The sequence below is a fragment of the Pinus tabuliformis genome, chromosome 9 (assembly GCF_031772625.1).
Source record: "Pinus tabuliformis cultivar Carrire ecotype Pingquan chromosome 9, CPIR1, whole genome shotgun sequence".
NCBI classification, from domain to species: Eukaryota; Viridiplantae; Streptophyta; class Pinopsida; order Pinales; family Pinaceae; genus Pinus; species Pinus tabuliformis.
Genome location: NC_142307.1, coordinates 1,972,584,089 through 1,972,728,267, shown reverse-complemented (window position 1 = coordinate 1,972,728,267; position 144,179 = coordinate 1,972,584,089). Strand labels below are relative to the sequence as shown.

The window sequence follows — 144,179 nt, the reverse complement described above, 5'->3', positions numbered from 1 at the left end:
GGATATACTCCAACTCTGTTGGAAATAGCAAAAAATAGAAATGCTAAAAATTGCATTGCTATAAATAGCATTTCAGGATAGATTCCAATTTTAATTAGTCCCTGAATTAAAATTCAGAATTAAAATTCAAATTTAGTCTCACTAGCTGTTTGAAAATAATTAACTAATTCATCTTGAGTTAATTAGTTGGAGAAAATCAAACATGAAGTCTTTGTGAAGACATGCAATAGTTATTCCTTTGATTAAGGAGGTTATCCCTTAATTAAGGAGATAAGGATGAGTTGTATTTGAGTTGTAATTAGTTAGCTCAATTAATTGAGATAAGTCTAGTTAAATTAGTTCCAAACAGTTGGAGGAACTAATTGTGAGTTTAGTTAGTTAATGCATGCATGCATGCAACTAGTGTTCTCCAGATAACTTAATATTCTCTCATAAATAACTCATGCATGTCAGTTCAAACAGAGACCCATTTGAGATTAAAGATAGGGACATTGTACTATTAGTTGGAAGAATTTTCCTATAAAGGAAACTCATTCATGCAGAAGGAATTATCTCCTTCAGGATTTCACAGTTATTTCAGAGGTCAGGACAATGTGTGAGGGATTATTACACACAGGTGGCAGCTTGAGGACCCAGGAGAAACTGCACAAGGAAATAGGAGGCTGGGAGGACTAAAGGAAGGCATATGTGTTGTCTATTCTGTCTATGAGCAGCAATGAGGGATTGTACTGAGAGTTGGATAGATTGAGAGATTAAGAGCTAAAGCTTTGTGTAATCCTGAGATATTTCCACTTGTATGATAATACAAATAGCGGGGTTTTTAGCTGAGGCTTTCCCCATAGTATTCTTTTGTGTTTCATGTGTGATTGATTCATCTTCTCTGTTATATGTGTTTTGGTTGATATTGCTCAAAATCTATTAAGCTTCCGCAAGTTTGATTGTAGAATTAGATTAAGTATTTTGCTTTAGTACATTGCATAATCAGTTTAATCTATAGTGATAATTTCTACATGGTATCAAAGCTAGCTGATCTATAGAGAAATTTCTACAGAAAGAGGAGATATATCTAAGTACCTATGGTAGAAATTTTAGACTTTGGTTCACTATAATTTCATATATATTCCCTGTGGTAGTAGGTTTACTACATAGTCCTAAAATCAGCTTCAAACAGGTCAGTTTGGCATTTTTTCTATAGCTTATTTTCTGCGATTTTCATATTGTGAGCATTTCATATATCCAAGGAGATATAAATAAATGCCTCAGGTAAAAAAATTATAATCATACTTTCCAAATTGGATATGTGACCTGATGTACAAGTTTGTTCTTAGGAATGGCCAAAAACAACAAGTTTTGGGAGAAATAGGCTTGGAAAAGGCAGAAATAGCAAGTAGACCTAGTCAAGGCAGAAGTAGTAAGAAGACACATTGAAGGCAAAAGAAGCTAAAAAAAAATGGTGAAGGTAAGTGTAGCAAGAAGACTCAATGAAGTAGGTTTGTGCCTACCAATATCTTGCAACAAAGGGGATCAGTGTCTCTTGTAGGTTGGTGCCTCCAAATATTGAAGTAGAAGTAATTGGTGTCTCTTATACGTTGGTGCCTACAAGTATTGAATTAGAGGGATTGGTTTCTCCTATAGGCTAGCACCTATAAATATTATAGTATATGGGATTAGTGCCTCCTGTAGGTTGGTGCCTACAAATCTTGCAACAAAGGGAATTGGTGTGTCTTATAGGTTGGTGTCTTCAAATATTACAGCAGAGGTGATTGGTGTCTCCTATAGGTTGGTGTTTAGTCAATTTAGTGCCCTAAATTGCTTGCATAAATTATCAACTGAGGTTTTTAAACTGATGAAGTGTGGTGCACTATATGTGCTTACTTAACATTTTATTACTTCGTTGTTTTGTATTTTATGTTGTTTTTGGGGGTTTTCGTTCTTTGATGTCTAAGAATGTTCAACCTAAAACTATGAGAAGATTTAAGTGAATCTAAAGAAATGTTCCTAAGTTAATCTAATTCTCTAAACCAAAAATTGTTGGCTAGTTAGAACCTAATTTGGAAAACAAAGCATCTATCTTATCTTATCATTAGTCCTAATCCATGGATCTAATTCTTAAAACCAAAAATGAAATTGCAGTGTTTGTTTGAAGTAAAGACAGAAAATGAAATCAATTAAAGTACTTCTAATTACTTTAGCATTCAATTATGAAGTATGATCTTTTTGAGATGGAGTATAAGCAACTATCTGTACTTTAACGTCCTAGAAAAATAAGCAGAGTATGCAACTAAGTGAGAATCTGAAAGAAAAAAGGTGAAAGCATGTAAAACTAACTGTAAACAACTAATGTATTTTTTACTTTCTCCAACATTCAAATGTGAAGCATTACCCTCCTAAAGTGTTGTGTAAGAAGTCATTTATGCCTTAAGTCCTAAGTTCCTAGGAAGTTAATAACAATTTACTGAGTTATTTCAATCACTATATGAATTATGCGTTTAACCATTTAGTTTAGGATCATCATCATCTTGAAATGGATTTTGAAAACATCCATTAACATAGTTAATTGACATTTTTTTTCTAAGAACATGAATGACAAAACAGTAAGAAAAACTAAGCAATTGTGTATTCTTATCACTTCAATCTTAATTCAATTTGGAAACAGAGTTATTTTTCTCCATGAAATAACTTAGAAGAAAAAGGTTGCACAGTTGTGAATTATCACTATGCTATTGATCAAAAACTGGAATGAAATATTATCCTAATTAGAAAACAGATTTGTTGAAAACAGAGTAATGCAAATTGAACTACAAACAGCAATTAAAAAAGCCTCCTCTAGTGCAGGGGCCCTCTACAACTGATTTGGTTGAACTGCTAGCTAGTAAAGGATGCTCTTAACCAATCATTCGCCAAACGAACTTTATGTTATGATAAAATGAAGTTTGAATACAGAGTATTAGCAAAAAGCTTGAATTTAACACTTAATTTCTGAACTGTTTCTCGGTTCTATGTAACTGATATTTAAAGGAAAATAACATAATTGTTTGTGAGATAAATTTGCTACAGGTGTCTAATTCGAATTAGATTTGAAATAGGGTTTTTGGACTCTTTATTTCCTACAAAAGATCGAATCAAGAGCCCTACTGCTTCTGGATAACGTATTTTGACTCCATCTTTGACTATGATCTTAGGCTCGCTTTTCTGTCGATCTGGACCGAGTGAATAGGATAGAATCCATGTGGAGATGATTCTAGAAATGGCCATGTGGCCCAATTCTTCATTTGACACCTGGAACCTGCCAAACAATGAGAGTAGCTATGGAATCTACAGCTAGCTGCAGAATAGGCTACGTTTTGTAGCTAAATTGCAAAAATCTACTCAAATAGCAAGAACATGAAAATATAATATGGCAATCATTTTAATGCTTTCCTTAAGACAAAACTTAGCATTTATCATTGATTGGGGTCTATAATATTATGAGAAAGTGAGGGAAAAAGGTGAGAAAAACTGTCAAGGAGAGGGTAATTCTGAGGTTCAACATACCCCCACTGCAAAATCATTGCATGTCCTCATGCAATTTGCCAAAAATGTGAGTTCTTCTTCCCTACTACATTTGCTCAGACACCTCTGCTAGTACATCCAATTTCCTTCTTTTGTTCTTCTTTGAAGTGACTGCCATTCTGGGCCTTCTCATAAGAAGCTTGTACTTGAGGTTAATGACTGCTTTGTTCAAAACCTTATTCTTTCTTTTCAATTTCCTGTTTTTCTTATACCACAGTCCTAGATGCAGAATGGTATTATCATGAATTGCCTTGTCCAATTTATTTTGTTCCTTCAAGGTCTCATTTTCCTGTTTGATATGTCTGTTCAATATCTCTAATTCATAAATATCTTGTTTGAGAGCATCAATTAGAGGTTCTTGTGGATTGACAAAAGGTTATAGGTTCATTGAGGCACTTCTCTTCTCCAGTGATTCTATATAATCATATATTTTTTATTGCACTGGATCTATGCCTGGAGATCTTCTATTAGGGCTAGCTTCAAACTAATAAACGGGAGAATTTTGAGGATTGTGTGCAAAAGAGATGTTAACAGGAGATGGTACTGGGGTTTCCTCATCTAAATTTATAAACTTTGTCTCTTTTGATGATGTTTTCTTTAACCTCGGAGTCTAGAGCTCCTTCTAGGTTGTGGAGGACTTACATTTTCCTCATTTGTAACCTTTTTCTCCTTTCTTATATTCCCCCTTGTCTTGATTTGCTTTCTGATCTCTGTCAATTCTTCAGAGATTAGCTTTTCATCATCCTTCTACAATGAAGACTCAGGTATATTTTCAATAGTTATTTATGTCTTCTTCCTTCTACTTCTTCTGACATTATCTTCTTTAGGTGACTCTGTCGCTTCTTGGAAATGGTTTATAATAAGGAAATTCTCCGAGGTATCTCCTATGCTCCTTAAATGAAACTCAACCAATATCTTTATCAACCCATGATGATACATGGTTGTATCTATGAACTGTGTTTTCTTTTGTACATTTGATGCCATCCTTTTTAAACTATTTAGAAGGAAGAAAAGAAGATTAATTTACCCCTTTTCTAACAAATTCATCAATAAACGGATATGGTAGACATACATGCAACCAAACCTCCCTTCACAAGTGATAAATTTCTGTAAAACCAAGAGCATGTTCCTCCATTTACTTTTAAGAGCTGAGCTAGGGATACCTCTTCTAAAAATGAAGACATCCATACCTAGGTTTTTAAGTATTTCTTTCATTGATTCATTGTGGAACTCCTTGTTCTTGAACCATCTTTCACCATTCCTGGGAAGTTTTGTAGCCATGGCCATGAATGACTCAGTCACTGTAAACTTGATATCTCCAATATCTACCTTTGTGCCATCAAAATATCGAGCAAATGATTTTGTAATCTCCTTATGAAAATCATCAAATTTCTCGATGAATTTAAGCCATCCAGCTTTCTACAACATTTTTTTGAGTTGTGGGTATCCTTCTATGAACTTTGCTCCTACCGGTTCTGATCTGACAATTAGCCCCATGCCTTCTACTATGCAAATTCTCAACCTTCAGAATTACCCTTCCATGTTTTATGAATTGTCTACGAATATGGTGAAAGGAATTGCAAGTTGGTATGAATAAATAGATGGTAGGGGTTTTGGAAAAACGTAGACAAGTATGTCGCGTCGTAGTCATGATCGTTAATGATCAACGAGGGAGTCAATTATGGACCGTTATGCAACAAAATATTGAGGATGTCGTTGATATGTAGTATGATGGGGATTGAAATCCAATCAAATGATGATTTGTCAAGGAAACATATGAATGTCCATATTATACATGGTTTATGTTTTAACCTTACTATTAAAATAAATTTTTGCACTTTACCTTTTAGAACTTAACCTTTTCGTTTGTTGTTTTCTTTGGTGTTGATCCTTAGGTACCCTTTTAGCGTGTTGGTCTTCAAAACATAATTCTTCAACTCCTTGCAATCATCATTTGTTTGTAAGTTGTACAATTGTGTCAGAGCTGTTGAATGAGATATGGCTACAGAATCGAATTAGCTACAGAATGGAATCAGTTGCAGAACGTGATTTGTAAAAAAATGAGGTATGGCTATGGAACATGAATGTGAAATGGAATGGACATGGAATATGATGGTGAAATGGAATGAAACTAAAAAATGAGATGAAAATGGAGTGAGATGGAATGAAACTGTAAAATGAAATGAACATGGAGTGAGATGGAATGAAACTGTAAAATGAAATGGATTTGAAGATTATGAATTGTAAATGAATGTAGCTTTATGTCACTACTTATTACAGAAAATAAATGGAAAATATAGGATGTCAGAAATCTTTGATTTTCACCCTGTATTTTCTGCATAAGTATGTCAATCAATGATTGGTTTTCATACTTAGACATTTTTTTATTATTTTTTATTTTTATTTTCTTAGGGAAAATAAAATCTAAGTTAGTGCAGAAGAAGAATTCTTCTTCACCAACTTCATTTCAGTGTTATCTTGGAAAATCTTGATAAAATCCTCTCTTGAAATTGGCTTATGATATATCTTCAATCGATGACCATTCACAAGAAGAGGTGCCTTTCTTTAATCTATTGTCCTTATCTTCACTACTCCATTATCAAAGACTTTTTCAATCTCATATGGCCCAAGCCAATGAGTTTGAAACTTTCCTTGAAAATATTTGAATTTTGAATCGAACAAAAGTGCCCAATCCCTTGCTTGAAACTTATTTTCCTTGATATACTTATCATGCCTTTTAGCCCTTTGCTGTTGGACTATACTGGTTCTTTGAACTGCGTCTTGTCTGATTTCATCAAGCTCATTGAGTTACTCCAATCTATGTTTCTGTGCTTCTCATAAATCATGTCCCAATTGGACTGCGATCATGAAGGTTTTGATTTGAAACTATATAGGGAATAAGACTTGCTTCCCATAAACAAGTTCATAGGGAGTATGTCATGTTGTGTTCCTCCATGTAGTTTTGTAGGCCCATAAGGCTTCAAGAAGCCTTTTTTCCCAATATCTTATGTGTATATGTACAGTCTTAGTGAGAATTCCTTCGGTCACCTTGTTGGTAGATTCAACTTGACCATTTTCTTGTGGGTGATAAGGAGTATACTTTCTGTGTTTGATCTTGTAATCTTCCACAAGCCTTTTCACCATTTTAGATATAAATTTAGAGCCCTGATCTGACACAATTTCTCTTGGAGCACCAAAACAAGTGAAGATATCCTCAAAATGAAAACTAACTACAGATTTTTCATTAGCAAAATGTAATGCTTTAGCCTCTACCCATTTAGTGACATAATCAATGCATACCAAAATATACTTCATTTGTTTAGATGGAGGATTAATTGGTCCAACAAAATCCAAAGCCCATTTTTCAAAAGGTTCAATGGGTACCTAAGTTTGTAGTGCCATTTCATCTGAAGGAGCAGGTTTTCCTACCCTTTGATAGCGATCACACCTTTTGACATATTCTTTAGAATCTCTAAAGATGGATGGCCAATAATATCCTAAATGAAGGGTTTTATAGGCTGCCCTCTTGTCAGCAAAGTGTCCACCACAAGGTTCATCATGACATGCTTTAAGAATTTCAGGCATTTCATCTTCTCGAACACATCTTTTGATCATGAGAGCTAAACCTATTCTATACCATTCATTAGTAATCCATGAGTACCTTTCACTTATTTGAATGATTTTTCTTTTCTTAGGAAATAAATGTGAAGGTAATTTTCCTATGACTAAGTAATTGGCAATATCTGCAAACCAAGGGGTTTGAGTAGTTACTGCAAAAAGATATTCATCAGGAAATTTATCTTCAACAGGAGTGTCATCTTTGATATATTGAATTCTAGACAAGAAATTTGCAACTGTGTTTTTTTTCCAGGTCTATCTAGAACAATGATGTTGAATTCTTGCAAGAGTAATAGCCATCTTGTAACTCTACCATTATTAGTAGATTTATTCATTAAGTACCTAATTACATAGTGGTTTGTATGAACAAAGGTTTCATAGCCTGTTATGTAATGTCTGAATTTGTTGACAACATGAACAACAGCTAAGAATTCTTTTTCAGTTACAGTGTAATTTAACTCAGTGGGAGTCAAATTCTTGCTTGTGTAATAGATAGTGTAGGGGATCACATATTTTTTTCCTAATACAGCTCCCAGAGTTGTATTTGAAGCATTTGTTGAAATGTGAAAGGGTAGTTTCCGATTTGGACCTCTTAGGATGGGTGCTTTAGAAATGTTTGCTTTTAAAGTCTCAAATTCCAACTGGCAATCAGGATTCCAATTGAATTCACAAACTTTGGTGAGTAATTTGAAGAGTAGGGATGCTAGTTTAGTAAAATTTTCTATAAATCTTCTATAGTATCCTTTGAATACTAGAAAACTTCTAACGTCCTTTTGACAATTTGGAATTGGTAGTTTAGAGATGACTTCAACTCTAGATTTATCAACTTTAATTCCATCTCCTAAAATGTGATGTCCTAAAACAATCCCTTCTATAAACATCATAAAAAAAAATTCATGGCTTAGTGAAAGATTTGCTTCCTTACATCTTTTAATAACCTTTTCCAAATTTTATAAAGCTTCTTCAAATGTATTCCCATAAACTGTAAAGTCATCCATACACACCTCTACACAATCATGTATTAGATCAAAAAAAATTCTTGGTACTGCCCTTTGGAATGTTGCAGGTGCATTCCACAATCCAAAAAGAAGTACTGGATAGGCATAAGTTCCCCATGGACAGGTGAATGTCGTTTTATCTTGATCTTCAAGTGCTACCTGAATTTGATTGTAACCACTAAAACCATCTAGGAATGAGAAATACTTCTTACCTGATGATGTATCTAACACTTGATATATAAAGGGCAAAGGAAAATGATATTTTAGGGTAGCTTTATTCAATTGTCGATATTCAATGCATACCCTCCATTTACCATTCTTTTTAGGCACAATCAGTAGATGGGAAACCCACTGGCTGTCTGAAATTGGGTAAATGAAGTTTACATTCAGAAATTTTTGCAATTCCTCCTTCACTATTTCCCTAAGATTGGGGTTCATCCTTCTTTGAGGTTGTCTAATAGGTTTACAATTTTTCTTAATGTAGATGTGATGTATACAAGTATTAGGACTAGTTCCTTTCATGTCACTGAATTCCCATGCATATGCAGAAGAATGTTGTTGTAATGTTTTGATTAGCTTTTCTTGTTGTAATTTTTCCAATTTATTGTTTATGTTCAATGTTTTTCCTAGAAAGATTTCAACTGTAGAGCTACCAAATTCTTCCATAGAATAAAGAGACATCTGCCTGGATGACAAATATTCAATATTAGATTTTTCTTGGAATTGATCATGTTCATATTTTGAAGATGATTCAAAATTTTCCATTGTATTTAAGATTTGACTATATTCACTAATGGTTGAAATAGTAAAAAGAGGTTGAATATCATTTTCATCATCAATCCATTCTTTGTCATCTATCTTTGTGATTGTTCTTGCTGAAGGATATAGAGTGAATTTCTTAGTTGAGTTACCATCAGAGATATAAATATCACTATATCTACAGCTAATGAAAGCATCAGTTGTGCCAACCAAGGTCTTCCTAATATAAGTGGATGTCCTCCTAGATTTTTCTTAAGGACTAGGATCATAAAATTAACAGGGTACTCCCAAGAGTCTGAGGACACTGAAATGTCTTCTAACACACCATCTGGTTTGATTACAAAACTATCTGCCAATTGCAGTAATGTAGGTGTATAAAGAAGATTAGGAAGCTTGAGTTGTTCCATGGTTTGTTTGCTCATGATGTTTATTGTTGCTCCTAAATAAATCAATGTATTCGGAATTTCAACTCCATTGATATGTGTTTTTACAACTGGACTTCCTGGATCTAAATATTTTTGTATGGCAATTTTTCCCATCATTATGTCTGCTATTTTTCCTACAAGTTGAATTCTTTTTACTTCTTTTGTTTTTCTTCCTGGTTTCTTCATGCTCAACTCCTTTATTGTTTTAGCTAGAATTGGAATTTCCTTAATGGCTTGTAACAAAAGGATTTTGATACAGACATTTTTCAATTCATCTAGAAAATCATAATTAGGCAACATAATATGTTTTCCTACCCCTCTATCAATTTGTAATCTTTCAGGAAAAGGAGGTCTAGAAGTATATACTGATGGTTTCTCTATGATAGGAATTGAGTTTAGTGGTTCTTTTTGTTTTTCATTTTCAGTGTTTTGGTTTTGAAGAGATGTTCCTTCCTCAAAACTTTTATTTGGTTGTAGGGAATCTTCCTCAGAATTGTCTTGTTCTTGAATAACTACATAAGGCTTTTTCTTTTCTAATATCCTCCCAAATCTTAGTTGGACATCATTGAGATCTAAAGGAGTGATTGTATAGGTTAGAAATTGTTGTCCTTCCACCATATAGGTATTCTGAGGATTTTTATTGTTGGGGTTTGGTAATGATTGGGTAGGCAGCTAATTTGGTTTCTCTGGGAATGGTAGTGAAAGTTGAGAATTTTGGTTTTGAAGTTGGGGTTGTTGATTTTGTTGAGGAATTTGTTGGGGAGGATAGTTTGGATATGATGGAGGATATTGATAGTATTGAGAGAATCTTCCATAAGGGTTTTGCATTCCTTAAGCCCAAGATTGAAATTGAGATTGAGGTTGTGGTTGAGGCCAGGGTTGTTTTCAAGAATTCCAATTTGGTGGGGGTTGATTATACATTTGGTTGTTAAAACCCTGGGTTTGTGGCCCCTTCCAAGGTCTTCTAGAGACAAAGCAAAGATATTCTATTGGATTTGAAGTTGTTTCTTCTTGAAAAACAGCCTTAAGACTAGGAATTGAAGGACAACTCTTGGTTTCATGGTTTTCTGAACAAATCACACAAATCTCTATGATTTTTGCATCCAAAGCACATTCTCTTAAAGCATGTTTCTTTCTGCATTTGGGACAAAAAATAGCGAAAGCATCAGTCTCGTCTTTCTTCTTGTTTTGTATCTTAAGGGTGTTTATTTGTTCACTAAGGCTCCCTAAAATATCTATTTTAAATTCATCAAGCATGTTTCCAATTTCTTCCCTACTCACTGATCCAGTTGTAGATTTATTCACTTTAGTAAGAGAAGGATCTCTTGGACCTTTCCCAGTTTTGGCTTTTCCTCTTGAGAGATGAATACATAATTCTCCAATGTCATTTAATGGAAGTTGAGATATATCTCCCTTCCCCGTCATATTAAAGATGTCTATCCACTCATCTCTAATGGATTTTAATAAAAGAGCTTTTAAAGTATCATGATCTAAGTTCTCCATTTTTGCTATTTTTATGTTATAGTTGAATCTTTCAATTAAATCCTCCAAATTTTCATCCTCTTTTTGCATCATTTTAAATACTTCATCCTTGTAATTGATAGGCCTGCAATAATCCAAATACCTTTCCAAAAATGTTTTCTTCATGTCATTCCATGTCCTCATAGACTGAGTGAGCAACCCCATGAACCATTTTAAAGTAGATCCTTTTAATGTTGAACGAAACAACTTGATTTTTTGAGAGTCTTGTAAATAATCATAAGTTATGCACAAGACTTCAAATTCAAATAAAAAGGTTTCAACGTCTTCACCTTTTAATCCATGGAAATTTGGGAGGACAGAAAGTGAGATATTTTTCATTGTGACATTTGTATTTTCATCAACTATAGGAAATTCAAAGAATTATCAACTTCCCTATTTCCTCCACCTCTTCCTCCTCCAAATAGTAAATTTTCTCCATTTATAACTTCTTCTTCTCCTTCTCCTTCTCTTCCTGCCATTATAGATTCTTCAAAACTAATTTAAGATTCAACCTGCAATGATTCTTCAAAGCTAATTTAAGATTCAACCTGCAATGTTAATTGCTCTTCCTTTGGTTCCTCTATCAATGGTAACCTAAATACAACCAAGTAGAAGTATGTGTATATATACACATACATGTTTCCCTCGATAAAACCATTTGTGTGGTGTCGTTTTTCGAGGTATTTCCGTTTTGGAAATACATGTTACTTCATTCCGTGTAGCTTAAAGTGTTTTTGTTTTACATGTTTGACAATATATTTGTTAGCATGGAATCTGATGCTCTACATGTATTTTGGATCGTCCTCGAATCTTCCCTAATTTCTCTCAGCACATGAAGAATTCAAGGGGTTGTTTTACCTTTGCTTGTTCCCTCTCCAAATACTGGTAAACGACTTGCCTCTTGCCCTATCAAGTTGTGATCCTGAAACTCGTGCTGAAATTCAAAGGCACTGTTGCTCAACAGATTGAAGCTAAGATGCTTTTTTAAGACAATTCATCATAATTAACTGCTTATTTTTGCACTAGATAATCTTTGGATAGAAGAGTTACAAATAAAAGTCGCTAAACGTCGTAATTTTGGATATATCTTCTACGTTTAAGATGGAAATATCAACCTCGAATAGGCTAGTTAACTTAGTTTGTATTGCTTCCATCATTTACATTCCGCTGAAAACAAAATTAAGTTCACATACGAACCAAACAAATTAATCCCATCCGTGCAAATTTGTTTCTTTCACCTTAGATCTTACTATGCATTCAAGCATCCCGACCACCTTATTTTGAACCATTATATTGCCTTTTTGTATGATGGTGACATGCAATATCGTTGTTACTTTGAATTTTGTTTGTATACAATCTCTAGTGCGGTTTAATGTAAATCCTATACCCAGTTTGCTTGATTTGGAAAGACGAGAATGATGTTAGGTAAACAGTGTGAATCATATCACTCATACACATGATCACACAGAGTTTTCAAGGAAACATATTTATCGAGCACAATGTTCACATGTTAGTGAAAATACAAGAGAATAACATACATAAACAACCCAAGTACCACATGTTAGAGAATAACAACCATTAAAATCATATTTGAAAATTGAATTTATATAAGTAAAAATTTTATTACAGTTACTTTTAATGGCATTAGTTTACGGTACCAAATTATAATTATCATAACCAATGTAATGAAGCCTACTTCATTTTTATGAAGCTTGTGAGATTGAAGAGGTTGTAAGTCTGATTGTAAATTTTCTCTTGATAATAAAAATCCTTGCCTTGCCCCTCGATGTTTCCTTAACAAATCATTAGGGTTTTACCATGTAAAATCTCTATGTATAATCTATTTTGGTCATTCTTCTTCCATATTGAATGCTTATACAAACTCTGAATACCAACAACTGATATCAAAGTGCATTTAAGGAAGCAAATTGTTTTTTTAGTGTGCAAGAGCGGCCATCGAGTGGAAGAGAGTCGCAACCCTACAAAAGGGGCTATGTTGAGTAGAGTGAGGGTTGTTGTGGGTGGAAGGAGAGTCGTAGACCCACGAAAGGGGAGTCATAGACCTGCAGGAGGGGCTATGTCGGTTGATTTGAGCACCAAAAGTCTAGCTGCCAAAAATATCTAGTTGTAGTTGTCAGAAGTGTGGGACTAGGTTCAAGCTAGAGTGAGGGCCACTAGGTTCAAGTCGCAACCATCATTTAAGAAAAGTAAAAATTTATTCCGCGAAATCAAACTAGACACAACACTTGATCCATGAGGGTTTCACTCAATGAACCCCTGACATACCACATGCGTTCGTGGCATACTAAACAATACCCTTAATTTGACTACATATTGGAAAATACCTCTAAAAATCACATTATTTAACCCCCTACCAATACGAACCCAATACACCTTCCCAATTTAAAAAACCTCTACTTTCACTGGATATTGTAGGTATCCATTTTTTCATTAACATTTTTTATACCCCTTTATATTTTTCCATTAACTTTGATCTCCATTGTTTACACTTGCCAATATAAAAACCATTCACCCCCTATTATATGCTCAATATATTATGTCATTTTTTATTCAATATATATCCCCCAACATGAACGCACATGGTATGGTATTGCTCCTTAGTGAAGCCCCCGAGATTGGAGCACACAAAAGGAATTTGGTGCAATAGGGAACCCTAGCCGCAGATCGAAACCATCACTGCAAATCCAAACAAAGCCCGAGCAAGTTGAAGCCCAGTCTAATTGAAAAGTTGCACTTATTAAATCAGGTACACCTTTTTTTTTAATTTTGTGGTGTTTATTTAATTTTTTTTAGGTGAAGTCTAAACCCACTAGAGCCAATAAAAAAATGTGAAGAAAATAAACTCTATTTTTTTTAAGAATGTAAGAAAATAAACCATATGATTAAAAAACATGGGATATATATATATATAAACCAAGCCTGAAACAACATTTCTAGGGTTTTAAAAAATGGAGTTTATGAAAAATAGGTATTTTTGAAATACATTGTAAAAAATATTTATTTATTTTTGAATTGACATATTAAAAAAAATTGATTTGAAGGAGTTTGTGTAACAGATAATGGTGAATGCTAAATTTGAAATTGAAAAATTTAAGGGTAAAAACAACTTAAAACTTTAACAATAAATTTGAAGTTGAATCGTAGAAACTTAAAATGAGGAAATTATTAGTTGGCAAGGCTTGCAGAAGGCATTATGGGGCAAAAGGAACAAACCTGCAATGACCAATGTAGAGTGGGCAGACCTGGATGCCAGAGCCCTCAGTACAATTTGATTATGTCTTGTTGATGATGTCTTTTTTAACATCATTGGAGAAGTAACAACAACATGTTTGTGGAGTAAGTTAGAAGGCTTTTAAATGACAAAGTCCTTGACGAATCGAATCTACTTGAAGAGGTAGCTATATAGTCTGAAAATGAAATAAGGTGTGAAAATTGCAGATCACTTGAATGTGTTCAATACTCTTATTTTCCAGTTGAATAGAATGGATGTTAAAATTGATGGTGAAGATAGGGCAGTTGCACTATTATGTTCATTACTTAAAGCATGGGATCATTTAGTAGCTTCCATTAGTTTTAGCACAATTGAAACTCTTGAATTTGATTCTGTTGTTGGAGTGTTGTTTTCTATAAGGAGATTAGGTGGAAATTAAGTAGTCAAACCTCCACACTAGAAGCAATGGTGAGTAGGTGTTGATCCAAGGAAAGAGGAGAAAATTTGAGAGGTACATCCAAATCAAAGTCTAAAGCAAAAAGAGTAAAGTCGTATGTTGGTACTGTAACAAGACTGGGCATTTCAAGAAGGAATGTTGGAAGAGACAAGAATCCAAGGACCACTCCAAAAAGGAGGCATCAGAGAAATTTTGAGATCTAAAATGGGCCTCTTAAGGAATATTATAAAATAATATAATAAATGAGATTACATTACCTCATCAAGTTTTTGAGGGAAAAAAGAAATGCTATTTTTTCAACTCATATTTTCAACTTATCTCCCTATTATTTTACTCAAATTTTGAGTAGGAGAAGCACTCATTGGATGCGGAATTTAATTTTTCATCCAAAGTTGCATACTTTCGATGGACTCTACTACACGAAAAATGTGAAATACATGAAAAAGCATGATTGCAATCACTTTTTTTCATGTACTTCACATTTTTTGGTGTAGTAGGGTCCATCAAAAGTATGCAACATGGGTACCCCTTTGAGGCAAAATTAAATTTTACATCCAACGAGTGCTCCTACTCGAAATTTGAATAAAATTGTAAGGAGATAAGTTGAAAATACAAATTGAAAAAGTAGTTTTTTTTTACCCTTTTACTCTAAAAATGGTGAATCATCCCCATGGTTGACATCATCATATTGAATCCTTTTGGTTCTTATAAAGTTGATTTTTGTTGTACATTTTTGTTTTGAGGACCATTTTTTACCTCAAAACTTCTCTAATGCAAATATGATTGAATCAAACTCAAGTATGAGTGACAAAGTTTTGTTTATTAGTAATGTTCTTCAACACTGTGAAGATTGGTTGTTATATTCTTACGTTTTTCATCATGTGTGTCCACACAGAAACTGGTTTTCTTCACATGAAAAAGTTGATGGTGGAATTGTTCTTATGGGAAATAACATTTTTTATAAGATTGTTGGGGTGGGAAGTGTCAAAATTAAAATGTTTTATGGTATTATAAGAACATTAACAAATGTTAGACATGTGCTTGAACAAAAGAAGAATTTATTTTCTTTGGGAGCTTTGAATGTTGGAGGTCATAAGTTTATAGGTCAAGGTGGAGTACGAAAAGTGTCCAAGGGTTCTTTTGTGGTCATGAAGGCTAATAAGACATGAAACCTTTATAGGTCAAGGTGGAGCACTAAAAGTGTCCAAGGGTGCTTTTGTGGTCATGAAGGCTACTAAGACAAGAAATCTTTACAAGCTAGATGGAAATACTCATAGCAACAAAGCAATGTTGGCATTAGTTGTTGGGTCATATGAGCGAGAGAGGACTACAGGGATTGATGAACCGCAAATTACTTCCAAATTTGGAATCTTTGAATTTGAATTTATACAAACATTGTATATTTGCAAAGCAATGTCGACAAAAAATTAAAGGAGGCAGTCATGTTAGTAAAATAATTCTTGATTAATTCATTTTAATGTTTGGGGGGCATCCCCTACTATTTATTTTCGAGGATCGTCATATTTTGTAACATTTGTAAATGATTACTCTAGAAAAGTGTAAGTTTATTAAAAATAAAAGTTGATGTGTTTAATACATTTAAACAATTTAGAGTAATGGTAGAAAAGGAAATTGGTAAAAAAATCAATTGTTTAGGAATATATAACGAAGGTGAGTTCACTTCTTTAGAATTTGAAAAGTATTGCAAAGAAGCTAGGATCGTAAGGCACAAAACCACTGTATATACTCCTCAACAAAATGGTGTAGCAAAACATATGAACGAACTATTTTAGAAAGAGCAAGAAACATGCTCAATAATGCCAATTTGCAACAAGAGTTGTGGGAAGAAGCAGACACTAATGTTTGTTATCGTGTAAACAATCACCATTGATCACACAATAAATTGTAAAATCCCTAAAGAGATTTGGATGGGTCATGGAATTGATGTTTTAAATTAGACCCTAGATCGAAGAAATATATTTGTGTTGGTTATGATGATGTTGCTAAGGGATATAGATTGTGGGGATCCTAATGCCCACAAAATCATCATTAGCAGAGATATGATATTTCATGAATCTCCTCTCTTTAAGTCAAACATTGTATAAGATGTTTTTAAAAAAGAACAGGTACATAAATATGTACTGTTAAACCCAACCATCTATAAACACAAGGAAGCAAGAAAAAGCTTATGATGATAAAGAAGACATAGACACTAAAAACATTCAAGAAAATGTGTAAATTGCACAACCAATATCGAGAAGATCTACACAAGAAAGAAATATTCCTAAAAGGTATACCGATTTTACTTTATTTGTTGCTTTGATCACTGATGACAAGGAACCTCCTTGTTATTAGAAAGCAATAGATGATATTAATAATGCCAAATGGAAGGTAGCAATGAAAGAAGAAATGGAAGCCTTGTAGAAGAACATAAATTGGGACCTAGTAGAACTTCCTAAAGATACAAAATGAAGAAGGGAATTGGTGGTAATGTTGAAAGGTATAAAGCTAGATTGGTCGCAAAAGGTTACTCTCAAATGGAAGGTATAGATTTCTATGAAATCTTTTCACCAATTATTAAGCTTGTATCTATTTGTATTGTAATGGCACTGGTTGTTTTGCTTGATTTGAAGTTAGAGAAATTAGATGTGAAAACACCATGCCCACATAGATATTTGGATAGGGAGATATACATAGAACAACTAGAGGGTTTTGTGAAACATCACAAAAGAAAATTAGTTTGCACGCTCAAGAAATCATTGTATGGCCTAAAGCAGTTACCTAGGAAATGGTACAAGCAATTTGATTCCTTCGTGATGAGCCAAAACTATACTAGAATTGAGTATGAGCATTGCATGTACTTCAAAAATTTGAATGGCATATTCATTATATTAGTGCTATATGTCAACAATACGCTTGTTGCACGTAAAAGCATGAATGAGATTAATAGGTTGAAAGCTCAAATGGATAGAACATTTGATATGAAGGATCTAGGAGTAGTAAAACAAATCTTGGGCCAAAAAAGAAAAAAATGTTGAGAAAATACTTGTAAAATTTAGGATGAATAATTTGAAACTTGTAAATATCGCTTCAGCTTCCCATTTTAAACGTTATTTAAGTTTATCTCCTAGTAGTAACGAAGAAAAAGATATATATCTCATGCACTTTATGTTAATGCAATAGGAAGTCTGATGTATGCGATGGTATGTACAAGACTGAATATTTCACATGTAGTTGGTGTTGTAAGTACATGGCAAATCTAGGAAAAGAACATTAGAATGCAGTGAAATGGGTACTTTTGTATCTTAGAGGCACCAATGATTATTGCATCACTTTTAATGGTTGTAATGATTGTTGATTTTTGTGTAGCATCGAGAAGTATTCTTGCATGCATAGAGGCCTCGTACGTCGACCTAGAAGAATTATGGAAATTATAAAAAAAATTATGGGCATCATGTAGGCTCAAAATGGTCAAGTCACCCCCACCATGAAAGGGTGTATGATGTATCCCTTGGTCAAAATTCACCCATTTGACCTATATAAATACATGGTGTGTTAGCCCCAAGGAATAGCTCAGTTGATCATGTTCATGTTGCTAAGTACCTCGTCTATCGTGAGGTCACAGGGTCAAATCTCCTAGACGCCCTTGGGGTTATGCCTTGCTAGTTTGGTCGGCGAGTAGATCCCTTCAGGTTGATCTACTTGGATTTTCCCGTAGAAGTAGCGGCCACTCAGTGTTTGTGAACTACATTAAAAAATAATACCTGACATGCCATTACACTTTGACCAATTTGAAATCATCACACATTCTCTCTTCTATTCCAGTGACACGTTCAAAGTCAAAGGAGATTTTTGGAGGCTTGACCAAGCTATTTCTCGACTGTTTGATCGAGTTTGACATATTGTTTGACTAAGATATCTAGCTGAGTTTGATCATGGAGGAGGTTGAGTTTGACTTAATAAAAGGACAAGTTGACTGCAAGTTTGACCGCAGGTTTGACTACTCGTTTGAGTTTACTATAGGAGTCAACCACTGGTTTAAAGTGGACCACAAGAAGTAAGTTGAACAGGCCAAATGTTTGAACAAATTTGACTATTTGAGCAGTTTGACCAGCATTGATTGACAGGAATTTTTACTAGGTTTGACTGGTGTTTAGACTTGGATTTTGGCACAAATTTCTAGACAATTTTTGAAATTTTATGTTAATTTTCCTTAGGGCTAGATTGTTCTTTGTTTTAGATAATTGAATTTACAAATTTTTCATCATTTCCATATTGAATTCACCCCATAACATCATTACATCATTAGAAATTATGTAGAAAGAACAATAACATAAGTTATGCAATGGAACATAAAGGAACAACAGAAGAAAAGCATTCACAATAGGGACACCAAGAGTTAGGTCAGAGAACAAGGCAAAACCCCAAGGGGGGAAACCCATCCAAATTCTTCTTCTGTTAGATATTCATCAATTGTTCAGCTGAGATACAAAGTACAATGAGACTTCTTCATTAAACATATTTTGCTGCCTAAGTCAATTCACAACTTTGTTTGTGAACTGACTAATCAATCAAGTCCAAGGAAGTTGTTATCATTTCACTGTCTCAACAAGGTCACTGTCTTCACTGATATCAAATAATCATCAATCACGTCCAAGGAAGTTGTTATCATTTCATTGTCTCAATAAGGTAACTGTCTTCACCGATATCAAATAATCATCAATCAAGTCCAATGAAGTTGTTATCATTTCACTGTCTCAACAAGCTCACTGTTGAGTTTGCAGTCACACCAAGACACTATATCATATATTGATATCTACTATTCATTAGGGCTTATGTCATACAGTGTATATACTATTCATATCATAAGACTTGATCCTAAGTGTTGTGAGAACTTGAAGAACCATATAATGTGAAACATTACTAACATATGTTGCCATTGCAATATAGTATAATGTCGTGTCATTGTGTATATCTTAGAGCGATGTTGTTATGTACAACAGTAGTGACACCACTAACCAATGCATACAATAGATGCCATTGAGAATCATCGAGGCCCTGCCCCTGTCAATGTGTCATTATCGAGACCTTGTCACTAAGTAATAGCGAGACCCTACTAAAGAGCGAGATCAGAGCAACTATTACAAACATTACAGTGATGCAAAGTCATAGCCACCATTACAAAAATTACAATGATACAATTACAGATATTACATTGATGTCGATGCTCATCTATAACATTAATGTCGATACCCATACAAACAATGCAAAGCCTCATAACATATCAGTTACGCAAATTCCCATACAAACAATGTGATGCCACGGTGTATAAAACGAACAGAGAGACAAATTCGATGCCACATATGTGATGCCAATGCACTACAGACATATGTGATAATATATATGCAATGCCATGATAACTTTCCATTGAGAAACTGTAATATGATGCAATATTGACCACTCTGAAATACTTATGTGAGCCATCAAAGAAAATTAATTTGAGTCACCACAGAGAAATGAACTGAGTCACATTGAAATGGATGTGAGCTTCAAAGATAGTGAGCCACACAACGAGTATGTGATAAGCGGCACTGAAATGAAATGTGAACCATATCGAAGTAGTGCGGGCCATATTGAATGTACAAAAATAAGTGTGAGCCTTCCTTAATAACCTACGAACCACAAAGGAATAAATGTGTGCCATGGACTTAAGAAATGTGAACCACTGGATATTATTGCCATCGAAATTCCTTCCAATGAAAAGCAACCTCAGATCTTTGTTAACCATTACACTTTGGAGATGGATCAATCATGTGTTTTTATAGCCTTCCTAATAATCGAATGGTTGCCTCTATTTGAGGAGTCGGCATGAGAATTTTGGAGGGAAACATTTAACTTCAAACCTTACTCAAAAATAATATTTAAATATATTTATCAAAGATTGCCTTGATGAATGGAAGCCCAAGATTGCTCCATATTAAATTATAAGAGTGCCAAGTATGATAATTGAATTATTCCTTGGGGGTGAGATGGGTTTTCTTGGGGCAGTAGGGTTTCCCTTTAGAGAAATGCATCCTAAAGCTACCCAAATTTCAACACTCCCTCTCAGCTAGGGAGGAGTTTCCATTTGTATCATAAGTCTCATCTCAAATGGCAGGTCTCAATAAGAAGGCAAACAGGTACATCATCATCCCATCTCATATCGTCTTATAGAAGAAGAATCCATAATCAATGGTAGGGGAGGTTGATCCTCCAAACCTTACTAGTCTCCAAGTCAAGTCCCATGACCTTCATCGCAGCTACATCAACAAGACATCCATCTCATCACTTCTCGACTTAACTTGTTTCCTTTGATCATTAGCTGAGAAATGATGTCACGATCTAAGAAAGAAGAATCATCATAGGGGGAGCTCCGACTACCACTTTATATACCATGATAATCGGCAGGATACAACTTACCAAGAGGTATGGATCACAACTCTCCTATTATTAGAAAATAGGCAAGATACTACTTACCATGAGGTAAGGATCACAACTATACTATTGTCTGTTGATCTTCCCAAGTTAACCCTCAAGAGTCGGTGGTAGAACACCTACATCCACTACCTTGGGAGGAGATACACACTTACCGAGAAGGAAAGGATCAGACACAACCCAAGGAACTTGGGGGAGATACACACTTACCATAGGCAAGGATCAAACACGCCCAAGTCTCTTCACCCATTGGTCAGATGGGTGGCAATCCCGACAAGCCCAACTTGTGGGTAGGATGCATACTGGGGTATACTCGGTAGGGGGAGCTACACACTTACCATTTCTAGTAAGGATCAAACACAACCCTAGAATGACAATAGGGGAGATACACACTTATCGTGAGGTAAGGATCAAACAAACCTATTGTCCACGAGTTTCCTCAACCCCATGAGCTTTCCTGCTCAATCCCTCTCCCTAGGAGCTCAGATAGGGGGTAAGAGCGTAGCTTAGTTTCCTCGATCAACCCGGGACCCTTACCCAGGCAGGTCACATCCATTAGTCCAAGCTGCTCTCTTAAGATCAAGAACAAGGCTCAGTCAAGTATCTGCTCATTAGCTGAAGTCTCACGCTTCAATTCCATAACAAATCATCATCAAAGCCTCATTGCTATCTTTGCACCATATCAAAACTGCTTGGACCAGCCATGAAACACGAGATTCTTAGAAAGTCTGATCGCACCTTGAACATATCATAGTCATGCCCAGCATATGCTAAAACAACTCTCCAAAGAGCTTTCTCAACCAAACTGCCTTACATCCAACAATGTTATCAATAATGCACACTACCTCTCAAAAACAACAAATTTATATGCCAGGAAGTCATCTAGGAAACCAAAGCAAACCTAAGGCAACACTCATATGTGCTCTTTCAGTCAGCGACATTCTCAACATCAATGTACCCATAAAGTCTCAAATATCTAGCAGTGTATCTTAGTCCATGAATCACTGCATCATCTAGGTATCTCAAAATCAACTTTGCTACATCCCAACATACATGTCCAGGCCCTGGCTTAGGGAACATGTTGTTGAGCAAGGATCCATCTAGTTGTCGGCTCATCGTTGGATCCATCAAAATCTGAATCTGAAGAGGAGGCTCTCTCAATTGCTTCAGTGTAAACCATCTCTGACAGCATGCTTTCCTTGACAAGGAAGTCCTTATCATCTTTCCGTTACACTTCTAATTTCAGGTAGTGGATCATCAAGAGTTAACTCCCTCTGAAACTGAATGTTGAATTACTCTTAATCATGTCTGAAATAATTTGTTAGTTTATAAAACCAAATATCAAAGGCATACCTTTAATCATGAAGAGAGATCAAAGGTTGCATCAGATATCCATCATTATACAAGCCAAACCCAAGGGACTTGCTAGAATTCATGTGGAGCCTTCTTCAATTCACAATCATTAGTCTTCTATTCATGTTCCTCAAAGTCCTCCAAATATGCTTCTTCCTTAAATACATCATCGAGGAAACTCACTTCACATATATCTGATATGCTTGCTCAGATCTCATCATAGCCTTCTTTCTTTGAAAGCATATCACAATTTGAACCATAACGTAGAAGCATCAGACACTGCTACATCTCAGATATCAAGAATAGTCCTTTCATGAAGGAAATATCACTCTTATCAGCATATCATATTGTTGCCTTCAATCTACTCCCTTTGAATAGGAAGCTTCTTCAATCATAGTTATCTTCCAGGGAGACTGCAATCCTTCCTCTGAGGTCTTGAGCTCTTGTCCATTTCATATGTCATTCAACTCATGGGATGGCTCTGCATCCTTCTCGATCTCGACATAGAGGACTTGGTCCTCACTTCTAAAAACAATGTAAACTTTGAAACGGGAACTGATAGGATTACCTGTTTCGTAGAGGTAGCAAAAAAGTGACCTGATTTTGAAAAGTGGTGATGCAGAATACACTTCTTCTTTTTCGGAGCATATTTTTGACACTTTAAATAACTGATACGATTACCTGTTTCGTAGAGGTAGCAAAAAAGTGACCCGATTTTGAAAAGTGGTGATGCATAATACACTTCTTTTTTTTCAGAGCATATTTTTGACACTTTAAATTTTCTTATATATCAAATATAAATATTTGTTTTTAAATGTTAGTGATTTTCATGCTGATTTTGAAACGTGTTGATGCAGCATCAACCTTTTTTTTAGAGGGCTTATTTTTCACACTTTAAAATTTATTATGTCTAATTTTTTTTGAAATCATGATTACTTAATGAATTTTCAAGTTGTTTTTTTTTTTTTTTTTTAATGTTGATTACTTAAAAAAAAAAAAACAAACAAACAAACAAACTAGATTAAAAAAACTTAGAAAATTAACCAAAAAAAATTAAAAACTACTAAAATTAAGATTAAAAACATTTAAAAAAAAAAAAACAAAAATATACTCAATTAAAAAAAATGAAAATTTTAAAAATATATATATTTTTTCAAATTAAAAAAAATGAAAATTTTAAAAATATGTATACTTTTTCAAATTAAAAAAAATAAATAAACATTTAAAATTTAAAAACAAATATCTATTTTTGATTAAAATAATAATAATAATAATAATTTTTTTATTAAACCCTATATTTTTTATTTAAAAACAAAAAAAAATTAAAATTAAAATGTATATATATATATGTTTGATTTTAAAAAAAAACATATATATATATATATATATATATATATGTTTGATTTTAAAAAAAAACATTTAATATATATATATATATATATATATATTAAACATCTAATTTATTTTATATATATTTTAAACATCTAAAAAAAATTATGACGATGATGATGGTGGTGGTTAACGTCCACTGAGACCAAACTTTGGTCTATCGGACCTAAAGAAACGAATTATTTAGTTTGATTTAAGATTTTATCCCTATGCTCAAAAAGCTTGGAGAGAAGCCTCTCGAGCTCACTGTAATTTTGACATCGTAAAAGGCTAGGAAGGTCAGTATTGCAACAAAGATTTTGAAACTGAGATCTAATGTGGTTGCACGCGGGGCACTCTAAGAGGAATTGGTGTTCATCCTCGATGTTCGTATTCTCATAGAGATGGCAGAACCTTTCCATCCATGGTGTTTTAGGAACTTCCCAATGACTCGTTTCACTGTAGAGCTCATGAGAGTTCATTCTAATCTTGGCTACATTAATTTTCTTCTTTGAGCTAGTTAAAACAGAGAGATAATTTTGATCTTCTAGCGTGGGTTTGATGACCTCCTTATAATATCTTAATTTTTTTTAGCTGCTAAATCTTTCTTACACCACATTTTTTCTTTGAACTTAGAAGTAACAATATTTTAATGTTATTAATGTTTTGCAATGCAACATTCTCGTCGATCTCCCAATGGTTTAACCAGGCCCTGGTGTCTTTATACCAACCTCGTTTGAGCCTTAGGTGGTTTTGGCTGGAATTTAAAGCTAGCTTAGGAAGTCTATGGTCTCCTATGTTATTGAGTTTGTGCTTGTACAACAAAAGCCTAGTCATAGCTAGGCTCTCGATAGGGGAAAAACCCACTTCTATAAGGAGAATAGGATAGAGTGTGTTGCTTTTAATTTTGAGGTTATACGTTATAAAACGCTTCTGGATTTGCTCAATCTTTCTCCAGGATTCTCTAGAGATGCTACAACCCCAAACCTCACATCCATATAAGATAATCGGGCAAAGAGGAACTTCTTTCTATCCCACATTACGAGGTTTGACGTTTTACAATTATTTTCAAGACCAAAATAAGCTTTCCATCCCCCATTAATCATTTTCTCAATGCTATAGTTCCAGTTGAGCTTCTGATGAATATCAATTCCTAGGTACTTGTAGGAAGACACTTCCTCCAAGATACTATTGTCATACATAAAATTAGTGTAAGTGTCCTTCTTGGATTTGATAATCATAACTTTTGTTTTGTTAGTGTTAACAATCATACCCATGGTAGACCAGAAATCCTTAAGAAGTATAAGTTGCTTATCAAGTTCAGATGGGCACCTTGCGAGAAGAACAATATCGTCAGCGTAGAGAAGAAGGATGATGACTATCCCAACTAAGACCGTGCCAGCACATCCTGCTTCCTCTAAACAACCTTCTAGCTTGCTGATGTAAATGCCAAATAAGGTAGGGGAGAGGGGGCAACCTTGTTTAACTCTGATATTACACTTAATATCTTTCGACCACCCCTCATTGCTCTTTAACTTGGCAATTACATTCTCGTATAACGTTATAGCGGCAGCTCTCAACTCAAAAGGAACCTTTAGCTCTTCTAATCTGTTCCAAAGGTAGTTTCTAGGAACCGTATCGAAAGCCTTTCTAAAGTCCACAAATCAACAAAAGAGATTGGATTTATCATTGTGGCATTCCTCCACAATGATCCTAAGCGTAACAAGGTGCTCTGTTGTTGAGTGTTGCTTTCTAAAATCCGCTTACCTTCACTTTCAAGCCATATGCTCAACTTCATTTCCAAAATAATACCATATAACTTGGCTAGGAGAGGGCTGAACATAATTGTCCGATAATTAGAGGTGTTATTTGTATCTCCACTTTTAAAAATAGGGATAATGAGGCTTTGAGTCCATGGTTTAGGGAACCCTTCCTTGACTGCTTGATTGAAAAGCTTGTGAATGTGGGGGATGAGGACAAGACCTCCAATTTTTAAGATTTCCACCCAGTAACCTTCAATGTCCTTGGCTTTCCCATTAGCCAAGCGATCAAAATCAATGTCTTTTAATGAGAAAACTTCTTTCGTTGTGAGCAGGGTTTCAAAGTTATCCATGACATTTGGAGATTCATAAAGATTTTTAAGATAGGAATTCCAGTCGTGTAAAGCAATTTTATTATTATCTTTAGTTTTCCTAATTAGAATCTGCCTCCAGAATTTTTTAGGAGCTACCTTAGAGAGGTGTAAGAGATTCTCTTGTCTTTTATGAATATACTGCCTTTTTTTCCTTTTAGTTAGGGCTTTGTATATTTTTATCTTGCCAATTTTAAGAGATTCATCAAGAACTTCCTTAATTGATCTCCTCGCACTTTTACAATCTTTGTCATACCATGAGTTGGTTTTGCTATTTCTTTTATTACTTGAAACTTCAATTGAGAACTTGTTAATAGAATATGAGAGGGTTGTAGTAAAATTATGAGAGAGATTTTCTATGTTGTCTATACTAGATAAAAAAAAAAGCAAATTAGTTTTTAATTCATTTAGAAAGAAATCTTTTTTATTTCTCTCAGAGATTAACTTCTTTTGGCTATAAGGATTATCTTCTATGGGATCTTTATGCATGACAGAATTGAGAGTTATAAGTAAAGGCCTATGATTAGAGTCAGGCTCAAGGTCGTTTAAGATGTCAAAATTTGTTATTTCGTTGTATAGAGGGAGATCAGAGATAACATAGTCTACCATGTTGCGACCAAGCCCATGGATGCAGGTCATCTGGCTAGAATTGGGCCACTTCTTTAGATCGTTGCAAATTATGAGATCCTGAGCATTACAGAGCTTGACTAGCTCCGACCCAAACAAATTCTCCCCAAAGTCTTCAAAGCTCCTTTTGTACCGGCTAGCCAGAGGAAGGTCTTCATCTAACCAAATAGGATTAGGGTTGGAATGATTGCTTAGAAGAATAGCTTGGTTGCTCGAAGTTCGAGCATTAAAGTCACCCATTAAAAGGATATTGCCTTCATTCCTTCGGCTAGAAATATCATTCTCTAAACTTTAAATTTTTTTTAAACATAAATGTTTTTATTTGAAAAATAAAAATAGAGTTTGCACATCCTCAGTCGTCCATGGAGGCGCAGCCATATGCAGTTCCTTCGCCCAGGGCTGCGCCCCCACGGGCGACGGAGGGCGTACAGACTTCTTCTTTTTTTTAAATAAAAAAATTGATGTTTAAAAAAAAAATTATTTAAAAAAATGCATATAATTTGATTTTTTGTTTGAAATAAAAAATACTTTTTAAAAAAAAATTGTTTTGAAATGTTTTTTTTAAATCAAAAAATGTATTTATTTTCTTAATTTTAAATGTTTTTTTTAATAAAAAAATATATGGTTTTATAAAAATTTGAAATGTTTTTTTTAATAAAAATATATATGTATTTTTTAAATTTAAATGTTTTTTTGTTTTTTTTTTTTTTTAATTTGAATATATATATATATATATAAAATTTTAGTTGTTTTTTGTTTTTTTTGTTTTTTATTTTGAGTATATTTTTGTTTTTTTAAGTTTTTTTTTAATATTTTTAATCTTAATTTTAGTAGTTTTTAAATTTTTTTTTTATATATATATAATCTAGTTTGTTTTTAATTTTAATTTTTGGTTAATGTTTTTTGAATTTTTTTTTATTTTTACTTAATTTTTTTTGTTACGCTTAAAAAAAATTACATTTTTTTTAAATATGTTTTTCTTATTATTTATTTGTTTATATTTTTTATTTTTAGTTTTAGTTTTTGACTTTATATCTTTTATAAGTTAATTTTGTTTTTTTATATGATTGATTTTTTTTTGTTTTTGTTTTTTTTATGTTTGATTTTTTTTTTTTATGTTTGATTTTTTCTTGTTTTTTATGTTTGATTTTTTTGTTTTTTGTATATATTTGATATTTTTTTAAACCTTTTTTTTATTTGTGTTTTTTCATTGTTTTAATTTGTTTTTTTTAATTTTATATTTTCATTATTCTTTTGAAATTTTTATGTTTTTCGGAGTCATGATAAAATCTTTACGCCATTATTTGGAAATGTCGAAAATTTGTCCTTGCAAAAAAAAAGGTGTTATTCCAGCATCAACACTTTTCGTTTTGAGGGTATACAATTTTTGCACAAAAACTTGGTTTTCACTGCCATTTTTAAAACATGTTGAAAATTTACCTTAAAAAATAAAAAGTGTTATTCCAACATCAACACTTTTCGTTCTTAGCACTGTTTTTCATGTTTTTTTGGGGTTATTTGGCTATAGTTCCCATTTCAAAGTTTACATTGTTTGAAGTACTTGTTGATCCCAGGACAAGAGTAAGAGCATTAATAATAAAATAAATAAACATAATGAAGGTGTACCTGGTAATGAGGCAGGACTATCTTTCTTTTCTAAACATGAGAAAGGCTCCTTTACTTTCCAGCACTAGCTCTTTCTTGGGGTTGATTCTTCTTGCAATGTTCTACAACTAGATGATCCTCAAGAAAGATCTCCCATCTTCATCCAAGAAATTAGTGAAAGAAATAAAATACTCATGCAAGAAGATCGAAAAGAATAAATTTGACAAGAACAATGACACAAAGAAATGACATACGTCTCGAAAGTACTTATCTTTAATATGGATTGTAGAAGGCTCTCAGCTCACTCTGAGTGCTAATTCTTCTTACAATGCTTCACATCATAATGGTCTTTAAGAAGGATCAACTTTCCTTATCCAAGATGTTAGTAAAAGAGGTATTCAAATATTCGTGCAGGAGGAATAAACAATAATGACAAATGTAAACAAGAGCAACGTCATAACACGAGCCTTGAAAATACTTATCTTTAATGAGGTTTGAAGGAAGTTATTAGCTCCCTCTGGATATGGCCTCCATGAGTCAATATTGTCCATCAACCATATGTTATTGACAAAAGAAATGCATCTTCTTGAGTGCTACATGTATCCTTTATTTCCTTTTATCGATAACCAAGACCAACCATCAATGTATATGATGACCACTAAATTTACAACATACCCTTCTCCTAGGGTTTCTTTGAATTTATCACGGGATACTTTAATAACTAAAAGACTTATTGTTGATCGCATTATGGAAAATTTTGAACCATACCTAGCCCCTCTCCATATCAAGGCCACTCCTAGGGTTTCTCCCAAACCCTAGCTTTGATGGGCTTCTCAAAGATTATCTTATATCAGGGAGTTTCACGCAAGGGTTTCATAAGTATTTACCATATCCAAGGTTGCTCCGAGGGTTTTCTCTCAAACCCTAACCTCTGTTGAAAGGACACGGGTTTCCTAAGGTTTCCTTCAAGCCCTAGCATTCTTTTTAGGTATGTGTCATCCTCATCTCTTCCATTCTCCTTGAGCCATAGGTATCTTCATAGGGGTGATCTTCAATGACTTTTATTTATCCCAACGTTGATACCATGTTAATTTTCCTTAGGGCTAGATTGTTCTTTACTTTAGATAATTGCATTTACAAGTTTTTCACCAATTACATATTGAATTCACCCCATAACATCATTACATCATTAGCAATTATGTAGAAAAAACAATAACATCAGTAATGCAGTGGAACATAAAGGAACAACAAAAGAAAAGCATTCACAATAGGGACACCAGGAGTTAGGTCAAAGACCAGATCAAAACCCCACAAGGTGGAAAACCCATCCAAATTCTTCTTCTATGGGATATTCATCAATTGTTCCACTGAGATACAAAGTACAATGAGACCTTTTCACTAAACATATTTCGCTGCCTAAGTCAGTTCACAACTTCGTTTGTGAACTGACTAATCAATCAAGTCCAAGGAAGTTGTTATCATTTCATTGTCTCAACAAGGTCACTGTCTTCACTGATATCAAATAATCATCAATCAAGTCCAAGGAAGTTGTTATTATTTCACTGTCTCAACAAGGTCACTGTTGAGTTTGCAGTCATACCAGGGCACTACATCATATATTGAAATCTATTGTTCATTAGGGCTTATATCATACATTGTATATACTAGTCATATCATAAGGCTTGATCCTAAGTGTTGTGAGAACTTGAAGAACCATATAATGTGAACCATTACTAACATATGTTTCCACTGCAATATAGTATAATATCGTGTCATTGTGTATACCTTAGAGCGATGTTGTTTGTAGAAGAGTAGTGATACCACTAACCAGTGCATACAAGAGATGCCAATCAAAATCATCGAGACCCTGCCCTTTCTTGGGGCAGTAGGGTTTCTCTTTGGGGAAATTCATCCCGAAGCTGACCAAATTTCAACATTTTAAACCTTGCTGAAGAATAATTTCTCCTAGAAGAAACGTTGTTAGATTTTCTCCCAAGTTTGGATGTCCCAAGGTAAATTTGTTGTCTATATTGTGCATGGTTGTATCTTTATGATCTTACTAATTTCATTGCATAACTATTGAAATCTCCTATGTATAATTGCTCAATAATATCAGTGGCATAAGATAAATTGTATGAAAATTATTAGGTAGTAATTATCATATCAAAAGATTGGTTTCTAATATGAATCTTGTAGAAAATTCAACAATGATTATGTTTGTGGCTATGTTGATACATATTTTGCAAGTGATTTGGACAATAGGAGGTCTACTTCAGGATATGTCTTTACTCTTGCAGGGGGGGCTATTAGTTAGATGTCGAAGCTACAAGAAATAGTTGTTTTATCCACCACAAAGGCAGAGTATATTGTTGTCTCACGTGCTTGCAAAGAGGCAATTTGGTTGAAGGGTCTTCTAAGTGAACAGTGTCATTGTATTAGACAATAGTCAAAGTGCTATACAGCTGGCTACAAATCCAACTTATCATAGTAAAACTAAGCGTATTGATATAAAATATCATTGTGTAAGACAGCTCATTGATGGAGGTGGAGTAGATCTTAAAAAAGTCTACACTCAAAAAAATTGTCCAGACATGTTTACAAAACCAATATCGTTAGACAAGTTGTGTTGGTTTTTGGCTTCTCCTGGGTTAAGAGGTGATGAAAGGACTTTGGCAAGGTCAAGGTATCAAGAAAATTGTTGTCAAAATGGAGATTGTTATAGCATGACAACAATTAAAATAAAATGTAAAAAGTGAATTTACTTGAGTAATTTTTTTGTTACAGTTACTCTAACACTGTTACAATTTTGTTTTAGGGAACCAAATTATAGTTATAACCAATGTAACAAAGCCTACTTCATTTTTATAAAGCCTGTGAGATTGAAGAGACGGTAAGCCTGATTGTAAATCTTCCCCTAATAATAAAAAATCCTTGCCTTGCTTGTGGATGTTTCCTTGACAATCGTCAAGGTTTTTACCATGTAAAATCTGTGTATAATATATTTTGGTCATTTTTCCACTGTCTCGAAAGCTTGCACACACTCTGAATACCAACACCACATGCACTTAATAAATATGTACACTGATGCCAATTATGCCAACCACTTCACGAGTGCCACATTGCACACTTCTGCTCTTATTACATTATTCCTCTATTATAAGCACGGAACAACAGTACTCATGGTAATGATCATTTTTAGACTGCGAAATAAAAAGATAATTTTTGAGGTAATGCCTGCAACTTTACTTTAGCTTCAAGGATTAGTTTAAGTGGTTTGACTTCTTGTGCTAAAATCATGTTGGTCAAGGATGTCACCAGTTCAAATCCACCTGAATCCAATTCCTTGAGCTGAAGTATACATGTTGTCACCAGTAGTATTTACAGTGAGTACCATTCACAGAATTTGAGTAAGTGCCTGGGAGTTTCCCTGTGGAAATGTTCATGTTGTCACCAGTAGTATTTACAGTGAGTACCGTTCACAAATTTGAGTAAGTGCCTGGGAGTTTCCCTGTGGAAATGTTCCTTTGAGAAAAGATTAAAAAAATACAACTTTACTGAATTGTGTCTGCATAGAAGTCTATCTAACAGAATATGAGCAAGTGCTTGTGGTTTCCCGTGGAAATGTTCCTTTGAAAATAAGAGAGAAACAAAAATGCGACTTTACTGAATGCTGGTGGATAGAAGCCTCTCTGCGACTCTGCCCAATGTAATGTCAGAATGGCTGAAAGCTACCCAACTATTTGTTTTGAATAGCTCGTAATAAATTTTAACTTCAATTAAAAAAAGGCTACCAGCTCCTGGGCCACAATTCATAATATGCAAATTATTTAATACACCGTGGTCATGCTCAAAAATACAATTGGTTGTATTTTCAGAAACTATTAGTTGCAAGAACAATCGGCTCCATGCTCGGAAAACTGTTAGTTGCGAAATTCACCAATGCATACACGATTGGCTGAATATAATTAGCTGCATGCACAATTGATTGATGTTCGGAATACGATTGGTTGCATGTGTTATTATCTTGGTCATAAATACAATATTAAGGGGAAAAAAGGTCTACACAGAATCATCATCCAGTACATGTATTGTTTAATGCATAAAGACAAACAACCGCTCGGGAAAATCAACACAAAACTTCAATCTGCAACGTATCTGATCTCTATTCTCTATAATAATCTTCCTTAATCATGTAACAAACGTGTTCCAGGCCAATTGTGGTTTGCTTTTATTTATGCCTTGGAAAGTATGAAAAGCTCCATTTTGGCAGAGCCCCTAAGATTTACGAAAAGCTAATCCTACTTATGCCTTGTGAAAAAAATTTAACTCTCCATACAGAGTCACATTAGACAAATTTAACTCTGCATTTTTACCCAAAATTGATTGCCAACAGTAATTCTGTAGCAAAACGACATAACGAACCACATGAAAGACTTGCCAATTGTCTTCAATTTACTTTCCCGTTATTTCCTTTTCCTTTGCTTTACACATATCTTCAGCAGTTTTCACGAATTTCTTTGTCAGATCATCCATCTGTAAGAAAATAAAGCTTCTAAACATCAGGAAAAAAATCCTAGCGCATTGAAATATCTATTATATAATAAGAAAGAAATGAAATGAATTGAGATTATATTAATGTCCAGAGATACCAAAATAGGTCAACGAAACTCGAATTAACTTTGGATTTACATTTGAAACACAAGAAAACTTGAACATACTTCTTTCTCTAGCCTCTTGACATCATCTTTGGACATGCTAGATCCAGCCTTCTTGATTGAGTCTAATGCCTGTTGAATATGAAGTTCGATCACATCTAAAGTCGGGCAATTTACTATGGTTACGACTTACAACCCAGCATAATTATGTAAAATATAAAATCAAAAAATGGCAGCCAATGATTCTTCTTCTTACCTTTTGCCTTGCTCTTCTTATACTCTGTTTGACATCTTCAGAAGCCTTTGAAACCAGCTTAGACATTGCCTGTTGACAAGGTGGTAAAATTTAGTGAGCCAACGACAAATACGTAATAATAACTTTCTTCCATAATTCATCCAAATCAATGTCGAGGTCCACTAATATTCATGACAGAATCATTTTTCCTCTAACCTGAATATGCTCCTTTGTTAATCTGAGGATAGGATGCAAGAGGAAATAACCGAAGCCAATCACATCAGCCAAATTGAACAAATGTCAGATGCACATTTACTACATAAAAAGAACCAAAATGCACAGATATAGAAATAACCAGTGTAAATGTACCCAGCTCTGCAAGACAAATAAATTTCTGAAAGAGACAGCTACCCATTAGAGTCCAAACAAGCAAAAGGCAATACTTACGCTGGGATAGGCACAACGAGGCGTTGTCCTTCAGGTGTTGGATTCAAGCCCAAAGGAGATGAAACAATCGCACGCTCAACATCCTTAATGACCTATCAACAGAATAAAATTCAATAAATTTACCAAACTTGCCACAGTAAGACAAAATAGTTTCAACGATATTCTAATATTTATTTCTACAGACCAAAAATTCAGGACACTTTATAAAAACGGTTAATCACAAGAACGCTTCTCTTTTGAAGGCGGAAGTTCTACATTTCACATATTGGGAAACATTTTATCTATGATAATGGATCCGCTTGCCTAAATCACTTATTAAATGACTCTCATTTACGCTTCCACTTATCAAAATATTAGCAAAGCAAATAGATTAAAAATTCATTGCCAACTGACTCTAGCTTGGGCGGTTGAGGAAGGGAGTATTGTCCTCCCCACTCAAGTTCAATTTCTGCAATTTCTGCAAGTGACATGTTAAGCTTTTAAATGAGTATGTTATTGACAAAACCTTGAGTTTATGTAGAATCTAGTTTACATTGGGTACCACCCTCAAAATGAGAGAAAGTGTTTGACAAACTTGGAAATATAATTCCTACTTGTCTAAGTTGTGTCTTTTTCTATGTAAAGGAGTCGTTCATATTCCTTAGGAGTTGTTAAGATCTAGATGTTTCCTAGATTGGTGTGTAGTTGAGATATTCTCTCAACGAAGTGATTGTGTGTCCAATTTAGTTTACCTATCTTGAGACAACACTTCATGTATATATGTAATCTGATCAATATAGGTTTAATGTGCATTATTCAATTTTAAGTTGGTATCAAATCCCTTTTGGGCCTGGCCTTTGCCCCTTCTAGGCTGAGGGAAATAAAGAGTTGGGTGAATGTGTATGTTTGTCCATCATCTATCGAAACCTGTGGCTAATCTTAAGTGGTCTGCGCGTCGCATCTCCATCGCTGGACCCGAGGAGGAGTTGCAGAGAAATAGATCTCTGTTTGTAGAGACCGCAAAGTCGAAATTGGTGCAGTGAGTGTGGAATCCTGCCGTGTGATTAAGTGAGGGCCGAATCCTCGAAGGCAAGTTGTGGAACGTTGAGCAAAATCTGTCGGCAAGCTTCGAAAGTTTGTTGAGCTTCGGAATCTCCCTTTGTTTGACCAGCGTGAGCTAAGAATTTTTATTATGCTTGTGGATCGAATCTGTTCCTGTCTGTGGCCTACGTTTTTAGTGGCAGATTGCCTGGCAGATGGTTGTAGTGTCACCGGAGAAGATTTGCATGGTACCAGTCGTGGAGTTTGCGTAGGAGAAACCAGCGTCTGGTGCAGAGTGGTGCCATGGATCTGGAGTGTGTTGTTCATGCCTATGCATGAGGGCGGCAGTGTTGGTGTTGGTGTAGATCGGAAAGTGTGGTGTGTATATGCGCAGTGGATGTATGAGATGATCTGAGTCTGCCTGTGGTGAGATGAGTAGCGGAAGTGTGGAGTCTTCTTGTTCGTGTCAATTCGTGTGCCCAATTCTCGTGCAGAATTCCAGCGGGTCAGTCTCCTATGAGCAGTGAGAGGCCATCTTATCCCTTTAAGGATTTGCAAATTGAGAAAGAGTTGAATGATCTTCGAAGGAAAACAAAAGAATTTTGATATCTTTATTGGCCAAGTCTGTACCATATATTCAAAGTACGATTACAGGGCATCTAGTCTCGACGTGCTCAGTGGATGGCTTCCACCATTGCAGATCGGCCCGTGCCTTCGAGCACTGAAAAGTCTCTCAAGGTATTTGTTTTTTATTGGAATCAATGACATGACGCTCATCTGGGTGCTTGACGCAAATCTGAGGGAGAATGCAGCTACCATTGTCGACCAGATCTTGTCGCAGAGTTGTTGGCCGATGACGTGGAAGATTTGTTGGAAAGTGCTGGAGTTCGTCCAACGTGTGGATGACGTGGAGCTATTGTGTGCAGTCATGGATTTTTATGGTGTGGTCCAATATCATTGACAGGGCTTTCGTCGTCTGAGATTCAACGATGGTTAAGCATTGAAGTCACAAATGTGAGTCAAAACGGTATTGTTAACCACCTGGGATGTTATAGGAAGTGAATTGATTTTTTGATATTACAGTTGTGTGAAAGTTGACATTTCTGGACCACAGTGTTACTCTACAAATTTGATCTTGATTATAATTAATTTTAGTTAAACTCAAAGTCAAGTTGTTAGAGTTTATCAAGTCTTAGGAAATGTATTGGTATAAATCTGGTTGAAAGAATGAGTTGCTTAGTGTTGTGGCATTTAGTCTGGCCAACTATTGTCACAATTTTGAGTCTATGTCGGAATTGGCCATTCCAACAATAGCTTGTTTGCAGGACTTATTGACTACCAGATATGATGAAGACATGACAATGAAAATGACATCAACAGATAGTGGTTGGAACAACATCAGAGATTAAAGGATGATGGACATCTAAGTAAAAGTTTGTGTGAGTTAATGTGAGTTTGTGGGATAGACTCACTAGGAAGTGAATTGATTTTTTGATATTACAGTTGTGTGAAAGTTGACATTTCTGGGCCACATCACAGTCTTACTCTACAAATTTGATCTTGATTATAATTAATTTTAGTTAAAGTCAAAGTCAAGTTGTTAGAGTTTATCAAATCTTGGGAAATGTATTGGTATAAATCTGGTTGAAAGAATGAGTTGCTTAGTGTTGTGGCATTTAGTCTGGCCAACTATAGTCACAATTTTGAGTCTATGTCGGAATTGGCCATTCCGACAATAGCTTGTTTGCAGGACTTATTGACTACCAGACATGATGAAGACATGACAATGAAAATGACATCAACAGATAGTGGTTGGAACAACATCGGAGATTAAATGATGACGGACATCTAAGTAAAAGTTTGTGTGAGTTAGTGTGAGTTTGTGGGATAGACTCACTAGCATGTTGTATTATGAGTCACACATCTTAACTGTAAGCAAGTCTAGGATGTTTTGTAGTGATCTTTGTAAAGTATGTACCTGGTAACTCCAACAGTTGGAATGTGTAATGTAAGCCTAATGAAGCATGTGTACCCCCATGAAGTTCGTGGTAATCTTAAAACCACTTTGTGATTGCAGGTTTGTGGTAAGACAGAAACCACTTATGACAATGTATGTAAGTGCAGGTTTGTGGTAAGCCAGAAACCATTATGTAAGTGCTCGTTTGTGGTAAGCCATAATCCACTTTGCAGTGTAGGTTTGTGGTAAGCCAGAAACCATGTGTGAGAGTGAAATGGACAGGGATTCATGTAAGCATAGTTTAGGGTTACCCAACAAAACTTGGGCATGGTTTAAGGTCAGCCGACAAAACCCTGGGCATGGTTGAAGGCGAGCCGAGAAAACCCTGAGCATGGTTATGGGTAATCCGATAAAACCCATGATGACAATGATGGAGGGGGATTTACAAGTATAGGTACAAGTATGCAATTATAATGGTTGACAGAACCATGTATGCGAAGGGCATCCTAGTTGACTGGGAGTTGCAGTGGTTGGTACGCATGCATTCTGATAGATGGTTGTTCCTTTATATGGACGTCGACATATTCTTTTGTCATGTTTGACCACAACTAGACTTAACATATTGAGATTAAGACAAGTAGTCATTAAGGGGGCGACTTGGAAATATAATTCCTACTTTTCTGAGTTGTGACTCTTTCTATGTAAAGGAGTATGTTCCTATTCCTTAGGAGTTGTTAAGATCTAGATGTTTCCTAGATTAGTGTGTGGTTGAGATATTCTCTCAACCAAGTGGTTGTGTGTCCAAGTTAGTTTACCTATCTTGAGACAACACTTCCTGTATATATGTAATCTGATCAATATAAGTTTAATGTGCATTATTCAGTTTTAAGTGTTTCCCTAGATAAAAAGATCAAACCCATCAAAACCTATCCAAAAAAGATCAAACCCATCAAAACCTATCCAAAAGTATTTATATGTGTATGTAAGTGATGAGTAATCCCTATCCCTTCCTAATAGGTGATAGGGATTTCTATTTAATTTGTCTTATTCATAAGTGTAGGTATTTAATAAATCATTTATCAAAATAGTTAATACAAACTTACTAAGTTGGTTTAGGCTTCCAATTTTTATCAAAGTGTTTTTTAATTAGAATTTTCTGGTTATTTTCTGGTCGAGAGACCTTTTCAATAATTGTATATATACATATAATCCTGGCTTTTAAAAGTTTATCCATATCTAGATCCTGGTAACTTGACACTTTATTAACATAAGAGCTCACCATATATGCATTGGCTTTTGGTTTGATAATACATGTTTACATCAGTGACCACTGATTATATACTTCCTCAACCCATACTGGAGTGCACCAGAAAAAACTGATTATTGGAACACTGCCACATATATTTAATTTCTTGAAATGATAATACACAGGGCTACATGACTTTTGTGTCTCGGGCAAGTACTTCAGTACAGTGCTTGTGTCTAGGCATGCAAAAGTCACCCACACTCTCCTTAAAACACTCGCTCAAGCGAAAGCAAGTTGCAAATATAACTTAGCTTAAGTGAGGAATAAAACACATATTAGTATGTTGGCTTATTGAACTAAAAGAAACTTAGGTAAAGTAAAGTAATTTACTATAGTTATTTTGTTTTAATCTTAGTCGTTGATCTCAAGTGAGGCGAGAACAAATGTTGACCATTGATCACTTTGACATTAGGGTTAGGGATTTAACTCATTATAGATTTATAAAAGCAATATTGAAAAGAAGAAAAAGACACTACAACATCACAAGATTGAGAGAGGCATTTCATTGAGCAATGTGGTGGGTCTAACAGAGTGCAGAGAGGCTGGATATCCATATCTGCAAAGACGATCGAGCACTGATCTAGGGCAGATCTGTTGGATCAGATCCAGGTTATTTGTATTTTGTCTCTTCTCAATTGGGCCATTATCCCAGTATGGGAACCCACATAAGATTGGATTTTGTTTTAATGAAAAACTTGTAGGGCAGAATCTGTGTGTTGTTTTATGAGATCGGTTATTTAAATTTGTTTCCACTAAATTTATGTTAGGAACTTAGTGGTGTATTTAATCAATATATCAGTTTTCTACTAGGAATTAAGTATTGGGTGATAGATTCGCAGGAAATCTAACATGGTACCAAAGAGTAAACTCTAAACCAATCTTGGAATCGCAGAAGCCAGGTTCATAAAAAACATTCGGGCCACGTTTGGTTGTGATCATACGAGGCGAAATTTTTGTTTTAAAGGGACATTGAAGGCATCAACCATACGGCCCAAACAAGTAATTTTTTTATTTTTTTTAAACGCAACGGCCAAATTCATTTTTTTTTTGTGAGACCTATAAAGATTAAAAAAAAAATTAAGAAGACTGGCCGACTAGGTGGCTAACAAGTCTGACGGCCCACCCAGTCGCCACAAGCAACACAACGGCGGCAGATAGTGGCACGTTGAGCAGGCGGCCACAGAGATCAAGGAAGATCAAGCATGTAGCGGGTTGAGGAAGGTGGTCGCAGTCTGAAGGAGCCAGCGACGCAAAGGAAATTTGGTTGAGACCACCAGCCATTGTGACAGTCAAGGGCAGAGCTAGGCATAGTGACCGATAACAGCAAGAAATAGTCGTTGGTCGGCGGAGAACAAAAGGCAGGGTTTCATGCTGTGTGTGAGGTCGAGACAGCAGAGGAGACTTGATAGTCGCGTGTAGCAGCAGTCGTGCAGGGGCAACAGCTCGTGGAGAGGGCAGCAATTTGCGAAGACTAATTCAAGTCAACAAAGTTGCGGATCCAAGACAAGGTTGGCCACTACTAGAGCTTCCACAAGGTGTCTTGAGCTGACAAGGAGCCGCTAAAGTCATGCACGTGATAGCGGACCACAGCACAACAACAGGAGCTCAGTCGAATGCCACAGGTTTGTAGAAGCAGGGGTGAGAGTACACAGGATTGAAGCCAATGGCGAGTAGACCAACCCCACGCAAAAATAATTCAAAAAAAAAAAACCCCTCTTGAGGAGCAGAGCATTTTTCTTCTTCATCAAAGAAAAGTAGTTTTTTTGGAAGGGTTTGATCAGTTGGACAAAGATGGCTACCGGTCTAAGGTTTGAAGATCATTTGGAGGGATAATCTAACTACAATCTCTGGAAGGAGAGAATAATTGCATTGGTGTTAGAGGAGGATGAGATTTGGGAGTTGGCGGATCAAACTCAGACTCCTACCAGTACGACACTTTTGGCCACCCATAAGAAGGACGTGAAAGCCAGGAGGATTATCCTAGACAGGGTGTTATCCTAGACACATTGCTCCTCGTGTGCCTGAGAAGAAAACCACCAAAGAAATGTGGAGGGTGTTGGTCAAGTTGTACCAAAGTAACAACTGGAACCGAAAAATGGTGTTTAGAGAGAAACTCATGAGCACTAGTGTTATGCTCTTAACCTGCAGAGTAATACCCAAACACAGAATATGCGAAGAAAATATACCCAGAACATAGAATATGCGAAGAAAAGATACCCAGAACACAGAATAGCAATGATTTTATTATTCAGAGAGAAATGTTCACAGGCCTCTTCGAGGGGGCAACCTCCAATAGAGCAGAGCTCGATTACAAAAACAAGACACGATACTCCTCGCAGGGAGTCTCTATCCTTTATATATGACTCATACATGCAATACCACGGGCCAATACCGTGGGTTTTATTAATACCATCTATCTAATACTACCGCCCATTTGCAACTAACTGTGGTCCCGTCATTAATTGCGGGTTAACCACTTACAAATATTAATATGGGCTTTATTGACTCTTGACTATGACGTGATCCCATGACATAAATAAGGGGGTTAGGGTAGGACCCTAACATGCCCTCCCCCTTAAGACTAGCCTTGTCCTCAAGGCTGAAGCTGCGCAAATTGCTGAAGAATAGTGGCTGGTTCCCAAGTTGCATCTTCCGGAGAGGTGTCTTTCCATTTGACGAGGACCTCCTTAATCATGCGGCCACGCCGGTGCTTGTCTCATGTGTCTAGAACATGTTCGGGTTGAAGCCAGATTGACCCTTCTTCGTCTAATTCAGGTAGACTGGTTTGAACTCGGCAATTGTTCCCAATCACTTTCTTGAGGCACGATACATGGAAAACTGGATGGATTTTTGTCGTAGGGGGCAAAGCCAACTTGTAAGCCGCTTCTCCAATGCGCTGAAGTACTTGGTATCGTCCATAGAATTTTGGAGCGAGCTTTTGACAACCCTTATCTTTGAGTGATGTTTGCTTATATGGTTGCAGCCTCAAAAAGACCTGATCCCCTTCTTGAAATTGGCGCTCTGAGCGATGTTGGTCGGCCTGTTGCTTCATGCGGTTCTGAGCTTGATGAATATTCTCGCGAAGATGGGCGAGCATGGTTGCGCGGTGTTGTAGGAGTTGATCCACTGCTTGTACTTTGGAGCATCCCTTGAGATAAGAAGTAGGGGAAGGCGGAAGTTGACCATAGACTGCTTCATAGGGAGTCATTTTGGTGGTGGCATGATAGTTGGTGTTATACCACCATTCAGCCAGAGGTAACCACTGTACCCAAAGGTGTTGCTTTTCTGAAATGAAACACCTAAGGTAGGTTTCTAGACATTTGTTGACGGCTTCGGTTTGACCATCTGTTTGCGGATGATATGAAGTACTGAGTTTGAGTTGAGTGCCTTGTATTCTGAAGAGTTCCTGCCAAAAATTGCTGGTGAAGATCGGGTCGCGGTCGGACACTATAGAAGTGGGCATGCCATGTAATTTGAAGATCTGATCCATGAAAGTTTGAGCAACCAAGGTTGGTGTAAACGGGTGGGGTAGGGCGCAGAAATGAGCATACTTCGACAGTCGGTCCACAACCACCATGATGACTGACTTGTTCCCTGACTTTGGAAGACCTGTAATGAAATCCATAGAAACCTCCGTCCAAATTGAGGCCGGAATGGGCAATGGTTGTAAGGTGCCTGGTGTGTTGACAGTTTCCCCTTTGTGGCGTTGACAGACATCACATTCGGCTACGAAAGTAAGGACATCCTTTTTCATGCCTGTCCAAAAGAATGATCTTCTGGTGCGAGCATACGTCTTCTGAAAGCCCGAATGTCCTGCAATGGGAGATGAGTGCAATTCTGCCAAAAGGCGACTTTTGAGGGTAGATGTTGGCGATATTACGACTCTGTCCTTGTAGCGAAGAATATCATTCTGCCACGAGTAGCCCTTGCTGGAATTAGGATCTACCTGCAATTGAGAAATGAATTGGGAGAGCCCTTTGTGTGAAAACCATTCCCTGCGAGCCTCTTCAATCCAGTCTGGAATGGGAAGGGAAATTGCAATTTGCGAGCAGAGTACTTTCCTCCTCAAATTGGCGCGATAATGCATCTGCTACACTGTTGTCTTTCCCTTTCTTGTAAATGATCTCATAATCATATCCCAGCATTTTGGCTAACCATTTATTTTGTTGTGGGGAGGATAGGCGTTGCTCCAAAAAATATTTAAGACTGTGATGATCTGTGCGGATTTGGAAACGTCGCCCCAATAAGTAAGGTCGCCAGGTCTCGACTGCATGTAAGATGGCCATCATCTCCTTCTCGTAGGTAGATTGGCCCAGATTCCTCCCACTGAGTTGTTGGCTTGTGAAGGCCAATGGTCGCCCTTCCTGCATTAAGACCGCCCCAATACCTGTACCCGAAGCATCACATTCAATGACAAAGGATTTGGTGAAGTCAGGTAGTGCTAAGACTGGAGTGGTACACATGGCGTTTTTGAGAGCGGTAAATGCCTGTTGTGCTTCCTCGATCCAGAAGAAGGAATTTTTCTTTAGGAGTTGAGTGAGGGGCTTCGCTATGCGGCCATAGTTGCAGACAAATTTACGATAATAGCCTGTGAGACCCAAAAATCCTCTCTAGCTCTTCAAGGTCTTAGGTTGAGGCCATTCTTGCATTGCCTGGATCTTTTTGGGGTCCACCTTGACACCTTCACGCCCCACAATGTGGCCCAAATACTCAACTTCTTCCATGCCAAACGAACGCTTAGACATCTTGACAAATAATTTGTGCTTGCGGAGCAGTTGCAAGAGTAGATCTACATGCTGAAGATGTGTCGCCCAAGTGCCACTATAGATGAGAATGTCATCGAAGAAGACAAGGACAAATTTTCTGAGATATGGTTTGAGGATGTGATTCATAAGACTCTGAAAAGTAGAAGGGGCATTACAGAGACCAAATGGCATGACCAGGAACTCATAATGGCCTTCATGAGTTCTGAAAGCCGTCTTGGGAATGTCGACTTCCTTCATGCGAATTTGGTGGTAGCCAGAGCGAAGATCCAACTTAGTGAAGAATTGAGCCCCATTGAGTTCGTCCAGCAAATCGTCAACCACCGGAATGGGAAATTTATCTTTGATGGTCAACTTGTTGAGGGCCCTGAAGTCGGGACACATCCGCCACTCCCCATCTTTCTTGAGGACCATGACCACTGGGGATGAATAAGGACTAATGTTGGGACGAATGACACCTGCTTCCAACAATTCCTTGATGATTTTTTCTATTTCATTCTTTTGAGTGAACGGATATCTGTATGGCCGCACATTTGGGGGTTGGGCCCCTGGAACCAAGGTGATGCTATGATCATGTTCCCCTCGCGAGGGTGGAAGCTCATGAGGCTTGTCAAAGACCGTCCGATGGGTGTTTAAAATCTGTTGCATCTCAGGATGAATTGGCAGAGACCTGGTTTCGACTACTTGGATGGCATTAAATTGAGCTACCACTCCATGATGGCCCTTTTTTAACAATTTTTCCATCCGATGCGAGCTGATGACAGAGGGGGCTCCTGCCTGGAGGCCACGGAGGGTATGTGTGGAGTTGTTCTGCTTAAAACTCATATATAACTCCTGGAAATCCATTGTGATTGGCCCAAGGGTGCGGAGCCATTCAGCGCCTAGGACAATGTCGCATCCCCCCATGTGTATGGCAAACATGTGGGTTTTCAACTGATAATCCCCCATTTGAAGTTTGACATTTTCACAGCGGCCTTCACATTTCATTGTGCCCCCATCTGCAATTTGGACTTGGAAGTTAGAAACTTCCCTTACAAAACAATGCACTGCTTCGGCGATTTTTTGATGGATGAAATTATGGGTACTGCCACTATCAATCAAGACTATTATTGGGCGATGTTTAAGAAAACCCCTGATTTTGAGAGTTTGAGGGGAAGAAATTCCTGCCAACGCATTGAGCGAAATAACTGGTTCGTCAGATACAATCTCCTTTTGGTTGTCTTCTTCGATCGCCTCCGGTTCCTCAAGAGGTGGATCTTCCTCGGTGGAGCTGTAGTCAGTGGCATCTATTTGAAAAAACTTGGGCTCCTTGCATTTATGACCAGGGGAATATTTTTCATCACAGTGGTAACATAGTCCTTGCTTCCTTCTTTCGGCCATTTCCTGAGGTGACACCTTTTGGACCTTAAGTGTCTGAGTCGTGTTGTGAGCTTGTGGGGGACGACCTTTAGTGGGGAAATTGGGGCGGCTGTATTGGGCTGTTATGGCACGTTCCACCTTACGGGCTACCTGGCAAGCCTCCGTCCATGTGGGAGGGTGGTGGAGTAGAACTTGAGCTTTGATGGCTTCTTTAAGACCACTGATAAAACATTCCGTGTAGAACTCATCTGAGAGATGCTGAGTGCGGAAGGCTAAGGCTTCAAAAGCGGTGATATATTCATCCACTGTACCCGTCTGTCGGAGCTTAGTGAGACGGCCCAAAAAGGAGTCTCCCTGTTCAAAGCGATCTTGAAGAGCTTTGGCAAATTGTGCCCAACTCGGAAAAGGTCCATGGCGACGTTGATGCCATTCCGCCCATTGCCATCGTTCATTGTCCAAGTACATGGTCCCCACTCCAAGCTTAGTCCAATCATCTTGGAGACGATTCAATTTGAAATACTGGTTCATTTGTGCTAGCCATGCGGACGGGTGAGAACCGTCAAATTTCCACATATCCAACTTGGGAGGTCGCTGACTGGGTGGTGAATGGGTGTGCCAGAGGTGAGGAGAGTGGCTAGACTCACCCTCATGGTGTTCATGGTCATTATACGATTCCTCGAGAGCTGGCTCCTTGCCCTTATCGAGTGCTTACCGTACCAGGCTAGTTAGTCCGTTAATCGTAGTTTTGAGCTCGTTCATATCTGTTTCAAGTTTGTCTAGCCTTTCATTGGCCATTGCTTGAGCTCTAGTTTCTACCATACACCAACTTGATGAAAAATTGGGACCGCCAAAAAAAAAATTTCTAATAAATTGAATGGTACCACCGTGCTTAGCTCGTCGTCCTAATGCTGATGGGCTAGATCACAAATAAGCGCTTCGGAAGATCTCAGACTTTTTTTTTTACTCCTTCCTGATCAATACTGCAGTCGCCAAATCCTCAAAATGTCAATGCCGCCAAAAGTCCTGCGAAAATTATATCCAGGTACAGGAACCCTTCCCAACTACTCCGATCTGGTGGATCTGAGAGATCTGAATGGTGGAACAACTGCTGTTGTTGATCTGATGGAGCTGCGAGACTGATGTCTGCTGCTGCTGATCTGATGGAGCTGCGGGACTGATGTCTGCTGCTGCTGATCTGATGGAGCTGCGGGACTGATGATGTGTGATCCCCCGATAGAAAGGGAACTATGGTCTTGAGGAGTGTCAGGTGCTATAGATCGCAATATACATAAGGGTCTGACAGTAGTACTCGGCCCAATGTTGCAGGGCTCTAACTAAGGAGGATCGACCGTACCCTTAGCCGTACAACCCGACTACCCTATCGTACGGGCAAGTAATCTCTCCGAGTGTTGTTCTCGGTGTACTGTAGCCACAAGACGGCCGAAGGTTTATCTATGGCGAGGTTTCAAGGGAGCTAGGGGGCTTCCTATATACCCAGAGGGTACGTGGAAGACAGTCCGTGCACGGTTCTGTCTAATGCGCTACTACTCGAAGGGGTACCCACAGGGGTTACAAGGGAGTCCAACAAACGTGACCACCTCTTGTATTTCCTGCGTGCATGCCTCCCCAAATCCGCAGGTTTATGCGCTTAACGACAGATCCCGTGGTTTAAAGACGCCGGAACACGTCTCTAGCCAAAAAAAAAATTCGCTAAAAATTGGAGATCCCACCGAGCCCTGGAAAGTGCTCTGATACCACTTGTTATGCTCTTAACCTGCAGAGTAATACCCAAACACAGAATATGCGAAGAAAATATACCCAGAACATAGAATATGCGAAGAAAAGATACCCAGAACACAGAATAGCAATGATTTTATTATTCAGAGAGAAATGTTCACAGGCCTCTTCGAGGGGGCAACCTCCAATAGAGCAGAGCTCGATTACAAAAACAAGACACGATACTCCTCGCAGGGAGTCTCTATCCTTTATATATGACTCATACATGCAATACCACGGGCCAATACCGTGGGTTTTATTAATACCATCTATCTAATACTACCGCCCATTTGCAACTAACTGTGGTCCCGTCATTAATTGCGGGTTAACCACTTACAAATATTAATATGCGCTTTATTGACTCTTGACTATGACGTGATCCCATGACATAAATAAGGGGGTTAGGGTGGGACCCTAACAACTAGGATGTCCAAGACTGAGACCGTTTCTTCTTATTTCACCTGAATATCTCAAGTATGAGATGAGCTTGTTACAGTATTGGAGACAATGACAGACTCAGAAATGGTAAGGATGGCTCTGAATGAGTACATGGAGCAGTGGGGTACCTTTGTTAAGGGAGTCGTGGCACAGGAACATCTTCCAATCTATGATAGGTTGTGGGATGACTTCACCCAGGAGGAGATTGGTAAGGAGGCTCTATGTGGCAACCTGGTAAAAGGTGAAAGGGATGAGGAGAATGTTTCTCTCTCGGGTCATGCAAGAAAGGGCAAGAGGACTATCAAACTGAACAAGGGAGAGGAAGGATCCTCTCATGACGGAAAGAAGAGCATGAGCAAAGTCAAGTGCTTTGTATATCACAAGCTAAGACATTATGCAAACTAGTGTCCAAACAAAAAGAAAGACAAAGGAAAAACACAGGTTGCAACATCAATAAATATTGATGAGTTTGCAGCAAAATTTGTGTTCTCATTGTTGGATGTTTGTCTTCTAGTACTAGTGCGAGAAGTGCCCAGTTTGTGGACAGTAACACATGGTCCGTAGATAGAGGAGCATCTTGCCATATGATGGGAATGAGGGGAGTGTTCTTTAGTGTTTCAAAGACAGATTCAAACATGCATGTGAAAGTTGGTAGGAGTACTATACATGTAGTGAAAGGGGTTGGGACAGTGTTATTCTAACTAGAATCAGGAGGATCTATGGAGGTGGCAGAGGTACTATATGTCCCAAAGCTGAAGACAAAATTGTCATATGATGGGAATGAGGGGAGTGTTCTTTAGTGTTTCAAAGACAGAATCAAACATGCATGTGAAAGTTGGTAGGAGTACTAAACATGTAGTGAAAGGGGTTGGGGCAGTGCTATTCTAACTAGAATCAGGAGGATCTCTGGAGGTGGCAGAGGTATTATATGTCCCAAAGCTGAAGACAAACTTGTTCTCACTCTCGACTCTGGAGGACGAAGGATAGATATTGTGTTCCAGAAAGGGCAAGTATTCATTACATTCAGAAGGAGCTAACTAGAACACAACAGTAAGGCTTGGTGTCCAGAAAGGTAAATTGTACAACTTGCAAGGCTAGACTATAAGTGGATCCAAGGGAATCTTGGATCGAGGATCGATGTTAATGACAAAGAATGAGCAGGAGGCTTTGAAGATTGAGTTCACACTGGGGACTTAGTTTTCTAATCTGGAAGTTGGGCAAGAGACCTCTTCTAGATTTGTCAAGACTAGTTGGTATGAGCTAACATTGATGGATGCTCAGGAGCACGTTAAGACTCCTAGCAGCATGGTTGGGAGAAACAAGTTTTCAGTGCAGATTCCAAAGAAGGTAACAAGGAAGTCTTCCAATTCAAAGGGAGTAGCTACAGTAGCAGATGAAGTGGTGGCATTGGAGACAAATCCAAGTGGAGAAGTTTATTCCATAAGTACCTCCCTCGATAAGAGGGAGTGTTGATTTTTGTATCTCATGCAAGTACTTTTGCATTGACCTTGTGTCTATGTGTTCAGAAGTCATGCACATTCTCCTTATAACACTTCTTCAAGTGTGAGCAAGTTGCTAATGTAACTAATAGCATAAGTCTAACTTAGGAAAAAGCACATATTAGTACGTTGGCTTATTAAGCCAAAAGAAACTTAGGAAAAGTAAAGTAATTTCTTTAGTGATTCTCTTTTAATCTTAGCCATTGATCTCAAGTGAAGCGAGATCTAATCTCAGTCGTTAATCACTTTGGGATCAAGGATAGGGTTACAGATTTAGCTCAATGTAAAGTTATAAAAGCAAGACTGAGGAGAGGAGAAAGACTGTTAATTTTAGGTATGTTCATTGCTTAGAGCAATTTATTTCAATTTTCACAGTTAGCTCAATATCTTTTCCAGATTAGCAATCACATCAGCATTAAAGTAAATTGCAAATAGAACATAAATATAGATCGCAGAAGACAAGCCAAGACAAGAGGACACAAGATGTGGCACTAGCCAGGGACAAACCCCAATGTGGGGAAACCCTTGATCAAATTTGCATATATGTTCTTCAATAGTTCAGCAGAAAGAGAGAGAGAGCATATACATCAGAAGTCAACATTTTGACTTGTCATAATAAGAGTAGAGATCATTTCTAAGAAGATACATGAGGTAATTGGACTCTGTTGAAGACATCTTTCTTCAACTGATTCTCCAAGGTGACTCCATCACCATGTTGTGCCTATCATTGTGATGCACCATGTTGCACCATCATACCATGTCCAGCATCACTAAGCTACACCATCACTATGTCCAACATCACTGAGCTACACCATGCTGCACCATCACTATGTCCAGTGTCACTGAGCTACACCACGCTGCACCATCACTATGTGCAACATCACTGAGCTACACCATGCTGAACCAACACTATGTCCAGCATCACTGAGCTACACCACGCTGAACCATCACTGTGTCCAGTATCACTGAGCTACACCATGCTGCACCATCACTATGTCCAGCGTCACTGAGCTACACCATGCTGCACCATCACTATGTCCAGCATCACTGAGCTACACCATGTTGCACCATCACTATGTTCAGCATCATTTAGCTACACCATGTTGCACCATCACTATGTCAAGTATCACTGCTACTATGTGCACTATGCTGCACCATGCATCCTGTAGTCATATACTATGTTGTCTATAATGTTACAGCATTCATCATAAGGCCAAGGTGGCTAGCTATAGTGATATGGCCTGCGGCCTAGCACATAGCAATGCCAATGTCTTCTCCTCTATGACATCGTTAGAGTGACAGCAATAGGCTTCCATTAAGACAACGGTTGGATCTATCATTCATGAATGTGTTTCCATCAAAACAACAGTGAAAACATCCTTACTTAGAACAGCGTTAAGGATAGTTGAAGGTGTGGCTTCTTTATCTCAGCGTTTAAGTGTGAGAGCATTCCTTCTATACTTTTCATGACTGCATGTAGGATGAGGGTTTTTCCTTCCATGACAGCGAGGGCATCCATGTGTAGAACACTCTTCTAAGACAACATTTAGGTGTGAGAGCATTCCATCCATAACAGCGAGGGAATTTCATGTGTAGAACACTCTTCTAAGACAGCGTTTAGATGTGAGAGCATTCCTTCCATAACAGTGAAGGCATTTCATGTGTAGAACACTCTTCTAAGACAGCGTTTAGGTGTGAGAGCATTCCTTCCATAACAGCGAGGGCATTCCATGTGTAGAACACTCTTCTAAGACATCGTTTCCACATAGGGATTCTTCTCTCCAGTAAAACCCAAAACGAGTGGAGAAGAAGAGATCTCAAGTGAGTTGTCTTTGCTAGGCACTTGTATTTATACTAAAATGTGGAGCACAAGTGGGGGCAATTTGGTTGCTGGCCGACCTTGACAAATTGTCCCGTCACACAAATAAATTCATATCTCCATGAATACTTATCGAAATCGAATGATCTTTAGATCAATCCTACACCTCTCGATGAGAGGAATCCAAGAAAAATATCAATTACCATAAATAAGATGACCCACATGGAGTTTGGCCCTAGTTTCCAATTTTAACATTTCCTCTCAACTAGGGAGAACTCCATCCGTTGATCCATCGGCCAGACTATACTATCTCTGCGAACTGTGCCCTACACTGCTCGGCTCTGCTTTGCTGAGCTTTGCTCTATTGAACCATGAAGAAGAAGAATTGATTGAGAAAGTCTCATACCATTCTCTACTAACCCGAAGTCAGTTCCATGTGAAGAGAGTGTGTCATACCACTTTTACTGATCCCAGATCAATTCCAACAGAGTGAGTCATATCACTCTTACTAACCCGAAGTCAGTTCCAATTGATCTCAGATCAATATCGAAAGAGAGTGTCTCAAACCACTCATACTGATCCCAAATCAGTTTCATTGATCCCAAATCAATGGAGGTCATCCTAGCATAGGGAGTACGGTAGATACAACGATGCATCCATCGATAGTACTACTATGGTCCCTAACCCCATTTCCCTGCTCATTGGACAGGTAAGAGGTACTTCACATGAATCCCAGACTGCATGGGTAGGATGCCTCGACAAGAGAACCACTCATCATGTCCCTAAGTCGCCACGGGATATCACAGGGAACGCTGAGCCATTCACCCTGTACACAACGCACCATTAGGGGAGGGTGAGTCGCCCTATGGTCGCTTGTTGCTCCAAGAAGTACCCCAAGCCCCCCAGAGCTCCCAGAGCTCAATGTATGCATCATGCAGGACCCTCATAAGAGGGTCTCTCAACGACTCCAAGTCGTTCGAGAAAGTCACAGATTTGACCTTTCCCTGGGGCTTCGACAAAATGTCTGTGAGCTGTACATCAATCTCAATGCGATGGAGCCTCCTTGCTCATCGACATACCATATCCCATATAAGGTAGTATCTGATGTCTATATGTTGGAGCAATCATAGAATACGGGATTCCTCAATAATCAAATCCCCCTTGGTTGACACAGAAGATCACGGTGGTATCCATCATGTGTACAAACAGCTCACTAAAGAGCTTCCGCAACCAGGCAGCGTCACACGAAGTCATACTTGTAGCTATGTATTCAGTCTCAATGGTGCTTATAGCAACCGACTTCTGCTTCCTGCTCATCCAGGATATCGAAGTAGAACCCAAAGAGAACCAGCACTCAGAAGTGCTCTAGAGATCCTCCACACTGTCTACCTAGTCAACATTCGAATAATCATGCAGCTTCACATTTCTAGCAGTGTATCTCAATCCATGAGAGATTGTGCCTCGAAAATATCTCAGAAGATTCTTGGCACCAATCCAGTGAGACTCAACCATATATGAGCTCATCATGCTAACTGCAAAACATACTTCTGGATGTTTTGCTAAAGAGGGCTTTCTTCCACCTGCATACATGAGATTGCCGATCATGAATCTCAAGACCCTCAGGTTGTTCCTGTGGACCTACTACATGAGGGGAATGGTCCCCTTGTAAGATTTTCCTTTGGTACATCTCAGACATGTACCTTCATGCTCTTTTTGAATTCAGGCATCCCAGTCACCATCTGACTCAAATCGGGTAGGGTCCTATAATAAGTAGACTCTGGTGCTATAGATGAGATATGTCAATTGACATGATCCCCAATGGACCATCCAGCAACTTGATACAAATTGCCAACCCTGAACTCAAAATCATCTTCGAAAATTCCATTTTCAAACACGTACCTTTCCATTGATGAATGCCACCTTGAAACCTTTGACTTCCATTGCCGAAATGGACACCAAGTTCTTCTTGCGATCAAGTACATAAAAAAGATTTTGTAAATGAATCGAGTTACCCTCATTCAATTGAGGGGTAACATTCCCTACACCCCTTCCGGGATAGGTGGCATCGACTCCAAGTATAATCCCCGATTGTTTCCATCTCTACCAAATTAGAGAGAGCACCCTTCTATCCGTTGAAGTGCTTTGAAGCACTACAATCAATAAGCCAGATTCCCAAAGAGTCTGAAGGAGAGGGCCAATACAAGATAACGCTTCTTTATCTTATCAGAAACAACATTTGATTCTTCATACCTGGGGTTCCTTGCTTTCTTTGAAGAGTCGGTCATTTCCTTGATGACCTGCATTACCTATCATTCCTTCGATCATTGAAGATGTCCCTGGAATGATTGTCATCTTCATCAAGTGATGTGTCCCTGCTATTTGGACACTCCTTCGCATAATGGCTGAACTTATTGTAAGTAAGGCCTCTGCCTTTCCTTCCACCCTTAGATCCGAACTTCCCATTGAAGTGATCTTTAGGTCATCAAAAGCTTCCGCTGCGCCACTTGGATAATATTCTCTGCTTCAACTTCACCCTTGGTGAATTTGAAGAGGGATGAGGAATCCATTGATCCTTTTGTCCTTTCCCAACTGTCTTCGGTGATTTCTCTTTCACTCTTGCTTGGGCTTTGTGTTCACCTCAGCTCTGATACCATGTTAATTTTAAGTACATTTTGTGCTTAGAGTAATTTATTCAATTTTCACAGTTAGCTAAATATCTTTTCCAGATTAGCTATCACATCAGCATTAAAGTAAATTGCAGATAAAACATAAATATAGATCGCAGAAGACAAGCCAAGACAAGAGGACACAAAATGTGGCGCTAGCCAGGGACAAACCCCAATGTGGGGAAACCCTTGATCAATTCTTCTTATATGTTCTTCAATAGTTTAGCAGAAAGACAAAAAGCATATACATCAGAAGTCAACATTTTGACTTGTCATAATAAGAGTAGAGATCATCTCCAAGAAGATGATACATGAGGTAGCTGGACTCAGTTGAAGACATGCTGCTTCAACTGATTCTCCAAGGTGACTCCATCACCATGTTGTGCCTATCACTATGTTGCACCATGCTGCACCATCATACCATGTCCAACATCACTAAGCTGCACCATCACTATGTTCAGCATCACTGAGCTACACCATGTTGCACCATCACTATGTCCAGCATCACTGAGCTACACCATGCTGCACCATCACTATGTTCAGCATCACTGAGCTACACCATGCTGCGCCATCGCTATGTTCAGCATCACTGAGCTACACCATGCTGTGCCATCACTATGCCCAGTATCACTGAGCTACACCATGCTGCAACATCACTATGTTTAGCATCACTAAGCTACACCATGTTGCACCATCACTATGTGCAATATCACTGAGCTACACCATGCTGCACCATCACTATGTTGGACACAGATTGTCATTGATGTCAATATGGCAATATTCGAGGAGCAAAAGGAGCCAAGAGGAGCAGAACAGAGGATGTAGAGCCACCAGAGGAGCAAACAGCGCAAAGAGCAGACAGAGCCAATGGAGGCATGCAAATAAGTCATCGGAGAGCTTATATGCATGCAGGTAACAGCGATCGGGAACCATCGGAGAAATGAAGGCAGCAAGACCTGTATATGCATTTAACGCAAACAGAGGCAGAAAGACTTGGGTATTTAGACTTAACACTATCGGCGGGCAAATACACTATCGGAGGCGGATTGCGGACTTGAAACCTTATACACGGGAGCGCTGAGAAATATCGGGTCTGGTATCTCATATCGCATCGCAAAAATGGAGTGGTCTGCGTTAACGCCAAGCCCTGACCTTGTGCGACTTGCGATCACTGATAGCGATATCGCATCGGACCTTCGCCAAGGGCAACCCCCGATTGCGATGAACATATGCGGACCCGCCGCTACATTACAATATGACTTAACCTGTCATCGCATCCGTCGCAGATCGCACGCCGTGAAGCCTTGCCATATGAAAGCGCCGATTGCGATAAGGCTGTGGACCCGACAGGCATATTAACTATGGTTTAATACCATATCGCATCCAGTCCATCGGAGCAGTGGAGGATCGACTGTCGGCCGTCGGCGGAGTCATGGGTCCGATATATAAAGGACCCTCAGGAGTCACAAATCGTCGATTGCGATTTAAGCACGGACCCGATACAGGAATAGCCGAAAGGCTTACGATGACTGTTCCGATGGTTCAAAAGGCTGAACGTCAGTGAAAAGGGGTGAATCATGGCAATTATGATTGCGATCGGGACAAAACATCTCCGTTTAATTGAAAGAACATTGTGTATGCCGCAATCATTGCCAAAAGGAGCATTGTTACGATAAACCGGGAGGATGTGTTCTCCGTGGATCGTTTGGACCAATCTAATGAATCTACGTATCCCTAGAAAGCCAGTGAACTTGCACAACACAGAGGAAGCCGCAGCGACCGAGGAGGAAGCCTAAGAGGCAGTGTAAGCGGAAACGAATGGACAGAGGCATGGGAATGTATAAAACAGTAAAAACAGAGAATTGTTGGTGCTGTTGTTGTGGTGAAGAACCAGAGTGTGAGGTAGCAGAAGCAGCAGAGGCAGAAGAGGCAGCAGAAGCAGCAGTGGCAAAAGAGGCAACAGAAGCAGCAGTGGCAAAAGAGGCAGCAGAAGCAGCAGAGGCAGGAGAGCACGAGTGAGAGACCCTCAACTAAACAGAGTTTAGCAGCATACGAGTTTACACCAAGGTTGGGTTGGAGCCCAAGAGGTTGGAGCCTCAGAACTGAACAGGATTGAAGTCTTTGGGAGTTGGTGCTCCTAAGTCCAAGATTGGTGTCTTGGGGAAACAGAGTTGGTGCTCTGGAGGTTGGAGCCTCACTGAAAGTCCAAGTTAGAGCTTGGCAACTATTCACAATCAAATATATACTTATATTGTATTTATTTCACTGCACTGTCTTGAATTATAATAAAAGCATTAATTCCAGCTGTTGATTTATGTGTTCTGTGTATACATATACATATCTATATATGCTTTTGGCAATCACTAGAACAATTAAAAAAAATTAGTAAGAAACACTGATTCACCCCCCCCCCTCAGTATTTCCAACAATTGGTATCAGAGCCGGCTTCTTCATACTAGCCTAACAGCTTGAAGAAGGATCTGCAGCCATGATGAGAAATCACGAAGCATCAGGAAGACCTCCTTTGTTCGATGGCACTAACTTTGGTTTCTGGAAGAAAAGAATGACCTACTACTTAATGTCCCTTGGACCTGAAGTCTGGCATTTTGCTCAAAATGAATACCAAACGACTTTCACTCTTCCAATAGACCCAGACGAGAGGAAAGCCTACATCGCAAATGCAAAGGCCTTGAACTCCATCACTAGTGGAATCACTGACTCTGAGTTTACAAAATTCATGCACTGTACCTCTGCCAAAGAGATGTGGCTTGTACGATGGAGACTCAAAAGTCAAAAAGGCAAAGCTTCAAACTCACAGAAGACAATTTGAAAGTTTGAGGATGGAAGATGAAGAAGATATTGCAGCATACCTCCTCCGAGTAGCTGAAGTGGTAAATTCCCTGAAAGGATTGGATGAAAAATTTGAAGAAAGTACCATTGTTCAAAAGGTATTAAGGTCTCTTCCAGACAGATTTGACTCCAAAATAAGCGCTATAGAAGAAGCGAAGGATCTAGATACCCTCAAAATGGATGAGCTCCATGGAATTCTCACTGCCTATGAAATGAGGAAAGGTGGCCCAAGCTCCAAAGATGCAGCATTCAAGGCCTCAAAGTCAAAGAAGGGGAAAGAAAGGAATGACTGTAGTGATGAGTCAGATGTGGAATCCGAATTGGTTCAATTTGTACGAAAGCTGAAGAGAGGATCAAAGCTTAAAGGCAAGTATCCTCTTATCTGTTTTAAATGTGGTAAAATAGGTCATTTTGCAGCAAGATGTCCTCATAAACATGACAGTGATGATGAAGGAAATTCTAAAAGAATGGCACACAAAAAGAAAGGGTTCAATAAGAAAAACTTCTTCTCCAAGCAAGATGAGTCTGATGAGGATGAGTTTATGGTCATCAAAAGGAAATCAGATGAGGAAAGTGATCATGACGAAAGCCAAGAAATATTATTCATGGCACTCACCGATGATGATGACTCAGGGCTGGAAGGAAATGTAGATGAACTGTTAATAAGCGCCATTGAAGAAAATGAGAAATTACATTACACAATCATTTCTCTCAAAGTGGAAAACGAAGAAATAAGAAGGAGAGAAGATTTCTTGGAAGCAAAGCTTAAAGGAAAAGAAGAGACTTGTGAAGAACGTGAGGCCGAAATAGTGTCTCTGAGAAAGGAGTTGGAGCAAATTAAAAAGGGTTGTAAAATCTCTCAAATACTTGAGACCATTCTGAAAAATCAAAAACCTCAACATGACAAGTCTGGGATAGATTTCAAAGGAGAATCCTCAAGCACTAAGAATAGTGCGAAAAGCTATGCCGATGCACTTTCCTACAATCCAAAAGATGAAAAAGTATGCTATCCAAAGCAGTGTTTTACAAGTCGGCCGTTTCGAAACCGACTCGGCCGTTTCGAACCGGTTCATTACCTGCTGGAGTGACTCGGCCAAGTAACCGGCCCGGTGGACCGAGTCATGTGTGACTCGGTCAACCCGGCCGGGTCCGATATGAATCGGTCGAGTCACAAGGGGACGGCTACAGGGTCTTGGTCCAGGAATTTTTAGCTTTGTTTCTGCTACAGGTAGTGCGAATAAAAGGCATCTTCTTCAGGTTACGAATCTGAGTTCTAAACCATGGAGAGACAAGCCACATCTTGAACTCGTTGCAGAACTTTGAACCATATAAAATACATCCACAGAGAGCAGGTGCCTTGAGTAGCTCACATATCATAGGAGAACAGGAGCTCGCATAAGAGATTGGAAATGTCACAGAAAAGATCGCATAAGATAGAGAATACGAGCCACAGGAAATTAACATAAGTGTCACAGAGATGCTCGCACATGAAATTGTGATCAATATACTTCAAATAATGCTCAGACTCCAGAGAAGGAGGCTTCAATTTTTAAGAAGCTCGAACCAAACTAAAAGACTTAGGTCTTCAATAGTATTAAGCCTTTCAAAGGAACTTGGACAGGCCTACACAGTACACACTTAATTTAACTGGTACTGTAGCATAATACTCTCTCGGCCTCAATTATTTTTCTATGATACCTTCCACCACAGAGGGATGTGAGCTCCTTACACAATTAAGACTCAGAAGTAAGCAAGGGATTAAAGTGTTATTGTCACAGTCATGTTTTTGAGATTCAAAATTGGAGTTTAGGCTTGCAATTCCTATGCCAACTGTGTTAGGAGAGTATTAATGTAGAGTGAATCCCATCAATGGATATGCTGTCATAGCATGATAGCTGCAGATATCACATAGATAGGAATGGGACATCACATAGATAGGATATCACATAGATAGGAATGGTTTTCTTTAAAATTATGTTTAAAATCTTTAAAATTATGTTTTTTTTATAAAAAAAATAAATATTTAATGTATTTTTTACAACGACCGAGTCATTGAAATCGAGCCGGCCGAGTCATTACCGTTTCGGAGTCGGAGTCGGAGTCGATCCTCGGCCGAGTCGGAGTCGGAGTCAGAGTCTTAAAACATTGATCCAAAGTGCATCCTAGATCCCAAGAATCAAGAGAGAATTACTCCAAAGAAGAATGTGGAGTCGAATCATGGACACTACAGCAAATACAAACCTGTACTCCACCAAGGGCCCATCGCAAATCCAAATAACGAGGGAGGGGTAATTCCCATGAAGGAAATCGACTCAAACCATGGTTGCTTCAACAGGTACAAAACCATCTTTCTTGGACACTGCTTTCACTGTAAAAACTTCGGTCATCAAGCCAAACATTGTATGGCTCACATAAGTGAAAAGACAAAGTTAAAGGACCGAATAATCAACTCATATGCCCCCAAAAGGCAAGGACAAATCAAAACCTTCAATTCATTTGATCCCTTGACCAAATTTGATCTGATTTGCTCCTTCTGCTACAATAATGGACACTATGAACAAGACTGCCCACTCAAAGGAAGAAAGACGAGTAGTAAGAACTCCAGCATGGATAAATGCGGCCTGGCTCTATATGCTCAAAATAATGGAAACCATTGGTTTGTGGATAGTGGGTGCTCCAGACACATGACAGGGGACAGAAGGAAGTTTGTCTCACTGAGCAAAAAGGAAGGGAATGTGTCCTTTGGAAGCGGATCTGGTAGCATTGCAGGAAAATGAACAGTTACTCTGATCAATGGAAGAGGAAAAGCTCAAGATGCTCTGCTAGTTGACGGACTCAAACACAACCTCCTGAGTGTCAGCCAAATCTGCGATCAAGGAAATAAGGTTGTTTTCAACACCAAAGACTGTGAAATAAGGAACTCTGCCTCAGGGGAACTTGTGGCAAAAGGAGTGAGAACATTAGACAACATTTACATTCTGAACAAGATTCAAGAAAATAAATGCTACTTGAGTCAAACAGATGAAAGTTGGTTGTGGCACAAGTGACTTGGACATACAAGCTTCGAAAATCTGATCAATATCAGCAAGATCAAAGCTGTACGAGACATCCCAAGGCTGTTCAAACCAAATCAAGGACTATGTGGTCCATGTCAACATGGAAAGCAGACCAGAACCAGCCACAAGCCAAAGGAACTCTGTACATCGAAGCCCTTGGAGATCATCCATGCTGATGTGTGTGGGCCAACTAGAAATCAAGCACTCCAAGGAGAAAGGTACTTTGTGTTATTTGTTGATGATTATACTAGAATGATGTGGATATATTTCATAAAGTATAAATCTGAAACTTTTGAGTGTTTTAAGAATCTAAAAGCCCTTGTAGAAAATGAAAAAGATTCAAAAATTAAGTGCCTCGGAACAGACAGAGGAGGATAATTCACATCAAACGAGTTTAGTGAGTTCTGTAATATTCATGAAATTAAAAGAGAATTCTCTGCTGCCATAACACCTCAGCGAAATGGGGTAGTTGAAAGAAAAAACCGAACAGTCCAAGAAATGGCAAGAACTATGCTATTAGCAGCAGACTTACAGCCTAAATTCTGGAGAGAAGCAGTAGGGACAGCTATCTATACATTAAATCGAACTCAATTAAGACCAAATTGTGAAAAAACTCCTTATTAGTTATGGAAAGGAAGACCTGCTTCGGTGAAATACTTCAAGATCTTTGGAAGCAAGTGCTTCATAAACATAAATGATGGTTCACCAGGAAAGTTTGATTCTCGGGTTGATAAAGGGATATTTCTTGGATATTCTACACAGAGCAAGGCTTACAAGTGCTACAATTATAGATTGAAGAAAATGGTGGAAATCATTGATGTAAAAGTTGATGAAGATCTTCCAGAAAAGGAAATTGAAGAACATGAAGATGACTTTCTCATTGAAGAAGAAGAACCTAAAGAAGAAGAGATAGATGAGGAAGAAGAAGAAGAGGAAAGAGAACCACCTCATACCCCTTCAAAAATGAAGTATGTCGAAAGATATCATCCAGAAGAGCAGATCATTAGCGATAGAGATGAAGGTGTGCAGACTCGAAGAAGGATAACAATTACACCCAAGAGAAAAGTCATTGCCCTTCTATCTATGATAGAACCAGAAACATTTGCTGAAGCAAGTAAGGATCCTCATTGGGTAAAAGCCATGGAGGAAGAAATGTCCCAAATTGAGAAGAACAAAACATGGGAGCTGGTACCTCGTCCAAAGGACAAAAACATAATAGGAACCAAATGGGTATTCAAAAATAAAATGAATGAGGAAGGACAGGTTATCAAAAACAAAGAAAAACTTGTCTGCAAAGGCAATCCACAAATTGAAGGAATTGACTTTGAAGAGACATTTGCACTAGTAGCCCGTAAGAAAGCTATCAGGATGTTCTTAGCATTTGCTTGCTCAAAAGGATTCAAAATCTATCAAATGGGCGTGAAATCAGCATTTCTAAATGGAGAACTCAAGGAAGAAGTCTACATGGAGCACCCAGAAAGTTTTGATCTAACAGAAGGAAAGAACTTAGTCTGTAAGTTGAAAAAGGCTTTATATGGGTTGAAACAAGCTCCTAGAGTTTGGTATGCAAGATTGGATCACTATCTACAACAAGAAGGCTTCAAAAAGGGAGTGGCTGGAAGTAATCTAAAAATAAAGACAGATGAAGGCAAGTTATTAGTTACTCTTGTTTATGTCGATGATCTGATCTTTGCTAGTAACAATGATGAAATGAGCCATGAATTTTCTCAAAACATGTCAAAAAAGTTTGAGATGTCAATGATAGGAGAGCTGTCTCACTTCCTTGGACTTCAAGTATCTCAAACCAGAGCAGGATTGTGTATATCTCAAACCAAATATCTAAAAGACATGCTCAAAAAATATGGAATGGAGGATTGTGCACCCATGAGCACACCTATGACCACAAACTGCAAACTGAGCAAAGATGATGACTCCCCTCTAGTAGATGCAACTCATTACAGGTCAATGATTGGAGCTCTTCTATACTTAACAGCTACAAGACCAGACATAATGCAGGCAGTAGGAATGGTGGGAAGATTTCAATCTACTCCCAAACAATCCCACTTATTAGCTGTAAAAAGAATTCTCAGATACCTGAAAGGAACTTCTGATTTCGGTCTTTGGTACCCAAAGAGCTCAACACTCACTGTCACTACATACACCGATGCTGATTGGGCTGGAAGTATAGATGATCGGAAAAGTACTAGTGGAAATGCATTCTTCCTAGGAGACTGTTTAGTATCCTCGCTCAGCAAAAAACAGTCATCCATATCATTATCCACAGTCGAAGCCGAGTATATTGCTGCAGCAGACTATTGTACTCAAATACTATGGATGAAGGAAGCTCTAAAAGATGTCGACATATGTACAGATCAACCGATTACCGTCTATTGTGACAACACAAGTGCTATCAGTCTCAACAAAAATCCAGTGATGCACTCAAGAACCAAACACATACCAATCAAGTATCATTTCCTCCGTGAGCAAGTAGCTGAACAAAACATCGCCCTGGAATATATCAGTACTAAGGAGCAGATAGCTGATATTTTCACAAAACCTCTTCCTCGAGAAGCATTCAAACATCTGCGTCAAAAGATGGGGGTTATTTCTTTATCATCACTCAAGTTCATTCATAAAGATGTAGCAGGACAGGGGGAGCAATTCGACAGGGGGAGTCCATACGCATTCCTTTGCCATTGATGTCAAAGGGCGAGAGCAGAAGAATATTGCCATCAATAACAAAGGGGGAGATTGTTGGACACAGATTGTCATTGATGTCAATATGGCAATATTCGAGGAGCAAAAGGAGCCAAGAGGAGCAGTACAGAGGATGCAGAGCCACCAGAGGAGCAAACAGCGCAAAGAGCAGACAGAGCCAATGGAGGCATGCAAATAAGTCATCGGAGAGCTTATATGCATGCAGGTAACAGCGATTGGGAACCATCGGAGAAATGAAGGCAGCAAAACCTATATATGCATTTAACGCAAACAGAGGCAGAAAGACTTGGGTATTTAGACTTAACACTATCGGTGGGCAAATACACTATCGAAGGCGGATTGCAGACTTGAAACCTTATACACGGGAGCGTTGAGAAATATCGGGTCTAGTATCTCATATTGCATCGCTAAAATGGAGTGGTTTGCGTTAATGCCAAGCCCTGACCCTGTGCGACTTGCGATCACCGATAGCGATATCGCATCGGACCTTCGCCAAGGGCAACCCCGATTGCGATGAACATATGCGGACCCGCCGCTACATTACAAATATGACTTAACCTGTCATCGCATCCGTCACAGATCGCACGCCGTGAAGCCTTGCCATATGAAAGCACCGATTGCGATAAGGCTGTGGACCCGACGGGCATATTAACTATGGTTTAATACCATATCGCATCCAGTCCATCGAAGCAATGGAGGATCAGCCGTCGGCCATCGGCGGAGTCATGGGTCCGATATATAAAGGACCCCCGGGAGTCACGAATCGCCGATTGCGATTTAAGCACGGACCCGATACAGGAATAGTCGAAAGGCTTACGATGACTGTTCCGACGGTTCAGAACGCTGAACGTCAGTGAAAAGGGGTGAATCATGGCAATTATGATTGCAATCGGGACAAAACATCTTCGTTTAATTGAAAGAACACTGTGTATGCCGCAATCATTGCCAAAAGGAGCATTGTTACGATAAACCGGGAGGATGTGTTCTCCATGGATCGTTTGGACCAGTCTAATGAATCTACGTATCCCTAGAAAGCCAGTGAACTTGTACAACACAGAGGAAGCCGCAGCGACCGAGGAGGAAGCCTAAGAGGCAGTGTAAGCGGAAACGAATGGACAGAGGCATGGGAATGTATAAAACAGTAAAAACAGAGAACTGTTGGTGTGGTTGTTGTGGTGAAGAACCGAGTGTGAGGTAGCAGAAGAGGCAGCAGAGGCTGCAAAGGCAACAGAAGCAGCAGAGGCAGGAGAGCACGAGTGAGAGACCCTCAGCGGAACAGAGTTTAGCAACATACGAGTTTACACCAAGGTTGGGTTGGAGCCCAAGAGGTTGGAGACTCAGAACTGAACAGGATTGAAGTCTTTGGGAGTTGGTGCTCCTAAGTCCAAGATTGGTGTCTTGCGGAAACAGAGTTGGTGCTCTGGAGGTTGGAGCCTCACTGAAAGTCCAAGTTGGAGCTTGGCAACTATTCACAATCAGATATATACTTATATTGTATTTATTTCACTGCACTGTCTTGAATTATAATAAAAGCATTAATTCCAGTTGTTGATTTCTGTGTTCTGTGTATACATATACATATCTATATATGCTTTTGGCAATCACTAGAACAATTAAAAAAAATTAGTAAGAAACACCGATTAACCCCCCCCCTCAGTATTTCCAACAACTATGTTAAGCATCACTGAGCTACACCATGTTGCACCATCACTATGTCCAGTGTCAATGAGCTACACCATCACTATGTCCAGTATCACTGAGCTACACCATGTTGCACCATCACTATGTCTAGCATCACTGAGCTATAACATGTTGCACCATCACTATGTTCAGCATCACTATGATGCACCATGATGCACCATCATACCATGTCCAACATCACTAAGCTACACCATCACTATGTTTAGCATCACTGAGCTACACCATGTTGCACCATCACTATGTCCAGCATCACTGAGCTACACCATGTTGCACCATCCTTATGTCCAGCATCACTGAGCTACACCATGTTGCACCATCACTATGTCCAGCGTCACTAAGCTACACCATGTTGCACCATCACTATGTTCAGCATCACTGAGCTACACCATGCTGCACCATCACTATGTCTAGTATCACTGCTACTGTGTGCACTATGCATCTTGTAGTCATATACAATGTTGTCTATAATGTTACAGCAATCATCATAAGACCAAGGTGGCTAGCTATAGTGCTATGGCCTGCGGCCTAGCACATAGCAATGCCAATGTCTTCTCCTTTATGACAGTGTTAGAGTGACAGCAATAGGCTTCCGTTAAGACATCGATTGGATCTATCATTCATGATTGTGTTTCAATCAAAACAGCAGTTAAAACATCCTTACTTAGAACAGCGTTAAGGATAGCTAAAGGGGTGGCTTCTTTATCTCAGCGTTTAAGTGTGAGAGCATTCCTTCTATACTTTTCATGACTGCGTGTAGGATGAGGGTTTTTCCTTCCATGACAGCGAGGGCATTCCATGTGTAGAACACTCTTCTAAGACAACGTTTAGGTGTGAGAGCATTCCTTCCATAACAGCGAGGGAATTTCATGTGTAGAACACTCTTCTAAGACAGCGTTTAGGTGTGAGAGCATTCCTTCCATAACAGCGAGGGCATTTCATGTGTAGAACACTCTTCTAAGACAGCATTTAGGTGTGATAGCATTCCTTCCATAACAGCGACGGCATTCCATGTGTAGAACACTCTTCTAAGACATCGTTTCCACTTGGGGATTCTTCTCTCCACTAAAACCCAAAACGAGTGGAGAAGAAGAGATCTCAAGTGAGTTGTGTCTTTGCTAGGCACTTGTATTTATACTAAAACATGAAGCACAAGTGGGGGCAGTTTGGTTGTTGGCCGCCCTTGACGTATTGTCCCATCACACAAATAAATTCATATCTCCATGAATACTTATCGGAATCGGATGATCTTTAGATCAATCCTACACCTCTCGATGAGAGGAATCCAAGAAAAATATCAGCTTCCATAAATAAGATGACCCACATGGAGTTTGGCCCTAGTTGCCAATTTTAACAAAGACACACTAAAGCGGGACAAGATTGAGACAGACATCTCAGAGAGTAGTGTCCTGGGTCCGAGGGAGCGTAGAGAGGCTGGACATACATATCTGTAGAGAAGATTGAGCACCAATCTAGGGGAGATTTGCTAAATCATATCCAAATTATTTTTATTTTGTATTTTCTCAGTTGGGCCATTATCCCAGGATGGGAGCCCACGTAAGTTTGGATTTTGTTATAATGAAAAACTTGTTGGGAAGAATGTGTGTGTTGTTTAATGAGATCAGTTATTGAAATTTGCTTTTGCTAAATTTATTTTGAGAACCTAGCTATGTATTTAATCAGTTGATCAATTGTCTTCTAGAATTAAATATTGGGTGCTAAGTTCGCAGGAAAACTAACACTACATACACTTAAAAATAATACTATTTCTTATTTTATCCACTGTAACAGCCCTGGTGAAAAGTTCATGTAATAAAAGTTAATAAAGGCAAAATAAGAACACGGTTAAGGGACACTTATTCCGTGTTGAATGTTGGGCAAAGATATCCTAGTGGGCATCACTGGATGTGTGTTTTGGCTAAGGAAAATTGGCAAACGCTAAGGAAAAGGAAATAAAAGGCAAAAAGGCATTTTTGACACATTTATTTATGAAAATAAAATAAATTAGGAGAAAAGTAAGGTGAAAGGTCACAAGTTGCATGTGAGGAGGAAACTGAAGGAAAATAATGGAAAATGAAGAAAATAGAGGCCTCATTGATAAAAGACTTACGAGGATTAGTGGGCAACTTTTTGCTAACCTTTTGTCAATTCAAATTTGGATCTCTCTCATTATTCTCTCTCTCTCTCACACACTCTTGGTCACTTACAGTTTTCTTGGAGCACTCTAGCTTTGGATCAAAGAAGGAAAAGCAAGCAAAGGGAAAGGAAGGAAAGTAAGATCAAGCAGCTTCAACAAGAATACTTGCATGTAACATTTTTCATGTGTTATTTCCTAGTTGGTTTGGACATGCATGGCTTTGCATGTTGGTGTATGGTTCTCTTATTGTCGATGGCATGGTTTTCCCAGGTTATGACAGTGGTTTTCAGCCTAACCTTGCCTCTTTCCGGATGCCATTGTATGTTGGGATGTTTATCTCGAATTTGAGCTTTTGTTTGCCGGATGGATTTCGGAACCCGAGGCGGACGTGGTCTCAAGGTTCATTCCCAAAGGCCTAGTGATCCGAATTGGATCCATAGAAGACTGTCAAAGAACCATGACTGTATCAGGTCGGAGAAAATCTCTAAAGAATCCAAAACAGCGATCAAAAACACCCTGAACCAGTGGCAATGGCAGCTAGCGTGGAACGACGAGGACCTCGGTCAAAGCGCGCTGACCGAGGCCCATGGAGACTGTGCGGGAGGTCAAAGTAGCCCCTGGGAGCCCCAGATCGGGAAACGGAGGTGGATTTTGATGCGCGATTAGCGCCTATTAGCTGGGCGAACAGGGCCGAAATGGAGGAAGCCCGAGCACTCAGTCGCGTTGGGAACCGGAGGACCGCGGGGGAAAAAGGAAAAAGCGCTAAACGTACAAGGCAGGACCTGCAATGTGGGGAAAACCGACGGTATTGATCGGGGCGCCCATGAACAGTAAGAGGTTTTGGACGAGAGCGAAGCGATTCCATACATCGATCGACGCGTGGCAAGCGGAGGTGAGAGAAAACCGTCGTTGATCGCGCGCTATCGGTCAAGCAAGTCAACCGCGCGAAACATGCGTATGGCGTCGGATCTGGAGGGCTCAGATCGGACGGCTGAGATCGCGCCCGATGGAGGAAGTGGAACCGACAGGGAATTAAGCCGCATTTTAAAGGGATTTGGAATCCGTTTAACCGCCACGGTGGAGGAAGACTTCATCCACGACGTAACTGAAGAAATGAATCGACGAAGTATGTTGGCGCCGTTTAGAGGAGGACAAGTGGCCACTCCCTAAGCGTTCATGATGACGCTGAGCCAGGAACTCCAAGCGCAGCTGCAGAAGGTGAAGAGACAGAGGCGGAAGAGGAACTGAACAGGCATAGGGATCAAATGGCTAAAGCCATGAACAAAGACAGTGGAATCAGCGAAAAAAGACAGAAGTCGAGAGACGGAAGAAGTGGAACAGTGAACCCAGAGGGGAGGACTAAACACAGAGAACAGTAAAGCGAAGCAGAAGAGACAGAGGGCCGAACTGACTGAAGGCAGCATCGAGCACCAGAGACCTTGAAGACTCAAGCCATCCCATAGAGGAATCTGTCCGAGACTGAGCATCACATTTGGCTCTTTCCACTGTAGACGAGAAGGTCACAAAGCTAGTAGAAAGAAGAAATATGTGTACTCAAGTGGCTTGGGGAATCCAAGAACCACCCTGCCAAGCAAACCCTGCTTCAGGAGAACTCAAATTGAGTCCCTGTATTGTAATTTCTCTGCTTAAAGGCACAATAAAACAAGGCCACCACTGAAAGCTGGACCGGAGATGTAGCCTTGGAGAATAGGGTGAACTCCTTATTAAAATTACTTGTGTCCTTATATTTGCTTGTTGTATTTCTCTGATGTCTTTCCACTTTATTGTCTGTATATTGGCAATCTAATCAATCCGTTGCTTCAATAACACAGAACACACACACACCAGCACATGAGTCTGTAATACCTTAGTTTAATAAATCTTAACTGATGTCACTCATAAGGTGAATATCAGATCACCTAGGAATCCCTTCTCTAGTTTTGGTGGGATACACAGTAAAGCCTGAGAGAGAAGGTTCGATTTAGAGCCTAGTGATCTCGGTTTTGATTGCGGTAAAGCCTGAGAGACGGGTCTGGGTTTAGGGACTAGTGATCCAGGATTGGATTGCGATAAAGCCTGTGAGACAAGGAGACAAAAAATTCCTCAAGGATAGTGATGGATTCTGGATGGCATTCCAAGTTCGGTTCGGTTGTGATCGGAGCACCGGTTTTGGTGTGATGACGGTTTGGTGAGGGTGGAGGTGGTTTAAGCTCTGGATTCCCTTGGTTGTTCTATGAAATCCCACATTCCTGCTTGGAATAGGCACGGGGGTGACTGGCTGAAAGAGAGATTGGGTTCAGCCATGTCTATGGTTGGGTGGTACATCAAAGTCCCGAACCCGGTCGGATTTGCCTATGATTAATAAAAGCTAAATTCTCTTATTTTTGCACTAGTTTATATGTGGATTTAATGGTTGTCATATCTATGATATTTATATGGTTTTATGTTGGCTATAAGCATGGTTAAATGACTGGTTCATATCATGGTTATTTCAGGTATTTACTTGTAATTGTTAAATGGATGGATGCAAGACCTAATTGATGATATAATAGTTCAATGAAGAAGGAGGTGATCCTTCTGGTTATGTTTCATAAGTTCTTTCAGCCATTTATGCTATGTCTTATATCCTGGACCTGTAGGTTGCATTAATGCCAAGTGTTTGACAGAATGTCATTCTCGGTTGGGGATGCTCAGGCCTAGTCCAGAGGTTGACTTTTGATTTATCAGCATTGTTATCATGTCTTTGATGGATTCTGAAGGTTGTAGCAAGTTCTGGGCAGAGGCCAGGATTCTGGGCTAGAAAAGTGGCTCAAATCTCAGGGTCGCTGGCACAGGTCTGTTGAGAAAATTCCACTGTCATTGGCACATAGGCCTATGAGAGCAACTTTGGGTTGCTGGTGTTGAAGGAAATGTAACTAGGTTTGGTCTTCATAAATGTACTTTTGATATTTGTATTTATTCAAGAAAAGAAATATTATTTTTATAATATATGTCAATGAGTTTCTTACTCATTGAAATAGGCCTAGCACGTGTTAAACTGTTATAGGTGTGTCAAAGTGTCAAAAGAATTATGTTGAAGACCTTAAGGGCATGTTACACCATGTATATACTTGTATAAAGAGTCAAAGGAAAACCCTCCAAGCAAAGTCAAGTCCTCTCCATGCAACGACATCCTTCAAGAAGCAAAAACGATGAAGAATCTTCAAGTCGGCCTGCACTCTTCAAGTCAGACTAAAGGAGGCACATACCTCTATATATAGAGGTTGTCCACTCCCTCAAACGACAAGCACTTACCTCTGAAATCAACAAAGAAGGATAGACAAGAAAAGGTGAAGAGAAGACGAGTTTGAGGAGCCTCTAGTGCAGCGAAGAAGGAGAAGTCAAGACCAAAGTCAAAAGGATTGTTTTTAGGGTGAAAAACAGTCACACGTGCGAGAAACAGATTCATCTCTGTGGTCATAACAACAGCAATATAATAGTCCCATATATATCATTGTTTGGGCTAGTAAGTTAGGCCTATAAGGCCTTCTACTCAACCGAAGGAAAGACTCACCTAAGAGAAAATCAAAGGGATATAATATTCAAGTAAACCATCCACACGTGCGAAGAACTAGGATTGTTGTACAGTCACACCAAGTCTACATCTACATCTCAAGAAGGATCTTGTTTGGTTGAAAGAAGGAAGGTGCCTACATGAGTAAAGGATATCACTAAGCAAAGAAGAGAGCCATCTCATCTAGAGCTCACATAAGCATCTCATCAAGTCAAGAAGAATCACGCTACACCTAATTGCCCTTGATTCTTCAACATGGTATCAGAGCTAAGGTGACACATCAAGGAAAGGGCATCTCAAGAACACTCATCAAGGAAGGACATCTACAAGGTTAAAGCATCAATCCAAGAAGTCTCTATCACAACAAGGACCAAAAGGTCTACCATCCATCACTCATCAAGGAAGACTACAAAGCAAGAAAAAGAGCCTTACATAAAAGAAGAGCAAATCAAAGAAGGACCTCCATCAAGCTACAAGTCATCAAGCAAATCTCAAGCAAGTCCACTTGGAGAAAGCAAGTAAACTACATCTTAAAATCTATCAAGTAAATATATCCCCTTCTGAATATACATCAATGTCTTTTTGCAAGGAAAGCAACAAATTGGTAGGTACCAATAACTTTCTTGCATGGAAGAAGAGGACTGATTTACTTCTCAAGGAGAATGAACTTCTAGAAGACATCAAAGGGAATATCACTATTCCTGCTAAGGGACAAACTCAAGCCTTAGCCAAGTACAATAAGGATGAGACAAGAGCTCAAAGGATTCTAATAGAATCCATCAAAGACTTTCTCATTCCTTATGTCTCCAAACTTGAAACATCAAAAGAAATTTATGACAATCTAGTAGAGCTATTCTCGGTAAGCACAGCTAGAGAAGTGATATCTCTACGAAATGAATTATACAAAATGAAGATATCAAAGAAAGGAATAGCTCCCTATTTCATGTAGATCTCTAAGATGATGGATCAACTTCAAGAGCTAGGGGAAGTCATGTCTGACAGAGAAATGACAATTGTAGTACTCAATGCTCTACCTGAGGATTGGGGCAACTTCACATCAAGCATATATGCCAAGAAGAAAGCCACCCCACTAATTGAAATGTGGTCTCTATGCAAGATAGAGGAAACAAGTCTCAAAGCAAAGGAAGATATGGGATCAAAGGAGCAAGCATTTGCTACCATGGCCAAGAGAAAGGGAAAATTAAGCAAATTTGGTCCACGAAGAACAAACAACAAAGATATGTCCAAAGTCCAACGCTTTGGATGCCAAGAATATGGACACTACAAAAGGAATTGTCCTAAACTGAAGGACAACAACAATAAAAGAAAAAGGGAAGAAGCTCATGTGACTCAAGAAATGAAAGAAGAAAACAAGAAGCAAAAGAAGGAAGATCCTTCGGATCTCTACTATGATTAAGTCTACTTCTTTACTTAAAGTCTTCTCTCAAAGTTCTGAGTAGTATAGGAGCATGTAGGAATAGAATAATATTGCATGGCTAGAAACATCTTCTAGAATCTAGAAGCATGATGTACATAGAGTTCAAAATACTCATGTAGAAGGAGCATTTATAAATAGAACAGAATGCATGGTTAGAAATATCTTCTAGAATATGGTAGATATAGCTCAAGATATTCATGTAGAAGGAAGCATACCCAGTATAGGACCTCATCCACAATGAAATAAAATTGATTATGATTAAGAATCTTAGAGGACCTCCATCATCAAAAGGAAGAAACATTTGCAGGGAAAGGGTCTTCAAGATCCTCTAATGGAATCTTCAAAAGAAGATTCATAAACAAAAGTAGATGTCTCATTAGGAGTCCCATTCATGGGATTCAAGAAAAAGGATGATATGCAAGCAAGCTAAGATGAAGCAAGAAGGGCCACACCATGGACAATCAATTGAAGATAAGATGATCAAAGGAGAATGAAGATGAGGTATGTATGCATCAAAGTTTAGTCAGGTTATCATATGTATATTATTGAGTCATAGGAATAGTTCTATGACATGATCAAGTATGAAAGAATCTCTTTCACCAATGTCATGCTCGAAGGCATGTACTACAATGCAATGAAGGTCAACAAAAAGAAATACTCACATAAGGAGAATAAGATTGTTTACTAGTCCTAGAAGAAAGCAATGAAGAAGTGCTCCCACAAGGAGCATAAGGTGGTTGAACAATCTATCCAAGAAGAAGCAAATGAAGAAAGAGATCAAGCATGAGAAGAACACCATGAATCACTATCTGACAAAGATACTTTGAAGACATCTCCCGAAAGAAGGCATGACAACTCTGACAAAGGAAGAAAAAGATCAAAGGACCCTTGACACCTGTGAAGGCCTTGGAGATATGAAAGGTGCAGATAATTGATTCTACTCTACAAATATGTCATGATAAAGAATCCATCCAGCAAAAGCACAATTTAATGTTCAAGCAATATCAGGATAAAGTCATGAAGGACTACTAGATGAAAGCATGGGAACAAGCAAGTACAACGAAGCATCCATGTGACGAGTAGTCTGAAGCATAGACAAGATGAAAAGGAGTAACCAGATGACAAGAGAACCTGATATATGACAAGAAGGCCACTTTCCACGAAGGAAGCAATGACATGAAAAACCAAGAAGGAAAGTGATTGATGGATGGTGCCCTACCAAGAAAAAGAATTGAACAAAGACTTCATGACATCGAAGTAAGGAAGGAAATCAAGCAGCTCGAGGACCCACGAAGAAGAAGTTGTTGATGAATGGACAAGTCCCTAGCTAAGAGGGAGTTATAACAAGTTCCCAATTACAAAGGAACTTGGACAAGTACCTTGTCAAAGGATACTTGGGCATGTCTTCCTCAATTGACAGGAAGAGATAGACACAACATTCTTGTCTTCACTTGGGAAGAAAGAATGGGAGGATTGGGTAATCATTTGGCATCCGATGCTCTTTGAGGATGTGTAGGGCATCCAAGAAAAGAGTAGGCAAGAGGATCGATATTCTTTGAGCGCTGGGAACCCAAGACAAGAATAGTCCTAGAAGGTCATACTCAGTGAACACCTAGGTGGGTATGTACCTTGAGAGACAATGACTAAGGTGTCTATAAGTCATTGGTCTCACCAACATTGTGCTCTGATCTATTGAGAGATAGAGTTGTCAGTCAAGGCCTTGTTGTGGAAACAATGTTGGTTACTATGATGCTATAACAAATGGATTGCCAATCCGGTTTCTCTTATGTGAATTCTTCAAGATTGAAAAATAGCCAAACACCTTGTAATATTGTATGAATACCTCCCTAGTTAAGAGGGAGTGTTGAAGGAAATGTAACTAGGTTCGGTCTTCATAAATGTACTTTTGATATTTGTATTTATTCAAGAAAATAAATATTATTTTTATAATATATGTCAATGAGTTTCTTGCTCATTGAAATAGGTCTAGCACATGTTAAAGTGCTATAGGTGAGTCAAAGAGTCAAAAGAATTATGTTGAAGACCTTAAGGGCATGTTACACCATGTATATACTTGTATAAAGAGTCAAAGGAAAACCCTCCAAGCAAAGTCAAGTCCTCTCCATTGAACGACATCCTTCAAGAAGCAAAAATGATGAAGAACCTTCAAGTCGGCCTAAAGGAGGGACAGACCTCTATATATAAAGGTTGTCCACTCCCTCAAACGACAAGCACTTATCTTTGAAATCAGCGAAGAAGGATAGCCAAGAAAAGGTGAAGAGAAGACGAGTTTGAGGAGCCTCTAGTGCAACAAAGAAGGAGAAGTGAAGACCAAAGTCAAAAGGATTCCTTTAGGGTGAAAAACAGTCACACGTGCGAGAAACATATTCATCTTTGCGGTTATAACAGTGGCAATATGATAGTCCCATATCTATCATTGTTTGGGCTACTAAGTTAGGCCTATAAGGCCTTCTACTCAAGCGGAGGAAAGACTCACCTAAGCGAAGATCAAAGGGCTATAATATTTAAGTAAACCATCCACACGTGCGAAGAACTAGGACTGTTGTACAGTCACACCAAGTCTACATATACATCTCAAGAAGGATCTCATTTGGATGAAAGAAGGAAGGTGCCTACATGAGTAAAGGATATCACTAAGCATAGAAGAGAAGCATCTCATCTAGAGCTCACATAAGCTAGGTCTATCTCCAGTCAAAGAACGAAGGAGGACGAAGTGCCGGGGAGCAAAGTGCCGAAAGAAGGAAGACTAAGTGCTGGGGAACAAAGTGCAGAAAGGAGGAAGGACATGACTTGTGCTTGGAGGATATTCTAGTCGGGGGTCTAGGGTTTGGCATTGATCAATAAGAAGCTTCAATAAGAGAAATTTACCTAAGGGTTTTCCTCTCAAGAGAAGAAAGGTTTTGGCCCTGGCAGAAAGCCAACATTTTGTGTTCTTGTTCTTATGTTTTTGGTAGCAGTTTGATGAAGTACACACACATGCATTAATAAGAATAAGAAGAAGATTAAGCCAACAAGAAAAAAGTAAAAAGACTTCACAAATTGTTATCAAGTCAAGAAGAATCACGCTACACCTAATTTCCCTTGATTCTTCAACATGGTATCAGAGCTAAGGTGACACATCAAGGAAAGGGCATTTCAAGAACACTCATCAAGGAAGGACATCTACAAGGTTGAAGCATCAAGCCAAGAAGTCTCTATCACATCAAGGACAAGAAGGTCTACCATCCATCACTCATCAAGGAAGACTACAAAGCAAGAAAAAGAGCCTTACATAAAAGAAGAGCAAATCAAAGAAGGACCTACATCAAGCTACAAGTCATCAAGCAAATCTCAAGCAAGTCCACTTGGAGAAAGCAACTTGAAGAACATCAAGATCTAAGGAAGGCAAGCCATCAAAGAGAAAACAAGTCCACTACATCTCAAAATCTATCAAGTAAGTATATGTTCCCTTCTGAATATACATCAATATCTTTTTGCAAGGAAAGCAACAAATTGGTAGGTACCAATAACTTTCTTGCATGGAAGAAGAGGACTGATTTACTTCTCAAGGAGAATGAACTTCTAGAACACATCAAAGGGAATATCACTATTCTTGCTAAGGAACAAACTCAAGCCTTAGCCAAGTACAATAAGGATGAAACAAGAGCTCAAAGGATTCTAATAGAATCCATCAAAGACTCTCTCATTCCTTATGTCTCCAAACTTGAAACATCAAAAGAAATCTATGACAATCTAGTAGAGCTATTCTCGGTAACCACAGTTGGAGAAGTGATATCTTTACGAAATGAATTGAACAAAATGAAGACATCAAAAGAAGGAAAAGCTCCCTACTTCATGAAGATCTCTAAGATGAGGGATCAACTTCAAGAGCTAGGGGAAGTCATGTCCGACAGAGAAATGACAATTGTAGTACTCAATGCTCTACCTGAGGATTGGGGCAACTTCACATCAAACATATATGCCAAGAAGGAAGCCACCCCACTAAGTGAAATGTGGTTTGTATGCAAGATAGAGGAAATAAGACTCAAAGCAAAGAAAAATATGGGATCAAAGGAGCAAGCATTTACTACCATGGCCAAGAGAAAGGAAACTTTGGCAAATTTGGTCCACGAAGAACAAACAACAAAGATATGTCCAAATTCCAATGCTTTGGATGCCAAGAATATGGACACTACAAAAGGAATTGTCCTAAACTGAAGGACAACAACAATAAAAGAAAAAGGGAAGAAGCTCATGTGACTCAAGAAATGAAAGAAGAAGACAAGTAGCAAAAGAAGGAAGATCCTCTGGATCTCTACTATGACTAAGTTTACTCTTTGCTTAAAGTCTCTTTCAAAGTTTTGAGTAGTATAGGAGCATGTAGGAATAAAATAATATTGCATGGCTAGAAACATCTTCTAGAATTTAGAAGCATGATGTACATAGAGTTCAAAATACTCATGTAGAAGGAGCATTTATAAATAGAACAGAATGCATGGTCAGAAATATCTTCTAGAATATAGGAGCATGGTAGATATAGTTCAAGATATTTATGTAGAAGGAAGCACACCTAGTATAGGACCTCATCCACAATGAAAGAAAATTGATCATGATTGGCTGACATATCTCTTGAGGGCGTTGTTGCTGATGTGGATGGGTTTGTTTGATATGTTCCGTCAGTTCCATTTCTTTAAGGTCACCAAGGAAGTTGAACCCTTACAGTAGTCTCTCTCGTCGCATGTTTACCCCGACTGATCGGTTTCTTGGGTGGACCTGGGAAGAGGGGGTGCTACAGATTGGTATAGAGCGTGACTGCGCTCTCCTTGGGTGAATGTGTTGGTCATGCATGCATGTCAGTGGCATGTGTCTCTTACACCTACATTCCATGTGCTTGTTGCATTGCATCATGTTGATCATGATTGTAGTAAGGTTGTCATGAGGAACTTTATGTAATTTTGTGGGATGCATTGTCGGAAGTATATGACTGGTTATATGTCACTTAAATGTTGATTATATGTCACTTCACTACATCCTTGTAGGTCAGGTGCATTCTTGAATGTTTTGATTACATATATCAGTCTTGTAAGTTGATTACAAGAATTGATAGCTTATGCTCGACTACATGCGTTCATACATATGTATAGTTGATTAGGCATTACTTATGCATGTCGATAGTTGCATGTGGCAATGTGTGCAATGGAGTAATGGTTGTTGTCATGCATAAGGTCATAGCATACATTGTTGATATGGCCTTGCATTGATGACTAGACCCTAGCTAGAATGATGTTTATGCGTTGATACACTTATTTGATATATGTCTATATGTTTTTATGATTATGTTATACATGTATCACGTTGATTTGATGATTTTGCATACAAGGTATCCTCCCCAAATTATATTAAGGTACGTTGGTTTATTGTGATTTGGTTTAGCTGACATAGTATGCCTTGCAGGAAAGAGATCAGATGGCTAGCAAGGTGGTAGACTACATAGAATCTCCCTATGCATCAGATGGGCAACATGGTGTGGGGCACTCTTCTGACTTGGCACACATTGAGAAGCCTGAAAAGAAGAAATAAGGAGTTGCAAAGCAGACAATGACAAAAACATGCGAGCACAAGAGAAACAAGCAGAGGTGAATGCGATACTACTTCAGAATTTGTCAGATTTGCAGTGATAGGGACCACTTTAGATCAACCATGGACATGAGGACAGAACTAATGGGGCATACAGCAGTAGGTCTCCTAGCAAAACACAGGTCGGATAGATCTGACACAATCAGAGATGGCAGGTTGTTGGACACTCCGAATAGGAGAGATGATCGACACAGGTAGTATTCCAGTTCTGGTTCTGATAGACATCATGATCGCCATCGTTATCATCCTTACAGGAGGAGTGATAGAGGATACTTTCCAGATGAGTTTAAGAAAGCAAATCCACTTACCTTTGATAGAGAAACGAAGAAATCACAAGATGCAGAAGCATGGTTGTTGGATATGAAGAAATTCTTCTGATTGCATGATTATTCAGAAAACGTGAAAGCAAAGATAGCCACTTTCAGTCTCAAAGGTAAAGCGGATATTTGGTGGGAAGATGTGAAGAATGTCAAAAGTATACATGAAAAGGATTTGACTTGGCATGCATTTGAAAGGCTCGTCAAGAAGAAGTACTTGCCAGAGAGGTACTATGATGACATAGCTAAGGAGTTTTATGAGTTACGGATGGGTTCTATGACAAATGATGAGTATACTAGCAGATTTTTGGTATTGTTGAGATATGTGCCTTACCTCAGGGAGGAGAAAGCCAAGGTTCATAGATTCATCAGTGGACTGTCTACAAACATCGAATTGAGTTCGATGAGCCTAGATCGTTGGAGGAGGCCATTCGAAAGTTGAAGCATTGCTATGAGCAGTCGAAGCACAAAATTGAGCCTAAGCATGACTTGAAAAGAAATGAGAAAGCTAAAGGAAAATGGCCACCAAAGAGAGGAAAACCTCAAGATGCAAATGAGAAAAAAAATGCAGTTCCTTACAAGAGATTCAATACAGCTGAGAAGGGACGTGGACAGCAGCAAGTTAGAGGTGGTAGTAGGGAACCATTGCAATGTTGAATATGTGGTAAGGATCATCGTAAGAGGGATTGTCAGTAGTATCAGAGTAGTGGTTGACCCCAAATCTACAGTGCTCAAGAGGCGCATACAGTTGGTGATGTTGGTCATAGCATTCCTCGGATCTATGCAATTGTGGACAACAAGAAAGCGGATCATCAGGCATCAATCATTGAGATGGACGGTAAGCTTTGTGATCAATTTGTTTCTATTTTGATTGATCCTGGATCTAACTATAGTTATATTAATCCTGAACTGGTGGATAAGTGTGGTTTGAGAAAAGAAGTGCACGCAGAATCTTGGTTGGTACAGCGGGCTACAAGTACAAAGAAGCAAGTTCACCACTGGGTGAGAGTTTGTGCATTTGAGTTAAATGGTATGCCTACAGCAGCACATTTGAATGTATTGTCATTGAGATCATATACTATGTTTTTGGGTATGTATTGGCTATACCTTCACAGAACCAAAGTGGATTGCTTCGACAAAACCATTGAGTGTGTGGATGATAGTGGGGAAAATAGGACTTTGCAGGGGAAGAAGAAGCCTACATCAATGAGGATGGTTACCACTATGCAGGCTAAGCGTAGTTGCAGAAAAGGTTGTGTGATGTTTGTAGTACACATTTCTAGTGACAAGGGTAAGGAGGTTGAGGATGTCGATGTGTTAAGCAGTGTAGCTGCAGAAAAGGTTGTGTGATGTTTGTAGTACACATTTCTAGTGACAAGGGTAAGGAGGTTGAGGATGTCGATGTGTTAAGCAGGTACCCAGTTTTGCAGCAATTTCAGGATGTATTTCCTGAGGACATTACAGAGTTGCCACCTCACAGGGAGGTAGACTTTTCTATTGAGTTGGTGCCAAGGGCAGCCCCAGCATCAAAAGCACCTTACAGGATGAGCACACCTAAGTTGGTTGAGTTAAAGTTGTAGCTAAAGGAAATGTTGGACAAGGGCTACATTAGGTCGAGTATATCGCCTTGGGGTGCACCAGTGTTGTTCGTAAAGAAGAAAGATGATACTCTTAGATTGTGCATTGACTACAGGCAGTTGAACAAGGTAACAATCAAGAATAGGTACCCATTGCCGAGGATTGATGATTTGTTTGATCAGTTGAAGGGAGTAGCAGTGTTCTCTAAGATCGACTTGAGATCGAGATACCATTAGGTACGCATCAAGGAAGAGGATATCTTCAAGATTGCGTTCAGGACCAGGTATGGGCATTATGAGTTTGTTGTTGTTCCATTCGATTTGACTAATGCTCCAGTTACATTTATGTGTTTGATGAATAGTGTGTTACGTCCTTATTTGGACAAGTTTGTTATTGTATTCATTGATGACATACTTGTATATTCTAAGAATGGGGAAGAACATGTCGAGCATTTAGCAGCAGTGTTGAGATTTCTAAGAGAGCATCAGTGGTATGCTAAACTTAGCAACTGCAGCTTCTTTCAGACTGAGGTACATCACTTGGGGCATGTTGTCTCCAAGGACGGCATAGCATTGGATCCAGAAAAGATAGGGGCCATCATGGAGTGGGCAGCTCCTAAGAATGTGGATGAGGTGAGATTATTTATGGGATTGGCAGGTTACTACAGGAGGTTCATCAGGAACTTCTCACGCATTGCATATCCTATCACATCATTGCAGCGGAAAGGTAAGAAGTTCGAATGGACAGAGGAGTGTGAGGCTAGTTTTGAGCAGCTTAAGCAGTTGTTAACACATGCACCAGTGCTAAAGATTGCGGATCCGGACAAGGAGTTTGTAGTATGTACAGATGCTTGCAAGAGAGGACTTGGTGGAGTTTTCATGCAAGAAGGGCAAGTAGTTTGCTATGAGTCACGAAAACTGAATGAGCACGAGCAGAACTATCCAACGAACGATCTTGAGCTAGCAGCAATTATACATGCAATGAAGGTGTGGAGACATTATCTTCTGGGCAAGAGGTTTACATTGATGAGCGATCACATTGCATTGAGATATTTGTTTGACCAGACGAATCTAAATGCCAAGCAAGCTAGATGGCTGGCTATCCTTAATAAGTTCGACTTCGAGATCAGATACATCAAAGGGAAGGAGAATCAAGTTGCAGATGCTCTTAGCAGGAAGGTACAAGTAAATCATATAGCAGTTATGAGAACTTATGGGACAGAGTTACAGGATAGGATCTTGTAGGCAGGACAGCAGGATGACAAATACATCGAGACCATGCACAGGTTACAACAAAGCATAGCGACATGTACAGGTGATCGGGATGCAAACTATCGTCTTATGGCAGACAGTTTGGTTAGGTTTAGAGACAAGATCTATGTGTCGAATCCAAGTGAGTTCAAGAAGCTTATCTTGAGGGAGTTTCACGCCAAGTCATACTCGGGTCATCCAGGATATCAAAAGACATTGACAGCGGTGAGGAAGTTCTACTATTTGCCGAATTTGAAAAAGGAAGCGGCAGAGTTCATGGCTAGATGCCTAGATTGTCAGCAGGTCAAGGCGGAATGTAAGCATCTAGGTGGATTACTACAACCTATAGCGATTCCGGAATGGAAATGGGAGGTCATTTCCATGGATTTCATTACAAGTCTAAGAGGACAGTAAAGCAACATGATTCTATTATGGTCATGGTCGACAGGTTGAGCAAGGTAGCTCACTTCATTCCAATAAAGACTACATATTCAGCCAGTGAGGTAGCACAGGTGTTCATCAGAGAGATAGTTAGAATACATGGTGTTCCGAAGAAGATTATGTCGGACAGGGATTTGAAGTTCATTTCCAAGTTTTGGAAGGAGCTACCAGGCTTGGGCGCAGAGTTGGCCTTCAATACAGCTTATCATCCGCAGATAGATGGACAGACAGAAAGGGTCAACAGGATCTTAGAGGATATGTTGAGGATGTACGTGATGCACCAGCAAAAGAAATGGGGGAAGTATCTTCCATTGGTTGAGTTCGCATACAACAATGGTTATCAGGAGTCGTTGAGGATGAGTCCTTTCAAAGCATTGTACGGACGGAGTTGTAACACTCCCATCAACTGGAGTGATCCAGTGAACAGGGTACTTATTGGACCAGACATGTTGGCAGACATGGAGCAGGAAATGCAGGTTATAAAGAAAAATCTAAAGGCAGCACAAGATAGACAGAAGAGTTATGCAGATCAGCATAAGGTGTTCAAGGAGTTTCAGGTTGGGGAGCATGTGTATTTGCGCATCAAGCCCAAGAATAGCTCTTTGAGGATTCGTTCATGTGCCAAGTTGGAACCACAGTATTGCGGGCCTTTTGAGATCCATGAGAGGATTGGACCAGTGGCATATCGACTTGCACTGCCTCCAACAGTGAAAGTCCATGATGTTTTCCATATTTCATAGCTTAAGAAAGATATAAAGGATGTCGATCATGTTATTGATTGGTCTTTATTGCAGGTGGAGCAAGAAGGAGAGTTACAGCCAGAGCCTCAGTGCATATTTGTTAAAATTGGCAACTAGGGCCAAAATCCATGTGGGTCATCTTATTTATGGCAGCTGATATTTTTCTTGGATTCCTCTTGTCGAGAGGTGTAGGATTGATCTAAAGATCATCTGATTCCGACACGTATTCATGGAGATATGAATTTATTTGTGTTATTTGACAATTTGTCAAGGTCGGCCAGCAACCAAATTACCGCAACTTATCCTCAACATTTTATTATAAATAGAATAGGTCTTCAAGTCATTTTCACACACACTTCTCTTAAGATCTCTCTCCACTTGTTTGGGTTTGGTGGCTAGAGAGATCAAAAGGAAGAAGCCCTAGACGCAGTGGAGGACAGGTTCTATACACAGTTGATGGACAAAGTCTATACGTTGTCTTAGAGGAGATCTAGCCATGACCTAGCCGCAGGTGAAAAGAAGGATCTGGCCGCAGTCCTAGAGGAGAGCTCTAGCCCTAGATGCAATCAAAGGGAGCTTCTATACACAGCCTAAAAGGACCCCTAATCCGCAGTCCAAACAAGGAGACCTAGCCGCTATCATATCTAGCCCTAGTTGCTGTGATAACTAACCCTAGCCGTAGTCAAAAGGGAGACTCTTATTCACTGTGAAAGAAGGCTTAATCCGCAGCTAGGAAGAGGCCAAATTCATAATTCATGAAGGCCCTAACTCCACAGCAATTAGACCCTTATATGCAACTCTAAGAGACCTAGCTGTAGTCACCTAAGTCATTGTCACAATACCTCAATGTTGTAGGCAACAGTGTGGGCTATTTCAGGACTGTTTGGGCATGTTCGAGTTGTTCTTGAACTCGGTATGCTGGGCAGAAGAATCCGCAAAAGGGAGGAGCTAGGAACGGTTGCTTAAGGGATGTTTGGAGCACTGTTTGAAGGGACTAAAGCTATAGACCACTATTGGGCTAGGCCGCAGGCCATAGCCAGCAATTGGAGGCCTTTTAGGCGTTGTGTTCAGAAGCTAAGCAACCCTATAAGGCAGCATATCATTGGAGGACTGCATGAAGGCTATCCGCAATAATTAGGTGGACTGTGGGGTGTGTTTAGGGTGTTGTAGCACACTGAGTTGGTGCCCTAACTAGTGACCAGGTCTGCTATGAAATGCATCAGTCCTTGTTGCATATGAAAGGTGCCAAATTAGCAACCTTGTCATGATCAGTGAAGCAATGAAGGAAGGAGAATCGCATTGAAGGAAAGCCCAATATTTTGGGTAATTGGTTGAGATGTTCTAAACCTATCATCTGTTGCATATCTTCAGTCCTTGGTATCAGATCTGCAACCTCATTGTGTCATTGTTACGGAGAAGATCTTTGATCTCCTATTTGGCAAGTCAAGGATTGGCTTCAATCATTGTACTCTATCTCTCTCTCTCTGTTGAACTATTCAATAATATAAGAAGAATTGATCATGGGTTTCCCCACATTGGGGTTTGTACCTGGCTGGTGCAACATCTTGTGTCCTCTTGTCTTAGAGAGTCGAGTGACATGCATTATTGATCATTCGACCTCTTGGGAGGCTTATTATTTTATTTGTGAGATAGTTTGGTGGGCTTGTCACCAATAGATAGTTATTTGCACATTATTTTAATTGATGGGTTAATGTAGGCTCAAATTAGGTAATTCAAACTCCTAATGAATGTATAAATAGGAGAGATGTGAATTCACTTGTATCATCACTTGGATTTGATCATATCTTCTTGTGAGATTTTCGCTATCTTTTGAGGATGAGACTTTTTGGATGAATGGATGAATTTCGATGTTTGGTTATTCTTCTTTGTCTTGGAGCTTCTATGATTGGAATATCTTGGTGATTGGATATATTCTTCTTACATGTAAGTACTATGTTAATGCTATTTTGATTCTTTATTTTGTTGCATTCATGATATTGGGATTTTCGTTATTCTAGGGTTAATTTGTTGTTTTTCTTGGAACGAAATTATGGAAATTAAATCTCTAAATAGTGTTGTATCATGATTGGACCATGTTTGAATGAATGAATGTTCCTAGAGACATCCTTGTCTTGACAAGTCACCAAATATTGTTGAACAAAGTATAAATGACCTTGAAGCTACTTCCATTAAGCCCTAATGCCCACTAAAATCAACCCAAACTCTAAAACTTCCATCACTCTGTCTCTCCCAAAGGACAAAGCATTGGTCCTCCTTTAATGATCACTTTAAAGCTTATTTCTTTCACCTTGCCCTCTTTTTCTAGGCCTAGCCTACATAGGTCACCTAGGGCATCAAATATCTCACAATCTAGCATCCAAATACTTCGATTTTTCGTCCACAACTACATTGGTGTGTGCTCAAGAAGCCCTCCAAATTTCATGAGATTCAACCGGTGGGAACTTCAGTATCGCAAGCCCTAGCTTGAAGACCAATGTTTTCCCTTGGTTTCACTTAGGCTAGAAACCTCGCTGGGATCCTTGCATTGCCTTTCATTTAAAATTCATTCCTTGATCCCTTTCCCTCCCTAATTGGGTCAAGTATATCATTGGTTGCTAAATCCTATCCTCTTGACCTAACCTCAGGTCGACATGGCCTCGTGTAGTCCCATACACTATCAAGGTTAATTCTTCAAAGATCACTTGGAACGCAAGTTTCCTCAATAATTCTAAGGCTTAGGGATCTCCTTTATAAGACACATAATCAAAACCTAACCCTTGAAATTCTCCCCAAACCCTTCCTAGAGAGCCTTCAATCTTGTCTGTTAAAAATAGGAAACTACGGTCAAATTCCACTTTGAACTACTCATTTGATGGAGATGATGATGGCATTGAGTTCCTCTTTTCGAGAGGACCAAAATTGACCTAAAGATCACCTCGTTCGGACAAGTAGAAGTTGGTTTTTGATTTTTTGCACCCACTCATGGATATTGGATCAGGTCAACTTCACTCTCATGCACACTTGGATAGGTCAGCCTCAACATCAAATGGACATTGTTGGACACGCCTAGAAGCCTATAAATAAAACTGACCTAGAACCTCATTTGGACATCATCACATCTAGCATCTTCTTCTCTTCTATCTGATTTGGTTCGACACATTAGCGAAGAAAAAGGTTGTACGAAGGCCTGAAGTCTTGGATCTGAAGCTTGCACAAAATTAGGGTCTATGTTCCGGATGCTAGCACAAAACTGGGAAATTTCGTCCTTAGACGCACGCATGCTATGGTCAAGACAGCGTCCAAGAAGCTACAAACACACTCACGCTACCCTGGAGGGAGTGTCTAGGGGTTTGACTACAATTGACCATCATCCTCTAAAGTTGTCTGAACTCTGAATCAAACTGTCTCTGATATATTCTACCACTGTAAACTGGTTTCTAAAGTTGTTGGGTTGTATTGTTGTTAATTTTAGGTATGTTCAAAGTTGATAGCAAATTTACTTCAATTTTCCATATTAGCTCAATATCAATTCCAGATTAGCAATCACATTTAGCATGACAGTAAAATGCAGATAGAACATAAACATAAATCGCAGAAGACAAACCAAGACAAGAGGACACAAGATGTGGCGCCAGCGAGGGACAAACCCCAATGTGAAAAAACCCTTGATCAATTCTTCTTATACTCTTCAATAGTTCAGCAGAGAGAGATAGTACATATACATCAAAAGTCAACACTTTGACTTATCAAAATAAGAGCAGAGATATTCTCTATGAAGATAGCATATGAGGTAGTTGACCTGAGCTAAGTTGAAGGCATACTGCTTCCACTGATCCAAGGTGACTCCATCACCATGTTGCACCCCACTGTGCTACACCCAATCATCATGTTGGACCTCATTACCATGTTGCACACATCATACTGCTGCATCTTATCATCATTCTGGACCTTCTTGTGCTGCATCATCACGTTGTACCTCACTGTGCCCATCATGTTGCATCTCATTGCAGCATTCATTATCACAGTGTTGCACTTTGATACACTTGTGTTGCACACCCTTGACTGCCCTTAGCAGCCCTTGCTATGGTGACATGGCTTGCGGCCTAGCACATAGCAACTCTTGTAGCAAACATATCCCAGATAGTGTCCAATCATCATTAACGCAACAACATTTAGCCTATAGAAATGTCAACTCTTGAACTTGCTACAATGCTGCAATTCTGGGACTGGTTAGGGTACTAACAACAGTCCCTAACAACCCATCAAAACTGGCCCAGAATTACTCCTAATGACTGTCGTTGTCCTCCAATGAGATGTTGCCCTCCACGTTGCATCATAACAGCCCTCCTTGATATAGCAGACCTCCTAAACAGTCCTTCTAAACAGTCCTCCTAATGGACTGCGTCAAGCGCACCTGTAACCTTCTCTTTTCCTATGGCTAGGGCAGTCATGAGACTGCATATAAGGAACCATTCAGATCCCTTCTCATGGCAGTTTAGGGCACATGAAACCCTCCACAAAATGAGGACTAGAACAACGTTAAGGTGACTGCGTTTTAGGTCTCTATCTTGTCTGCGTTCAGCTATGTATAGACTATAGCTAGGGCATGTTTTACATCAGCTATGGCTCCTCCAAAGGTAGGCTATAACCCTTCCTTTAAGATTGCGTTTAGCTAGGGTATCCTCATCATCTTCATGACTGCGTTTAGCTAGGGCATCCTCATCATAGTTGTGTTTAGGCTTTCTTCTCCATAGCTACATTTTAGGCCTTCTTTTCCATGACAGCGTTGGGGTATCTCCTTTCCTCCTGCGTCTAGGACTTCCTCCTCTTAGATTTCTCTTGCCACTAAAACCCAAAACAAGTGGAGAGAAATCAAGAGTGAAGTGTGTGTCTAAATGACTATCAAGCCACCTCCTTTTATACTAAAACGTTGAGCACAAGTGGGGGTTATTTGGTTGTTGGCCGACCTTAACAAATTGTCCCATAACACAAATAAATTCATATCTCCATGAATACTTATCAGAATCGGATGATCTTTAAATCAATCCTACACCTCTTGATGAGAGGAATCCAAGAAAAATCTCAGTTGCCATAAATAAGATGACCCACATGGATTTTGGCCCTAGCTACCAATTTTAACACTCCCTCTCAACTAGGGAGAACTCCATCCACTGATCCATCTGCCAGACTGTGCTATCTCTGCCATCAGTGCCCTGCACTTCTCTGCTCTGTTGAACCATGAAGAAGAAGAATTGATCGAGAATGTCTCATACCATTCTCTACTGACCCAAAGTCAGTCCCATATGAAGAGAGTGTGTCATACCACTCTTACTGATCCCAGATCAGTTCCAAAAGAGAGTGAGTTATATCACTCCTGCTGACCCGAAGTCAGTTCCAAAAGAGAGTATCTCAAACCACTCATACTAACCCGAAGTCAATTTCATTAATCCCAGATCAATATCAGAAGAGAGTGAGTTATATCACTCTTACTGACCCGAAGTCAGTTTCATTGATCCCGAATAAATATCAAAAGAGAGTGTCTCAAACCACTCATACTAACACGAAGTCAGTTTCATTGATCCCAGATCAATACCAAAAGAGAGTGTCTCAAACCACTCATACTGACCCGAAGTCAGTTTCATTGATCCCAAATCAATATCATCCTAGCATAAGGAGTACAGTGGTAACATGATGCGTCCATCGGTATTACTATGGTCCCTATCCTCATTTCCCTACTCATTGGCCAGATGAGAGGTACTTCCCATGAGTCCCAGACTACATGGGTAGGATCCCTCGATAGGAGAAGGATGAACCACTCATCCTGCCTACATGTCGCGAGGAGTATCCCAGGGGAAGGCTGAACCACTCATCCTGTACACAACAAATCACTAGGGGAAGGTTGAATCACTCACCATGTACACAACAACTCACTAGGGGAAGGCTAAACCACTCACCTTATGATTGTGTCTCGGCAGGAGAAGGATGAGTAGCAAACCACTAGGGAAAGGCTGAACCATTCACCCTATGGTTGCTCATCACTCCACGATGTACCCCCAAGCCCCCCGGATCTCCCAGAGCCCAATGTCCATATCATATAGGACCCTTAGGAGAGAGTCTCTCCACAACTCCTAGTCGTACTCGGAAAGTCAAAAATTTGAACTTTCCCAGGGGCTTCGATAGAATCTCAGCGACCTACACATCAATCCCAATGCGATGGATCCTCCTTGCTCATCGATGTACCATATCCCAGATAAAGAGGTACCTGATGTCTATCTGCTTGGAGCGATCATAGAATACGGGATTCCTCAACAATCGAATCCCCCTCTGGTTGTCACAAAAGATCACGGTGGTATCCAGCGCATGTCCAAATAGCTCACAGAAGAGCTTCCACAACCAGGCAGCTTCACAAGAGGCTATACTCACAGCTATGTATCCGGCCTCATCAGTGCTCAAAACAACCGACTTCTTCTTCCTGCTCATCCAGGATATCGAAGCAGAACCAGCACTCGTAAGTGCTCTTGCGATCCTTCACACTGCCTACATAATCAACATCAGAATGATACATGCAACGTCACATTTCCAGCAGTGTATCTTAATCCATGACAGATTGTGCCCCGAAGATATCTCAAAAGATTCTTGGCACCAATCCAATGAGGTTAAACCATATATGAGCTCAACATGCTAACTGCAAAACATATATCCGGACGGGAGATCACCAAGAACATCAATGCTAGTATGAGTTGTCGAAACTCAGAGGCATTTCCCAAATCAGGTTCGGCAATACTACCGCATATCTTCTTAAAGTTAATCTCCATCGAGATAGTCACAGGCTTGCAGTCCACCATTCCAAATCCGGAATCCAACTCCCTCCTACATTTGCAAATGAGAGGGTCTGCACCTGTCAGAAAGAGGTCGTCCTCATAAGGTACTAGTACGAGATGTCTATCATCCACAACCATCAAGCAAAGGTTTGGATCGACTTCACTCCTATTGAATCTCAGCTTCATCAAATAGCTATCAATCCTCTCATATCAAGCCTGGGGTGCTTGCTTCAAGCCATAGAGAGAATTCTTCAACCTGCATACATGAGATTCCTGATCATGAATCTCAAAACCCCTTAGGTTGTTCCACATCTATTGTCTTGCTATTACATGAGGGGAATGGTTCGCTTGTAATATTTCCTTCGGTACATCTCGAACATGTACCTTCATGCTCTTCCTTGAATTTAGGCATCCCTGTCACCATCAGACTCACATCGTGTAGGACCTAATGAAGATGGGCAAACCTTCGATGCCATAGAAGAGATGTGTCACATGACATGGTCCGCAATGGACTTCCTACAACTTGATACAAATTGCCAACCCTGAACCATGAGTAAAAGCATCTTGAAAATTCCTTTTTCAAGCACGTCCCTTTCCATCGATGAATGCCACCTTGAAACCTTTGACTTCCATTGTCGAAATGGACACTAGGTTCTTCTTGAGATCAGGTACATATAGAAATTCTTGTAAATGAATCATGTTACCCTTATCCAATTGAAGGGTAGCATTCCCTACACCCTTTCCGGGATAAGTGGCATCGTCTCCAAGAATAATCTCCACAATTTTTTCCTTCTCTATCAAATTAGAGAAAGCTTCCATGTATCCGATGAAGTGCCTTGAAGCACTACTTAGTACTATCAACAAGCCAAATTCCCAAAGAGTCCAGACGAGAAGTAGTGGAGAGGGCCAATATAGGATAATGTTCCTTTTGCTTATCAGAATTAAAATTTGATTCTTCATACCTAGAGTTCCTTGCTTTCTTGAATAGTCGGCCATTCTCATGATGCCCTGCATTCCTTTTTCCTTAGCCATTGAACCTGTCATTTCTTCGATCATTGAAGATGCCCCTGGAATGATTGATATCATCATCAAGTGATGTGTCCCTTCTATTCGGACACACCTTCGCATAATGGCCAAACTCATTGCAAGCAAGGTATTTGCCTTTCCTTCCACCCTTAGATTCGGACTTCCCATTGAAGTGACCTTTAGGTAGGCCACCAGACGTTTCCGCTGTGCCACTTTGATAGTCTTCTTTGCTTCGACTTCACCCTTGGTGAATTTGAAGTGGGATGAGGAACCCATTGAGCCTTTTGACCTTGTCCAACTATCTTCGGTGATTGCTCTTTCACTCTTGCTTGGGCTTTGTCTTCGCCTCAGCTCTGATTCCATGTTAATTTTAGGTATGTTCTATGCTGATAGGAAATTTACTTCAATTTTCCATATTAGCTCAATATCAATTCCAAATTAGCAATCACATTTAGCATGATAGTAAAATGCACACAGAACATACACATAAATCGCAGAAGACAAGCCATGACAAGAGGACACAAGATGTGGCGCCAGCCAAGGACAAACCCCAATGTGGGGAAACCCTTCATCAATTCTTCTTATATTCTTCAATAGTTAAGCAAAGAGAGATAGTACATATATATCAAAAGTCAACACTTGACTTGTCAAAATAAGAGCAGAGATCTTCTCTAAGAAGATAGCATATGAGTTAGTTGATCTGAGCTGAGTTGAAGGCATACTGCTTCCACTGCTCCAAGGTGACTCCATCACCATGCTTCACCTCACTGTGCTACACCCAATCATCATGCTGGACCTCATTACCATGTTGCACAAATCATATTGTTGCATCTTATCATCATGTTGCACCTCCTTGTGTTGCATCATCATGTTGTACCTTATTATACCCATCATACTGCATCTCATTGCAGCATTCATTATCACAGTGTTGCACTTTGATACACTTGTGTTGCACACCCTTCACTGCCCTTAGCAGCCCTTGCTATGGTGCTATGGCCTGCGGCCTAGCACATAGCAACCCTTGTAGCAAACGTATCCCAGATAGTGTCCAATCATCATTAACGCAGCAACATTTAGCCTATAGAAATGTCAACTCTTGAACTTGTTGCAATGTTGCAATTTTGGGACTGGTTATGGTACTAACCACAGTCCCTAACAGCCCATCAAAACTGGCCCAAAATTGCTCCTAATGACTGTGGTTGTCCTCCAATGAGATGTTGCCCTCCACGCTGCATCATAAAAACCCTCCTTGATATAGCAGACCTCCTAAACAGTCCTCCTAATGGACTGTGTCAAGGGCCCCTGTAACCTTCTCTTTTCCTGCGGCGAGGGCAGTCATGAGACTGCATATAAGGAACCATTCAGATCCCTTCTCATGGCAGTTTAGGGAACATGAAACCCTCCACAAAATGCGGCCTAGAATAGCGTTAAAGTGACTGTGTTTTAGGTCTGCGTTTTGGTCTCTATCTTGTCTCGATTCATTTGTGTATAGACTGCGGCTAGGGCACGTTTTACATCAGCTATGGCTCCTCCAAAGTTGGGCTATAACCCTTCTTTAAAGATTGCGTTTAGCTAGGGTATCCTCATCATCTTCATGACTGCGTTTAGCTAGGGCATCCTCATCATAGTTGCGTTTAGGCTTTCTTCTCCATAGTTGCGTTTTAGGCCTTCTATTCCATGACAGCATTAGGGTATCTCCTTTCCTCCTCTTACATTTCTCTTGCCACTAAAACCCAAAACAAGTGGAGAGAAATCAAGAGTGGAGTGTGTGTCTAAATGACTATCAAGCCACCTCCTTTTATACTAAAACGTTGAGCACAAGTGGTGGTTATTTGGTTGTTGGCCAACCTTGTCAAATTGTCCCATAACACAAATAAATTCATATCTCCATGAATACTTATCAGAATCGGATGATCTTTAGATCAATCCTACACCTCTCGATGAGATGAATCCAAGAAAAATCTCAGCTGCCATAAATAAGATGACCCACATGGAGTTTGGCCCTAGCTACCAATTTTAACACTCCCTCTCAACTAGGGAGAACTCCATCCGCTGATCCATCTGCCAAACTGTGTTATCTCTACCATCAGTGCCCTGCACTGCTATGCTCCGCTCTGCTCTGCTCTGTTGAACCATGAAGAAGAAGAATTGATCGAGAATGTCTCATACCATTCTCTACTGACCCGAAGTCAGTCCCATATGAAGAGAGTGTGTCATACCACTCTTACTGATCCCAGATCAATTCCAAAAGAGAGTGAGTTATATCACTCCTATTGACCCGAAGTCAGTTCCAAAAGAGAGTGTCTCAAACCACTCATACTAACCCGAAGTCAGTTTCATTAATCCCAGATCAATATCAGAAGAGAGTGAGTTATATCACTCTTACTGACCCGAAGTCAGTTTCATTGAGCCCGGATCAATATCAAAAGAGAGTGTCTCAAACCACTCATACTAACTTGAAGTCAGTTTCATTCATCACAGATCAATATCAGAAGAGAGTGAGTTATATCACTCTTATTGACCTGAAGTCAGTTTCATTGATCCCAGATCAATATCAAAAGAGAGTGTCTCAAACCACTCATACTGACCCGAAATCAGTTTCATTGATCCCAAATCAATGTCATCCTAGCATAAGGAGTACGGTAGTAACATGATGCGTCCATCGGTACTACTATGGTCCCTATCCTCATTTCCCTACTCATTGGCCAGATGAGAGGTACTTCCCATGAGTCCCAGACTACATGGGTAGGATGTCTCGGTAGGAGAAGGATGAACCACTCATCCTGCCTACATGTCGCAAGGAGTATCCCAGGGGAAGGCTGAACCACTCATCCTGTACACAACAAATCACTAGGGGAAGGTTGAACCACTCACCGCGCACACAACAAATCACTAGGGGAAGGCTGAACCACTCACCCTATGATTGTGTCTCGGTAGGAGAAGGATGAACCACTCATCCTGCCTACATAGCAAACCACTAGGGAAAGGCTGAACCATTCACCCTATGATTGCTCATCGCTCCACGATGTACCCCCAAGCCCCCCAGATCTCCCAGAGCTCAATGTCCATATCATATAGGACCCTTAGGAGAGAGTCTCTCCACGACTCCTAGTCGTTCTCGAAAAGTCAAAAATTTGACCTTTCCCAGGGCTTAGACAGAATGTCGGTGACCTGCACATCAGTCCCAATGCGATGGAGCCTCCTTGCTCATCGATGTACCATATCCCAGATAAAGTGGTACCTGATGTCTATATGCTTGGAGCGATCATAGAATACGGGATTCCTCAACAATCGAATCCCCCTTTGGTTGTCACAGAAGATCACGGTGGTATCCAGCATGTGTCCAAACAGCGCACTGAAGAGCTTCCACAACCAGTCAGCTTCACAGGATGCCATACTCACAGCTATGTATCCGGCCTCATCGGTGCTCAAAACAACCGACTTCTGCTTCCTGTTCATCCAGGATATCGAAGCAGAACCAGCACTCGTAAGTGCTCTAGCGATCCTTCACACTGCCTGCATAATCAACATCAGAATGATCATGCAACTTCACATTTCCGGCAGTGTATCTTAATCCATGAGAGATTGTGCCCTGAAGATATCTCAAAAGATTCTTGGCACCAATACAGTGAGGTTAAACCATATATGAGCTCAATATGCTAACTGCAAAACATATATCCGGACGGGAGATCACCAAGAACATCAATGCTAGTATGAGTTGTCGAAACTCAGAGGCATTTCCCAAATCAGGTTCGGCAGTACTACCGCATAACTTCTTAAAGTTAATCTCCATCGAGATAGTCACGGGCTTGTAGTACAGCATTCCAAATCCGGAATCCAACTCCCTCTTACATTTGCAAATAAGAGGGTCTGCACCTGTCAGAAAGAGGTCGTCCTCATAAGGTACTAGTATGAGAGGTCTATCATCCACAACCTTCAAGCAAAGGTTTGGATCGACTTCACTCCTAGTGAATCTCAACTTCATCAGATAGCTATCAATCCTCTCATACCAAGCCTGGGGTGCTTGCTTCAAGCCATAGAGACATTTCTTCAACCTGCATACATGAGATTCCCAATCATGAATCTCAAAACCCCTTGGGCTGTTCCACATCTGTGATCTTGCCATTACATGAGGGGAATGGTCCCCTTGTAATATTTCCTTCGGTACATCTCGGACATGTACCTTCATGCTCTTCCTTGAATTCATGCATCCCTGTCACCATCACACTCACATCGGGTAGAGCCTAATGAAGTTGGGCAAACCTTCGATGCCATAGAAGAGATGTGTCACATGACATGGTCCGCAATGGACTTCCTACAACTTGATACAAATTTCCAACCCTGAACCCATGAGTAAAAGCATCTTGAAAATTCCTTTTTCAAGCACGTACCTTTCCATCGAAGAATGCCACCTTGAAACCTTTGACTTCCATTGTCAAAATGTGCACTAGGTTCTTCTTGAGATCAGGTACATATAGAAATTCTTGTAAGTGAACAGTGTTACCCTTATCCAATTGAAAGGTATCATTCCCTACACCCTTTCCAGGATAGGTGGCATCGTCTCCAAGAATAATCTCCACAATTTTCTCCTTCTCTATCAAATTAGAGAGAGCTTCCATGTATCCGATGAAGTGCCTTGAAGCACTACTTAGTACTATCAACAAGCCAGATTCCCAAAGAGTCCGGACGAGAAGTAGTGGAGAGGGCCAATATAAGATAATGTTCCTTTTGCTTATCAGAATTAAAATTTGATTCTTCATACCTGGAGTTCCTTGCTTTCTTGAAGAGTCGGCCATTCTCATGATGCCCTGCATTCCTTTTTCCTTAGCCATTGAACCTGTCATTTCTTCGATCATTGAAGATGCCCCTGGAATGATTGATATCATCATCAAGTGATGTGTCCCTTCTATTCGGACACTCCTTCGCATAATGGCCAAACTCATTGCAAGCAAGGTATTTGCCTTTCCTTCCACCCTTAGATTCGGACTTCCCATTGAAGTGACCTTTGGTAGGCCACCAGACGTTTCCGCTACGCCACTTTGATAGTCTTCTTTGCTTCGACTTCACCCTTGGTGAATTTGAAGTGGGATGAGGAACCCATTGAGCCTTTTGACCTTGTCCAACTATCTTCGGTGATTGCTCTTTCACTCTTGCTTGGGCTTTGTCTTCGCCTCAGCTCTGATTCCATGTTAATTTTAGGTATGTTCTATGCTGATAGGAAATTTACTTCAATTTTCCATATTAGCTCAATATCAATTCCAGATTAGCAATCACATTTAGCATGATAGTAAAATGCACACAGAACATAAACATAAATCGCAGAAGACAAGCCAAGACAAGAGGACACAAGATGTGGCGCCAGCCAAGGACAAACCCCAATGTGGGGAAACCCTTCATCAATTCTTCTTATATTCTTCAATAGCTAAGCAGAGAGAGATAGTACATATACATCAAAAGTCAACACTTTGACTTGTCAAAATAAGAGCAGAGATCTTCTCTAAGAAGATAGCATATGAGTTAGTTGATCTGAGTTGAGTTGAAGGAATACTGCTTCCACTGCTCCAAGGTGACTCCATCACCATGCTTCACCTCACTGTGCTACACCCAATCATCATGTTGGACCTCATTACCATGTTGCACACATCATATTGTTGCATCTTATCATCATGTTGCACCTCCTTGTGTTGCATCATCATGTTGTACCTTATTGTACCCATCATACTGCATCTCATTGCAGCATTCATTATCACAGTGTTGCACTTTGATACACTTGTGTTGCACACCCTTCACTGCCCTTAGCAGCCCTTGCTATGGTGCTATGGCCTGCGGACTAGCACATAGCAACCCTTGTAGCAAACGTATCCCAGATATTGTGCAATCATCATTAACGCAACAACATTTAGCCTATAGAAATGTCAACTCTTGAACTTGTTGCAATGTTGCAATTCTGGGACTGGTTATGGTACTAACCACAGTCCCTAACAGCCCATCAAAACTGGCCCAAAATTGCTCCTAATGACTGTGGTTGTCCTCCAATGAGATGTTGCCCTCCACGCTGCATCATAACAGTCCTCCTTGATATAGCAGACCTCCTAAACAGTCCTCCTAATGGACTGTGTCAAGGGCACCTGTAACCTTCTCTTTTCCTGCGGCTAGGGCAGTCATGAGACTGCATATAAGGAACCATTCAGATCCCTTCTCATGGCAGTTTAGGGAACATGAAACCCTCCACAAAATGCGGCCTGGAACAGCGTTAAAGTGGCTGTGTTTTAGGTCTGCGTTTTGGTCTCTATCTTGTCTGGGTTCATCTGTGTATAGACTGCGGCTAGGGCACGTTTTACATCAGCTATGGCTCCTCCAAAGTTGGGCTATAACCCTTCCTTTAAGATTGCGTTTAGCTAGGGTATCCTCATCATCTTGATGACTGCGTTTAGCTTGGGCATCCTCATCATAGTTGCGTTTAGGCTTTCTTCTCCATAGTTGCGTTTTAGGCCTTCTTTTCCATGACAGCATTAGGGTATCTCCTTTCCTCCTCTTAGATTTCTCTTGCCACTAAAACCCAAAACAAGTGGAGAGAAATCAAGAGTGCAGTGTGTGTCTAAATGACTATCAAGCCACCTCCTTTTATACTAAAACGTTGAGCACAAGTGGTGGTTATTTGGTTGTTGGCCAACCTTGTCAAATTGTCCCATAACACAAATAAATTCATATCTCCATGAATACTTATCAGAATCGGATGATCTTTAGATCAATCCTACACCTCTCGATGAGAGGAATCCAAGAAAAATCTCAGCTACCATAAATAAGATGACCCACATGGAGTTTGGCCCTAGCTACCAATTTTAACACTCCCTCTCAACTAGGGAGAACTCCATCCGCTGATCCATCTGCCAAACTGTGCTATCTCTGCCATCAGTGCCCTGCACTACTCTGCTGAACCATGAAGAAGAAGAATTGATCGAGAATGTCTCATACCATTCTCTACTGACCCGAAGTTAGTCCCTTATGAAGAGAGTGTATCATACCACTCTTACTTATCCCAAATCAGTTCCAAAAGAGAGTGAGTTATATCACTCTTACTAACCCAAAGTCAGTTCTAAAAGAGAGTGTCTCAAACCACTCACACTGACCCGAAGTCAGTTTCATTGATCCCAGATCAATATCAGAAGAGAGTGAGTTATATCACTCTTACTGACCCGAAGTCAGTTTCATTGATCCCATATCAATATCAAAAGAGAGTGTCTCATACAACTCATACTGACCCGAAGTCAGTTTCATTGATCCCAAATCAATATCAGAAGAGAGTGAGTTATATCACTCTTACTAACCTGAGGTTAGTTTCATTGATTGATCCCAAATCAATATCAGAAGAGAGTGTCTCAAACCACTCATACTGACCCGAAGTCAATTTCATTGATTCCAGATCAATATCATCCTAGCATAGGGAGTACAGTAGTAACATGATGCATCCATTTGTACTACTATGGTCCCTATCCTCATTTCCCTACTCATTAGCTAAATGAGAGGTACTTTCCATGAGTCCTAGATTGCATGGGTAGGATGTCTCGGCAGGAGAAGGATGAACCAGTCATCCTGCCTACATGTCGCAAGGGTTATCCCAGGGGAAGGTTGAACCACTCACCCTGTACACAACAAATCACTAGGGGAAGGGTGAACCACTCACCCTATGATTGTGTCTCGGCAGGAGAAGGATGAACCACTCATCCTGCCTACATAGCAAACCACTAGAGGAAGGTTGAACCCCTATGGTTGCTCATCGCTCCACGATGTACCCCCAAGCCCCCCGAAGCTCCCAGAGCTCAATGTCCATATCATATAGGACCCTTAGGAGAGAGTCTCTCCACGACTCCTAGTCGTTCTCGGAAAGTCACAAATTTGACCTTTCCCAGGGGCTTCGACAAAATGTCGCAACCTGCACATCAGTCCCAATGCAATGGTGCATTCTTGCTCATTGATGTACCATATCCCAGATAAATTGGTACCTGATGTCTATATGCTTGGAGCGATCATAGAATACGGGATTCCTCAACAATCGAATCCCCCTCTGGTTGTCACAGAAGATCACGGTGGTATCCAATATGTGTCCAAACAGCTCACTGAAGAGCTTCCATGTTAAAATTGGCAACTAGGGCCAAACTCCATGTGGGTCATCTTATTAATGGAAGCTGATATTTTTCTTGGATCCCTCTCATCGAGAGGTGTAGGATTGATCTAAAGATCTTCCGATTCCGATAAGTATTTATGTAGATATGAATTTATTTGTGTTATGGGACAATTCATCAAGGTCGGCTAGCAACGAAATAAACCCCACTTGTGCTCAACATTTTAGTATAAATAAAGGTGGCCTTCAAGTCATTTCAACACACTTGCGATCTCTTCCTCTCTACTTGTCTTTGGATTTTAGTAGGAGGAGAGATCCTAAGGGATAATGTTGCCCTAATCTAGAGGGAAGCCGGAACTGCCGGGAACCGGAACTGCCGGGAATAGTCGAAATTGTCGGAACTGCCGAGAATAGCCAGAACTACCCGGAACAGCCGGGAAACCTGACGCAGAGGGCAAAAGTTGGAACTGTCGGGAACTACCAGAACTGCTGGAATAGCCGGAACTGCCGAAAATAACCGGCAACTGCCGGGAACAGCCGGAATTGCCTAAACTGCCGGAACACCCTGAGCATCTGTCTATGAAGGAGAGCAACATGAAAGGGACAACTAACTAACATTGGGACAGTTGTATGGTACTTAGCAGCAAATACACCAAACATGCAATGTTACAGCTAGCATGCAAGGAACAGCTAGCATACAACAGCAAGCATGCAAGGGACAACAAGCAAGCAAGATGCAGCCAGCACATAGGTCAGTATGGCAACATGGTGCAGCGATGGCACATAATGCAGTACAGTGATGGGTACAGTGATGATTAATGAAGCGTGATGAGGTGCAGCATGATGACGAAATGCAGCACAACGATAGGTGAAGGAGTCACATTGGAGAATCAGTTGAAGCAGCATGTCTTCAACTGATCTCATGTATAATCTTCTTACAGATGATCTATGCTCTTATCTAGATAAGTCAAAGTGTTGACTTCCGTTGTAAACGTACTATCTCTCTCTCTCTCTCTGCTGAACTATTGAAGAACATATAAGAAGAATTGATCAAGGGTTCCCCACATTGGGGTTTGTCCCTGGCTAGTGCCACATCTTGTGTCCTCTTGTCTTGGCTTGTCTTCTGCGATTTATGTTTATGTTCTATCTGCAGTTTACTTTAATGCTGATGTGATTGCTAATCTGGAAAAGATATTGAGCTAACTGTGAAAAATGAAATAAATTGCTCTAAGCATAGAACATACCTAAAATTAACATTCCACAACTAGGCAACTTCACAGGAGGCCATACTCACAGCTATGTATCCGGCCTCATCGGTGCTCAAAACAACCGACTTCTGCGTCCTACTCATCCAGGATATCGAAGCAGAACCAGCAATCATAAGTGCTCTTGCGATCCTTCACATTGCCTGCATAATCAGCATCAGAATGATCATGCAGCTTCACATTTCCGGCAGTGTATCTTAATCCATGAGAGATTGTGCCTCGAAGATATCTCAAAAGATTCTTGGCACCAATCCAATGAGGCTCAACCATATATGAGCTCAACATGCTAACGGCAAAACACATATCCGGACGGGAGTTCACCAAGAACATCAATGCTAGTATGAGTTGTCGAAACTCAAAGGCATTTCCCAAATCAGGTTCGGCAGTACTACCGCATAACTTCTTAACGTTAATCTCCATCAAGGTAGTCACGGGCTTGCAGTCCACCATTCCAAATCCGGAAGCCATCTCCCTCTTACTTTTCCAAATGAGAGGGTCTGCACCTGTCAGAAAGAGGTCGTCCTCATAAGGTACCAGTATGAGAGGTCTATCATCCACAACCTTCAAGCAAAGGTTTGGATCGACTTCACTCCTAGTGAATCTCAGCTTCATCAGATAGCTAGCAATCCTCTCATACCAAGCCTAGGGTGCTTGCTTCAAGCCATAGAGAGCTTTCTTCAACCTGCATACATGAGATTCCCGATCATGAATCTCAAAACCCCTTGGGTTCTTCCACATCTGTGGTCTTACTATTATATGAGGGGAATGGTCCCCTTGTAATATTTCCTTCGGTACATCTCGGACATGTACCTTCATGCTCTTCCTTGAATTCAGGCATCCCTGTCACCATCCGACTCACATCAAGTAGGGCCTAATGAAGATGGGCAAACCTCTGGTGCCATAGAAGAGATGTGTCACATGACATGGTTCCCAATGGACTTCCTACAACTTGATACAAATTGCCAACCCTGAACCCATGAGTAAAAACATCTTGAAAATTCTTTTTTCAAGCACGTACCTTTCCATCGATGAATGCCACCTTGAAACCTTTGAATTCCATTGTCGAAATGGACATTAGGTTCTTCTTGAGATCAGGTACATAAAGAAATTATTGTAAATGAATCGTGTTACCCTTATCCAATTGAAGGGTAGCATTCCCTACACCATTTTCGAGATAGGTGGCATTGTCTCCAAGAATAATCTCCACGATTGTCTCCTTCTCTATCAAATTAGAGAAAGCTTCCATGTATCCGATGAAGTGCCTTGAAGCACTACTATCAACAAGCCAGATTCCCAAAGAGTCTGGACGAGAAGTAATGGAGAGGGCCAATATAAGATAATGCTCCTTTTGCTTATCAGAATTAACATTTGATTCTTCATACCTCGAGTTCCTTACTTTCTTGAAGAGTCGGTCATACTCATGATGCACTGCATTCCTTTTTCCTTAGCCATTGAACCTGTCATTTCTTCAATCATTGAAGATGCCCCTGGAATGATTGATATCATCATCAAGTGATGTGTCCCTTCTATTCGAACAATCCTTCACATAATGGCCAAACTCATTGTAGGCAAGGTATCTGCCTTTCCTTCCACCCTTAGATCCGGACTTCCCATTGAAGTGACCTTTAGGTAGGCCACCAAACGCTTCCGCTGCGCCACGCTGGTAATCTTCTTTGCTTCGACTTCACCCTTGGTGAATTTGAAGTGGGATGAGGAACCCATTGAGCGTTTTGACCTTTCCAACTATCTTCGGTGATTGCTTTTTCACTCTTGCTTGGGCTTTGTCTTCGCCTCAGCTCCAATTCCATGTTAATTTTAGGTATGTTCTATGCTGATAGCAAATTTACTTCAATCTTCCATATTAGCTCAATATCAATTCCAAATTAGCAATCACATTTAGCATGATAGTAAAATGCGGATAGAACATAAACATAAATCGCAGAAGACAAGCCATGATAAGAGGACACAATATGTGGCGCCAGCCAAGATCAAAGCCCAATGTGGGGAAACCCTTGATCAATTCTTCTTATATTCTTCAATAGTTCAGTAGAGAGAGATAGTACATATACATTCAGAAGTCAACACTTTGACTTGTCAAAATAAAAGCAGAGATCTTCTCTAAGAAGATAGCATATGAGGTAGTTGATTTGCTGAGTTGAAGGCATATTGCTTCCACTGATCCAAGGTGACACCATCAACATGCTGCACCTCACTATGCTACACCCAATCATCATGTTGGACCTCATTACCATGTTGCACACATCATACTGTTGCAGCTTATCATCATGTTGCACCTCCTTGTGTTGCATCATCACGATGTACCTTACTGTGCCCATCATGTTGCATCTCATTGCAGCATTCATTATCACAGTGTTGCACTTTGATACACTTGTGTTGCACACCCTTCACTGCCCTTAGCAGCCCTTTCTATGGTGCTATGGCCTGCGGCCTAGCACATAGCAACCCTTGTAGCAAACGTATCCCAGATAGTGTCCAATCATCATTAACGCAACAACATTTAGCCTATAGAAATGTCAACTCTTGAACTTGTTGCAATGCTGCAATTATGGGACTGGTTAGGGTACTAACCATAGTCCCTAACAACCCATCAAAACTGGCCCAGAATTGCTCCTAATAACTGAGATTGTCCTCCAATGAGATGTTGCCCTCCATGCTGCATCATAATAGCCCTACTTGATATCGCAGACCTCCTAAACAGTCCTTCTAAACGGTCCTCCTAATGGACTGCATCAACGGCACCTGTAACCTTCTCTTTTCCTACGGCTAGGGCAGTCATGAGACTGCATATAAGGAACCATTCAGATCCCTTCTCATGGCAGTTTAGGGAACATGAAACCCTCCACAAAATGCGGCCTAAAACAGCATTAAGGTGACTCCGTTTTAGGTCTGCGTTTAGGTCTCTATCTTGTCTGCGTTCAGCTGTGTATAGACTGCGGCTAGGGCACGTTTTACATCAGCTATGGCTCCTCCAAAGCTGGGCTATAACCCTTCCTTTAAGACCGCATTTAGCTAGGGTATCCTCATCATCTTCATGACTGCGTTTAGCTAAGGCATCCTCATCATAGCTGCGTTTAGGCTTTCTTCTCCATAGTTGCGTTTTAGGCCTTCTTTTCCATGACAGTGTTAGGGTATCTCCTTTCCTCCTGCGTCTAGGGCTTCCTCCTCTTAGATTTCTCTTGCCACTAAAACCCAAAACAAGTGGAGAGAAATCAAGAGTGAAGTGTGTGTCTAAATGACTATCAAGCCACCTCCTTTTATACTAAAACGTTGAGCACAAGTGGGGGTTATTTGGTTGTTGGCTGACCTTGACGAATTGTCCCATAACACAAATAAATTCATATCTCCATGAATACTTATCGGAATCGGATGATCTTTAGATCAATCCTACACCTCTCGATGAGAGGAATCCAAGAAAAATATCAGCTGCCATAAATAAGATGACCCACATGGAGTTTGGCCCTAGTTTCCAATTTTAACAATTGTTGATCATATTGTATTGGTCTCAGTATACTCGCTGTTGAAACTTTTATGATAATCTAATAAAAGAAAATTTTCAAAGGGTTTTCCCCCTAGTGGGTTTTTCCCTGGTCTTTGACCAAATCTGGTGTCTATTGTTGATGTGCTGATTGTCTTCTTTGTCATTGCATATATTGTTCTATCTTCGATTACTGTTGATGAATGAAAAGACTAATTGTAATTTAAAATATTGCTAATTGAAGTTTGAAATTGGGCTAAAGTAATTGATACAACATAGAACAATCTGAAAATTAACATGGTATCAGAGCTAAGGTGAAGGACAAGCCCAAAAGGAGACAAACCTTGAAGCACTCATCTTTGGAATGTTGAAAGAACCGATCTATTCAAATTCAAGATGACATCTTACTTCAAGAGTGATGAGAAGTTGGGTGACTAATCTAATTTTGTTATATGGAAGGTTAGGTTGGAGATCATAGTTGATAATAATGATGTTTTGGACCACATTCAAGGAAAGGTACCTAAGCCTTCGGAGAATGCATCTGTTGTTGCCAAGAATAAGCACAAGAAAGGTGAGTTGAAAACAAAACAAATTATAGCTGATGGTTTACAAGAAAATCTACTTGCATATGTTGGGAACTTAAGAAGGTCTAAAGACATGTATGATAAGGTAGTCGCATGTATGAGGTCAACAATTTGATTGAATTCCTCACCTTGAAAGATCAACTCAAAGACACCAAGATGAACAAAGGAGAGTCCATACAATCCTACATAATGAGGATCTCTCATATTAGAGATCAATTGCTAAGAGTTGGAGAAGTTGTGCTTGACATGGAACTAGTGGTCGTGACTCTAAGAGGTCTCCCTCCTATTCGAGAAACATTCATCACTACTATAAGCAACACAAATGCCCTCCCTTCATCTGATGAAATTGTTAGAAAGCTTACTCAAGAAGAGTCAAGGATGATAGGAAGAGGAAGGATTCAAAAAGCACGAAGAAGGAGAACCCACTGCATATACCGCTCATGAGAAGAAGAAGAAGAAAGCAAAAGGAGGTCCATCAAATTCAAGAAAGCCTCCTCCTCGAAATTCTGGTGGAAGAAAGGAATATGTGAACATTGAATGCTACAATTGTCATAAGAAAGGGCACTATGCTCGAGATTGCCCCGAGAAGAACAATGGACCACGTTATAATACTGGAAGCAAAAACAATAGGTTCAATGATCAAAGAAGGAGAGATGACCAAAGGAATGACCGCAATGGAAGAAATGATAGAAGAAGAAAAGATGCTCCAAGTGACCATGAAGAAGATCGTCATCCACAAAAGAAGTCAAAATTCTCCAGGTATGAAAGTAATGTTGCGAATCAATCTGAATATATTCTTATTTCCACTCTTACTAGTTCATCTCCTCCGGATTCGTGGGATAGTTGGTTGGTTGATAGTGGGGCCACTCATCACTTCTCTGGTTACAAGGAAGTTCTCTCTAATTTGGTAGAGAGGGAGTCAAATTTGAAAATCATTCTTGGAGACAACTCCACTCATCCCATTAAAGGTTTTGGATCCATCAAATTTCATTTGAATTCTAGGGAATCTATTGTACTACATGATGTAATGTATGTGCCTAGGTTAAAGAAGAATTTGGTATCAATATCCACTTTGGAAGACAAAGGGATGAGGGTTGCTTTCATCAAAGGAAAGGTTCTTACTTGGCCTGTTGGATCACTTATGAGAGATGCATTCACTTTGGGAACAAGATATGAAGGACTCTATAAGGTCACTGGAAGACCACTACTAGCATTGGTTCATAATACAAATCATCTAAGCGAATTATGGCACTGAAGGTTAACTCATCTTCATTATGATGCCCTTCCGAAACTAGAGAACTCGGTCTTAGGGATTCCAAAGGTTCAAGCTCAACATGATGGAGTATGTCCGGGATGTGCTAGTGGAAAAATGACAAGGGGACCATTCCCCTCTAGTGAAAACAAAACCATTGACATCCTCCATCTCATTCATTCTGACATATGTGGACCGATGCCCGTGCACTCTATTAGTGGATATATCTACTATTTGATGCATAAGGATGAAGCTTTCGAAACATTTAAGGAGTTCAAAGCATTGGTTGAAAATAAAATAGGGAAGAAGATCAAAATATTCAGGTCCGATAATGGTGGAGAATACATGTCAAATGAATTCATTGACTTTTGCAAAAAGGAAGGTGTCAAGAAGGAAACAATTGTGCCATATACTCCTGAAAAAAATGGTCTAGCTGAAAGGAAGAACAGGTCTATAGTAGAAGCCACTCGAGCGATGCTCCATGATCAAAAGTTGCCTAAATTTCTTTGGGTCGAAGCTTCACATGTTGTCGTATATGTTCAAAACAGGGTGCCTCATCAAGCTTTGGAAAACAAAACTCCCGAAGAAGTATTTACAGGTGTGAAGCCCGACATTAGTCATCTCTGCATATTTGGATGTCCTGTATATTTCCATGTGCCAAAGGACAAAAGGAACAAATTGGAAGCTACAGGAAGAAAAGGTACGTTTGTTGGGTATTGTGAAAATTCTAAAGCATTTAGAATATATATTCCTGGTCAAAGGAAGGTCGAAATTAGCAGGGATGTTACATTTGATGAAGATGTCGCTCTTGGAAAAGCAAGAGACCTTCCTCCTCCTCCCGAGAAGAATGGTGATATGGATATCTTGGATGGCCCATCCATGCCCGAATCTGAGACTAATATTGATAATCCCATGGATCCCATCGATCCCTTAGATCCTCCTAGTAATCCTCCTACTAGGAAAAGACCACTTTGGCTCTGTCACAGTCTTCAGGATGTTGATAGTCATGTGTCCATCCGAAGATCGTTTAGAGAAAGGAAGAAGCCATGCAGGTACTAGGGATATGTTGCAGCCATGAGCACTATCATTCAAGTCGAACCTTACACATTCGAAGAAGTCATAAAAGAACAAGTCTGGAAAGATGCTATGGCCGAGGATTATGAATCTATTATTAAGAATGATGTATGGGATGTTGTACCGAGGCTGAAGGGGAAATACGTGGTAACTTTGAAGTGGATATTCAAGATCAAGCATGGAAATGATGGAAGCATTGAAAAATACAAGGCGAGGTTCGTGGCTCAAGGATTCTCCCAGAAAGAGGGAGAAGATTATGATGATATATTTGCACCTATGGCTCGATATACAACCATTCGTTCGATAGTTGCCTTTGCTGCAAGTCAAGGATGGACCCTTCATCAGATGGACATAAAGACCGCATTCCTCCATGGCATGCTACAAGAAGAAGTATACATTGAGCAACCACTGGGATTTGAAGTAGAAGATCGAAAGACACACGTTTGTAGATTGAAGAAGGCATTGTATGGTTTGAAGCAAGCCCCAAGAGCATGGTACACCCGCATAGACAGTTATTTGGTGAAGCTGGGATTCACAAGAAGCAATTTCGATCCCAACCTCTACTTCAAGGTAGTCCAAGGTATGCTGCTGATTTTGGTTTTATATGTTGACGATCTATTCCTAACAGGTAGTGAGCCTCTGATGATCGAGTGTAAGAGGGAGTTATCCTCTAAATTCGAGATGAAGGTCCTTGGGCTCATGCACTATTTTCAAGGCCTTAAAGTGTGGTAAAGGCTCGGTGAGATTTTCCTTTCACAAGGAAAATACGTTGTGAAGTTGTTGGAAAGATTTGGAATGATAGAATGCAAGTCCCTACCCACACCGATGGAAATGAACTTCAAGAAGTTATGTGGAGCAGCTACAGGACCCGATTTGGCGAATCCATCCGAATTTAGACAGTTGATTAGGGCTCTAATGTTCCTTGTTGTTAAAATTGGCAACTAGGGCGAAACTCCATGTGGGTCACCTTATTTATGGCTGCTGATATTTTTCCTAGATTCCTCTCGTGGAGAGGTGTAGGATTGATCTAAAGATCATCCAATTCCGACAAGTATTTATGAAGATATGAATTTATTTCTAATTACTTGACAAATCGTCAAGGTAGGCCAGCAGCTAAGTGTGTGGCACACATGCCCAGCGTTTCATATAAATAGAAGAGAGGTTGAGTGATTTGAAACTCATTCATTCACTCATCTTCTCTCTCCTCTCCTACGCATCAAAGAAGCCTCTCTCTCTCTCACATGTGGCTGGAAAAGAAGACGTTCTAGGGCAAGGCAGATGCAAAAAGAAGGACGTTAGGGTTGCAGGTCATCTCTTTGACCAGCGTTGACCATCTAGGGGTGCGGATTTGCTGTGGCTGCCTCTCCTAGGCAGGCTGCAAATTTTGGCACAAAAATCGAGGTGATTTGACCTCTAGTTTGACTGGTGTTGACTGCCCTAGTTTACGACTACAAGTTGACTTCAGAAAACTGCAATTTGACTGTACTTTTGGGGTTGTTCAAGGGTTGTTTCTTCAGGCTGTTCAAGGGCAAGTTGACCGGAAATTGACCAAGCATATTGGAGGTCAATTTCAACCGATTTGACCAAGTTTGACTTTGCTGATATAAGGTTTGTTGCTGCTGATGTAAAATTACAGAATTCAGATTTTGTACTATTTCTCTTTGCTGAACTATTGAAGATAAAAGAAGATTTGATCAAAGGGTTTCCCCGCATTGGGGTTTGTCCCTAGCTAACCGCCTAATCCAAAATGGATTTTGGATAGATTCTTAAGTCAAGGTGTTCCTCACAGAGGAAAAATGAAAGTCCAAGGAAGTTCCTGGAAATAGCCCCATTGCAGAGATCTTCTCCTCCTGAATCTACTACAACTTGAATGGGAAAAAATGGACTTAGGTCAAGGAAGATGCCCTTTGTTCCTTAGAAAAAGAGGCAAAATCCTTTAAAAATGGCAAAAAAAAACCCTTCAAAAGGGAAATCGCATCGGACCAAGGCAAAGAGCAGATTGATGTGAAAAGGGGAAGCACCCCTGATTGCCAATCCCCGACAAATCGGGTCGGAGGAAGCACGTGCACATATAAAATAAAGGCGAGACCGGGCCGAGCGATATGCCGATCACCGATATCAGCGGATTGGCATCGGCGGTGGCCATGCCATGGGGCTTGAGGCGGGACTCCGCACCGAGTGATATCATGATCGCCAATATCAGCGAATCGCAATCGGCGATGCCACGAGGCAAAGGCGAGACCCCGGGCCAAGCGATATCGCGTGCCAATATCGGCATCGGCCATGCCATATGGCTTACCCCGGGTCCATGCGAAATTGCGATGTGACGATCAATACAACGGAGAGGGTATATATATATATATATATATATATATATATATATATATATATATATCCGAACCCAACAGGTTTATGAATGCAAATATATAATATGTCGAGTCCGCCATAAGGTCCTCCGACGATTTTTAATGTTTTTAATGTATTTTTATAAATACAAAAGAAAACCACGGAACGCGCCTATGCGACTTGCGATAGCAATTTAAAAGGCAGACCCGATGGAAGATAAGGCGGAATTCATAATATTTGAAGTCCGAAAAAACGGCAAATTGACAAATTTTCCTGTGTTTTAGCGTATTTCTCTGTGTAAACAGAGAACGCTATTCTTGGGGATTCCAAAGGCCCGATGGTCCCTTACGTTGCAGAACAAGTGGCCACCATCCCTGAAGGCGTTTGGCAATGATTGCTAACGCTCAGAGGGGGATTCGAGCGGAGAGAGGCCGGGAGCCAGAAAGCCGAGAAGAGGAAACAAACATACAGCGCCAATTGGCTTAAAAGCCATGAATTTCAGAGATAGAAAGGGGTTGTTGGAGTTGTTGCTGAAACCGAGCATAAGCAGAAACCAAATCCAAAGCAGGCAGCGTAGAGGTCTGAAAGAGCTCAATTGAGAGAGGCAGCATAGAAAGCCAAAGGCGGAAAGCAAAAGCTGAACCGCAGAGCAGCCAAGGGAGTCACTTGGAGTTCAAGTGAAAAGCCAGAGAGATGTACATTGCTGAGAGCCAAAGAAGACAGAGCCGAAGAGCCAGAGCGAGAGCCGAGAGCCAGAAAGCCGAGAGCTTCAAGAGCTGAGGAGAAATGGCGTTCTGAGCCCATTGTTCCTGTGTAAAACAGTGGAGTTGAGCCAAGACCTTGTAAAAGGACCTGCCATAATCCCAGAGAGCCTAGTCAAGTTGACTAGAGCTCAAGGAGACGTAGCCCAAGAGTTTTCGCTGAACTCCAAATTAAATTGTTGTCTTATGTGCTTCTTTTACTGCTGCATTATTTACTATTATATGTATTTATATATCAGTTTAAGCACATCAACTTACAGCACAACAACAGAAATTAAAGCATATAATCAGTTAAAAACAAATACCAGCATACACCTATATTTTCAAGCATTTCTTAATTCCGCATTGGTTAATCAATAAGACTTGGGAATATTTAAAGCTTTGGAAGTGGGAGAGGTTCTTGTAACTTAGACAAGAAGCCTAAGAGCCCCATTTTCAGATCAGGTGGTATCAGAGCTTAAGTTTGGTTAACCCCACCTTCAAAGAAGGTTATATCAGAATGCTTGATTGACAAAGCAAAGACTGCTTGTCTGAAAGGTGTTTGAACAGCAAGAGGCTGATTGTATGCTTGTTTTGCAGACTGACTATTGTTTGAGTTTGCAGAGGTGAAAGGAAAGCTATTGATAGCTCAGTCCAGGAAGGACAAATAGGAAGAAGGGTTGAAGGCATTCTTCTATCCCAAAGGACCTCAAGGCAATCCTTGGAGCACAAGAGGTTTGTTGCAAAAGGTTGTTGAAATAAGCTCTTTATTAATCTTGTTTGAAGTTCTTTGTTCATTGGCATAATGACAACTTCTACAAGTGTATCCTCGAATTCCTCTTGCATCACAAGACTCTTTGATGAAGACATAAAGCAAGACTTGTTCATTATGATGGGCAAGGTGAGAGAAATGTATGAGGATGGATGGAAGAGCAGCATACTTAGAGAGCAGTTGAATTCTGTGGAGGAAGAGAAGCAGATGCTTTCTGACAAATTGCAGGAAATGGAGAGGCAACTTCATATTGCAAATATGAACCTGAAAATGATGCATGAGTTGGAGTCACAGCTCTTTGTTGCCAAAGAAGCCTTAGTCAAGTATCAGCTTGAAGAAGAGGTAACCCATTCCAGTTTGTCTTCAAATTCTTCTAAGAATGCTTATATTGGTTCTTTTGAAAAACATACTAGAGGCATAGGTTCCAAGCTAATGTCCAAGATGGGCTATGAAAGAAAGGGCTTGGGAAAACATGCACAAGGTATTGTTGAACCAATAATGTTTGAGAAGAGGCCAAAGTATTTGGGTCTTGGCTATGGACAATCTTATGGAGAGAGTAAGCTGCCATGAAGGCCATTGAAACAATTCCAAGAAAGGGTTGCATTACAGATTGTGAAGATTGTGTTCAGGTGGAATGCAATAGCTTGAAACATCACTTGCAGGATGCAGGTGTTCAGAAGCATACACTTGAACCAGAGAGTTGTGGAAACTCTAACAGCCTTGAAGAGATTGATGGTTTTCCAAAGGGAACCACTTCTTCATTTGCTTCACCTCCTCATGAAGGCAATAAAGGTGAAAGAGGCAAGTATAAATCAGGTTCTAATCGTATTCCTTTTGATTTTGCAAAGCATGGAAAATTTCCACATAAGCATGGGAAAAGAATTGCATGTTCCTTTTGTGGTTTGGATAACCATCATGTTTCTAGATGTTGGAAAAGAATGGCCACATACAGGAAACTTTTGAAGGAAAAGAAGCAAAGAGCCAAAGGTCCATTGGACAAGGCAAATCATGTTGTCAAGAGGATGCATATGTGTTGCACTTACTACCATAAGCAAGGGCATCTTGTTGAAAGGTGTTGGACTCTGAATCCAACAATGCTTCCACAAAAGCTGAAGAAAGTGGAAAGAGAAGATGGCAGAAATGGAAATGAAGTTTCCATGAATGAAGACCTTTGAACTGGATTGGTAAGAAATGGTTAGAGTTCTTTTCCAATTAAGGTTGCATGTCTAATGATGCATCTATTTGCATTTCTTGTTGATGAGATGCAAGTTGCAGGTTTCTACCAAGATGGTGAATGGAAAAGATTGAGCAGGAGACTCACTTTGTTGCTGCAACATTATATTTCATTTCAGCTTCGAAAGGACAATGTGTTTAAGTGAAAGTTGAAGGATGAAATGCATGCATGACCATGATGTGCATGAACACAGGGATGTTGATGTTTCCCTTGTATTTGAACATCTTGTCAAACAGGGAAAAATGAAAGTTTTGTGGAGCAGATGCACTTCACATTTGTTTGAGCCACCTTGGATCAATGATCAAGGCAGAGAAGTTCAAACTACCTTCTGTGACCATCTAAGCAGGAGTTCTACAGGAAGGCAAAGAAGAAGGCAGCTCTTCCCAGGAAGACCAGCCCATCCAAGAAGGGAAGTGGTCAGAAACTTTGGTTCAGAGGCACTATGCAAGGCAAGTGTAGGGAGGCTGAAAGAAGAGGGTGAGTCACTCTCATTTACTGTTCAGATCAATATATCAGTCTTTTGGAGACCAAAAGTTCTTTTAGTGGGAAGGCGTGATCCAAAATGGATTTTGGATAGATTCCTAAGTCAAGGTGTTCCTCACAGAGGAAAAATGAAAGTCCAAGGACCTATAAATAACCCCATTGCAGAGATCTTCTCCTCCTGAATCCACTGCAACTTGAATGGGCAAAAATGGACTTAGGATGCAGAAGTTATCGCTCAAGGAAGATGCCCTTTGTTCCTTAGAAAAAGAGGCAAAATCCTTTAAAAATGGCAAAAAAAAAACCCTTCAAAAGGGAAATCGCATCGGACTAGGGCAAAGAGCAGATTGATGTGAAAAGGGGAAGCACCCCCAATTGTCGATCCTTAACAAATTGGGTCGGAGGAAGGCACGTGCACATATAACATAAAGGCGGGACCGGGCCAAGCAATATGCCAATCGCCGATATCGGCAGATCGGCATCGGCGGTGGCCATGCCATGGGGCTTGAGGCAGGACCCCGCGTCGAGCGATATCGCGATCACCGATATCGACAAATCGCAATCGGCGATGCCACGAGGCAAAGACGGGACCCCAGGCCAAGCGATATCGCAATCGCCGATATTGGCATCAACAGATCGCGTCGGCATCGGCCACGCCATATGGCTTACCCCAGGTCCATGCGATATTGCGATGTGACGATCAATACAACGGAGCGGGTATATATATATATATATATATATATATATATATATATATATATATATGCGATGCGATATATATATCCGGACCCAAGAAAACCACGGAACGCGCCTATGCGACTTGCGATAGCGATTTAAAAGGTGGACCCGATGGATGATAAGGCGGAATTCATAATATTTGAAGTCCGAAAAAACGACAGATTGACGAATTTTCTTGTGTTTTAGAGTATTTCTCTGTGTAAACAGAGAACGCTATTCTTGGGGATTCCAAAGGCCCGATGGTTCCTTCCGTTGCACAACAGGTGGCCACCATCCCTGAAGGCGTTTGGCAATGATTGCTAACGCTCAAAGGGGGATTCGAGCGGATAGAGGACGGGATCTAGAGAGCCGAGAAGAGGAAACGAACGGGCAGCGCCAGTTGGCTTAAAAGCCATGAATGTCAGAGACAGAAAGGGGTTGTTGGAGTTGTTGTTGAAACCGAGCATAAGCAGAAAGCGAAGCCAAAGCAGGCAACGCAAAGGTCTGAAAGAGCTCAATTGAGAGCAGCAGCATAGAAATCCAAAGGCGGAAAGCAAAAGCTGAAGCGCAGAGCAGCCAAGGGAGTCACTTGGAGTTCAAGTGAAAAGCCAAAGAGCTGTACATTGCTAAGAGCCAAAGAAGCCAAAGCCGAAAAGCCAGAGCCAAGAGCCAAAGCCAGAGCCGAGAGCCAGAAAGCCGAGAGCTTCAAGAGCCAGGGAGAGATGGTGTTCTGAGCCCATTGTTCCTGTGTAAAACAGTGGAGTTGAGCCAAGAGCTTGTAAAAGGACCTGCCATAATCCCAGAGAGCCTAGTCAAGTTGACTAGAGCTCAAGGAGACGTAGCCCAAGAGTTTTGGCTGAACTCCAAATTAAATTGTTGTCTTATGTGCTTGTTTACTGCTGCATTATTTATTGTTATATGTATTTATATATAGCAGTTTAAGCACATCAACTTACAGCACAACAATAAAAATTAAAGCATATAATCAGTTAAAAACAAATACCAACATACACCTATATTTTCAAGCATTTCTTAATTCCGCATTGGTCAATCAATAAGACTTGGGAATATTTAAAGCTTTGGAAGTGGGATAGGTTCTTGTAACTTAGACAAAAAGCCTAAGAGCCCCATTTTTAGATCACCGCCACATCTTGTGTCTCTTGTCTTGGCTTATTTTCTGTTGATCATTTAATGTTCTATCTACACTTTACTTAATGTATATGTGATTGCTAATCTGTGGATAATAATAAAAGAAAAATAAGTAAACTGCTCTAAGCATAGAACATACCATAATTTAACATGGTATCAGAGCTGAGGTGAAGACAAAGCCCAAGCAAGAGCAAGAGCTGAAGAAAAGGTTGGCAAGGCTATTTTAAAGAAATCATGGGGTCCTCAACACACTTCCCTGCTGAAGACAAACTCCATGAGAGGTCTGACTATCACGGATAGAAGATGTCTCTCAATCTAACATTAGAAGAGCAGGAAGTGTTGGACCATGTGAGAGGAGGAATTGTTGAGCCTCCATCAAATGCATCCATTGCTGCTAGGAACAAATGGACCAAGGAGAAGTCAAGCAAGGAAGATCATCCGAGACTCTATCGACAAGCGCTTGGTGGCCTATGTTTCCAAGCTGACCACCTCCAAGGAAATCTACGATAGACTGGTGAGTTTATTTAAAGTTAATGATGCAAATCAAGTTTTGTTCCTTAGAAATAAGCTGAATCAAATTAAGAAGGGCAAAGATGAGAGTATGCAAGCATATTTCTTAAGGATCACTGAGATCAAGCATGATCTCTTATCTATTGGGGAAGTAATTCCTGACAGGGAAATGACACTCACAACTCTTGGAGGACTGCCATCTGAATGGTATATATTCAGGACTACTCTTATCAACAATAACGTAATTCCTAGATTTGAGGAATTGATGGCTAGATGCATTCAAGAAGAAACAAGGATGGAAGAACAAGAAATGCCCGCACTTAAAGGCCATCCCTCTACTTTTTCTTCTCATGCTAAAAGAAGAAACAATTATGGGGCTAAATTCAAAGGAAAGGTTGGACCAAAGGGTGGAAGTAAAGGACGATGTTACAATTGCAATAAAACGGGCCATCTGAATGGTATATATTCAGGACTACTCTTATCAACAATAACGTAATTCCTAGAATTGAGGAATTGATGGCTAGATTCATTCAAGAAGAAACAAGGATGGAAGAACAAGAAATGCCCGCACTTAAAGGCCATCCCTCTACTTTTTCTTCTCATGCTAAAAGAAGAAACAATTCTAGGGCTAAATTCAAAGGAAAGGTTGGACCAAAGGGTGGAAGAAAAGGACGATGTTACAATTGCAATAAAACGGGCCACTATGTAAGGGAGTGCCCTAATAAAAGGGACTCACACCAGGACGATGATCAAAATCACTCTCAAGGCAATCAAAGGAATAGCAAGTCAAATGGCAGAGGTAAAAGAAATGCTGAAAATCAAGGAAGAGGACAACCCTTCAAGAAGGCAAGAAACTCCAGGCATGAATCTAACACTGTTACCAATAAGCAAGACGAATATTATCTTCCAGCGGCTCTCTCTACTACTGCTCCCCCGGACTCGCTAGGAAATTGGCTTATTGATAGTGGTGCCTCAAGGCACTTCACTGGTTACAAAGAAGCTCTCTCTAATCTGGTAGAGAAGGAAACCAACCTGGAAATTGTTCTTGGAGATAATTCAAAATATCCCATGAAAGACGTAGGAAATGTCACTCTTCAATTGAATCAAGGAAATACAATCCACTTACAAGATGTATTATATGTACCTGATCTCAAAAAGAACCTGGTGTCCATTTCGGCAATGGAAGACAAAGGCTACAAGGTGGCCTTCAGCGATGGCAAGGTACGTGTATGGAAAAAGAACTTTAAAGATGCTTTCACTCTTGGGTTTCGAGTTGATTCATTATATCAGGTCGAAGGAAGTCTGTTGGGTGTCATGTCTTGTGACACATCTCTTCAGTCCGAACTATGGAATCGGAGGTTTGCTCACCTTCATTATAAAGCTCTACCCGATGTGAGACAAATGGTGACAGGGATGCCCGAGTTCCGAGTAGAGAAAGAAGGTGTATGTCCGGGATGTGCCGAAGGAAAGCTCAAAAGGGGACCATTCCCCTCAAGCCAAAGCAAGACCTCTGATATATTGCAGTTGGTTCACTCAGACATATTTGGTATGATGCCCGTGAACTCCTTGGGAGGATATTCATATTACCTCACTTTTACAGATCATTATTCTCGCAAGACTTGGATATACTTCTTGAAAAAAAAGGATGAAGTGTTCTCCTGGTTTCGGCACTTCAAAGCCTTGATCGAGAATCAGATCGAAAAGAAGATCAAGATCTTAAGGACTAATAATGGGACTGAATATGAATCCAATGAGTTTCATGACTTTTGCAAAGAGGCTGACATTAAGAGGGAGACTACTACACCATATACTCCTGAGCAGAATGGTGTGGCGGAAAGGAAGAACCGTACGATTGTGGAAGTTGTTCGCGCTATGCTCCATGATCAAAGACTTCCGAAGTTTCTATGGGCCGAAGCTGCAAATACCGTCGTATATGTACAAAACCGATGCCCTCATCAAGCATTCCAAGACTCCCGAAGAAATGTTCACTGGTAAGAAACCTGACATATCTCATTTTAGAATTTTTGGAAGTCCTGTATATTTTCATGTGCCGAAGGAGAAAAGGAATAAATTGGGTGCATGTGGAAAGAAAAGAATCTTCGTGGGCTATAGCGAAAATACTAAGGGCTATAGAATCTATGTGGCTAGTCAAAGGGAAGTCGAAATTAGCCATGATGTCACCTTTGACGAAGATATGGCTCTTAGCAAAGTTAACAATCTTTCTACTCTAAGAGGATCTAAAGAAGCTAACACCAAGGAACCGAAGGAAAAGGAAGACGAGACAATGCCCGATGTGGAAGAACCTATGGATCCTATTGATCCTCCTCCGCAAGAGCCTTCCTCTTCTAGGTAGAGGCCTTCATGGCTTAGGGAGACACTTAATGATGCTGAAGGACACATTGCACCCTGAGGAACCTTCTGTGAAAGTAAGAAGCCGAACAGGTATCAGGGATACCTGACCATCATGAGCACGATCATCCAAAATGAGCCTTTGTCATTCACAGAAGCTGTCAAGCATCAAGTATGGAAGGATGCTATGACCGGGGAATATCAGTCCATCATGAAAAACGATGTTTGGGATGTGGTTCCCAGACCCCAGGACAAAGTCATTGTCACTTCGAAATGGCTTTACAAGATAAAGCATGCGGTTGATGGAATTACCAAAAAGTATAACGCTCGTTTTGTCGCTTGTGGCTTCTCTCAGAAGGAAGGTATAGACTATGACGAGATATTTGCATGTTACGAGATATACCACCATCCGCTCAATCATATCCCTTGCTGCTTCGCAAGGATGGAACTTACATCAGATGGATGTCAAGACTACGTTCATGCATGGTTCGATCAAAGAGGAGGTCTATGTGGAGCAACCCGAAGGATTTGAGATTCATGATCGAGAATCTCACGTGTGCAGGTTGAAGAAAGCCCTCTATGCACTAAACCAGGCACCCCGAGCGTGGTATGAAAGGATCGATAGCTACCTAATGAAGCTGGGATTCACTAGGAGTGAAGCCGACCCTAACCTTTACTTTAAGGTTGAAGATGACAAACCTCTCATACTGGTGTTGTACGTTGACGGCCTCTTTCTAACAGGTGCAAACCCTCTCATTCACAAATGTAAGAGGGAGTTGGCTTCTAAGTTTGAGATGAAGGATCTAGGACTGATGCACTATCTCCTAGGACTTGAAGTCTCGCAGAAGCCAGGGGAGATTTTCCTATCTCAAGGAAAATCTGTGGTGAAGATATTGGAGAGATTTGGTATGGTGGACTGCAAGCCCGTAACTAACACGATGGAGCTTGACTTCAAGAAGTTAAGCGGTAGTGCTGCTGGACCTGTTTTACGAAATGCTACCGGGTATCATCAACTCGTCGGAGCATTGATGTTCTTGGTGAACTCCCGTCTGGATATATGCTTTGCAGTCAACATATGGTTGAACCTCACCACACACATTGGATTGGTGCCAAGAATCTGTTGAGATATCTTCGTGGCACAATCACTCATGGGTTAAGATACACTGTCGGAGATGTGAGACTACTTGGATATACTGATGTTGATTGGACAGGCAGTGTGGTGGACCGAAAGAGCACTTCCAAGTGTTGTTTCTCTTTGGGATCTGCCTCGATATCCTAGATGAGCAGGAAGCAGAAGTCGGTGGCTTTGAGCATTGCCGAGGCAGAGTAAATTGCTGCTAGCATGGCCTCCTGTGAGGTTGTCTGATTGCAAAAGCTCTTCAGTGAGCTGTTTGGATTTACATTGGATACCACCATGATCCTGTGTAACAACCAGAGCGAAATTCGTTTATCAGAGAATCCCGTATTCCATGATCGCTCCTAGCATATCGATATCAGGTACCACTATATTCGAGATATGGTGCAGCGAGGAGATATAAGACTACAACATATCGGTACAGATGAACAGGTCGCCAACATTTTGACAAAGCCCCTGGGAAAGGTCAAATTCCTGACTTTCCGAGAACGACTTGGTGTCGTTCAGAGACCCTCTTATGAGGGTCGAGTATGATGTATTGAGCTCTGGGAGCTCCAGGGGGCGCGGGGTACTTCTTGGAGCGACATGTGACCACAAGGCAACTCACCATCCCCTGGTGGTGCACTATGTACAGGGTAAAAGGTTCAACCTTCCCCACCCCATGGCGATTGTGGAACAGGATGATTAGTTCTCCCGTGGGCCAGGATGATTCATTCTCTATGGCAACTGTGGAACAGGATGATTAGTTCTCCTGTGGGCCAGGATGATTTGTTCTCCTGTGGGCCAGGATGATTAGTTCTCCATGGCATCCACTGGACAGGATGATTCGTTCTCCTGTGGACAGGACAATTAGTTCTCCTGTCGAGGCATCCTACCCATGCAGTCTGGGACTCATGGGAAGTACCTCTCATCTGATCAATGAGCAGGGAAATGAGGTTAGGGACCATAGTAGTACTATCGATGGACGCATCATTGTATCTACCGTACTCCCTATGCTAGGATGACCTCCATTGATCTGGGATCAGTGAGAGTGGTACACACTCTGAGACTGACTTCGGGTCAGTGGAGGATGGTATGATACATCCTCGATCATTTCTTCTTCTTCATAGTTCGAGCATAGTAGAGTAGAGCAGAGCAGAACAAGGGTCAAGCTGTGCAGGGCAGTGCATTTGATGGATGGATAGTAGCGACGGTCAGACGGATTGCAGATGGAGTTCTCCCTAGTTGAGAGGGAGTGTTAAAATTGGCAACTAGGGCCAAACTCCATGTGGGTCACCTTATTTATGGCTGCTGATATTTTTCCTAGATTCCTCTCGTCGAGAGGTGTAGGATTGATCTAAAGATCATCCAATTCCGACAAGTATTTATGGAGATATGAATTTATTTCTAATTACTTGACAAATTGTCAAGGTCGGCCAGCAACTAAGTGTGTGGCACACATGCCCAGCGTTTCATATAAATAGAAGAGAGGTTGAATGATTTGAAACTCATTCATTCACTCATCTTCTCTCTCCTCTCCTACGCATCAAAGAAGCCTCTCTCTCTCTCTCACGTGTGGCTGGAAAAGAAGACGTTCTAGGGCAAGGCAGACCCAGAAAGAAGGACGCTAGGGTTGCAGGTCATCTCTTTGACCAGCGTTGACCATCTAGGGGTGCGGATTTGGTGTGGCAGCCTCTCCTAAGCAGGCCGCAAATTTTGGCATGAAAACTGAGGTGATTTGACCTCTGGTTTGACTGGTGTTGACTGCCCTAGTTTAGGGCTGCAAGTTGACTACAGAAAACTGCAATTTGCCTATACTTTTGAGGTTGTTCAAGGGTTGTTTCTTCAAGTTGTTCAAGGGCAAGTTGACCGAAAATTGCCCAAGCATATTGGAGGTCAATTTCAACCGATTTGACCAAGTTTGACTTTGTTGATCTAGGGTTTGTTGTTGCTGATGTAAAATTACAGAATTGAGATTTTGTACTATTTCTCTCTACTGAACTATTGAAGATAAAAGAAGATTTGATCAAAAGGTTTCCCCGCATTGGGGTTTGTCCCTGGCTAGCCGTCACATCTTGTGTCTCTTGTCTTGGCTTGTTTTATGTTGATCATTTAATGTTCTATCTGCACTTTACTTAATGTATATGTGATTGCTAATCTGTGGATAATAATAAAAGAAAAATAAGTAAATTGCTCTAAGCATAGAACATACCATAATTTAACACTTGTGAACACCCGTACGGACATATGCTAACACGTTGAGTCAATTCATTGCCGAGCCTCTCCATGCACATTAGACTGTTGCCAAACAAATTTTGAGATATTTGCAGGGGACGATTACACTTGGTCTAAGATACTCTATCGAAGATGTTCAACTTCATGGATTCACCGATGTTGACTAGGTGGGAAATGTTATCGACATAAAGAGTACGTCGGAATGTTGTTTTAGTCTTGGATGAGAAGGAATCAGAAGTTCGTAGCATTGAGTACCGTCGAGGCAGAGTATCTTGTTGCTAGCATGGCTAGTTGCGAAGCAGTTTGGTTGAGGAATCTCTTTGGAGAGTTATTTGAGTAGGTACTAGAAACTACAGTGATATATTGCGACAACAAGAGTGGGATCCATCAGGCAGAGAATCCCGTGTTTCATGACAAGTCCAAGCTCATAGAGACCCGATATCACTTCATTCGTGATATGGTACCAAGAGGGGTCGTTCGACTCCATCACATATCGACAAATGAGCAGATTGCAGATATTCTCACCAAGGCTTTACCGAAATGGAAGTTCTTGGTCTTCAAAAAGCAGCTTGGACTGATGGATGTGAACCCCCTTGATAAAGAGGACCATTGATCGAGGATACTGCGCCATACTCTTCCCCCTTGTTTGAGCTCCCATGGGTGAGGAATTGAGATGGAGGGCTCCTGGGGTTGAGGGAACTTTGGACAATAGAGTATCACCCCTATCTGTTACCCATATGGTTGGAGTAGTAGCTCACCCTATCTTGTCCATTGCAAAGTATACCCCAATTGGCATCATACCCACAAGCTAGGCTTGTTGGGATTATCCCTCCCCGTCTGGCCAACGGGTGAGGAGGCTTGGGGGCGTGAGATCCTTACCTTTGGTAAGTCGGGTATCTCGCCCAAGCTAGGATTATGATGCAGGTGTTCTACCACATGACTCTTAAGGGTCATTGTTGGGAAGATCAGTAGGCAATAGGATGGGTTGAGTAGTAGCTCCCCTACATCACCTATTGCTCGATATGGGTTGAGTTGTAGCTCCCCCATGACATAATATATTTTCAAGTAGTAGCTCGATAATATATTTTCGAGTAGTAGCCCGATGACATATATTTTCAAGTAGTAGCTCGCTAACAGATATTTCGGATAGTAGCCCGCTGATAGAGATTCTGGGTTGTAGCCCAATGGACAGAGGGTGGTAGTTTTTGCTCCCCATGATTCTTCTTCTTTAGATTCAAGAATGTTTCAGCAGATAGAGTTGAGCATATTTGTACACATGATGACAGGATGACACATTGATCAATGGACAGGTTTTACAGGTGGAATTCTCCCTAGTTGAGAGGGAGTGTTAAAAATATGCAATTGCGGTCAAATTCCACTTTGGATTACTCATTTGATGGATATGATGATGGCATTGAGTTCCTATTTTCGAGAGGACCAAAATCGACCTAAAGATCACCTCGTTCGGACAAGCAGTTGGTTTTTGATTTTGTGCACCCACTCATGGATATTGGATCAGGTCGGCTTCACTCTCATGCACACTTGGACAGGTCAGCCTCAACATCAAATGGACATTGTTGGACACCCCTAGAAGCCTATAAATACAAGTGACCTAGAAGCTCATTTGGACATCATCACATCAAGCATCTTCTTCTCTTCTATCTAATTTGGTTCGACACATTGGCGAAGGAAAAGGTCGTACAGAGGTCTGAAGTCTCAGATTCGAAGCTCGCACAAAATTAGGGTTTCTGTTCCAAACACTAGCACAGAACTGGGAAATTTCGTCCCTAGACGCACGCATGCTATGGTCAAGACAACGTCCAGGAAGCTACAAACGCACGCACGCTAACCTGAAGGGAGCGTCCAGGGGTTTGACTACAGTTGACCATCATCCGAAGTTTTCTGAAGCTGTCTGAAGTCTGAATCAAGTTGTCTCTGATATATTCTACCACTATAAACTGGTTTCTGAAGTTGTTGGGTTGTATTGTTGATCATATTGTATTGGGCTCATTATACTCTCTGCTAAAAATTTTATGACAATCTAATAAAAGAAGAATTTCAAAGGGTTTTCCCCCTAGTGGGGTTTTTCCCTGGTCTTTGACCAAATCTAGTGTCTCTTGTTGATGTGTTGATTGTCTTCTTTGTCATTGCATATATTGTTCTATCTTCAATTACTATTGATGAATGAAAAGACTAATTGTAATTTGAAATATTGCTAATTGAAGTTTGGAATTGGGCTAAAGTAATTGATACAACATAGAACAATCTGAAAATTAACATTGTCTTCCAAGACAAGCAAGCCACAATCTTGAGCCTCTCCTGTGAATAGGCTTCTAGGATCACCCTTCATCATATCTTTGATCTATTCATCTTTGTGATCCTTATCATACTAAGTCTCCTCCCATCGTTGAAATTCCATAAAGAGTGGGGAGTTTTAGCCAAGGTGACAGTGGGCTATTGTTCCATTGTTGCCCTTGACCTAGTAGTAGCCCTTCAAGGATCCCCTTTTGGGACCCCTGCTAGTTTGAGCGGTAACATTTTGGCATCATTGCCGAGGACACGAAACGTGTGTTTGGTTCCCTATCCGACATATTGGCATGACAATATTGGCAACTCCATTGGAAGAATGAAGTCTTAGTTCTTCATTGAACTTCAAATTCAATGCTTATAAGGTGAAGCAAGCATTTGTTAAGGCAATTTCATTCACCCTGGCAACTTCCATGTCATTAAGGACCCAGCAACATGTTGATCACATATATTCCTGCCATAGATATGACAAGGACCCCAAGATATCCTTCATTGAAATCCATGAAGAATATGCCAATGTTTGATGGGGATCCACATTCCGCAGCCAACCACGTGGTAAGGTTCATAAGGTACCTTTCAAAGCAAAATATAACTCAACCTTGTGACCAAATGGAATTGTTTGTCCTATCCATTGCCCCAAGTACCGATTGGCTTGAGTCATGTAAACCTAAAAGCATTCCTTCTCTTCCAATGTTGACTACGCACTTCTTGTTGCATGAAGGGTCGAGTTTCCAATCTCATGAAGACATATCCCAAATGTTAGATATGGCCCTTCAAGAGGAGGAAGTTATTGAATATGGTTTTATGCTTGAGGAAGAGCCTCTTATTGATGCATACTTTAATGATGGTGCCAAAGGAGAGACTCATGAATTGGAAAGCATGCCCTCTAAGGATAATGAGGAAGATCTCAACCCCGAGAGCCCTCAGACATTGCAAGAATGGATGATGGAATAAGAAAATTCTTGCAGGAAACTAATGACCACATATAACTCCCAAGAGATTTTCTCCCACTATTAAGAGCAATTGGAAAGGCTCTATAACACAAAGAATGAATATAAAGAGAGTCCTACCAATGACCTTCTTGAGGAATTTTATCAAAATCATGTAGTAAATACCTTGGAGATCATTCTTCGAGAACAGATGGAAGACAAGTCCTCCCTATCTAAAGAAGAGAATGAATGGCATCCTAACCAACACCAAATATATAGTGACGAATGGGAGGATTCTAAGGAACATCATGATAATCAAATAAACAAAGAATCTACGAGTGACAATTGGGTCGTTGATTGGGGAATTGGGTATGATTGCAGAAATGAAGACCCCATGGTTTCTCAAGTCCATAAGAATGAGCTCAGGGAAGAAGAAAATGCTCTGCCCCTTCTGAATAACAATGTTGGTCCTTAGGAAGCCCTTCCTAGAGATTGGAAAGGTCTCTTCTTTATGTTCCAAGACGATTCAATCAAAGAAGAGCCTTCCAAGATTGAGAAAGATGCTTCCTTAGGCCATGCCCCTGATAAAGGGTTTTTATTCATGTTTGAGCGTTCCTACCCTACCCTGGAAATAGAGGTTTGTGATGATGTTCATTCCCCTAGTCTTGATGAAGAGCTGCTTTCCCCTATGAAGAACCAAGAATCATGGTTTTTCCCCAAATACAGTGATGAGTCCACTTTTTTCCCAATGACCAAAATAATATCATCCTAAATATGTTTGAGACATTCAATCCTTCTTACCTAGTGGGTGATTGGCCTGAGATAGCTCTTCATCAAAGATTTTTGATCATTGACATTTCTATCTCCTAGTTAGAAGACCAAATTCAATCTTCTCAATTGATGTCTTTCCCTTCCTCTAGGGTTCCTTTCGATATAATATGGGTCTCCTGTTTTCCCACCTCCAGCCTCCGTAACTCCTCACATCATAATTCCCAATTATATTGTCAAGTCCATTGCAAAAATAATCATGCAAGCATGCATTCTTGTATTGATCAATTGATATGTTGGTTACATTGGGTCTATGATTATACCTAACACTTGACATTGTATCATATGCATGGTAGAGTAGGGTGCATCGTATGTTGATTTTGCATTAGAACTAACATCATATGATATTTCTAAGGTAGATTAGATGCATCTAAATTAAAATTTGCATATTTAATTTTTTTGTTGATTTTTCAGCCTAACATTACGCATGTGCGATCATGAGACGTCGCGAAAGCATGTTGCCCCTTGTCTTTCATCTATTATATGTACAGGTAACAAGTCTACAATAACCAAGAGATTGTTGGAGTTCTCGTGACCTCCCATTCAAGTACCTTCGTCCACTTCTTCGAGAGATCACATCCCAATTGGAGTCAGATTTTACCCACCATTTTGTGGGTGATATAACTAGCAGAAAGTTTTCTCCAAGATGATCCTCAACCGGTAGCCAGTAGCCCCTTGCAGCCACCAACTAGCTCATTGTGCCATTTCTCCGCCACCTAAGTCAGCGATGTGGTCCCTCACCCATCTGTCATGATCGTATGTTTGAAGGTGGGCCTCCCAAACCTAAAGGTATGCCTTGTCATTTGGTAATTGAGTATTGTAGTTTGCTTATCATGGACACTTCTGGGCATGGATTAATGGGGGGATTCAGCGGAAAGAATGGGCTAGGTCTGTGCTCTTGTCCCCTAGACCCCTTATGGCTATTAACCTTGGATTCTAGTCCCGTGGGATCTCTTTTACTGATCATTTGACTTTAGGAATGGTATTTCACGAGAAACCCTGATTTTAGTTGTGTGGTCCCACTCCTTTGTCCGCATATATTACCTCCTTTCCACTAATTATTACCCCATTCATCATTTCTCCCACCTGCGTCCACATTCCTCCACTAGGTCCACATAGGACTAGTTCTCCCCTTCCCCTTGCCCACACCTTAAGTCAAGCCTAGAATGATGCCCCAAAGGTTGATGCAACTAAAAATAAAAGTAAAAGCATAATTGGCCACATTCAACAGGAAAATGTACCACAAAATGCAAAAGATGGTTGGGACAAACACATTTAGCACGTGGGCAAAAGCCAATACATGACCTCTACCCCATCATCATGGCCATCACCCTAGTTCCTACAGGTTCTATGAGACTCCTTCATCATATAGGAATCCATGATTGTCCCAACCCCTGGTGGGCAATGAACCGCCCTACCTTAAAAGGGGATATCCACTACTATATTTCACACATCATGCTCTTACCCATCGAGCCCCAGGCAGTTAATTAAAGAAAAATCATAAAAAGGCAAAAGGCATATAAAGAAGGGTGGAAAAATCAAGGTCGGGGCACCTCATGTACCACGATTGCTCCCTCCTATACATTATATACCCAAGTGTGGGCTTCCCTTCTACTAGCCAACCTTGTACCCCAGAGTGTGGCGCAGGGTTGCCCCTTCTCATCCCCTACTCCATTCACCTCTTCATCACATACCACCACCTTTTAAAGGATGTACCTCAGACAAATTATCCCCTTTAGAAGTAGAAACCACCTAATAGGATACTTGGTTAACCCCATTTGGAGTTTGGAGACATGAGCACATGCCAAAGCAAATTATGGAAAGGAAGGCCATTATGAAATCCCCACCTATAGTCCATCGTTTGTAAGCTCTTTTACTCAATTTCTTTGATGACTTGTTGTACTGGAAGGCTAGGGGATGCATTGGATCTTATGCAAGATTGCAGATGGTCTCCATCTTGGGTTTGGTCTCCCTATATGGGGTCCTAACCCTGCAGAGGGCTACATTGGCACACGTAGGGTATGTGTTGAGATCCATGGGCCTCCACAGCAGTAGATATGTTAAATTATGGTATGTTCTATGCTTAAGAGCAATTACTTCAATTCTTCTTATTAGCCCAATGTCAATTTCCAGTATAGCAATCACATTAATATGATAGTAAAATACTGATAGAACATAAATGAAAACAACAGAAGACAAGCCAAGACAAGAGGCACAAGATGTGGCGCCAACCAGGGACAAACCCCGATGCGGGGAAACCCTTTGATCAATTCTTCTATATTCTTCAATAATTCAGCAGAGAGAGAGAGATAGTACAATATCACAAATCTGTGATTTACAACAGCAGTAATGAAAACCCTTGAACAGCTATGACAAGGTTGATCAATCAGCTCCAAATGTCCTCAAGACAACCTAAGAGAACTCGGCGTCCAACAGCAATAGATAGCAGCCCAAAACAGTCAATGGAAGGAGGTCAAAACAGCAATCAATGCTACAGCAATACTGCAGTCAGCCCTAACCAGTCAACGCAATCCCAAACACGTCCTCCAATAGGTCAACGCAGGTTATCGAGCAATGCACTAGCCTAGGAGAGGCTGCCCACACAAATCCATAGTCAAGGGAGCTATACATTGGTCAACGCAGTCCTTTAGCACCCAAAACAAAGTTGTTGCACCTTCCTGCGTCCTCCTACAGTTGTTGCCCTAACTGCGTCCTCTTTCTTCTTCCCACGTGAGAGAGTCTTATTCCTCCTTCGTATAACCAAGAGACAAGGAGAGAGAAGAGATGTGGAGATGAGATGAGTGTGCTAATGCCTCAAGGTCTCCTCTATTTATATGCCACATTGAGGTTTAGCTGGGGGTGTGCAACACTATTTTACTTGCTGGCCGACCTTGACAAATTGTCAAGAAATACAAATAAATTCATATCTCCATGAATACATGTCGGAATCGGATGATCGTTAGATCAATCCTACACCTCTTGACGAGAGGAATCCAAGAAAAATATCAGCTACCATAAATAAGATGACCCAAATGGAGTTTGGCCCTAGTTGCCAATTTTAACAAGACAACACTCCATGGATCCCTAGAGATGTTCAGAGATTGCTCGAGATTCACCTATTGGACGAGGAAGATGCACCTGGTTCACCTTTGCCCAGCCAGCCCCACAGATGTATCATGCATTTGGCAGCTAACCCAGGACTTGTAGGATGATGTGGCATCACCTACACTATCATCTGAGCCCTTACAAATGATCTATGTTATGAATAAAACATATATAAATAATGTAAAATAATGTAAACGATAATAATCATAAATAATGATTAGTTAAACTAGTAATTAGGTTGAAGAGGCATGTCTAAATAGGACATGACTCTCCATGAAGAGACACTTGCTTGGTATATAAGCAAGCCTCTCGTTCTCATTGTAAATCATTCACTATTATTCACACATTTAATATATAATATTTGTATCCTCATGGATATCTTTATATTCCAAGTCTTCTGGAGTAATCAATTTGTAGAAAGAACTTTGTTCTTTACAGTGGTATCAGAGCAGTCAATCCTTTGACCGCTTCACTGCTGCATAGAGCTCGTTCTCCGGTCACCGGCCCTTGGCCATCAATCATCATCAACTTTGTTGTTGTCTTAATTCAAGCGTTTCGCTGCAATTTGGGAGTTTCTCAGTCGTTCGTCGGAGGATATTAGGAAAAAAAAAAAAAAAAAAAAATATATATATATATATATATATATATAAAGATTATAGAAATTATATAAAAAAAGAAGAAGGGAGAGTATAGAATTAATAAAAAAAAACAAACTAATAATAAATGAATAATAAATAAAGACGACAGCAATCCAATCAGGCTCTGCCGCCACAAAAATCCCAGTCGTTGTTGTTTCAATCTCTTGCTGGCCGCTAACAACATCTTAGCACCCATCGCAGATGCTCGGGCAGCCTTCCAAGTGGGCTCTGCCGCAGCAAAACCTCAGACGTCGTTGTTTTCTACTAGAACTGACTGAGAAATTGCGACGCGGATTAACAAAGAAGACAGAAAGGTCGTATTTCTGCTATCTGTGCTATCCGTAGCACTGTCATAACGCTACTGTGCACAAGAAGCTGCTGCCATTAACCGTTGCAAATTCGCTGGAGCCACAGGGAGCAGTGAACCGCTGTCTTAACTGGTGGTCAACAAACGTGACCCAATCAAATGCCGCGAGAGTATATCGTACGCACATTTCGAATTTGCATAAATTGGTTGGGTCATATAAAGTATAATAGTTACTTTATAGACTTAAATATAATTAAACTAATTATATCAAATTAATATATATATATATATATTTTAAAAATAAATTAATTAATTAAGAAAAAAATTATATATATATATATATACATATATATAAAGGGATTTATTTTTAAAAAAAAGTAATTTAAAAAGTATTTAATATTCAAGAAGCAAAAATGGAGTCTAATAAAAAAATGAAGGCCATAAGATTCCCAAAAACCTTACCCAGAGACGGTAAAGCGTTATTTAACATTAAAGGAAATCTCGCAGGAAAAGATGTTATTATTTCTATTTCTTCGGCAGAAGATGCAAATTATATAACACCTAAAATCGCAAACCAACTAGTGATCCCGGAGTCAAATATAACTGAAAAATTAGACTTTTTCGCAATAAAATATGAAATAGCGAATTTACAGTTAAACATTGAAGATTATACATTTGTATCGCAATTCTCAGTTCGGACCCTATGGAACAATCAAGGTGACATCATTTTGGGATCACCTTGGATGGAAACAGTAGGATCTGTCATCTTAAATACGAAGAAAAAGCTTCTAACATTTTCTTACAAGAAGAAGAAAATAACACTCCAAGATGTTACGCTGAAACCAAATTCAGTAACGCCAGAAGATATATCAGATATTTCAAAAGTAATTTCTCAAGAAGGTAAAAAAGTATTACAAAATATGCAAAATGAAATTGACAAAATCACTGTTGACAAAAATGAAGAAGTTTCTCGACTTAAAAACCATAGTGAAAAATTACTGACGCAAATTAAGAAACTTAAGAAGGATAAGAAGTCATTAGAAAACAAGGTACAACAACTTATCAAGAAGGAAGCATCAAATGTAGGAATTCAAGTTGATGACAAAACAACAAATACCGATCCAGTGAATATGTCTACCTAAGAAGGCAAGTCAATTGAAGAAATGACACACTTGGATGTTGCAGTTCAGATGATAAACACCCCAAGTGAAGGGTTGGTAACGAACTCAACAACATCATTCCCTGAAGTAAATCAAAAAATTTCCACACACTTAATAAGGGAAAGTCAAACCAAAAAAATTCCATATCGACATCCGAATCATGAGAATAGACAAATCAACCACGCTACGTATCAGGACCATTCAGACCAGAAACAACAAATTGATGTTCCAGAGAATAATGACATAACATCAATTTCGTCTTATGATGACAAGTTGTTACAAAATTCCAGTGATCAGAATACTACACAGAAGATTAATCTAGGATGGTCTGATCCCTTCTCAGTGCGACAATTTTGTTTGTCACTTAGAAGATCATATCGGCTTGTATCGACGAAGATGTTTGTTCCGAGAGAGAAGGTCATTTGAAGCCGAAAAAGAGATCAAGCCTTTTTCATCGACAAGCTTTGAGGACAAAGCTTTTTGAGGAAGAAGGCAATGTTACGAATAAAACATATATAAATAATGTAAACGATAATAATCATAAATAATGATTAGTTAAACTAGTAATTAGGTTGAAGAGGCATGTCTAAATAGGACATGACTCTCCATGAAGAGACACTTGCTTGGTATATAAGCAAGCCTCTCGTTCTCATTGTAAATCATTCATTATTATTCACACATTTAATATATAATATTTGTATCCTCATGGATACCTTTATATTCCAAGTCTGCTGGAGTGATTAATTTGTAGAAGGAACTTTGTTCTTTACAATCTACAGGCATCTTCGACTTACTTGGAGACCCATGAGGTCACTTGTGTGCCCTCGCAGCCATTGGGAGCACCACGGGTTTATTATGTGGAGAACAAGGGGTCATCCCCTTTGTCCATTACTTTTGGAAGTCCAATTCATTATTTTGGCACTTATGGACTTCATCAGGCCTCTTAGAGAGCCCAAGGACATGCATTATTGATCATTCAACCTCTTTGGAGGCTTATTATTTTATTTGTGAGCTAGTTTGGTGGGCTTGTCACCAATTGATAGTTATTTGCACATTATTTTAATTGATGGGCTAATGTAGGCTTAAATTAGGTAATTCAAACTCCTAATGAGTGTATAAATAGGAGAGGCATGAATTCATTTGTATCATCACTTGGATTGGATCATATCTTCTTGTGAGATTTTCGTTATCTTTTGAGGATGAGACTTTTTGGATGAATGGATGAATTTCGATGTTTGGTTATTCTTCTTTGTCTTGGAGCTTCTATGATTGGCATATCTTACTGATTGGATGTATTCTTCTTACATGTAAGTACTATGTTAATGCTATTTTGATTCTTTATTTCGCTGATTTCAGGATTTTCGCTATTCTAGGGTTAATTTGTTGTTTTTCTTGGAACAAAATTGTGGAAATTCAATCTCTAAATAGTGTTGTATCATGATTGGACCATGTTTGAATGAATGAATGTTCCTAAAGACATCCTTGTCTTGACAAGTCACCAAATATTGTTGAACGAAGTATAAATGACCTTGAAGCTACTTCCATTAAGCCCTAATGCCCAATGAAGTTGTCTTTTAGGCCTCCTTGACACGTGGAAATCAATCCAAACTCTAAATCTTCCTTGACACCATCTCTCCCAAAGGACAAAGCACTGGTCCTCCTCTGGTGATCACTTTAAAGCTTATTTCTTTCACCTTCCCCTCTTTTTATAGGCCTAGCCTACATAGGTCACCTAGGGCATCAACTATCTCACAATATAGCCATCCAAATACTTCGATTTTTGGTACACAACTGCGTTGGTGTGTCCTCAAGAAGCCCTCCAAATATCATGAGATTCTGACAGTGAGATCTTGAGATATCGCAAGCCCTAGCTCAAAGACCAATTTTTGCCCTTGGTTTCCCTTAGGCTAGAAACTTCACTGGAATCTTTGCATTGCCTTTCATTGAAAATGTATTCCTTGATCTTTTTCCCCTCCCTAATTAGGTCAAGTATATCATTGGTTGTTAAATACTATCCTCTTGACCTAACCTCAAGTCCACTTGGTCCCGTGTGGCCCATGCACTATCAAGGTTAATTCTTCAAAGATCACCTAGAACCCAAGTTTCCTCAAGATTTCTATGGCTTAGGGATCTCCTTTATAAGGCACATACTCAAAACCTAACCCTTGACATTCTCCCCAAGCCCTTCCTAGAGAGTGTTCCTTTTTGTCTTCCAAGACAAGCAAGCCACAATCTTGAGCCTCTCTTGTGAATAGGCTCCTAGGATCACCCTTCATCCTATCTTTGATCTGTTCATCTTTGTGATCCTTATCATATCGGGTCTCCTCCCATAGCCGAAAGTCTGTAAAGAGTAGGGAGCTTTAGCCGAGGTGACAGTGGGCTATTGTTGCCCTTGACCTAGTAGTAGCCCTTCAAGGATCCCCTTTTGGAACCCCTACTAGTTTGAGCAGTAAGAGGATGCAGTCCTTTGGATTTCTATGGCTGTGAGAAAAATTGTCCTGCTGCAATTGGTACCTTCTATGAGAATAAGCATATGGTCCCATTTACGAAAATAAGTATCTATTTCTCTGTTGATAGCTTTGTATATTGACAGCAAGTAATGGCAGTAATGGCTATGGTTCAAAATTTCTCATATTTTCAGGTAAGGAATGCATGCATGTATTACCTGCCAAATTCTGGTTGTTTATTGTTACCACGTGCTTGGCATGAGGCCCACACAGATATTTCTCCATATGTGTGACCAGTTCACTAAGTCAAAGAAAGGGGAGCCCCTCCTAGAGTTTTAATCATGCATATTGTAAAATGTATTTTCAGCCATAGTAGCCAAGGAGGGTGCATGGGACACAGAAAATGAAATGCAATGTATTTGTCTAAGGTGAGGGGTGCACTTATAGGGACCCCACCACTTTCATGCACATACAATATGCTCCAGCATTAGAAGCAAAGGGATGGGCACACTTTAAGCGCCCCACTGGGAATATTTCAATGTAATGCTGTCCATCTCAGCTGGGAAGAGACACCCATCTCATCAGGGCCCACCAAAGTTATACTTTTGAGTTTATTTTTGTCACCAAAAAAGCAAAGGGCACAGCTATTTTTAGGGCCCCACAGAAAATGTGTTAAATGTAATATTTCCAGCCTTACAAGGCACACTTCCTAGTGAGCCCAACTTCTAGAAAAAGTTGTTATGTTGTTGAAGGTTGGAATAGAAGTCTTCTTCCAGTATTTACCTGCAAACAGTCTATGAATCTTCTAAGGCACACCCTAGCAGGCTAGAGCTCGCTATATACAGTGTAAAATTGCTCAGCAACTCCTTCAACAAGTTTGGTTTCAGCTGATACTCATGGTACTCCTGTTTCATCTTTAATAAAATTCGTCGTTTGGAATAGTTCCTTGGCTGTTGCTTTCTCTATATTTGGTAGCATACATTTAGGGATGTTTTATGATAGGATTGCAGCTGAAGTACATCCATTTGTCTACATTTCCAAGTGTGTTGGTGAGGGTTTTGGTACTAAACATTTCTTTTGCAGATGATAGTTAGGTCCTGCAGATTGGATTTGTCAGCGTGTGTGCCATTCTTCCTCTTTTTGTGCTATCCGGATTTTATGGGATCTTGGACACCATGCCCAACTTCTTGTAAGGCACTGTAGTTCTCCTTTAACCACCAAAAATTTTACTTCATCAGCCCTTCACTTGAACATCAGACCAAGGTTCAAGCCACCATCATTGAGTCTGTTGTTCCATCTAAAACAACGCACCATCCACAAAAAGTCTTATATCAAGGGTGCAGCCTACCAATTCTGAGCTCTCTTAGCAGCTAAATTGTTTGATGAAAGGTATCTAAGAATTTTCAGAAGTTTAAAGCATTGCTAACAACATTAGCATTCTGTTTTCAAAGTGGCAATTTCATATAGGAAAATTGATTTAATTCAGCATATATTGCCACAGCATAGATGTGCAAAGCCAAACTCTGTTTTTGAGGCTGAAACATTGGAGGAATTGGCAATTTTGAGGTTGCTTATTAACTGTTTAGTGAAATTCTTCTGTGAAAAATTTTCAAGATTGTGTGACAGCCTCAGCATTTTTGCTTGTATGCCAGCCTTGAGAGTATAACTGTATGAATGAGACATCTCATAAATCACTGCATTACATACGAGCAGTGATAGGTAGTTTAAATTCTGGTTCCTTGAGCAATAGCGCATGTATCTTCAGCCGTGATCAGAGATGTATGGGACTTGTATAACTGTTTAAGCAAATGTATGTGTGAAACCTTCCCATTTGCATATCATCCATCAATTCTGTTTTGTACTATGGAGCTGAACTCATAATTATAAGCCTAGAAATGTCATTTAATACTTGGAAGCTACAGTATATTAATACAAGATATATGCTCTATGTAATGGGTAACTAACCTAAAGAATCTAAGTGTTGTCATAGAGTGGGCATGAACTGTTTGATGAAATGGATCAATGAAACTCATTATGATTGTTTAATAGATTTCATGTTTTGCTGGTATACTGGTTTCCGAACTGAATTTGAGAGCTGTTAGGATTGGCTATCTCATCATTCCTCATCTCACTTAAATTTGAAAGTTGGTCTCTCAATTGTCTTATTTTCCATCTTAAAACAAAACATTGCATTTCATTCCCATCTAAAAAATTTCCAGGATACATACCGCATGTTTGATGAGATGTCCGAATGATTCCTTTTCATCTATGCCTAAAACTTTATCATTTTTAAGTTTATATGTTGAAGCATGAACACTAGCCTATCATTTGGATGTTTGTGATTGGTTTTAGAACTCAAACCTCAAGCTGGAAACTTCATTAGCAACACTCTTGCTATTGGAAATTAGTGAATTCTCTCTTATATACCCAGTTTCCAATTCTGTCTTAATGGCTTGTACTTAAAAAGAAATTTGCAGTGCACAGGCTGATCTAACGGAACACAGAAAGGCATCACAATATCAACCATTCATTTCCTGTGTATTTTCCTACAGCTTGAACATTACCTGCTCAAAAGAGCGTGCTCCTTAATGCCTCAAATCTCTGTTAGAAAGGTAGATCTATAAGAGAGCTGTTCACTAATATGAGATATGCCACATATATTCATGGATGACTGACATAAATGATTGGGCAAAGTGTTTATTTGTTATACAATATTTATTGAGAAGATATTCCAGCCTATCAAGATCAGAAATTTACACACACACACACACTCAACAAAAGATTCGCTAACTTACATTGTTCTGAAAACTCGTAGCCTTTAGTGTAGAATCATTTTAGGGAAACCCCATTTTAGGTGACCCTTCGTCATCTGAGAAGGGCAAGGGAGTTGGAGCCTGGGTGACTGTCGTTCCCCTTCCAAGTTGCAGTATACACATTTCCATTGTCCCTGGCTTGGGAGAAGTATGTATTTGGTTTTCTGTGTGTCGCAGCATATCTTGATGTATGGGCATCTATGGCACTTGACAAAGATATACACATTATCATCCCAGCCTTGCTGACTGATATTTAATTGGTGAAATGGTTACCATATGGTGATCGTACTCGTTTTATGTTGCATCTTCTTCCTTTTCTTTAGTTAATGAATGTATTTGTTCTTATTCACCTGTGCTCTTTGCAGCAGTACAGTGATTGTATGTACCTAAAATTAAGTTGGTTAAGGGGAAATGGTTGCAGTATTGTACAACATGGAGTACACCAAATGACTGTAACAAGAAAGTTTAGTTTGTGATATTAAAAAACTGCATAAGAAAAAATGGCAGATTGAAAAGGAACATGCTCCACCAAAAAATATTGGCATTGTTACATGTAGAAAGCAATTCTACAGACATTTTAAGCTATTTAGTAGCATGGTTGAAAACAACCCTTGAAAAATGTTTTTGTTTGTTGTGAAACAATTAATCATGTTTCTATGACCAAGGATGAACTGCACATTTGCCTATCCCAAACAAAGTCAAGTGCAATCCATACTAAGCATTATACTGTAATTGTAATGTTGAGCTTTGTAGCTCGGAAGGTACTTCTAGTCTTATGTCTTCACTAGAAGGACCTTGATTTGCCTCTTTAGGAGCTTGCATGTGACATGCAGAGAGTGCAAGCGAGTTGCATGCATGCGGATGTGTTGCATGTGACATGCATGAGATGTGCATGTAAAGCAAGCTAAATTGACGACTGTACTTGAGTTAAAAGTAGAGAACGCTGAAGATAGGATAGTTAACTAAAGTCACTTATCTTCAGTTAACTTGACGAGCTAATTTTGGCCGTCAATCTTAGCTTATGAAGATTATAAATTGAGCCTAAGTGTTGAAGCTAAGACACAACAACAGCACAAGATTGAAAGAGGCTTCTCAATGAGCTTGTGTTGGATCCAAGAGACTGCAGAGAGGCTGGTAACCAGTTTTGTAATTTGTATTTTCTCAGATGGGCAATTATCCCAAGACGGGAGCCCAAGTAAGTTCTGTGATTAATTTATTAATGAAGAACTGTTGATTGGGCAGAAATCTATTTATGTGTGTGATTCAGATCAAGTCTTTTTTTGCTTCTGCTACATTTTTTGTGTTAGGAATCTAGCTGTGTGTTTGTTCAGTTAATAATTGTTAGGAACCGAATATCGGGTGCTGGGTTCGGGAAGGTCTAACATGCAAAAGCAAAACAAATACATAACTAATGAAGAGAAGAAGCAAGTAATACTCTTACATCTAAGTTATAAGGTGTCACACTGAGTGTTTGTGAATCTAGGACAGATACAGCAGCAATACGGCTTAGAGGTGTTCGTACACCATCAGATTCGATAATAATGTGATCAAGCATACCTGAAAGCATGCAACTGTCAATTCATTAGAATGGCACTTTTGGGCATCATATTGTTTTTGTGGTAAATATGCAAAGCAACAACAAACCTGCTGATGCTCTTCCTGTACGCAGTTTGGAAAGTTCTCTTGATAATGCATCTATCCCAGCCTGCATCTGTGCCAAAGCAGTTGACTTTATAGTAGGGCCAACATTCGGCACAACTTCAACAGTACTCTCATCACCTGCTACAAAAAGGATCATTCAGAGGTGTAGACTCTAAAACCATCCATTTTTCCATACTGAGAGAATTAAAATGAAACATAAGCTGTGAATATAGAAATCAGCATATGCAGATGATTAAGTCCATATAGAAATCAGCATATGTAGATGATTAAGTCCATGACAAAAACTAGGCACAAAAATATAAAATAGTAAGATGATTAAAATAATTATACAATAGCTATTATCCTAGAATACAGTATACTAATTACTACAACTCATTGATTAAAGCCATGACAAAAACTAAGTACTTTAAAACTAAGTAGAGATATAATAAATAGTAATGTGAACAAAATAATTATACAACAGCTATTACTACATAATACCAGTATACTAATTACTACGACTCATTCAGTTCACGGAATCCTTTCCTGCCTTTACCATCAACCTACATCCTCTGCATCTTAAACAAAACAGAATTCTTATGCCGTTAATCCTGCTATGGCACAAGAGTTCCTACATAAATTATACACAGCGGTGGTAATGGAAAATAGTGCAGCTTCCTTTTGCTACATTTCATTAAAGCATACATGATGCATATATCTACAGGACCTGAAAGCTAATCATCTAACCAAAGTACGCAACACTGTTGCAATACACGTTCAAGCACCAAAACAGATGCAGATGCCTAGACCCTAAAGCACATCTACCATATACTAAACAAAAAGTTAAGAATACAGCTCCAAAAATGCACAATATGCTCTGCATTTGAACAGGCTAGAAAGAATGTGCAAAAGTACAGAGAGTTAAATCTCAATGTTAATTTCCATAAAAATGAAATGATGAACGGTAAATACAAAAGGCACAATATATAGGGCTCAAGTATTCTCCTTCCTTGAGGGCTTGGCCTATCAGTAAAGAATTCATAAAAGAAAGCATTCATATTGTACAACCAAGTATAGGACTAGTCAGCTTTCGTCAAAGAAGACTATCAATATCATAAAAGATATCATTCATATAAAAGGGGAATGAACCTAAATCTGAACCAGTGTTTTAAAAGCCGGCCGGCTCGGAACCGACTCGGCCGAGTTGGTCCGAGCCGGTAAAAAAATTTGCGACTCGGCCGTCGAACCAGTTCGGTCGGCCGAGTCCATATCAACTCGGTCGGGTCACTTCATGCGGCCAGTAAACCCCAAAAATGCAATTTTTGTTTTTTTTTATGTTTTTTTTTAGTGTGGGGAACTCCAAATGGTTTTATTAATTGGTTTTTTGGTCTTTGGGGTCCATTCCCCTCTCCTAGTATTGATATGCTATTCAAATTTCATGGTAATGTTAAATTCTTAAAGTAAAAGGATGAAAATGACCATCCTTTTACTTAAATTTTTAACATTACCATGAAATGACTCAGGATGTTTGAGAGTGGTTCCGGCCTCATTGGATTTCATATGGAGAAAGTAGAATTTTAGATTTCATTCAAAATCCAGCAGACTTATCAGTTTTTAAGGATTTCAAGATTGGGGGATTGCAATGTTTCCATTGAATTTTGTCATGTATTAGGGTATGGAACTCGTATTTAATCAAGAGCACCAATCCCTCTATATACCTTGATGTTAGTGACATTGGTTGTCGAACTCCTCCGGGATTCGCTCCCAAACCGGGAGCTTTTGAAAATGTCGCTCCCGCTCTCGTTTTCACTCTCGCTCCCGCTCCCAAGTAACACTGAGCCAGATGATGTTGGCAACTCTAGCAGTAGCCAGTAGTACTGGTCACAGACTTTTGTTCTAGAGGCCATTTATAGCCTCCTTGGTTATGTGTTTTTGTTTTGATCTCTATATCATCATCGTGTATGTATTGGACAGTGCACTGGGTGCCATTTTGATATAATGGATATATTCATGAGCCTACTTTGATCATATGTTGTCTTATATCTATATTCTAATGTTGTGTGTTTGGAAACATGAATGAAAATCTTTAAAATTATGTGTTTTTATAAAAAATAAATATTTAATGTATTTTTTACAACGACCGAGTCATTGAAATCGAGCCGGCCGAGTTGATACCGAGTCGGAGTCGAAGTCGGAGTGGACCCTCGGTCGAGTCGGAGTTTTAAAACATTGATCTGAACACAAGTATCAACCCTGTAAAAGGAAGTGAGCTGACTCAAAAAATACATCACTTGTCTTACCCCTTGAAAATGCATGGTTCATTTCACATTTTCATGGGCCTTCATCTCTCACCAGCACGGCAGCTCCTTGGAGTTCAATGGCAGTTACAAGTTGCAGGAAGAGACTTGGGAGGTATTGATGGTGTCTTTCCCAGAGACACTTCACCATGAAGTTCCACTCAGGTGCACTTGACACTGATTTGGAGGCATGGCTACATGCTTTACACTATCTTTCATTGCATCATTGATGAGAAGCCTTGTTCCTTGATTGAAGCCAGGACCCTAGACCACATAGATGGAGGATGTAAGCAAACAAGAAAATCCTAGAGGATGAATGCCCTACCTCAAGAAGTGTCCAAGGTATGATTTATGGCAAGGTAAAAACCAGACACGGCCCTAGAAGTGGAACACCCTACATTACAAGAGTTTTAAAGCATGGCATGTGGCATGACAAAGCCTAAAGGAGCAAAATGCCCTACCTTGGAGGAACCCTGAGGCATGATAGGTGGTGAAGAAAGAAGTTAAGGAACACCTTTCTTGGAATGTTGACATGTGGTATTGAAGGCTGTTCAACTGTCAAATAAGGGTCATCTGATGTAAAGCATCCCATTCTATGAATCAAAAAAAAATAAACATTTGGTCCCTTGATCATGAATATACCACCTTTATGATGGAAATTTTGTGCAAGAAGGCATTCAAAGCATATTAAAGAGACTATATAGGGAATTACACATTAATCATGGTGTATTCCACATATTTCAAGGCATACTACCCCTCTGAGGAGAACTTTTTGGGGTAATAACACATTATCTCATCCACTTTCACATATTTGGAGGCATTTCACCTTTTGAGGTATTTAGGGATAGAGACACATCATTTGAGGCCTTTTCTACATATTTTGAGGCATGTTTAACCTTCAAAGAGAGTATTGACTCGAGAACACTTTGTTCAAGGTATTTTCTACATGTTTGGAGGAAAGATCATTCCATGAGAAGATGTCATGAAGCATTGTTGACATGATCAAACCTTCAAATGAATAATAAATGCAAGTTTTAAGAGGATCTCATGAAATAAAAAAAGATGCCAAGTGCCAATATAAACCTATTTTATTCACTCAAAAGGCAAACTCAAGGAGGATTCTAGAACCTTTTATGAATTAGGGTTTCATTTGAAAGATATAAATAGAGGAGAGACTCATTTGTTAAAGGCATGGTTGGAGCTGTGTAGTTCCCCTCCAAGCTTAGTTGAATATCTTTTTGGGAGGAAGTTAAGGGACAAGTTCAATGCAAGGTTTGCTGATCTCTTTTTCTTTTTAATGGATGACTAGGGTTTTTTGCAAAGATTTCCATTATTTTTGTTGTTGAAATAATCTTTGAAGAAGCCCAATCTTGCTCCAATAAGAAGACAATAAGTTGAGCTAAAAGCCCTCCCTAACTTTGTTGATGATTGTAGCTCGAGCAAGTACTTCTGCACAGACCTTAAGTGTCTAGGCATGCAGAAGTTGCCCAAAGTCTTTTTAGGACACTTGCTCAAGTACGAGTAAGTTGCTATTGTAATTTAACCTTAGGAAAAGCACATAATTAATTATGTTGGCTAGTAGCTAAAAAAACTTAGGAAAAGTAAAGTGTTTACTTTAGTGATTATATTTTAATCTCAACCATTGATCTCAAGTGAGGCGATATCTAATCTCAATTGTTAATTACTTTGGAGATTAGGGTTGGGGATTTAGCTCAATGTAAAGTTATAAAAGCAAGGCTAAGGAGAGGAGAAAGAGACACCATAGACTAGCACAAGCCATTGAGAGATGGATTTTCTCAAGTGAGAGTGTGACACTCAAGTGTGCCCAATCTGAGGAAGGTGCAAGGATGCAACATAGGAGATACAAATCAACCGAGGAGTTCAAGGATAGATCTAGGGCTTTATCAACTAGATCAAATTTAGGGTATGTTGTAACTGTAAATTTCTCAGTTGGGCCATTATCCCAGGACAGGAGCCCAAGTAGGTTCTTCATTAAGATTTAATGAAGAGTTGATTTGATTAGGCAAAATTTGTATGTGTCACGTGATTGAAACTGGTTGTTAATATTTTGCTTCCACTAAATAAATGTGTTAAGAACCTAACTATGCATTTATCCAGTAGATCAGTGATAAATAAACTAGCAGTTAATTATCAAGTGCTAGGTTTGAAAATTAAGATGGTATCAAAGCGTAAACTCTAAGAACTAATCTCAAGGTGCCAAGTTCAGCTACAATCATATCAAGCAACAAAGTTTTTTCTGGTATGATGGTCTTATATTGTACAATGGCCAAGGAAAATTCTTTTGCAAGAAAACAAAAATTGGATCGTACAATAGCCAAGTTGAAGGTTGATCCAGGTGGATTAATCCAAAATGGATCTTGAACAAACCTCTTAAGTCTTCAAATACGTTTTACCTATGTGTTAAATGGGAAGATATGTTTAAAAAAAAAACAGTCAAAACAGAGTAAAAACAGAGAAATGCAATGAAGCGTAGCGCCTTAAAGAATGTAGCAATAATGCTCAAGGGGCCGTTGGATCCAAAAGATCAACAAACGGGAGCAAAAGCGCAGCAATGGATCAGTTTTAACTATCACAGCGGAGAAGAGCCAGCAGAGTGTTAAAGACCTTGGCCATGAGCGAATTACGATTGCGATCAGCACGATTTAATATGGGCCGTTGGATCGGGCGCACAGATCAACGGTATAGATCCATTACAAATATCGCATCGCAAAGTAAAGGGGGGACTTACGCCGCGGCCCGAAGGCCATGCGACATGCGACATGCGATTTGCGAATTATCGCATCGCAAGACCCAAAGGGGCAGGACCTTAAGGCTGTAAGCACTTGTATTGTCAGTCGTCGGATCGGCATCAAGGATCAACGGCTGAGATTGAATCAGCGATCGCTTTCAAGGAAAGTTGAAGACTGGAACCGCGAAACAGCGATATGTTGATCGCCGATTGGAGCGATATGCCGATATGTCAATCGCCGGTCAGAGCGATACGCAGATCGCAGATGAGGCCGATCGGAGCGATCGGAGATGAGAGAATCAGGGGATACAAAGCAAAAGGAGCATTTCCAAGCGATTTGCGCAAACCCGATGATATTATAGATGCGGGTTGATGAATTTTGAGATCTGGATTAGTCCGTTTTTCAATGTATTTCAATGTAGTTGTTGTGTATGGCTATATATGGTTGAATGGATCTGCTTTGGGATTTTAGCTCCGTGAAAGGTCGAACGATCGGGACTGTCTGCACCCACCGGCCCTTTCAGGTAAACTGTTTCTATTTCGAACAAATTGTTCATGCCATAGGCGGATTCTTGTAACAAAAACGTGTTATAAAAACACGATGCAGGCAGAGCCGCAGGAAAGAGGGGGGAGGCAGTGCACGCGGTTCGAGGCAGAAGCTTGCAGGAGGGGCGAAATTTCATTTTGTCAGAATTTGACAAAATTTTATATGGTTTCAGCCCCTCTTGACGCCACGAACGCAATGGCGCTATCCGTTTCTTCATCAGAGTTCTGCATTTTTCGACCATTTTTCAGTATGGAGGTATAAGACTCCTTTTTGTAACTGATGCTTGTACTCTTCTTTTTCATGCCACTTAATGAATGAAGGCCTCCCCATTGATCGAGCAGGGCCCAGAGACGTAGTCTAAGACGGACGAACTCCGTTATCAGGTCTTGTTGTCTTCTTTCATGCTTTATGTGTCTCTCCTCCTTCCTCATGTGTAAATTAAGAATTCTCTGTTAAACTACAATTTATGCATGTAATTCTTTAACACATCTATAAACAAAAGATCTTGGATCAAGTGGTATCAGAGCAGGTCTTTTTAGATGTGAATTGAAGAAATGACAAGCTGCTGAGGGATCAAGCCATACCCAGGATTGCAGTTTTTCAGAATCAGAACACATTGTGGGGTTAAGGACCCAGATCACAAAGGATATGCAGATATTGATGGCAGATACAGAGCTGGAACTGTAGTAAATTAATAATCAAAGGTGAACCACAGAAACCCAAGCTCATAGAGAACAAGGCAAAGCAGAGTTGAATATGCAGCTCGGTCAATTTAAAATTTTCTGCCTTTCTATTTCGATCAGTTCAGTTCAGTTTTGGTTTTGGCTTTCTCATTAGATATTAAAGTTTGTACAATGTTAAATAAGGAAGTCTGTTTTGTAGGGTATCTAGAGTCAGAGGGTATAGTAATAGTGTTAGTAGACTTGTTTCTTTGTTTTGGTCTAAAGGATGTAGCCCTGCAAGTAGGGCATTTTGAGTGACGAGAAGCTAATCTAAGAGAGAGGCATGACTCTTATGGGCCCCCATTTTCGTATCATATGTAGCTCCGTTAGCCCCTTCCAGGTACGTTTAATATAAATAATTGTCTTTAAAAATATAAAACGTAGAAATTAACCACTTAAAAGAGATAAACTAAAAAAAACAAAAGTTCTATGCTGATGTAAAAAATATTTGAAGGGTATAGACTTATACGCAGAAAATCCTGTGTAGCGCTAATTGAACGCCTTGTGTTGTGTGTGCTTAACAGCAAATGGTAGTCCATCATGTATTTGCGTAAAATCTTGTTGTGCACATATATCTTGTGCCCTAGGTTTTAATAAATGGTGAGAGAGAAACTTACCCTACACTTACAAGAATGAACCATTCAAATTTATGGAGACCTGAAACTGCAAATAGACTTGCCCACTGAAATTATAATTAAATACCTTTAGTCAACCAAGCAAAATATTTAACAAATTGATTCTAAAAATTACAAACAAAGAACCAAGGTGCTCTACGGCCCGAGTGGGAGATCCATCAACACTGACATGTGTAATGGTGAATTGAATCTAGACAATGCATTGGGTGCGTTGAATATTTACACTAGCACAGGTCCATCTAGACCGGGAGTTCAAATTTCACGACAAGAGGATGAATATTGCAGCTACACAAATGGGTGATATATTAAATATCGGAATCTCAGTTAAACGACCTTAAGTTTTACGGCCTCCATATCAAACAGAAACTGAGGGGAGTTTGTTCTCCCGTTTAACTAAGAGATAGGAGATATTCTTTAAGAGGTTTAGATGGGTTTACGCGAGTATATAACTCAAAATCCCAAATATTCAGGAGCTGTTTCAGACCAGATATAGTTTGTACTTGTGTTCTACATTTGGGAAGACGTTTGCTATGAAAAACTGCGAAAAACTAAGAAATGGAAGACGGAGGAATGGGTGAAACAAATAACTTACTGGACTTCTTTGCTTTGGCGAATCCCCTCTGCCATTGATTAAGCAGAGGCGGCTCCAAGTGTGTATTAACACAAAAATTGATGAACATTCCATTGTCATTGCTACGATAACCCCTGGTAAAAGATGCTGAATAGCATAACACTGATCGTTTGTGAGAGTTGAGTATATGGGAAGAGGATGATCTTGAAAAGGCCAAGGCACGCCGCAACACTGCACAAGCGGCCATGGTTTTGATCTCTCGTTGTTTAACACCCAAAACACACGTAATATTGTTCCATAGTTGAGAAATTAATACCTAAATATGTCGTGAGAAGGCATAGAGAGTAACGTGAAGGATTTGCTAGGGGCGATGCAAAAATGAAATGCAGGCGTAACCGGATTTTCGTTGTATTATTTTTTTTTCCCTAAAGATTAATTGTCTCGGGTTGCGGCTGGAGGGGTAAGTGTACTGTTTTTTAAAATTAAATATTAAGATTTTTGGTTTTCTTTCACCAGAGTGATAAGGCATTAGTGTTTCTTATTAATGAAGTGGTTGATTAGTTGTAAATCCTATTCAAAGTATTTTACAGTATCATTTTCACATCCATCATGTTTTTCTAATTTATGTGTTTTCTTAATTTTTCAAATTTATGTGTTTTGGAATGTTTTTTTAATAGATATTTTTTTATAAATGATATGGATATTTATTATTAACAACTTTGTATTTTAGTTAAAATTTTATATGTAATTCCATTTATATATCTATGTCTTGAATTGTTATTAATAAGGTGAGTACTTTGTTGCATGCTTTGTTATGGAATTTTGGTTAAAGACCCATATCCACAAGTAGTTGGTCTTGAGGCTCATACTCTTGTTATGTTTGTGCACCAGTACAATTCCATATACATTTTCATGGGTTAGAGTTCACCTTGTTGCATGTCTCGTTATGGAATTTTGATTAAAGACTCATATCCACAAGTAGTTGGTCTTGAGTTTCATACTCTTGTTGTGTTTGTGCACCAGTACAATTCCATATACATTTTCATGGGTCAGACTTCTACCAATGACATAGGCACTTTGTTGAATGCTTTGATCTAACATTTTGGTTACAACCTTGTATCCATAAGTAGTTGTTCTTGAGTTCAAACCCCCACATGGTATTTGCTCATCACAACAACACATACATTTCTTTATGTAGCTGGCCTTGAGTTCGATCCCTCCACATTTCTTTAGGCTGCTTTTTTAACCAATAATATGAGTTTTTTAGTGATGTTATTCAAATTAATGTCTATATCTAACACGTTTAATAGCTTTTCTAGAAGCAATAAACTCCTCAAAGGTGAAAAGGTTCCAACGAGAACTCATAAAAAAGAATTATGCACTTCACATCATACATAATCATCAGAGAGTAGCCATTACAAATTTGTTAAACGTACCTAAGACAAGCCCATTACAAATTTGTTAAACGTACCTAAGATAAGGATCTTTTTTATTTAATTATATTGATCTTTAATAAGGGATGTTCAAGGGAAAACTTTAAAACAATGACTAAGTATGACAAAGGAAATGAAGATTGCAAATGGTCGTCGAGAACCGATAATCATGAATTTCAAGTTACATTAGATGGTATAAAATTATAATCATATAAGGATAAATGGTTTCTAATGAAGAATATTTAAGTAACTATTCCAATTAACCTAATGTTAATTATTGAAAAATCATCCAAAAACCTAAGAATAGTTCCAAAGCTTCATATGTGAAAATTTTTGATGAAACCAAAATACAAGAAATATGTCTAAGGGGTAGAAGAACGTTGATGTTGTAAAAAGATCATGAAGGATGCCATTACATCACTCAAATTTTTGAGAATGTATGTTCCATGTGATTTCCAATTTCATAAGGAATCTAAGAAATGGAAGTGTTGGAAGTCATAAAATTGTCATTTTGAAGAGTTAGCATACTATGATACATTATCGTCATCAGGAAAGTCGTGACTTTGTAAAGGATGAAAGATCCCTAATGGAAAGTTCTGAGGGTAAACTCAATAAAGCAAACTAGTCATTATGTTGGTCATAAAATATTTGTTAATTGGTGTAATATTTTATTTGAAAGAATGGATGTGCCCAAAGTATCTAACAACCATTGAACATGAAATGTGAGATAGGTTTGATCATCATAAGAGGACAAAGACAAGGCATAAAAATTTGGAAGGAGTATATGTCCACATAGGACTTTTGAGATGTCAAACAACAATATATGTTACTTCAGCTATGGATAGAGAGATTGAGGTCGGTTTCTTGCTCAACCATGATACCAGATAATTTCCCAAGAAGAATGCTCCACTAGTAGTGTTCTTCTTGTCATCAACACTTGCTTCCAAATCTACATCAATATATGTTATTAAGTTGAAACCATTTCTTCTTTAGTACCATAAACCAATTTCCATAGTTACTTTCAAATACTTGAAAACAAAATACTTCCTAAACATGAGTCTCCTTCGGAGCAAATTGGAACCTTGCAAACATCCCTACTACTTGCATTATATCTAGCATTGAAGTTGTCAAATACAATAAGATGCATATCATTGATATATTCAAGGTTTGATTTACATCTAGGGATTCCTCATCCTTGCTTAATGTGCATCTTGTAACCATGGGAGTGTTAACAAGTACACACTCTTCCATTCCAAACTTCTTCAACATATCCTTAAGATATTTGGATTGGGAGATGAATATGTCTTTATTTGATTGAACAACCTGTAATCCTAGGAATAATGAAAATGCTCTCAACATGGACATTTCAAGCTCTTTATACATTTTTGTTGCAAACCTTTGACTCATTATACCAACATCACGTCCAATATGATACCATCCACATAGACAACAATGATTAATATATTTTTTATTTTGATGTAAAGGTTGTTATCTGTTGCTCCCTTTTTGAGTTCTTGTTGCTATAAATATTTATCAAGACTTGAGTACCAAGCCCTAGGAGATTTCTAAGACCACAAAGAGCTTTCTTCAACCAGCATACATAGTCTTCATTTTTTGAAAATTGAAATCCCTCTAATGATTCAACATATACCTGATTTTCCAAGTTTCCATTTAGGAAAGCAAACTTGGCAACCATTTGATAAACTTTATGATTTTTAAAACAAGCAAATGCCAAGAACAATTTGATGGCTTCCAGTCTAGAAATTGGAGAGATTCTTTATTCAAAGTCAATACCTTCCACTTGTACATGTCCTTTGCAACCAATCTAGCCTTGTTTATCACTACCTATTCATCCTCATTTAACTTGTTCCTGAAGACCCACTTAGTTCCAATTACATTCTTATCTTTTGGTATAATTCCAAGTTCCCATATTTCATTTTTCTTAATTTGATTTAATTCTTCCTCATAGCATTTGCCCAATGCTCATCTTCATTGGCTTGGGTAAAATTTTGGGTTTATACTTTAAATAACAAGGCAAAGTTTTCGTCAATTCCCACTTGCACAATCGGTTAAGGATGGGCCTCATCAACAAGGCAACCCAGGATCAAACCTCATGGGGATGGTTGTACCCTATGCTAGGGGGAGGAGACATGCTAAAAATTCCAGTCAACTAAGGGTTGGTGTGGCCTAGGCCAGTTGCGATCCTCAGGTGACTTTGACAGCTTAGATGGCCCTGGGTTGCGGCTCCTCAAGCCACAGGTCAAGCCTGGGGGATCACAGATAACTTGACA

At 39.7% G+C, this 144,179-nt stretch overlaps 1 protein-coding gene across 2 annotated transcripts; it reads right to left on the bottom strand.

The window, feature by feature from the left end:
* Window positions 1–32,258: 32,258 nt before the first annotated feature.
* LOC149156911 (uncharacterized) lies at window positions 32,259–140,874 on the bottom strand. Of its 2 annotated transcripts, none has more exons than XM_089438777.1 (8): window positions 140,477–140,872; window positions 132,938–133,072; window positions 132,735–132,850; window positions 33,458–33,549; window positions 33,227–33,248; window positions 33,032–33,100; window positions 32,839–32,907; window positions 32,259–32,653 (listed from the first exon to the last, which is right to left on the bottom strand). In XM_089438777.1, the coding sequence occupies exons 1-8, from the start codon at window positions 140,700–140,702 to the stop codon at window positions 32,573–32,575; spliced, it is 810 nt and encodes a 269-aa protein (XP_089294903.1). In that variant the 5' UTR covers window positions 140,703–140,872; the 3' UTR covers window positions 32,259–32,572. The 2 variants fall into 2 exon arrangements, 1 of the variants encoding a protein (XP_089294903.1); XR_016262384.1 differs by having other exon boundaries at window positions 32,514–32,653; window positions 32,839–32,933; window positions 140,477–140,874.
* Between the last annotated feature and the right edge of the window lie 3,305 nt (window positions 140,875–144,179).

Excerpts from the sequence above, each read along its gene's own strand:
- LOC149156911 (XM_089438777.1), bottom strand. The coding sequence starts at position 140,702 with ATGGCCGCTTGTGCAGTGTTGCGGCGTGCCTTGGCCTTTTCAAGATCA. Across the intron at positions 33,550-132,734 it reads TGACACCTTATAACTTAGAT|GTCATTAAGGATGTTGAGCG; the intron begins GTAAGAGTATTA and ends TTCTGTTGATAG. Across the intron at positions 32,908-33,031 it reads TAAGAAGAGCAAGGCAAAAG|GCATTAGACTCAATCAAGAA; the intron begins GTAAGAAGAAGA and ends CATATTCAACAG.